The sequence below is a fragment of the Oncorhynchus mykiss genome, chromosome 11 (assembly GCF_013265735.2).
Source record: "Oncorhynchus mykiss isolate Arlee chromosome 11, USDA_OmykA_1.1, whole genome shotgun sequence".
Taxonomy (NCBI): Eukaryota; Metazoa; Chordata; class Actinopteri; order Salmoniformes; family Salmonidae; genus Oncorhynchus; species Oncorhynchus mykiss.
Window position 1 is genome coordinate 48687553 of NC_048575.1, and position 131036 is coordinate 48818588.

Consider the following 131036-nt stretch of genomic DNA (forward strand, 5'->3'; position numbering starts at 1 on the left):
AAGCAAAAACAGGTTTTTAGACACAGAGGGTAGTGCGTACGGCCCAGTACATCACTGGGACTAAGCTGCCTGCTATCCAGGACCTCTACACCAGGCGGTGTCAGTGGAAGGCCCTAAAAATTGTCAAAGACCCCAGCCACCCCAGTCATAGACTGTTCTCTCTACTACCGCATGGCAAGCGGTACCGGAGTGCCAAGTCTAGGACAAAAACGCTTCTCAACAGTTTTTATCCCCAAGCCATAAGACTCCTGAACAGGTAATCAAATTGTTACCCGGACTATTTACATTGTGTCCCCCCCCCCAACCCCTCTTTTATGCTGCTGCTACTCTCTGTTTATCAAATATGCATAGTCACTTTAACCATATCTACATGTACATACTACCTCAATCAGCCTGACTAACCGGTGTCTGTTTGTAGCCTCGCTACTTTTATAACCTCGCTACTGTATATAGCCTGTCTTTTTACTGTTTTATTTCTTTACCTACTTATTGTTCACCAAATACCTTTTTTTGCACTATTGGTTAGAGCCTGTAAGTAAGCATTTCACTATAAGGTGAAATACCTGTTGTATTCAGCGCATGTGACAAATAAACTTTGATTTGATTTGATTTCTGCAAAGGGCATTCAGAGACCACTCCTGCATTATCTTGGCTGTGTGCTTAGGTTCGTTGTTCTGTTGGAAGGTGAACCTTTGCCTCAGTCCTCAGCGCTCTGGAGCAGGTTTTCAACAAGGATCTCTCTAAACTTTGCTCTGTTCATCTTTCCCTCAATCCTGACTAGTCTCCCAACTGGAGCTGAAAAACATCCCCACAGCATGATGCTGCCAAGACCACGATTCACTGTGGGAACGTGACGCTTTACATTCAGGCCAAAGCATCTTGTTTCTCATGGTCTGAGAGTCCTTTTGGTGCCTTTTGGCAAACTCAAAGCGGGCTGTCATGTGCTTTTACTGAGGAGTGGCTTCCTTCTGGCCACTCTACCATAAATGCCTGATTGGTGGAGAGCTGCAGAGATGGTTGTCCATCTGGAAGTTTCTCTCATCTCCACAGAGGAACTCTGGAGCTCTGTCGGGTTCTTGGTTACCTCCCTGACCAAGGCCCTTCTCCCCCGATTGCTCAGTTTGGCCGGGCGGCCAGCTCTAGGAAGAGTCTTGATGGTTCTAAACTACTTTCATTTAAGAATGATGGAGGCCACTGTGTTCTTGGGGATCTTCATTGCTGACGATTTCTTTTTGCTACCCTTCTCCAGATCTGTGCCTTGAAACAATCCTGTCTTGGAGCGCTATTGTCATACCTTCGACCTCATGACTTGGTTTTTGCTCTGACATGCACTGTCAACTGTGGGACCTTATATAGACAGGTGTGTGCCTTTCCAAATCATGTCCAATCAATTTAATTTACCACAGGTGGACTCCAATCAAGTTGTAGAAACATCTCAAGGATGATCAATGGAAACAGGATGCACCTGAGCTAAATTTCGAGTCTCATAGCGAAGGGTCTGAATATTTATGTAAATAAGGTATCTGTTTATTTATTTTTAATACATTTGCTAAAAGTTCTAAAAACCTTTTTTTTGCAAGTGTTTAAATTGTGCAGTATTTATAAATAATAATAATAAGAGTCTAGTTGCAGCAGTTGTGATGTGTGTAGCAAGAATATGTGTATGTGTGTGTATGTGTGCATATCTATCTATCTGTCTGTCTGTTTAATTTAGTCACTTGATTTCATGACAATAATAATAATGTTGTTAATAATCATCATAATAATCATAATAATCACTATTATAATGTACCTTTTGACATGTTGATTGGTTGTGCAAATTCACACTCTATTGGCCCATGTGTCTCACCCCAGGATATTTCTATAGCATCATCTGTGTGCCTCAAACTGGGGCTGATGAGAAGGGAGAAGGGGAGGACAAGGCTGATTTCAGTGGAGCTCAGGTCCTCAGCGTCTGACTCCAGTACACCACCCTAATTCCACAGCTTCGGTATTTATCCATCTCCTCCCTTCCCCTTCCCTTTATCTTTTCTCTTATGCTTCTTTCTCTCTCGACAACAGCGGTGGTGAATACTAATGACTGGTTCTCACTCTCCCCACTTCTTTCTTTACTACTGCAGCTACAACATCTCCAGGATGCCTGTATTCTCTATGTCTCTGTTTCTGACTGTTTCTCTAATTCAGCACTGGTTTAAGTAGGTTTAAGTGTTTGTGTGCTCTATGCATTTACAGTATGTGACCGACCGGCTCTTGTAGAAAAATTTAAAATTGTGTTTTTTTTACACTGAATAAAAGTAGAGACTCAGAGTTACAAAATTGTATTTCATACAATACAGTTGAGGAACAATGGGAAAGTAATTTTGCTTTGAAAGTTGATAAACTTGTAAACTAATTTTTCTGAAAATGGCCTTTTAATGCTTTGGTACTACTATTGGAGAGCGCTTCCTTGTCTACACCCATTCAGCATCGCTCCCACCCTCTTAAGCTTTAGCCCCAACCATCAGAATGTACTAACAACAGCAGTCTAGCACCCAATCTAACTTGCTAGCTTCTTCCAGACATCTAAGTGAGAGAAAAGCTCACTGAACATTACTCGCCATAGCAGGGCTGGTTAGGCTGTTATGTTATCCAGAGCGTTGGTGACTGAAATTGTCCTATGGCCGATGAGTAGAGTTGATCCCAACGACAGTCCAGCACCCAAGCTAACTGGCTAACATTAGCGAGCTTGCAAGCTACTTCCAGACACATAATGAGAGAACACCCCACTCTGACCATTTTATTCGCCCTAGCAGTGCTGGCTGTTTTCATGTTATCCAGAGCGTTGGTGACTGTCACTGTGCTAATGGCAACAATTTAATTACGCTTGTTTTGCCGACGTTTACTGGCCGTATTCAACGGGTGTTGAACGTTTGTAAATTCATCAGTAATTCTGTGCTCTCTGGCACACTCAGATGAGAGTGCTCTGAAATCGGAGAACTCTCATCTTTCAGAGCCATGGATGCTCTGAAAGATGGCCAGACTGAATTTACGAACGCACCCAAAATGGTTACTTGCACAGTGGAGTCTTTTGTTAAAACATGTAGCTAGCTAGATAGGTAAACAATGAACCATAATCCCAACTCATGAGGTTACTACCCTGCATGAATCTGCAGGTAGCTAACCAACCATGTTCAGTGTTAGCTAGCTAACATTAGGCTATAGCTATCCAAGCAATTGGCTCTTTCTGTCAAAATTAGAAACTTGTAATATCTGAAAATGTAGCTAGCTAGACTATCTTACCCGTATACATCATTCATGGTTGGATGCGGCTCCTGTCGGATGCCATGCTTGCACTTAGTTTGAAGATGTGACACGGAGAGAGGTGTTTTCTCCATCTCCTTAGCTGTCATATTTTCCTCCAGAAAGTGGAGAGCAACACTTATGCAATTTCAATACACAATACATTGTTTAAAAAGTCGCATTAGACAGGATTACTGTACCTAGACATACTGACCAACACAAATAGACAGAAGCGTGCTATATGGCAGACCAATCCAAACTCATCTCTCGGCATGTCCAGCCTACTCATTATCTCATTCAATCGTGGCTAGCGGGAAGGTTGCTGACTTTTTGTCTGGCTAAACCAACTAGGCTCGTAATTTAACAATTGTATTCGTATTTACAGATGGCATACATGTTTGTTATTAAGGCACATGAAAGTTCAGATGTTAGAGAACGCATTTCTGCTGGAATCTCGGGACTGATAGGGTTATTAATCATAGGCAATTGGTTTTGTTTTGGAATGTCTGTTTCTGATATTGTATCTATTTCGTAATGGTGATACAATGGTTAATGTTTCCGTTTTCTGGTACACCAGTTTTATAACTCCCTGTGCAGAAACCTTCCACTGAGACACATCCTACCCCTGAAGGTAACTATCGACCAAAACCTTGTCTCTCAACCTTTCTGTCAAGCAACTGCAGAAAACAAATCAAATCAAATCAAATTTTATTTGTCACATACACATGGTTAGCAGATGTTAATGCGAGTGTAGCGAAATGCTTGTGCTTCTAGTTCCGACAATGCAGTAATAACAAGTAATCTAACTAACAATTCCAAAACTACTGTCTTGTACACAGTGTAAGGGGATAAAGAATATGTACATAAGGATATATGAATGAGTGATGGTACAGAGCAGCATAGGCAAGATACAGTAGATGGTATCGGGTACAGTATGTACAAATGAGATGAGTATGTAAACAAAGTGGCATAGTATAGTATAAAGTGGCTAGTGATACATGTATTACATAAGGATACCGTCGATGATATAGAGTACAGTATATACGTATGCATATGAGATGAATAATGTAGGGTAAGTAACATTTATATAAGGTAGCATTGTTTAAAGTGGCTAGTGATATATTTACATCATTTCCCATCAATTCCCATTATTAAAGTGGCTGGAGTTGAGTCAGTGTCAGTGTGTTGGCAGCAGCCACTCAGTGTTAGTGGTGGCTGTTTAACAGTCTGATGGCCTTGAGATAGAAGCTGTTTTTCAGTCTCTCGGTCCCAGCTTTGATGCACCTGTACTGACCTCGCCTTCTGGATGATAGCGGGGTGAACAGGCAGTGGCTCGGGTGGTTGATGTCCTTGATGATCTTTATGGCCTTCCTGTGACATCGGGTGGTGTAGGTGTCCTGGAGGGCAGGTAGTTTGCCCCCGGTGATGCGTTGTGCAGACCTCACTACCCTCTGGAGAGCCTTACGGTTGAGGGCGGTGCAGTTGCCATACCAGGCGGTGATACAGCCCGCCAGGATGCTCTCGATTGTGCATCTGTAGAAGTTTGTGAGTGCTTTTGGTGACAAGCCGAATTTCTTCAGCCTCCTGAGGTTGAAGAGGCGCTGCTGCGCCTTCTTCACGATGCTGTCTGTGTGAGTGGACCAATTCAGTTTGTCTGTGATGTGTATGCCGAGGAACTTAAAACTTGCTACCCTCTCCACTACTGTTCCATCGATGTGGATAGGGGGGTGTTCCCTCTGCTGTTTCCTGAAGTCCACAATCATCTCCTTAGTTTGGGTGTAGAGAGGTGTGTATGTGTATGTGTGTGTTTGTGTTTATGTTTTACTGACATTTTTATACCATTGTCTGTCTTTTTATACCAAACTAAGGATTGTTGCTCTAAGAGGGGAAGCAAAGCACTCAAGCACTCAAGCACTCAAAGCACTCAAGCACAATTGCAATTGAACCAGCAACCCCTTTAGTCATCATACCATAAATGGCTAACTCTGTCTGTTAACACTAAGGCATTGTGACGCATGTTCTGGCTGATGAAAAGAAAAGTTGATGTGTTTACTGCTGATGTAAAAAGGGCTTTAGAAATAAAATTAATTAATTGATTGATTTCACAGAACTCCTTAGGTACTGTCAAAATTAATCTGTAATGTTTTGTTGTACACTACTGGGCATTCGGAAAGTATTCAGACCCCTTGACTTTTTCCACATTTTGTTACGTTACAGCTTTATTCTAATATGGATTCAATTACATTTGTCCTCATCAATCTACAAACAATTCCCCCTAATGATAAAGTTAAAACTTTTTTTTATTTTTTATTTTTTTACCTTTGCACATGTATTAAAAATAGAAACAGAAATACCTTATTTACATACATATTCAAACCCTTTGCTATGAGACTCAATTGAGCTCAGATGCATTCTGTTTCCATTGATCATCCTTGAGAAGTCCACCTGTGGTAAATTAAATTGATTGGACATGAAGGCACACACCTGTCTATATAAAGTCCAACAGTTGACAGTGCATGTTAGAGCAAAAGCCAAGTCATGAGGTCGAAGGAATTGTCCGTAGAGCATCAAGACAGGATTGTGTCAAGACACAAATCTGGGAAAGGGTACCAAAATATGTCTGCAGCATTGAAGGTCCCCAAGAACACAGTGGCATTGAAGGTCCCCAAGAGTACAGTGACAATCGGGGGAGAAGGGCCTTGGTCAGGGAGGTGACTAAGAACCAGATGGTCACTCTGACAGAGCTCCAGAGTTCCTCTGTGTCAATGGGAGAAACTTCCAGAAGGACAACCATCTCTGCAGCAATCTACCAATCAGGCCTTTCTGGTAGAGGGGCCAGACAGAAGCCACTCCTCAGTAAAAGGCACATGACAGCCTGCTTGGAGTTTGCCAAAAGGCAGCTAAAGGACTCTCAGACCATGAGAAACAAGATTCTCTGATCTGCGGAAACCAACATTGAACTCTTTCACCTGAATGCCAAGCGTCACATATGGAGGAAACCTGGCACCATCCCTAAAGTGAAGCATGGTGTAGGCAGTATCATGCTGTGGGGATGTTTTTCAGTGGCAGGGACTGGGGGAGTAGTCAGGTTCAAGGGAAAGATGAACGGGGGAAAGTACAGAGAGATTCTTGATGAAAACCTGCTCCAGAGCGCTCAGGACCTCAGACTGGGGCAAACGTTCACCTTCCAACAGAACAACGACCCTAAGCACACAGCCAAGAGTGGCTTCAGGACAAGTCTCTGAATGTCCTTGAGTGGCCCAGCCAGGGGCCAGAGTTGAACCCGATCGATCGAACATCTCTGGAGAGACCTGAAAATAGCTCTGCAGCGATACTCCCCATCCAACCTGACAGAGCTTGAGAGGATCTGCAGAGAAGAATGGGAGACTCCCCATATACTGGTGTGCCAAGCTCGTAGCGTCATACCCAAGAAGACTCAAGGTTGTAATCGTTGCCAAAGGTGCTTCAACAAAGAATTGAGTAAAGGGTCTGAATACTTATGTAAATGTGATATTTCTAAAAACCTGTTTTTGCTTTGTCATTATGGGGTAAGATGTGTAGATTTATGAGGGATTAAAAAAAAAAAGCCATTTTAGACTAAGGCTTTAACGTAACAAAATGGAGAAAAAGTCAAGAGCTGTCTTCGAATACTCAGACTAACCGCACTAACCGTAATATTTGTGATGTGAATTGAGTTTATAGTATGCTTGGTTATAGATTATAGTATGCTTGGTTATAGTATGCTTGGTCATAGTATGGATACAGTTAGTATGCCTAAAGTTCCCGGCTGTCGTACTAAATTCGCCAAAATATGAAGTGTTCATGCAGTAGACACTATTTTCATGCTTTTACGGCCCATAATGCAATTCTTTCCAAAATGGGCGTGGCTTCACAACCTTTTCAGATTTGAGGAAAATGGTGGAAAATATGCAGCCGAAGTGCAACGAAAGAGGATACAAATTCATTGCTTTAACTAATTATGAAAGATTTTAAGAAAATGTTGAACAATGTAATAAAGTAAGGAATTTTCATATAAGTGACACATTATGTTGGCTGACAATTTGTTAGCTACGCTATCCTTACATCAGGACAAGGTAAGACCCAGATGCAGACTAAGTCGAAGTAACAATGTTAATTACTGCAAACCTGACCCTAATGGTCGACTATCTAGGGTGTGCACGGGGAAGGGTTGGTCCATCTGAACCAAGGGAATCCCTAACTTAAGCGTGAACTCACGGTCCATAAAACTCCATGCTGCACCTGAATCTACTAGCGCCTTATGCTGGGAATGAGGGGAAAACTCAGGAAAGGAAATCAACACATACATATGGCCAACAGGGAGCTCTGGGTGAGCCTAGTGACCTTTCGACACCCAGACGAGCTCCTCCAACACCAGTCAGCTGTGTGCCATCTCCGACCACAATTGGTGCAGGAGAAGGCTCCTCCTCCGGTCTCCCTAGCTGCAGCACCCCCTAACTCCATGGGTGTCGGAGCGGGAGTGCTGGGGGGTGGAATGAACAGAACCCGATCTGGACGCCCGCGAGCAGCCAGCAAGTTGTCCAGCCTGATGGACATGTTTATCAGTTGGTCCAGAGTGAGGGTGGTGTCTCGACAAGCTAGCTCCCTGCGGACGTCCTCTCGCAGGCTACACCTATAGTGGTCCATCAGGGCCCTGTCATTCCACCCCGTGCAGGTGGCCAGGGTCCGGAACTCCAGCGCGAAATCCTGTGCGCTCCTCGTCTCCTGCCTCAGATGAAACAGACATTCACCCGCCGCTCTGCCCTCCGGTGGGTGGTCGAACACAGCCCGGAAGTGGTGGATGAACTCTGGGTAATGGTCCCTCGCCGAGTCTGGACCCCCCCAGACCGCGTTGGCCCACTCTAGGGCATTGCCCGAAAGGCAGGAGAAGAGGACATTGACACTCTCTTCTCCCGAGGGAGTCGGGTGAACGGTCACCAGGTAAAGCTCCAGCTGGAGCAGGAACCCCTTGCACCGGGCAGCCGTCCCATCGTACTCCCTCGGGAGCGCGAGCCGAATCCCGCTGGGGCCGGACGCCGCCGGAGAAGGTGGTGGTGCAGGCTGGAGAGTTGCTGAAGACGGGGTAGGGCGGCCGCTCCTCTCCCATCTCTCCATTCTCGCCATCACTTGATCCATGGCCATCCCCAGACGGTGTAGAACGGCTGTATACTGGAGGACACGCTCCTCCATGGACGGGAAGGGCGCGTCCACTCCTGCTGGCTCCATGATTGTTGGTGCGGGATTCTGTCAGATTCTCCCTAGGAGAGGTGGGTGTGGAGTCAGGCGCAGGAGAGTAAGAGTTGCAAGAAGGGCGTTTTAAGTCCTTCAACAAAACAAGCACAGGACCAAAACAGCAGCCACTAAAACCCAGGAACGCAGTCCAGTCGAACACGGAGGACAACACTCCTCTGACTCAACTAACGTGAGGGAAAACAGTCCCGTGAAAACACCTGTTATTAAACTGAACAAACAAAAACGCAAACCAAACAGATACACAAATAATCCCGCACAAAACCTAGTGGGTAGGGCGAGATTAAATACCCCACTGATTAACCTAAACCAAACACAGATGAACACAAGACAGACAAAACCAAACGAAAAAGAAAAGGGATCGGTGGCAGCTAGTAGACCGGCGACGACGACCGTCGAGGTCCGCCCAAACAGGGAAAGGAGCCACCTTCGGTGGAATTTGTGACAGTATGTGTGTGTAGAGTGTGTGTGCTTGTGTGTGCGTATGCTAGTGTAAGCTTGTGAGTGTGTGTCTCCTCACAGTCCACATTGTTCAATAAGGTATAGTTGTATTCTGTTTTTTTTATCTGATTTTACTGCTTGCATGAGTTACTTGATGTGGAATAGAGTTCTATGTAGTCATGGCTCTGTGTAGCACTGTGCAATTCCCAGAGTCAATACCTCTCACAATGACAAGTAGTGATGCAGTCAATCTCTCCTCCACTTTGAGCCAGGAGAGATTGACATGCATGTCATTGATGTTGGCTCGCTGTGTACATTTAAGGGCCAGACGTGCTGCCCTGTTCTGAGCCAACTGTAATTTGCCTATGTCCATATTTGTGGCACTTGACAATATGACTAGACATTAGTCCAAGTGCAACAAAACTAGGGCCTGTAGGACGTGTTTCGTTGATAGCAAAGTCAAGACAGCAGACAAGCGCTTTATTACGGACAGACTCCCCATCTTAAATACTGTTGCATCAATATGTTTTGACCATGACAGCCTTCGCAACCCCTGGGCCAGACTACACTCAATCATAGGACCTACTGATGAGATGAGTCTTCAGTAAAGACTTAAAGGTTGAGACCGAGTCTGCATCTCTCACATGGATAGTCAGACCATTCCATAAAATATAGCTCTATAGGAGGAAGCCCTGCTTCTAGCTGTTTGCTTAGATATTCTAGGGACAATAAGGAGGCCTGCGCCTTGTGACCGTAGCGTACTTGTAGGTATATACGGCAGAACCAAATCGGAGAGATAGGGAGGAGCAAGTCCATGTAATGCTTTGTAGGTTAGCAGTAAGCGCTATTGTTAGCAAGCGCTATTGAATAGAGCTCGAACTCTCAATAGTAAGTTGAGACCCCGACTGAGGTTGGGGGCCACCTAGAGGACGTGGGGCTCTAAACGGTTGCTTATGTCGCTTAGTGGCTAAGTCTGGCCCTGTTCGACTGAGGTAATCTGTTTTCTCATAGACTGAAACAGATTAAGAATACATTGCAATTGAACCTTCGCTAAGCCCCACACTCCTTGGTTACTGTTCAACCTCGGACAACATTTTCCTGGGAACCACAATTCCTCATTCAACCACTGGCGAAATCCCGTCACAAAGATCTCAAACTGTGTTTTTGATACCTAATGACATTAAACACGACTACCCTTTGCTAATCAGGAAACTCTGGGGTATGCTGCGGTGGACTGTCACGGGAACCTGGTAAAATTATGTTTCTAGTGTAGCTGTCAGCATGCAGTCGAAACTACTAACCACTTTTAGAGCTAACTAGTGCTCTCAAATCTTATCCTGATGTCGACAGCAGGAGAGAGTTGTATTCATAACATGGGTAACTTAGCTAGCTAACATACATTTTGATAAAACAAGTCATATTAAGTGGCTAGATAGCAATAGCTACATTGGGTGAGACTGAGCAACATCAATGAGACTGATAGCTAGCTAACCAGCTGAGGTTGCAAACAACGTAACGAAATACTCCAACAGGCTCTGCATTTCCGGAGTCACAGTAGGTAGCATTTACCCTGTTCAATTATTTAGCCATTTAAACGATGCATTTTTTAAAGAAAACTTAGTTTTGCCATGCCCTCACTGGCTCTCATGCGTTTAATACGTGAGCTTGTCCGAGGTGACGGACACAAAGATAGTTGCTATTCATTGGAGCGCTGCGATTGGTTGCCCAAAGTTCTGGGGCAGGGCTAGGGGAAGGGTCAAATTGATTTATACTCTGAGTCATTATTCACGTCATAAACAAGCAGTCCCCTGGCCACCATGGGGAAAACAATTGCCGTTCGCCATCTGCGCCCATTTCACACAGCCTAGATTTACATAGTTATTGATTCTAAACAATAACCAATTTGGGGTTCTCATACCCTTACAATGTTGTTTTGATTATTGCTTGAACAGTCGTTAAGATTACATTTGGTTAAGATCTTTGCAAAATACCCTTTTTGGATGCGGTAGTTGTTAACTAGAATGCTAACGCTCATTGACATAGACTCTAGCAAAGTTCGCTAAAAGGCATTTTTATTGGTTGAAGTCTAAGTGTTTTTTTTAAGTATAATGCACTTGACTGGCGATGATGACACAAACATTATATTAAGCAGGACATTCATACAAGCCTTACAATCCAATTACAATCCAAAAGTAGTGTGAAAGGCACTCATAAACACGGTCTATGAGAAATCCCCTGTGTTGATAATACCGACTCGGACTATATATACAGTGCCTTGCGAAAGTATTCGGCCCCCTTGAACTTTGCGACCTTTTGCCACATTTCAGGCTTCAAACATAAATATATAAAACTGTATTTTTATGTGAAGAATCAACAACAAGTGGGACACAATCATGAAGTGGAACGACATTTATTGGATATTTCAAACTTTTTTAACAAATCAAAAAATGAAAAATTGGGCGTGCAAAATTATTCAGCCCCTTAAGTTAATACTTTGTAGCGCCACCTTTTGCTGCGATTACAGCTGTAAGTCGCTTGGGGTATGTCTCTATCAGTTTTGCACATCGAGAGACTGACATTTTTTCCCATTCCTCCTTGCAAAACAGCTTGAGCTCAGTGAGGTTGGATGGAGAGCATTTGTGAACAGCAGTTTTCAGTTCTTTCCACAGATTCTCAATTGGATTCAGGTCTGGACTTTGACTTGGCCATTTTAACACCTGGATATGTTTATTTTTGAACCATTGAATTGTAGATTTTGCTTTATGTTTTGGATCAGTGTCTTGTTGGAAGACAAATCTCCGTCCCAGTCTCAGGTCTTTTGCAGACTCCATCAGGTTTTCTTCCAGAATGGTCCTGTATTTGGCTCCATCCATCTTCCCATCAATTTTAACCATCTTCCCTGTCCCTGCTGAAGAAAAGCAGGCCCAAACCATGATGCTGCCACCACCATGTTTGACAGTGGGGATGGTGTGTTCAGAGTGATGAGCTGTGTTGCTTTTACGCCAAACATAACGTTTTGCATTGTTGCCAAAAAGTTCAATTTTGGTTTCATCTGACCAGAGCACCTTCTTCCACATGTTTGGTGTGTCTCCCAGGTGGCTTGTGGCAAACTTTAAACGACACTTTTTATGGATATCTTTAAGAAATGGCTTTCTTCTTGCCACTCTTCCATAAAGGCCAGATTTGTGCACTATACGACTGATTGTTGTCCTATGGACAGAGTCTCCCACCTCAGCTGTAGATCTCTGCAGTTCATCCAGAGTGATCATGGGCCTCTTGGCTGCATCTCTGATCAGTCTTCTCCTTGTATGAGCGGAAAGTTTAGAGGGACGGCCAGGTCTTGGTAGATTTGCAGTGGTCTGATACTCCTTCCATTTCAATATTATCGCTTGCACAGTGCTCCTTGGGCTGTTTAAAGCTTGGGAAATCTTTTTGTATCCAAATCCGGCTTTAAACTTCTTCACAACAGTATCTCGGACCTGCCTGGTGTGTTCCTTGTTCTTCATGATGCTCTGCGCTTTTAACGGACCTCTGAGACTATCACAGTGCAGGTGCATTTATACGGAGACTTGATTACACACAGGTGGATTGTATTTATCATCATTAGTCATTTAGGTCAACATTGGATCATTCCGAGATCCTCACTGAACTTCTGGAGAGAGTTTGCTGCACTGAATGTAAAGGGGCTGAATAATTTTGCACGCCCAGTTTTTCAGTTTTTGATTTGTTAAAAAAGTTTGAAATATCCAATAAATGTCGTTCCACTTCATGATTGTGTCCCACTTGTTGTTGATTCTTCACAAAAAAATACAGTTTTATATCTTTATGTTTGAAGCCTGAAATGTGGCAAAAGGTCGCAAAGTTCAAGGGGGCCGAATACTTTCGCAAGGCACTGTATATATATAACAGTATAGAATAACTATATTCTATTCTCAATACTTTGTCATTCTCATTGTCAATGTCATAATTTAGCTGGTCACTGGAGGGAATGTAGTCCACCAGGTTGCACATGTATTAGTGAGAGTTGGAAGCCTTAAAGAGCCGTCCAAGTATCAAATGGTGATCTATTCAATCATATTTTCCATTCAAGCCTGGCTTCCCTAGGTTGCTTATTAATTACCCTATAATACCTGATCTAATCAGTCATGCATAACTTCTCTGTGTACTCCAAAATTCGAATTAATTAGTAGTCTATCCAAAGGGCAGGAACATTGGTGTGAGGGGCCGTCAGGGACCTCCTAAATCGACCTTGAATAAATTTGGCATTAATTTGTGTATAGCAAAATGGTTGAATTTTGTAAACAACAATACATTTGATTGCCTTTTTCAGATCACATGTTTAAAGGAATGTTTAAGGGGCCAAGTTTCAAAGATGATACATCATCTCCATGTTCACTTTATATCACTCACACTTGGTGGTGGAGAAACGTTTGAGAAAAACAACTCATTCTCGTACTCAGATTCATTTATGGCAGGCGTGTCAAACTCAATTCCTGGAGGGCCAAGTGTCTGCTGGTTTTCGTTATTTCTGTTTAATGTTTGTACCATAAGACACTATTTTCCATCACATGAACAATTTCACCGCTTTCTTTAATACACTTCACTGCTTTCATTAATAAATCACATTGCAACATTCCCAGTGAATTGTTCTGCAAACTAGAAATTTACAAAACAGACTATTTTCATAACCAGCCTATTACAAGTATTTCTGAAGGATAACAACATATTTTCTTCATTTGGATCTATGCTTGGGTCTCATAGGCTTAATTAATAAATCAAGAAAAAAGGGAGGAGTGAAAACCAACAGACACTCTGCCCTCCAGGAATTGAGATTGACTCCCCTGATTTATGGTCTGTGTAGTGCCGATCCTAGTCTTATTGTGGGAAAGCTAGCCTATGAGTCTGGTGTATGAGGCAACATCCCAGTCCTGCTTTCTCTCAAATTTGACATGCCTAACACTGCAGATACTTTGCAATGCTACATTGGAGCCATTATATGCGGTACCCATGGAGAGAGCCTTGGTAGACCATGTCAACCTCAAACTCCCACTAAGGAGGCAGATAACCTGACAGAGCACTGCATGAAAAGGATGTATGTGTGCAGGATTATCATATAAATTGATTATTAATGGTGAAAAGGAGAACTCACAATTGTTGGCTAAATCACTGACTTGCAATTTAGGGCTAAATCCATACACTCTCAGTAAAAAGGGTTCCAAAAATGATCCTCAGCTGTCCCCATAGGATAGCTGTTTTGGTTCCAGGTAGAACCCTTTTTGGTTTCAGGTAAAACCCTTTTGGATTCCATGTAGAACCCTCTGGGGAATAGGTTAGGCAAAAAACAAAAACAAAACGGTTATGCAAAGAGTTCTCCTATGGGGACAACCACGGTTGCAAAGGGTCGGAAACTTTCCTGGAAATTTTCCATGGGAAGTTAAGCCTGTGAATTTTGGGAAATTTTCTTATAATTCATCAAAAAGGTTAGCTGATAACAGTTAACCTTTTTTTGTGGGATACACAAGGCAATTCTAGGTCTTGTGGCATATTTTGGTTAAACATTCCCCAATTCAATGGAATTGCAACCCTCTGCATGCACAGTGTATTCTTCCATCATGTGTGCAGTGCTCTCTTCCATCACATGTACAGCTGATTCTCAAGATCTTTCACACTAATGAGATGCTATTGAGCCCAACCAACCACATTGTCTGAGCAAAGGACTACATGCTTTCTGTTAAGTTTTGATTACAATACTGGGTGGGGTGAATATATTTAATATAACATACATCATTTTTTGTTAACTTGTAAATAGTAGCCTACAGCAAAGTGTGTTTAAATCATGTATACCTTGTTAACAATCTCTGCCAGTTAGTTTTTGCTGATATGTGGGGTTTAGCTTGCTTGAGGCTGCTAACTGAGGAGTGTTAATTCACCTGTTTCCATACATGTTTCATTTTTAAACATTTATCATACAAAGGAGTTGTTTAATCTAACTGCTTAACTATTTATTTGTACATGGAATTGTATTTGTTTGTTTTTTACTCATTTTTCTCTCATCTTTACAGGAAAATGTAACGGGCACTATCTGATCTGTGGAGACATTTCACTGCAGCTAATGTAGATGGAAAAGCTGTGTACATTTGCAAATACTGTGCCAAATTATATGTGAAGAAGGCCACAAGGATGCAGAATAGTCTGGCCAAGTTCATAAATTTCCCTCAGCGCTCACAACAAGCAACATCTGACAAAAGTTCATCTACTTCTATTCAAGGTGAAAATGATGACACCTTATCAATAGTAACAGCTCATGGTCCTCCTGTAATCAGAAGGTTTTTTGACTCAATGGAGGAACGTAGTCAGAGAAATGCTGATGAATGTCTTGCTCGAGCTGTGTATGCAACTGGTTCACCTCTGATGCTCACAGGCAATGTGTATTGGGAGAGATTTCGGAATGTTCTACGCCCAGCATACACCCCTCCAAATAGACATGTTTTATCTACTCATTTGCTGGATGCAGAGTTCAACAGAGTTCAAGAGAAGGTCAAGCAAATCATAGAGAAAGCAGACTGTGTTGCAATCATCTCTGATGGGCGGTCGGTCGACTGATCGTGGGCAAGGAATAATTCATTACATCATCTCCACCCCTCAACCAGTATTCTACAAGAGCACAGACACAAGGGACAACAGACATACCGGTCTCTACATTGCAGATGAGCTGAAGGCAGTCAATGACCTTGGATGACAGACAATGACAGACAATGACAGATAATGCTGCGAACATGAAGGCAACTTGGTCTAAAGTGGAGGAGTCTTACCCTCACATCACACCCATTGGCTGTACTGCTCATGCATTGAATCTGCTCCTCAGGGACATCATGGCACTGAAAACCACGGATACACTGTACAAGAGAGCCAAGAAAATGGTTAGGTATGTGAAAGGTCATCAAGTTATAGCAGCAATCTACCTCACCAAGCAAAGTGAGAAGAATAAGAGCACCACATTGAAGCTGCCCAGCAACACCCGTCGGGGTGGTGTTGTCATCATGTTTGACAGTCTCCTGGAGGGAAAGGAGTCTCTCCAAGAAATGGCCATATCACAGTCTGCTGATATAGACAGCCCCCTCAAGAGGATCCTCCAGGATGATGTATTTGGGAGAGAGTGGTAAGCAGCCTGAAACTCTTGAAACCTATAGCAGTAGCAATTGCACGGATTAAGGGAGACAATGCCATCCTGTCTCATGTTCAGACTCTACTTGCAGATGTAAGAGAAGAAATTCGTACTGCCCTGCCCACTTCGCTGTTGCTCCAAGCAGAGGGAACTGCAGTTCTGAAATATATCAAATAGCATGAAGACTTCTGCCTGAAGCCCATACACACACCACAGCGTACATGTTGGACCCCAAGTATGCTGGCAGTCTGGCGAGGTACACTTTCAAGCAAGGGCTTTGGGATGGAGATGCAATATGGCAGTCGTGCCAACATATCTCATCAGCCACCTGGTGGAAGGGACTTTGTGGATCTGAGGCTCTTTCCCCTGTTGCCTCCATCATCCTCCAAATTCCACCAACATCAGCTGCCTCAGAGCCCTTTTCGTCCTTCTTTGGGAACACACACATCAAAACACACAACAGGCTGACCAATACAAGGGTTGAAAATTGGTGTCCATCCAGGCAAATTTGAGGCTTTTTGAGCCTGACAACGAGCCATCCTTAAGAAGTTTGGAAAGTGACAGTGAAGATGAGGCCTCAGAGTCTGATGTTCAAGAGGTGTACATTGAGGAGGTCCAGGGAGAAGACATGGAAGCCTGAGAGGAAGACAACCAAAGCTTTACAGATGCAATGGATCATTGGGGATCATTCATTATTCCCTTTTTTTGTTCAGTGAAATCATCCCATGTGAAGAGTCAACTCATTTAATTAAAGTAAAATTCCTAACTAAATTATACTTTTTTTCTGTTGGAGGGATTTAATCATGTGCAATTACATCTACTTATGATATAGTAAATATATTCAATGTGAAAAACATCTACATTTAAATGGTTAATATTAATTTGCATATATTCCGTTAATTCCACGGAAAGTTTCCACCTCTGAATATTCCCCAAAATGTTCAACCCTAGGGACAACCGAAGAACCCAATTACGTTCTAGAATCCAGATAGCGTGTGTTTTTTTCTAAGATTGTGGATGTTATATATAAATTGATAAACCCATCAATGACATCACACCATTCAATTCTATGTGAATACTCAATGGCACACTTGAAGTCAAGGAAGTCGATTTTAACGACCAAAATGGCATCTCATGGGGGAGATTTTCAAGACATAAAATGCGCAGTTTGAGCTAGTCCAGGAAGTGACGTGGCAGGCTAGCTCAGTGCTGCCCCTGTAACACATGACCATCTGACAGTTTATCATCATTATTATGCACTGGCCATGCAGTTTTTCAATGTGCCTGTCTCTAAATAGACTTTGTTTTCAAGATTTGTAAAGATGTATGATGGCCAGAACCTATTTAAGCAATGAAGAACAGTCATTAGTGAAAGACATTTTGAAAAATGTAGTTTTTTTTGCCTCAACATTTACTTCCTGGTTTGAGACCATGAATATAACGTCCCATGAAGTGTAATGATGGGATATAGTGGAAATGAATTTGCCTGTTGTTGTTATCTCTGCCATCTGAGAGGTCTGCATTTGATAACTCTGTTAGACATGTAGGCCTATATGTTATGACCTGGCATTGACATGGTAAAAGTAGTGTTTATGTGATCCCATGAATATACCTGACAAATACATAACATATATAAAACATTTTGTGAAGTGCAGGAACAGGCAAATGTCCTGCCTTAACTTTTTAAAGAGGATGCTCGTTTCATGGTGCATGAGGGAATTGTGGAAGCATTAAAACAACAATTAATTTGATGACATACATGATACAGCCAATTCCCGAAATGTCACAATCTACTGAAGATAATTGCCGTAGGCCAGTAATCGAGCAGTCAACCAGAAGATGGACTCCTCTCATAATAATTTGACAGAAGCCATATTCTTGCATAAATAGCGTTGTTCATAGTTTTTCCAGTAAACGAGTGAGTCAGCATCGCCCTCTGCTGGTTTCCCGAAGCTCGTGAAATTAACTCCTGTGATGCCAGAACACTCAAAAAGAAGCGCAGATACTCAGAAAGTCAGAGGCGCGCGGCTTTTGGAGAGTCAAGACTTCACTCGGCGATATCCCTCCTGCGTAGGCTACAGTAGTTGTAGTTTCCGTATTCCTCCAGAGAAATGTCATTGTAAAAAGTTATCTGACATCATTATCGTTGCCAAATCTTTTTTTGTTTGCATATCGTTTCAAGTGTGGGAGCTGCGAATTGGATCATCAGAGCTCTTGATGCAGAGATGCCACAGTTCATTCGATATGTACAGTGTATATATAGGCTACGACCTATGAAATAGCTGCTCACAGACTGGGATTTAATTCCTTTACCAAGACGATTTTGAGATAGTCATTTTTGTGTATTTTCGAATCTGGAATCTGGATTAATGAGAGTGGAAATTGTGAAGGCGTGTTTCGTAGCCTAAATTGTATTTTTTTTTTGCGCGAATATTTAAATTCTCCCAGTTGTAGTTACGACGGAACCAACTATTTGGAAAGGGAATTACAACACGTTTACAAAAGGAAGAAATTAAATCGGATCCTCATTTTCACAGGTTCTTGACCTTGAATCTAATTAGGCTACCAATTCTTCATGATGTGGATTTATTTCTATCTCGTTCTTTTTCTATTAGGTGAGACATTTATATTCTGATGGTTCTTAAGTTTTAAATGCAGACAAAACAATTTATTCAATTGCACGACATGCATGGGGATAGTTTTGTAATTGTTGTGAATATTATGAATATTATACATTCAGTAGGACTCTTTCATTTGAGGTTGTTTCGCCTTTAACCTACTTATTGTGAAATGAATCTTAAATTTTACTGTCAGATCATTACATTTAAATAGTTTCCTTAATTACCCATAGAATGCACGTTTGAACTTATTAGGTGCAACATTTGACCTATACTCCCAACTTGTTGTTAGTGCTTGTTGTATTGTCTTTTCGCATCTCGTTTGCCTATTTGATTAAGGTTGAGATAGTGAAATAACTCATATAAAGTTAATGCATAGCCTAAACATGATGATGATGATGATGATGGTGGTGATCTGTCTTGTTGGTAGAAGCTGCTCAATTAATCAGTTACTGATAGTGATTATATGCATCATTTAGTTGTACTGCATACTCCCTGTACTTTAAACCAATTGCAAAGTCTATAGCAATATCTCCCTTAGCAGTATGCAGGTTTACCTGAAGGTATCTCTCATGTCAGTCTTTCAATCTAAATAGGAGTCAGTGTTTGTATCTTTCCTTGTCTATGCCAGTCAATAGATAAGGCTCTGTTTTGCTCTCCCTATGTTTGTTATTGATTTGACTGCCATACACAACAACAATATGGAACACTTTAATATTCTGAAGGTAAGTGCATTGGGATCAATGCACAGGCAGCCCAATTCTGATATTTTGCCAAATTATTGGTCTTGACCAATCAGATCTGATATCTTGCCAATAAATGGGCAAAATATCATGAAGCATAACAGATAATAGACTGAAATATATCATATAACTAATTGATGCATCAAATGCGTGTGTGCTAATCATAGCCTACATACAAATGAACATGTCAAACAACAAATGACTTGTCAAACAACTATCATATATTTCGATCTGTTCCTGGGTCTATTTGTCAAAGAAAATCTTGCACCTGTTTCATCCCAGTTGGCAAAACCGGTTGCAATGACGTCATGTTTGCGTTTTATACTGATTTCAACATTACGTTTTTAATACATCTCTTTAGTGACCAGACAAAACACATGTAACTGATTCTAATCTGGTGATCTGACCAGATAACAACCAAAATAGGAAGTCTGTCCTCAGACTACTTGATGCCGTTGTAATCTGGTAATCTGACGTTTCTACAGCCAGAAATGTAGTTTACAACCAGAATATGTGATTGTTACGTCCCATGCCAAATTCTGCCTGCTGAGATTGCAGCATTGTAAGGAGTTTGAGTTTCCAATTGCACAGTAGCCTGCATTTATAATAGGTCTATCAGATTCTGCTCTTGAGAGAAGAGTAATACTATTACATTCTCAAGACGGTTTAGGACCAATATATAGTTCCTAGTGGACAACATTTGGCATGGGATGTCATAATGATGTCATTTTCTGGTTGATATTTTGTTTGTTTTTGTAGCTAATACATTACGACCAAAGATGTATTTTTCATGACAACATTGAGACATGAAATATAATATGCCATATCTGGTCAGAAAACCATATACAAATATTTCAACCCAAACAAGGCATCAGAAGAACCATCAGAATGGCGTCATTGCAACCATTTTTGTCCGCTGGGTGATGACACGGTTATTTAATTGCATTTCCTTATACCGTATGTGTATGTATTCTTTGCATGTTTCATATTCGTAAACAACATATCCAGTGATCAGAAATCCCTTACACCAGTGTTTCCTAAACCTCAATTAGTACCCCACAGCTATTACACTTATTTCATGTGTTCCACTACTAGCACTCTTGAGTAAATTTTGTGAGATGTGCTAGTTCTGGAATATATCAAACACATGGAACGCCTGGAGGTACTCAAGAAGAGGTTTAGCAAACACTGCCTTACCTTATGAAATGCTCATACTGCACCAGTGACACAGTAAATCCATCAAATATTCCCATGCATGTGTAACTCCATATGTCAGACCAATGGAAACAGCCTCCTGTTCCCTCCCTCAGACGGGGTTGTGTCCTCCTGGGGTGGTTCCTCATCGGCCCTGGTTGGGACGGGTGCCCATGGCTGGTTGGATTGCGTGAGGGCCAGTGACATATGCAACCAGAACCCCCAGTGCAGCTCCCGCTACCGGGTGATGCGTCAGTGCCTGGTGGGCAAAGAGAGGGACACCATGCTGGCCAACAGGGAGTGCCAGGCTGCCCTGGAGGTGCTGCTGGTCAGCCCGCTGTATGACTGTCGATGTAAAAGGGGCATGAAGAAAGAGCTTCAGTGTCTGCAGAGCTATTGGAGCATCCACATGGGCCTGACCGAAGGTGAGACTGATATCAATGAATAAATTGTTTTAAAAAATTGTCTTGTACCATATACATAGATACTTGCATAATGAGATCTGCATGTATGTGCATAGGTAAGAATTAGAAACGGAATTTGATTTGGTGAAATGGTGTTGCAGCAGTAAACTGAATCAAAACACAGAATATATAGACGATAAACATATACAGACAGAATAACTCTGCTATTATGAATTGTATATGTCACGTAATCAGCAAATTAGATCTAATTAGATACAGTGGCTACATGATCATCTAGGTCTCTTTAAAAAATGCAGAGAATAAGGAAAGTCTCATGGATTGTATGCTGCACCTGCTACAGGATAGAGTGCATTCGGAAAGTATTCAGACCCTTTCACTTTTTCCATATTCTTGTTAGGTTACAGCCTTATTCTAAAATGGATTAAATGAATTGTTTCCCTCATCAATCTACGCACAATACCCCATTATGACAAAGCGAAAACAGGTTTTTAGCAGTGTTTGCATTTCAGCCCTTTGCTATGAGACTCAAAATTGAGCTCAGGTGCATTCTGTTTCCATTGATCATCCTTGAGCTGATTGGAGTCCACCTTGGGGAAATTCAATTGATTGGACATGATTTGGAAATGCCCACACCTGTCTATATAAGGTCCCACAATTGACAGTGCATGTCAGAGCAAAAACCAAGCCATGTGGTCGAAGGAATTGTCCGTAGAGCTCCGAGACAGGATTATGTCGAGTCACAGATCTGGGGAAGGGTACCAAAACATTTCTGCAGCATTGAAGGTCCCCAAGAACACAGTGTCCTCCATCATTCTTAAATGGAAGAAGTTTGGAACCACCAAGACTCTTCCTAGAGCTGGCCGACTGGTCAAACTGAGCAATCGGGGGAGAAGAGCCTTGGTCAGGGATGTGACCAAGATCCAGATGGTCACTCTGACAGAGCTCCAGAGTTCCTCTGTGGAGATGGGAGAACCTTCCAGAAGGACAACCATCTCTGCAGCACTCCACCAATCATGCCTTTATGGTAGAGTGGCCAGATGGAAGCCACTCCTCAGTAAAATGCACATGACAGCCCGCTTTGAGTTAGCCATAAAGGCAACTAAACAAGAATTTGGCACGGTGGTGGCAGCATCATGCTGTGGGGATGTTTTTCAGTGGCAGGGACTGGGAAACTAGTCAGGATTGAGGGAAAGATGAACAAAGCAAAGTACAGAGAGATCCACAATGAAAAAGTGCTCCAGAACGCTCAAGACCTCAGACTGGGGCGAAGGTTCACCTTCCAACATGACAATGACCCTAAGCACAACCCAAGACAAAGCTGTAGTGGCTTTGGAACAAGTCCCTGAAGGTCCTTGAGTTGCCCAGCCAGAGTCTGGACTTGAACCCTATCTAACATCTCTGGAGAAACCTGAAAATAGCTCTGCAGCGATGTTCCTCATCCAGCTTGACAGAGCTTGAGAGGATCTGCAGAGAAGAATGGCAGACACTCCCCAAATACAGGTGGGCCAATCTTGTAGCGTCATACCCAAGAAGACTCAAAGCTTTAATCACTGCCAAAGGTGCTACAACAAAGTACTGAGTGAAGGGTCTGAATACTTATGTAAATGTCATATTTCCATTTTTAGTATTTAATACATTTTAAAACATTTTTAAAAAACAGTTTTTGCTGTGTCATTATGGCGTATTGTGTGTAGATTGATGAGCGGAAAAAAATATTTAATCAATTTTAGAATAATGCTGTAACATAACAAAAGGTGTAAAAAGTCAAGGGGACTGAAAACTTTCCAAATGCACTGTATATTGATACCCCTGATGAAAAATATTTGCTTTATATTCTCTGTGAAATAATGGAGCAATAATGCAATTACAGCAGCAAGACCTGTTAGGGGTGCGCGATTAGTTTTCACCTAAAGTGTTCCATATTATCGTATTATTAGGTTACAAACCCACCGTTCAATGGCCTGGAGCCAGCCACTTGCACAATCCAGGAGGTAATATTTCACTTAGACCTTAGTCCTTCAAAAGCCTACTTCACATTGTCAGAAGCGTGGCATGATGCATGTTTCAAGACATCACTGCAGCTGATGTCAAATCAAATCACAAGCTCTAATGTAGTCAAAAGCTTTGAAACACCATATGCTACTACATATCAACTGTGGCGAAGTCACTTTTACCAGGAGCTAACTCTATGCCTGTGCTCTAGAATAGAGGGTTCAAGTGAAATGTTAGGCCTGCTTTCTTGTCCTATCTGAACGGAGTTACAATTGGACTTACAGTAGGCTACATACAGTAAGCTGTTTTGACAAATACAGACCTCCCCTGTGTCTTTCACTGAGGATACTTGACCGAACAATGCAAGTGTCCCATTTTGGCACTGTCCAGGGAGATAAAACAGGCTTTAATGGAGGACAGGGCTCTTACAGTGCAGCTTTAATCTAATCATGATCCATTGTGCAGTCAACCAGGCTTTTGTTAACTGGAAACAATCAGTATATAATATTGTTCTCCATCGAAACAAACACGAGGGCCAATTCCCCACAGACCCTCAAAAACGCTGCAAGCCACTTAAAAAATGGTTGTGGACAAAACCCAGAAAAAGTTAGGATATTGTAGGAAGAGCACCAGCTTGAAAGGTTTTCTCAGCAGATACGGAAATGTCTACAGGCCATGTAGATAATTCCTAAGAGCCAGCCTGTGTTGCTGTTGACTAAAATATAAAGTTATTTAGGTAATTTTGGGGCATATTTATTAAAGGTTTGTGTGTGCTAAATTGCAGCAAAAATGTTGCGTTCTCTGCATTTTTTCATAAAGAATTGTAGATAGTGTTAATGAATTGTAGGTAGCGTCTGCTAAATTACATTTTAGTCATTTATCAGAAGCTGTTATCCAGAGCGACTTACAGGAGCAATTAGGGGTTAAGTGCCTTGCTCAAGGGCCCATCGGCAGATTTTTCACCTAGTCGGCTCGGGGATTCAAACCAGCTACATTTCGGTTATTAGCTCAACAATCTTAACCGCCAGGCTACCTGCCTAGACATTAAGAGGGGCGAATGTTAAAACATTAACAAAGATAAAATGAGCAAAGGCACGCCATCTGCAAGTTTCCTATAAATTGATTGTCCTTTTATAATATTCGTCTTCTATTCTTTTGATTCGTGGATTTCCAATATTTATATTCATGAAATGCTCTGAGCATAATGCAGGGATAAGGACTTACACTCCTAGTGCAATGATAACCACAAACCTCACACGTTAGCGGCCTTTACATTTCTGTTTACTAAATTTGCCCTTATTTGTGTGATAAAGAAGGCTACTTTGCTGTATTCCAAGATTAGTGACTGCTTAGACTTTGTTACACTGTGCATGTAGGCAGCAAACCGGAGGGCGTTGCTGCTATGAAAAGGACCAGCATTCATTGGCCCTCGTTAATATTGTACACGTGAACTGTTAATTGAGGTTTTAAAAGAAATGCCAGCTGAATGCAATGTGTCAGTGACAGATAATGGTTGGCCTTTTGAATAGGTCCTTCTCACTGCCGGACAACAGGGGTTTGGAGTCTGAATCTATAAAAGGCGTAATTACTATGTGGGAAGCATACTCTTTAATAACATAAAGGTAGCTGCATTTCTCTTTCGATTAAGCCTCATGGAGAGAGCACAAGGGTTTGAGGCAGTTCCGGACAGTCAGTTAAGAAGTCCCATTCTTCACATATCACCGTTTTGTTCTTTCAAATGAAAGTGAATTGAGCAGATAGCTAAGAGAATTGAAGGCCTTTATGTGGGCGGTTTCCTTGCAGTTTAATTAGTAGAATATATTTCTACAGCAGGGAGCATACGTGAGTCTGTCTCAGGCCATTGTGAGATCTTACATGAAATAACAAAGTAAGCACTTAAAAATAATGATTTTCCCACTGGTATTCTAAAGGTCAGGAGAAGAATCTGTCAGTATTCCATGCTAATATCACTACACAGCTAATTTAGAGCGGGGAAATAGGAACCCTATGCCAGCTTGAGTACGTTATTCCTAGGACCCAGGCAGAGTCAAGGGAGAAACGCATAAGGTTACAGAGGTACACAGTATTCCTCAGTGAAACCATCATTACCATGAGCAATGGTAGCAGTCACCAGCCATTACCTTAGCCATCCTCTGTCATAAGGAGCACATTTCTCCAGTGAGGCAATGGGAGTTTGCTTCTGCATGCTGAATGTGTCCTCTGTTTTTACTCATCTTGCCACGCTCGCTAGGTGGGTGCTTCATCATCAGAGGAAGAGACCTGTCAATATTTTTCTGGAACAAATCAATAAGAGATTTTCAGGCCCCCCAAAACCTGTGAAAAGGATCAATGAAATATGATGACAGGGATGGCATTCTATGTTCTTGCAAATCCCTCTAATGATTCCTTTACTGTAACTGAAGCTCCATCGAGCAGATTTCAATTTGACTGAAATGACACCCAGAGTGGCTGCTATAGTTGGGAAATTCGCCCCTCTTACCCTGGCAGGAAGAGACAGACTATTTTGCCTTCTGAATACGGGCAAGTGGGGATTTGGATTTGTTCCGCCATAACGGTTTGTGGATGATTGAATGCGGATCATAGGAATCGTGCGAATGGATTAGCTATCAGAGCCGTTGCCATTTTCTTCTACACAGATGGTCTTCAACCATTGAGAAATATGTAATCAATATTCTTCATTTATGCAAATAGACCAGGTCAACTTTAAACAAATAAGGTGAATGACAGCTATTAAAATGTACTTTGCTTCAAGCTATAAGCTGTTTGCCAAGACCGGAAAAATCCATAGGACACTTCCATCACCTCAGGAATGTACTCCTATTGATAATGAATATGTGATGGATTTTAGATTCTCTACAGCTTAAACTCTTAGGCAGTCATCCACTGAATCAACTTAACCCAATGAGTCCCACCCTAACGGCAGCATGTTTCGGCCTTCTAACCCCTTTTAAAAAATGGGGTGTTTAAGCTACAGATTTCTGGGTTGTACCATCGGTGGTTATGATATCCTGATGGGGCCTGGAGTTGGGTATTTTTACAACAACGTCTGTGGAGTCCGAATGGTTTGCGCTGAAAACTATTAAAAGCTATCTATAAAAAGCTGAAACTCTCACGAACACGTACCCATTTTGCTCTATGACGCCCACAAGCTACACAAGAACTGTTAGAAGGTAAAAGGTTCTTCTACATAGAAGATCATCGGAAATCTCAGGACATAGTGTCTATAATACTGTAATAAGCTCACATGTTCCCTGTCACAAACTCCACGCAGTTGTCGCTGACTAGTTGGATATTCATTTCTCACCGAGCAAAGAATTTCTGAACGTACAGCATTCGTATAAATTCATTTTGATCAGATATTTGCTTTGGCAGAACTCATTATTGTCAATAAAACTCATGAATGCAACTGTTTATGTCAAATTGTTTTGTTTTCTACTTGTGGCCCTGGTTGTCCTGAAAATAAAATGGTCAAACACTTTGTTGTGAGGCTAAATATAAGGGCTGGACATGCAGATAAATGAAAGTCAGATAAATGAAAAACCGATCTTTGCTGGGATCTTGGGACTGATAGGGTTAAGAGCAATATCCACCTACAAGGGACTAATGATTGTCTGTTTCACTCTGGCCATGTGCAACACTGTCAGAGCAAATTAAGTCAACCTGAGTCTTAATTACCACGATAAGTTGTTGCCCTACGGCAAACCATCATACACTAAACAGCTGGGAATAATGTTTTGTATTACCTGAGGAATACATTATCGGTTGGGTGACTGTCAAATAGCACAGTTGTTCAAGAACAGAGTGCCATGGCCCCCTGCTGTGAATGTGAATCTGTCAAACCCCAAGCGAGAGAGCGATGCTGTACTTGTGCAGTTCTAATTTTGCATGGCACGTGATAACATTAGAAAACACTTTCAAAATCCATTCACTACCTTCATTCATGCTATCATTTTATGTTTGACAATGTTATTAATGAATTATTACTTCTTTGACTTACAATCAAATGAATTGTTATTATACACTGAGAATACCAAACATTAGGCATTAGGAACACAGTCCTAATATTGAGTCTCAGAAGAGACTCAATTTGTCAGGGCATGGACACAGGGATGCTGGCCCATGTTGACTCTTAATGCTTCACACAGTTCTGTCAAGTTGGCTGGATGTCCTTTAGGTGGTAGACCATTCTTTAAAAAATATATATTTTTAAAGATTTTAAAATTTAAAATGTATTTTTTAAACTCCTTTTACTCCCCAATTTCGTGGTATCCAATTGGTTGTAGTTACAGTGTTGTCTCATCGCTGCAACTCCCGTACAGACTTGGGAGAGGCGAAGGTCGAGAGAAATGCGTCCTCCGAAACACAATCCAACCAAGCACTGCTTCTTGACACAGGGCACATCCAACCCGGAAGCCAGCCGCACCAATGTGTCGGAGGAAACACTGTGCACCTGGCGACCTGGTCAGCGTGCACTGCGTCCGGCCCGCCACAGGAGTCGGTAGTGCGCGATGAGACAAGGATATCCCTGCCGGCCAAACCCTTCCTAATCCGGACAACGCTGGGCCAATTGTGCGCCGCCCCATGGGCCTCCGGGTCGCGGCCGGCTGTGACAGAGCCTGGGCTCAAACCCAGAATCTCTGGTGACCTTAGACCACTGCGCCACCCGGGAGTCTCTGGTAGACCCTTCTTGAGACAAACAGGAAACTGTTGAGCATGAAAACCCCAGCAGTGTTGCAGTCCTTGACACAAACCAGTGCACCTGGCACCTACTACCATACTTTGTTCAAAGGCACTTCAATCTTTTGTCTTGCCCATTCACCCTCTGTATAGCACACATACACAATCCATGTCCCAATTGTCTCAAGGTTTAAAATCCTTCTTTAGCCTGTCTCCTCCCCTTCATCTACACCAGGGGTCTCCAACAGGTAGATCGCGAGCTACCAGTAACTCGGAGCCCACTTATGAGTAGCTCGCCAAACAATTCTGAAAGTACATGCAATTTTCACGTGTTCCACCGCAAACTGTCATAAACCAATCTCACAAGTATCAGACATCATGACATTGACGTTATCTCACATTTGGTTAGCCATTATTGGCTTAATAAGCTAATAACCTAAAACAGTATCTGCCAACTATATTAATGTGCCAATCTGCCAACTATATTAATTTGGTGACAGGTCGAAACGCATGAAAGACTCATGGCCATTTAGCTAGCTTGCTGTTGCTAGCTAATTTGTCCTGGGATATAAACACTGGGTTGTTATCTTACCTGAAATGCACAAGGTTCTCCACTACGACAATTAATCCACAGCTAAAAGGGTAAACCTAGTTCGTTTCTAGTAATCTCTACTCCTTCATTCATCTTATTCTGACTTTATATGGCGGTTGGCAACCAACTTTAAGGTGCATTACCACCACAAAGTGGACTGGAGTGTGGACCTCAGTTATACTTTCAATCACCCATGTGGGTATACAGTGCATTCGGAAAGTATTCACACCACCTTCCCTTTTTCCACATTTTGTTACGCTACAGACTTATTCTAAAATCTATTATATAACAAATGTTGCTCATCAATCTACACACAATACCCCATAATGACAAAGCGAAACCGTTGTTTTTACATTTTTTGCTAAATTATTAGAAATACAAACAGAAATACCATATTTACAAAAGTATTCAGACCCTTTGCTATGAGATTTGAAATTGAGCTCAGGTGCATCCTGTTTCCATTGATCATCCTTGAGATGTTTCTATAACTTGATTGGAGTCCACCTGTGGTAAATTTAATAGATTTTTGACATGATTTGGAAAGGCACACACCTGTCTATATAAGGTCCTACAGTTGACGGTACATATAAGAGCAAAAACCAAGCCATGAGGTCGAAGGAACTGTCCGGATTGTGTCGAGGCACAGATCTGGGGAAGGGTCTTAAAACATTTTTGCAGCATTGAAGGTCCCCAAGAACACTGTGTCCTACATCATTCTTAAATGGAAGAAGGTTGGAACCACCAAGACTCTTCCTAGAGCTGGCCACCTGGCCTAACTGAGAAATCGGGGGAGGTGACCAAGAACCTGACAGAGCTCAAATCAAATCAAATGTTATTTGTCACATACACGTGGTTAGCAGATGTTAATGCGAGTGTAGCGAAATGCTTGTGCTTCTAGTTCCGACAATGCAGTAATAACCAACAAGTAATCTAACTAACAATTCCAAAACGACTGTCTTATACACACAAGTGTAAGGGGATAAAGAATATGTACATAAAGATATATGAATAAGTGGTGGTACAGAGCGGCATAGGCAAGATACAGTAGATGGTATCGAGTACAGTATATACATATGAGATGAGCATGTAAACAAAGTGGCATAGTTAAAGTGGCTAGTGATACATGTATTACATAAAGATGCAGTAGATGATACACAGAGTTCCTCTGTGTAGATGGGAGAATCTTCCAGAAGGACAACCATCTCTGCAGCACTCCACAAATCAGCCCTTTATGGTAGAGTGGCCAGACTGAAGCCACTCCTCAGTAAAAGGCACATGACCGCCCGCTTGGAGTATGAGAAACAAGATTCTCTTTGGCCTGAATGCCAAGCATCACGTCTGGAGGAAACCTGGCACCATCCATACGATAAAGCATGTTGGTGGCAGCATCATGCTGTGGGGATGTTTTTCAGCGGCAGGGACTGGGAGACTAGTCATGATCGAGGGAAATACGAACAAAGCAAAGTACAGAGAGATCCTTGATGAAAACCTGCTCCAGAGTGCTCAGGACCTCAGACTGGGTCGACGGTTCACCTTCCAACAGGACAACGACCCTAAGCACACAGCCAAGACAACACAGGAGTGGCTTCGGGACAAGTCTCTGAATGTCCTTGAGTGGCCCAGCCAGAATCAGACTTCAACCCGATCGAACATCTCTGGAGAGACCTGAAAATAGCTGTGCAGGACCTGCAGAGAAGAATGGAAGAAACTTTCCAAATACAGGTGTGGCAAGCTTGTAGGGTCATACCCAAGGAAACTCAAGGCTGTAATTTTTGCCAAAGTTTCTTGTATAAAGTACTGAGTAAGAGTCTGAATACTTATGTAAATGTGATTTTCAGTTGTTTTTTTTAAATAAATTTAAAAAAATGTAGATTAAGGCTGTAACATACCAAAATGTGGAAAAAGTCAAGGGATCTGAATTATTTCCAAATTCACTGTATGCTCCTAAAAACCATGTTATATTTTAAAGCCTTGCTACACAGACGCTCATTGATGCGCACAAGCAGTTTGGATGAAATGATTGAATAACATGTATGCGTACATTTATTTTGCAACGTAAGCGCACGTAACGCGAACGTTGGGGTCAGCATGTTAGATGGCACATTCCTCAATTTCTAGATGCACAATTAAAGGGGAATTACATTTTAAAAATCTTCCAGGCCTAAAAATGTTTTTCTTCTGATATGATTTAACCATTGACATGGACTCAGAACATCCAATTTCGTTGTTTCTCTATGAACAATTGTAATTTTGAAGGAAAGTAATTTTGGAAATATACAACAGATTTTATTAACCTTTATTTTACCAGATATGTTGACAGAAAGCATTTCTTTCTCTTACACTAAGGACCCGGGGAAGAGTTGCAGTGGGGAGGAGAAGAGCAGAATTTGCCTATTTGAAAGAAATAAAAAAATGAGAAGCTTGTGACATGTTTCCTTTTTTTTGAGTAGCTCTCATGCTAGAAAAGGTTGGAGACCACTGATCCTCACTGATTGATGTGGATTTAACAAGTGACATCAACAAGGGATCATAGCTTTCACCTGGATTCACCTGCTCAGTCTATGTCACGGAAAGAGTTCTTAATGTTTTGTATACTCAGTGTATGTGGATGAGGCTAAATTATAATATACTTGTATGATATGCAGGGAAGTTTCTTCTTGGCCACTTGGGTGAAACTGAAATAGTTTGTTTCCCTAAACTTCCCCTCAGTCCCTCCGGAGAAGAATAGAGCTTCATCATCCATGATCCTCTATAAGCTGGCCCCGAGGCTGGCCACAGCACTTTCAAAGCTAGAGCATTTGGCTTTGTTTGAAGATTTTGCTATTGTACAATGGCCATTTAGGATGGGTAAACAGACTTTATGGGAAGTCTCTGGGAAAAAGGACCTATCTCAGTGGTAACTGTGGGTTCCCTAAGAGTTCCAAGCACTCGTAAAAATTGGCAATTGTTGTACTTAGGCATGCTAAGGGAGAGAAGTAAGAATGTTTGTCTGGCTTCCTTTGCTTTCTCACTACAGAGATGTGTAGGATGATACGGAAAAATGTGGACAGGGGGAAATAGGGATAATAGTCCCTTATCTCACAACCCTCCCCCATGGTTTCTGCAATAGCTACTCTTAGAGAACTGCCTGTGGTGATGTTACACGTTGTGATGATCGTCAATGCTGACTGAAGTAGTGAAGGGAAGCTAGGGAAGTGGTAGAAATGGGATTTCTTTGTCCTTAGGGGGCACAACACAAAGGTTTCAGCATTGTTTCCACCACTCAATAAGCAACTGATCTAGACTACTTCATAATCAAACAAAAGCCTTTTGAGGATCAGGCGACGAGTGGCTTATCTGCCTTTGCCATCCGTACTGTTAGCTAACGTTCAATCGCTGGAAAATAAATGGGACGAACTGAAAGCACGTATATCCTACCAACGGGTTCATTAAAAACTGTAATATCTTATGTTTAACCGAGTCGTGGCTGAACGACAACATTAATAACATACAGCTGGTGGGTTATACACTCTATTGGCAGGATAGAACAGCAACCTCTGGTAAGACACGGGGCGGGGGACTATGCATATTTGTAAACAACAGCTGGTACACAATATCTAAGGAAGTCTCTAGGTTTTGCTCGCCTGAGGAAGAGCATCTCACGATAAGCTGTAGACCACACCATCTACCTAGAGAGTTTTCATCTGTATTTTACGTAGCTGTTTACATACCACCACAGTCAGAGCCTGGCACTAAGACAGCATTGAATGAGCTCTATTCCGCCATAAGCAAACAAGCTCCTCGTAGCCAGGGACTTTAATGTAGGGAAACTTAAATCCTTTTTACCAAATTTCTATCAGCATGTTAAATGTGCAACCAGAGGGTAAAAACTCTGGACCACCTTTACTCCACACACATACAAAGCTCTCCCTCGCCCTCCATTTGGCAAATCTGACCAGAATTCTATCCTCCTGATTCCTGCTTACAAGCAAAAATTAAAGCAGAAAGCACCAGTGACTAAATCAATAAAAAAGTGGTCAGATGAAGCAGATGCTAAGCTACAGGACTGTTTTGCTGGCACAGACTGGAATATGTTCCGGAATTCCTCTGATGGCATTGAGAAGTACACCACATCAGTCATTGGCTTCATCAATAAGTGCATCGATGACGTCATCCCCACAGTGACTGTACGTACATACCCCAACCAGAAGCCATGGATTACAGGCAACATTCGCACTGAGCTAAATGGTAGAGCTGCCTCTTTCAAGGAGTGGGACTCTAACCTGGAAGCTTATAAGAAATCCCGCTATGCCCTCCAACAAACCATCAAACAGGCAAAGCGGCAATACAGGACTAAGATCGAATCGTCCTACACCGGCTCTGATGCATGTCGGATGTGGCAGGGCTTGCAAACTATTACAGACTACAAACGGAAGCACAGCGAAGAACTTCCAAGTGACATGAGCCTACCAGACGGGCCAAATAACTACTATGCTCGCTTCGAGGCAAGTAACACTGAAACATGCATGAGAGCATCAGCTGTTCCGGCCGACTGTGTGTAAGACCTTTAAATAGGTCAACATTCACAATGCCACAGGGCCAGACGGAATACCAAGATGTGTATTCCAAGCATGCACTAAACAACTGGCAAGTGTCTTCACTGATATTTTCAACCTCTCCCTGTCTGAGTCTGTAATACCAACATGTTTCAAGCAGACCACCATAGTCTCTGTGCCCAAGATCACTAAGGTAACCTGCCTAAATGATTACCAACCCATAGCACTCACGTCTGTAGCCATGAAAGGCTTTGAAAGGCTGGTCATGGCTCACATCAACACCATTATCCCAGAAACCCTAGACCCACTCCAATTTGCATACCAAAGATCCACAGATGATGCAATCTGTATTGTACTCCACACTGCCCTTTCACACCTGGACAAAAGGAACACCTATGTGAGAATGCTACAGCTCTGCAGTCAACACCATAGTGCCCTCAAAGCTCATCACTAAACTAAGGACCCTGGGACTAAACACCTCCCTCTGCAAATGGATCCTGGACTTCCTGACGGGCCACCCCCAGGTGGTAGGGGTACATTACAACACATCCTCGCGCTGATCCTCAACACGGGGGCTCATCAGGGGTGAGTGCTCAGTCCCGTCCTGTACTCCCTGTTCACCCATGACTGCACAGCGAGGCACGACTCCAACACCATCATTAAGTTTGCCAATGAAACAACAGTGGTAGGCCTGATCACCGACAACGATGAGACAGCCTATAGGGAGGAGGTCAGGGACCTGACCATGTAGTGCAAGGACAACAACCTCTCCCTCAACGTGATGAAGACAAAGGAGAGGATTGTGGACTACAGGAAAAGGAGGATCGAGCATGCTCCCACTCTCATTGACGGAGCAGATTGAGAGCTTCAAGTTCCTTGGCGTCCACAACACCAACAAACCAACATGGTCCAAGCACACCAAGACAGTCGTGAAAAGGACACGACAAAACCTATTCCCCCTCAGGAGACTGAAAATATTTGGCATGGGTCTTCAGATCCTCAAAAGGCTTTACAGGTGCACCATCAAGAGCATGGTTGCATCACTGCCTGGTATGGCAACTGCTCGGCCTCCGACCGCAAGGCACTACAGAGCGTAGTGTGTACGGCCCAGTACATCACCACGGCCAAGCTTCCTGCCATCCAGGACCTCTATACCAGGCGGTGTCAGAGGAAGGCCCTAAAAATTGTCAAAGACTCCAGCCAGCCTAGTCATAGACTGTTCTCTCTGCTACTGCACGGCAAGTGGTACCGGAGCGCCAAGTCTAGGTCCAAGAGGCTTCTAAAAAGCTTCTACCCCCAAGCCATAAGACTCCTGAAAAGCTAATCAAACAGCTAATTTACGCTGCTGCTACTCTCTGTTATTATCTGTGCATAGTCACTAACATAACTATACCTACATGTACATATTACCTAAATTACCTCGACACCGGTGCCCCCGCACACTGACTCTGTACCGGTACCCCCTGTATATAGCCCTGTTATTGTTATTTACTGCTGCTCTTGAATTATTTGTTATTCTTATCTGTTACTTTTATTAGGTATTTTCTTAAAACTGCATTGTTGGTTAAGGGCTTGTAAGTCAGCATTTCATTGCACCCGTTGTATTCGGCACATGTGACAAGTACAATTTGATTTGTAGTTCAATCAATCGTTTTGATTATGAAGCAGCAGTATGAACAAGCACAATGATAAGGCCAAACACACCAACTTTTATTTGACCCTCATTTTACCACATCATCTTCTACCTGGAGAAGAGTTGCAGGGGTTGAATGAGTCAGTTGGAAGCTGGAGAAAATTACTGTAGGTGGCCAAGGGAGTATGAGAAGCCGGATTAGGATTTTAGCTTTGACAGTGGGGTTAACCTTTAACTCTTGCAACAAGTGCCATGGCTACTTTAATGACCACAGAGATTATGGACATCTGTTTAATGTCTCATTTGAATGATGGCACCTTATGCAGTTTAGTTGCCCCCTCCCCCCATCACTCCCTTACCAGATGGAATAGTGCTGTCTTATGGCCCTCCAACACCACATTCGGCATATTCTATTCTCCCATCCAAGAATTGACCAGGCCCTGCCCTGCTTAGTTTCAGAGGCAAGCAGTCAGTGGGATGTAGGGTGGTGTGGCTGCTGACAGTCTCTCTGCAATGTCTTACAACGGGTTGCTTACTTTCTTCTAGTAATGTATTATGTCTAGGAATCTATGGAGTGTGTCTGGAGTCCTGGTCAGGGTCCATGGTCAAAATCGTAATTATTAGAGATGTTTCCTCATTATCAGATGGGGAAACTGGTTGTGATTTTTTTCTCCCCCTCGCGGAAGGGAACAAGACATTATATCAGCCTTAGTGTGGCCCTCCTTGGACTTTTGCTCAGGAGTTGGCAAGGGAAGAGTTCAATGTCGTCCCTCTGCAGTTTATAATGCTGGTAGGCGCAACTTTCACTCCTGTTGAATGACATGTTTTTTAGCCATTTGGCGTTATAGTTGATCATCTTTAGTTTGGTGTATGTCAATAGTTGTTTTACTGAGGCTTTTTGTATCCCCCTGTTCACGATGGAACTAAGATAACATATCATAATATAATGTTTTGTTTTCAACAAGTGTACTGTGAACCCACGTCACACTGTGTTACTAAAGTGACATCTTCAAGGGTATTCTTTTTATTCCACCTGATCGGCAGCCTGGTAATGAAATATGCACTATACTGTACAACATGATCAACACATATGTGAATCACACACTACCTTCCGTTGAAGTCTCCATTCTCTGAACAGCTGGAAGAACACTTTATGAGGTAACTCTTTTCAAACGCACGGAGAATTGTGATAAACAAATGGTGATATTTATTGATTGGATGGTTATCCACTGAGCTTCACCTCTCCCCACAGGTTTTGGATTTTCTCATTTGCTGCGGTGGGCTCCCTGCCTGTCCCACACCAGCCTTGCTGTGTTTCTGTTAGCATCAAAATGCAATGCTACACACTGGAGGGTTTTGTCTAGATCACACCGAATGGCTGTGAATTTTAAACACAGGATTAGAGGCTTCTGAGAGAGAGGCACAGGGGAGCAGCACAGTCAGTTGAGTGCTAATTTGATTCATTTTTTTTACAAACAGCCACAGCAATTCAGCGTTTGGAGGCTGCTTCACCTAAATCACAGAGCACCAGGACCAAATATTCTTTCCAAAATCAAATTATCTGACCGTGGTGAACGATCTGCTTTGCATATCACAAAATTAGCCAAATGTTCACACCATTGAAATCTTCAGGGTGTAAAATGGGTTATTGGTCAGACAGACCGATTAAGAGCCAAAAACTCAAGTTGACAAATTTTGTAGAATTCCAACTTCACTGGTTTCTGTTATCAACAGAAACAATATAGATATTTGCTTATTGTTTTAGCACAAAAAAAATGTTTTATCCTGTGCAATGTTTCTAAAACCATGACTCCTTGCCTTTGACACATGAAGGTCAACAAATTTGTATACATTTTGAGATCATACTCCTTTATTAAATGTACCACAACACATACCCAATAATTAATGTACCATGAACTACAGTATGTGGGTGTGAACACACTATCATTTTCCTTTTTATCAAAACAATTTCATCATGTACTGTTTTCCCAGGTGGAGAGCTTTATGAAACATCCCCTTATGAACCTGTGATGCCTGTTCGCTACCCTGATGCATTCCGTCTCGCTTCCATTATCTCAGGTAAGAACAAATGTTTAGTGTTATAATTTTTTTGCTTCCACAATAACTATTCCATGTTAAAAGACTGTGAAGATACACTGTATACAGTGCCATCGAAAAGTATTCAGACCCCTTGACTTTATCCACATTTTGTTACATTACAGCCTTATTCTAAAATTGATTAAATAATAAAAATATCCTCAGCAATCTATACACAATATTCCATAATGACAAAGCAAAAACAGTTAAAAAAAACTTTAAAAAATCCACATTTATTACAAATAAAAAAACTAAAATACCTTCAGACCCTTTGCTATGAGATTCAAAATTGAGCTCAGGTGAATCCTGTTTCCATTGATCATCCTTGAGATGTTTCTAATACTTGACCTGTGGTACATACAATGGTACATACAATTGATTGGACATGATTTGGGAAGGCACATACCTGTATATGTAAGGTCCCACAGTTGACAGTGCATGTCAGAGCAAAAACCAAGCCATGAGGTTGAATAAATTGTCCGTAGAGCTCCGAGTCAGCATTGTGTCGAGCCACCGATCTGGGGAAGAGTACCAAAATACTTCTGCAGCATTGAAGGTCCCCAAGAACACTGTGTCCTCCATCATTCTTAAATGGAAGAAGGTTGGAACCACCAAGACTCTTCCTAGAGCTGGCCAAACTGAGAAATCGAGGGAGAAAGGCCTTGGTCAGTGATGTGACCAAGAACCCGATGGTCACTCTGACAGAGTGTCTAGAGTGTGCTCTAGAGTGTCTCTTTGGTAATGGGAGAACCTTCCAGAAGGAAAACCATCTCTGCAGCACTCAACCAATCAGCCCTTTATGGTATTGGCCAAACGGAAGCCACTTCTCAGTAAAAGGCACATGATAGCCCGCTTAGAGTTTGCCAAAAGGCACCTAAAGACTCTCGGGCCATGAGAAACAAGATTTTCTGGTCTGATGAATCCAAGATTGAACTCTTTGGCCTGAAAAGCCAAGCGTCTGGGACTGGGAGACTAGTCAGGATCGAAGGAAAGACGAACGGAGCAAAGTGCAGAGAGATCCTTGATGAAAACCTGCCCCAGAGCGCTCAGGACCTCAGTCTGGGGGCTAAGGTTCACCTTACAACAGGACAGCGACCCTAAGCACACAGCCAAGACAAAGCAGGAGTTGCTTCGGGACAAGTCTCTGACTGTCCTTGAGTTGCCCAGCCAGAGTCTGGACTTGAACCCTATCTAACATCTCTGGAGAAACCTGAAAATAGCTCTGCAGCGATGCTCCCCATCCAACCTGACAGATCTTGAGAGGATCTGCAAAGAAGAATAGGAGAAACTCCCCAAATACAGGTGTAACAAACTGGTAGTGTCATACCGAAGAAGACTCGAAGCTGTAATCGCTGCCAAAGGTGTTTCAACAAAGTACTGAGTGAAGAGTCTGAAAACTTATGTAAATGTGATATTTCATTTTTTTTTTTATACATTTGCAAAAATTTCTAAAAACCACTTTCCTTTGTTATTATGGGGTATTGTGTGTAGATTGATAAAAAAAACTATGAATCCATTTTAGAATAAGTCTGTAATCAGTGGCGGTCAGTGCTGTTTAAGGTGAGGGAGGACTATTTTCATTCATATTCCATTCACCCAGTTAAATGTAACAGCGATAGGTTTAGGCTAATATTTGATACTCAGATTTCCCTTCCCCCATTATAAGGTTACTACAACCTAGCCCAGTGGTTCTCAATCCTGGTCCTGGGGACCCAAAGGGGTGCACATTTTTGTTTTTGCCCTAGCACTACACACCTGATTGAAATCATCAAAGCCTTTTGATGAGTTGATCATTTGATAATTTAATCATACTGTGTAGTGCTAGGGCAAAATCAAAAATGCAAAACACTTTGGGTCCCCAGGATTGGGTACCACTGGGCTAGCCTATGACTGACGGTTTACAACGTAGGTGCACACAGGTTGAGAGACACATTTGAGGTGTGTCGAGAGACACATTTGACATTCAACACCGCCTTGCACACACTTGCCTGCATCTAGCTGATATAGGGTGTAATTATTCATCCAAAAATGTGACAAATTCAGGCATGTTATCCCCGATTTGTTCCATTTGCTTCCATTTAAGAAATGTTTTTCAACAGAATCAGCGGAATGAATACACTCTCGTCCTCTCACCTTGTCCCTTCGCTTGTGGACTTCAATGCCCAACACATCAGCTGTATGTGACCAGGCGAAAAAACCTTTCCAAGCCAAACCACTACACACAGCCTACATCGTTGTCACAATATTAGCTAAAGAAGTAACGTCATAGTCAGCATAGCTAATAGAACTAATGTGTTAGTAAACCCACTACAATCATGCAGTAACGTTAGTGTACAGTCAGTAAGCAGTTACACCGGTGGACCCCGGTGGCAATACATTTGTAAAACCAAAAGCTTACCTTGACTTGGAAGAGTTCCAATGTTTTGTTGGAAAGTCATAGCCAGATAGCTAAAATAACATCCGTTTGTTTGAGCAGGGTGTTTTAGTAGACTAAACTAGCTAGCTGCATTTTCTAGCTAAGTAAGTGAAACTGAAAGTTTAAAACAATTATCAAATCACTCTCTATATATATATTTCTCTCTTGCTTCTCCTTCATTTTGGAAGAAATTAATTTGTTAAACTGTTCGACTAATGTCTTTCTCTCTCTCTTTGAGTCAACTACTCACCACATTTTATGCACTGCAGTGCTAGCTAGCTGTAACTAATACTTTCAGTACTAGATTCATTCTCTGATCCTTTGATTGGGTGGACAACATGTCAGTTCATGCTGCAAGAGCTCTGATAGGTTTGAGGACATCCTCCGGAAGTTGTCATAATTACTGTGTAAGTCTATGTAAGGGGGTAAAGAACAATGAGCCTCCTAGGTTTTGTATTGAAGTCAATGCACCCAGAGGAGGACGGAAGGTAGCTGTCCTCCGGCTACACAATGGTGCTACCCTACTGAGTGCTGTTGAGGCTACTCTAGACCTTCTTTGCAAAATAGTGTGTTTTAATCAATTATTTGATGATTATATTTAGTAAAATTTCAACAAAAAAATTGAACATTTTAAATGTTTTATTTTTATGAAATTCACTGAGGAGAAATTCACTGAGGAGCCTCTACTGGCTGTAATGTAACAAAATGTGGGAAAAGTCAAAGGGACCGCCTACTGAGAAGTGCCTGTTAAGTACAGTGCCTTGCGAAAGTATTCGGCCCCCTTGAACTTTACGACCTTTTGCCACATTTCAGGCTTCAAACATAAAGATATAAAACTGTATTTTTTTGTGAAGAATCAACAACAAGTGGGACACAATCATGAAGTGGAACGACATTTATTGGATATTTCAAACTTTTTTAACAAATCAAAAACTGAAAAATTGGGCGTGCAAAATTATTCAGCCCCCTTAAGTTAATACTTTGTAGCGCCACCTTTTGCTGCGATTACAGCTGTAAGTCGCTTGGGGTATGTCTCTATCAGTTTTGCACATCGAGAGACTGACATTTTTTCCCGTTCCTCCTTGCAAAACAGCTCGAGCTCAGTGAGGTTGGATGGAGAGCATTTGTGAACAGCAGTTTTCAGTTCTTTCCACAGATTCTCGATTGGATTCAGGTCTGGACTTTGACTTGGCCATTCTAACACCTGGATATGTTTATTTTTGAACCATTCCATTGTAGATTTTGCTTTATGTTTTGGATCATTGTCTTGTTGGAAGACAAATCTCCGTCCCAGTCTCAGGTCTTTTGCAGACTCCATCAGGTTTTCTTCCAGAATGGTCCTGTATTTGGCTCCATCCATCTTCCCATCAATTTGAACCATCTTCCCTGTCCCTGCTGAAGAAAAGCAGGCCCAAACCATGATGCTGCCACCACCATGTTTGACAGTGGGGATGGTGTGTTCAGCTGTGTTGCTTTTACGCCAAACATAACGTTTTGCAATGTTGCCAAAAAGTTCAATTTTGGTTTCATCTGACCAGAGCACCTTCTTCCACATGTTTGGTGTGTCTCCCAGGTGGCTTGTGGCAAACTTTAAACAACACTTTTTATGGATATCTTTAAGAAATGGCTTTCTTCTTGCCACTCTTCCATAAAGGCCAGATTTGTGCAATATACGACTGATTGTTGTCCTATGGACAGAGTCTCCCACCTCAGCTGTAGATCTCTGCAGTTCATCCAGAGTGATCATGGGCCTCTTGGCTGCATCTCTGATCAGTCTTCTCCTTGTATGAGCTGAAAGTTTAGAGGGACGGCCAGGTCTTGGTAGATTTGCAGTGGTCTGATACTCCTTCCATTTCAATATTATCGCTTGCACAGTGCTCCTTGGGATGTTTAGCTTGGGAAATCTTTTTGTATCCAAATCCAGCTTTAAACTTCTTCACAACAGTATCTCGGACCTGCCTGGTGTGTTCCTTGTTCTTCATGATGCTCTCTGCGCTTTTAACGGACCTCTGAGACTATCACAGTGCAGGTGCATTTATACGGAGACTTGATTACACACAGGTGGATTGTATTTATCATCATTAGTCATTTAGGTCAACATTGGATCATTCAGAGATCCTCAATGAACTTCTGGAGAGAGTTTGCTGCACTGAAAGTAAAGGGGCTGAATAATTTTGCACGCCCAATTTTTCAGTTTTTGATTTGTTAAAAAAGTTTGAAATATCCAATAAATGTCGTTCCACTTCATGATTGTGTCCCACTTGTTGTTGATTCTTCACAAAAAAATACAGTTTTATATCTTTATGTTTGAAGCCTGAAATGTGGCAAAAGGTCGCAAAGTTCAAGGGGGACGAATACTTTCGCAAGGCACTGTAATTCAGGTGTTAAATTAGGTGGAAAGGAGATTGACACTTTCAGTAAATATGATGGATTCCTCTTTAGATTCCTTAGTTCACCAAGGGGTCTTGATTACATAAACCCATATATTTCCCATCTATTGATTTTCCATTCAGTTTGAGTTCTGTTTACTAATTAAACAGCAAGTATTCATCAAGGGAACTATTGCTCACATTTCGTTTACTGGTTATTACTGAAAGGGCAATACAAATCAATGCAGATCTTATTATAAGACACAGCTACAATGGCTATTACACTAAGGGCTCTATTTCAACAAACCTAATACAATGGCAAATCTTAGTGCTGCTGACAGATTTTTGTTGTTGTGCTATTTTACTTCCAGAATATGTGCAGAGTAGCTGGAGGTGGCACAAAAGTTCTGGGTTTTGATGAATTAACAAGTTGTGGGTATGTCGAGGCTTGACACCTCACTGGCCAATCAGAACTTGCTCCATGGCTGAATATGTGGTTGCTTCAAGTTGTCTTTACAGTGTTTATGTATTGCCTCGTCATCATCTCCAATTCGATTGTAGTCCGTTATAGCCTAGTTTGTTAAATGGCCTGCCCCATATTTGATAAATATGTTGAACATGTTTGCAGTCCACATTGTTCTTTAAAAAATGTTTTTTTTTAAACTTTTATTAACTAGGCATGTCAGTTAAGAACAAATTCTTATTTACAATGACGGCCTACACAAGGCAAACCCAGTTGATGCTGGGCCAAATGTGTGCCACCTTATGGGACTCCCAATCACAGCCGGTTGTGATCCAACCTGGATTCAACCCAGGGTGTCTGTAGTGATGCCTCAAGCACTGAGATGCAGTTCCTTAGACCACTGCGCCACTCGGGAGCTCCGAGTGCATTCCTTCAATATGGAAGTACATTGTTAAACATACACTACCGTTCAAAAGTTTGGGGCCACTTAGAAATGTCCTTGTTTTTGAAAGAAAAGCACATTTTTGGCCCATTAAAATAACATCACATTTATCAGAAATACATTGTAGACATTGTTAATGTTGTAAATTACTATTGTAGCTGGAAACGTCAGATTATTTATGGAATATCTACATGGGCGAACAGAGGCCCATTATCAGCAACCATCACTCCTGTGTTCCAATGGCATGTTGTGTTAGCTAATCCAAGTTTATAATTTTAAAAGGCTAATTGAGCATTAGAAAATCCTTTTGCAATTATGTTAGCATCGCTGAAAACTGTTTTCCCTGATTAAAGAAGCAATAAAACCGGCCTTCTTTAGACTAGTTGAGTATCTGGAGAATCAGCATTTGTGGGTTTGATTACTGGCTCAAAATGGCCAGAAACAAAGACCTTTCTTCTGAAACTCGTCAATCTATTCCTGTTCTGAGAAATGAAGGCTATTCCATGCAAGAAATTGACTAGAAACTGAAGATCTTGTACAATGCTGTGTAATACTCCCTTCATAGAACAGCGCAAAGTGGCGCTAACCAGAATAGAAAAAGGAGTGGGAGGCCCCGGTGCACAACAGTGAAGAGGCGTTCCCGGGATGCTGGCCTTCTAGGCAGAGTTCCTCTGTCCAGTGTCTGTGTTCTTTTACCCATATTTTATTTTTATTGGCCAGTCTCAGATTTGGCTATTTCTTTGCAACCCTAGAAAGCCAGCATCCCAGAGTCGCCTCTTCACTGTTGACGTTGAGACTGGTGTTTTGCGGGTACTATTTGATGAAGCTGCCAGATAATACTGCCTTTGCTGCAATGGCTAGGCTCTCCCGTTTCATAATCTGTATTGTAAGCGGAGATGCGAGGTTCACAGCCAGAGGAAATTAATCCTTTGTCTTGATAGGCCAGAAAATGTGACTTGTCTCTCCCTATGCAAATTAGATGTTAGCTTTCACATACTGCATCTCAGATGAGCAAGAGGACAAGTACATTAGAGTGTCTAGTTTGAGAAACAGACGCCTCACAAGTCCTCAACTGGCAGCTTAATTAAATAGTTCCTGCAAAACACCAGTCTCAACGTCTACAGTGAAGAGGTGACTCTGGGATGCTAGCCTTCTAGGAATCCTTCGGTAGGAGGCATGGATGTTTGTCCTATCCATTGAATATAGATTATTAAATAGTATACACTAATCTTACAATAGGCCTACTTATAACAAAAATTTAGCTAATCTGGCTTCAACATGGAAATACTAGTCTACACAAATTACACTCGCATGCTATACATTTTTGAGCCATGGACAATTGGACAAAAGTTAAGAAGATTAGCCTACCATATCTGTTGATATGGCCTGGTAATGACTTTGTCACAGGCAAATGGCTTAGGCTCCAAGGGGATTCAGCACCAAGGGCAGCGATCAGAATTCATGCGATTTGACGGTTAGATCCAACAGAAATGTAAAGAAAGTCTGTTGACTGTTTTGCTGCTTATGATATTTTAATAAAACATTGGTTATAGGTTACTGATTAGGCTACTGTGTGCCTCCTCTGACAAAAGAAAATGCCGTAACAAATCGTTTTACATCTATGACAAGCTTTTGGCCAGTCTTAACTAGCAGTACCCTAGCTTTTACAAGTTGAATCTAGCGCCGCCTTAACGCCAGTCGGAAATAGAGCCCTGAGAGAGACTATCGCAAAAAAATATATATATTAAAAAAAGATGAAATATGAGGACCGCAGGGCCATTGCCACAACTGTAGGAAATATAGGCTACAGTCATGTGAACGTTCAAACACTTCCGTTCTCCAGATCCTGCAGAAATTGCCGGAGGATGATCGAGCCTCATTTGCTAAAAGCAGTATACAGCAGAGATGCCACATTTGCTTTTCCTGGCTGATGCCTCATGCTTTGTTTTATATCTTGGAGGTACAAGAAAGACACGCTTTCTGCATAATCCCTTTAGCTTGAAGTCAGTAAACGACATAGGCTGTTTGAAAATATACTGTTTTGATCTATCAAAAAGGAGAACACCAGACAAAATACAAAATTGGAAGTGGCTTTGAATACCTTGGCGTTTTAACCTATGGTCCATATGAAGGAGGCTCAAATGGTTGTGTGTCCTACATCCTGGTCATTTTTCAGCACCTTTTGAAACAGCAGCTGGGGCTCATTAATGTGTTCATTTTTTGCTAGAACTGTTTCCAACAATGTTTCGTTCAAAGGTGAAATATCTGATTTGCTCTCCTAAATCCATTTAGCCTTAGTCATTTATTATTTCAGAGGACAGAATAATTGATTGTGGTGGTGAGAAAAGCCCACAGGCAAACAGATAAGTAATTACAGTTGTTCTCTGAAATACTTTTCCCCGCCGATTTCAACTGCACAAAAGTGTGCTTAATCACTTTTAAAATGGTAATCTGAACCAAAGCTCAGGGAATGTGATATCTTGCTGTGTTGATGTGGATGGGGAAATACACTCTCTAGGAGGAAGGCTGAAAATTGAAAAATTATCTCCACAACTTAAGAGTTTATAGTGAGAGAGATAAGGAGACCATTGATGGGGAAAAAACATACTCCACAGTATCTCTAAATTCACACAGCGGTAATAAAGCAAATGACTGAGAGGAATGTGAGAGTACGCATTGCCCAAGTCCACCATTTTCTTACTTCAATGTGTACAAGTCAATAGTCTTACTCTTGAGCATTGTGAGAGATATTGGTTAGCACTCATATCATTTTTCTACCTCCATAGGTTGCCCCCTCATCTAACACCAGATGATTCTGAATTTTATATAACAATTTTTCCCATAGCATACAAATATATACTTGACTGTAATTTCTATTTTATTTTACACAAATTGTTCCATCCTTGTGACCCAATGTTGAGCTAATTCACTTATTAAGAGCAGAGGCCAGGATTTAAAAAAAGCAGCACGTGTCCTCCAGGAATTGACTTTGACACCTCTTAGTTAGACCTTCTAACACTTCCTACTAAGCCTCTCACCTCTCTGCTCCACATGCCCACCATCCAATTAAATGGAGAAACCTATTTCTATACAGCAGGGGGGGGGGGGGGGGGGGGGGGGGGGGGGACCGGCGCAACAGTCGTGCTCAGCATGCAGCCCAACACTGGACATTCTCACCTTGCCCTCGTAACAATTACCATCCCGTTCTCAAAGACAATGTTGCCGTGCTTTATGCCAGTGTACTGCTGTTGAATAGCTGCTGTACTATGTGTACTTACAATAGGTTTACATTTACAACTAGGAGTTGCCTCTTCGTTTTCTCCATGGACTCATAATGAGTGTTGGGTGTAAGGGTAACGTACGAGTTGTTAGTGCAGTCGGCGCTATTCTAACAAGTTGGAATTAAACAGAATATTGAATAATCCTCCAAACATGGACATGGCAATGCTCATTAGTTCGTTTTGTTAGCAGAACTAGACGTTTGCACTGATGTTTAGGGGAATATGTGAAGCAACGCCAGCGTCTTGATAGAGATGTGAATCGACTCGCTTGCACATTTCTGCTCCAATGATATTTTGTCCCAGGTTTGATATGCATGATTGCCAAACATGATGGACTATTGAAGGAATTATACTGCACGACGGAGGAAACCATCAATTGCAATCTGAATACTGAACATAAAGCAATACTGCAACATAGCAGGAAGTGTTTTGAAGCCCAGTGTCAGCTGCTGTTCACAAGCAACTCAAGAATTTGGAAACATGTTTACGTACCGTAGAGCTGGCATGCTTTTAAAATCAGTGGCTGCCCTCACTTTCACTCTGTGTGTTAGATCATAGAACTGAAGTGCTAGTTTTATCGGTCTCGTATTTGGAAAACACTTCTGAACTGTTAAAGCAGCCGCTATCTTATTAGAGCACATATAAACAGCTTGTAAAATAGCGGTCCTACCGATATCATTACAGATCCCAAACATGCACAGTCAGTTTTACTGTTGGGAAATGTCGTAGCGTGGACCCGTGGCATTACCTAACCCCTGAAAACCCTGCTCTGACACAAGCCTGAGCTAATAACTGATGAACTCTTTGACAGAGAAATGCTTGACAAGGCTCCCAGGGGTATAGACTAAATACTTTATAACAAGCTCCTTCACACTCACTAAGGGCCATATTAAATCCACACTTTGGCACCCATCCTAATTACAGTGAGCATACCCGGAGCCAAGAGCCCCTCTCTAACCTCGACTGAACTCCTGGTCCCCAGAGTCTAGGATGATGTCTGAAATACAGGATTCAAATAAGGGAGAGAGCAATTACTGTGGAAGGAAGATCCCTTCTCTTGAAAATGGCTAAATCCTGATCTCTTGCCTGGCCTGTAATGACTACATTGTGCTTTTCAGTAGATGGCCATCACGTACTTTACACTAATGAACGCTGTGGACGAGCCCCCTATTAACATTTAACTCTTAAACGTTAAGTCCCCTATTTATGGGACTTTGAGCTGTTCTGGACCGGATCCGACCAACATTTTTGTGCACAGAGTACTCTGTGAATGGTGCAACATCAAGTGGTGTGCCCTCTGTGAAAGCTCTGGTTGTCCCGCTTCACATGTCACTCTCCGCTCTCATCTGAGATGCAGTATGTGAAACCTGACATCTCATTTGCATAGGGAGAGACATGTCACATTTTCTGGCCTATCAAGACAAAGGATTGATTTCCTCTGGTTGTGAACCTCACAATCTCCGCTTACAGTACAAATTATGAAACGGGAGAGCCTAGCCCTTGCAGCAAAAGCAGTATTATCTGGCAGAGTTGCAAAGAAAAAGCCATATCTCAGACTGGCCAATAAAAAGGAAAAAGATAGGCAAAAGTTCACAGACACTAGACAGAGGAACTCTGCCTAGAAGGCCAGCATCACGGGATCGCTTCTTCACTGTTGACATTGAGACCGGAGTTTTGCAGGTACTATTTAATGAAGCTGCCAGTTGAGAACTTGAGGTGTCTGTTTCTCAAACTACACACTCTAATGTACTTGTCCTCTTGCTCAGTTGTGCACCGGGGCCTCCCACTCCTCTTTCTATTCTGGTTAGAGCCAGTTTACGCTGTTCTGCGGAGGGAGTAGTACACAGCATTGTACGAGATCTTCAGTTTCTAGGCAATTTCTCGCATGGAATAGCCTTTATTTCTCAGAACAGGAATAGATTGACGAGTTTCAGAAGAAAGGTCTTTGTTTCTGGCCATTTTGAGCCTGTAATCGAACCCACAAATGCTGATTCTCCAGATACTCAACCAGTCTAAAGAAGGCCAGTTTTATTGCTTCTTTAATCAGGGACAACAGTTTTCAGCTGTGCTAACATAATTGCAAAAGGGTTTTCTAACGATCAATTAGCCTTTTAAAATGATCAACTTGGATTAGCTAACACAACGTGCCATTAGAACACAGGAGTGATGGTTGCTGATAATGAGCCTCTGTACGCCTATATAGATATTCCATTAAAGGTCATTTAAAAAAATCCAGCTACAAAGTTAATTTACAACATTAACAATGTCTACACTGTATTTCTGATCAATGTTATGTTATTTTAATGGACAAAGAATGTGCTTTTCTTTCAAAAATAAGGACATTTCTAAGTGACCCCAAACTTTTGAACGGTAGTGGATAACTTTTTCTACTGGCAGTTACTTTTTCTGGCAGTATAAACATTACTATGGATTATTTATGGCCATCTCATGATAAATAATTACTTTTGGGTATGTCTATTTAGGCGGAAATCTACATTTTATAACATTACATTTAACTGGTTAGGTTAAATGATGACTTTACTCTTTACTTTACGATAAAAAGCGCTGGTTTACAATTCCCCGGGAGATTTTTCTTTCCTATATGGAAGCGTGAAGTAACATTGGTAAACCTTTTTTTCTTGTGAAGGGAATTTGGTATTTTTGTGTGCGTGCCAAAAACCAATTAAAATCACACGCGTTGCTACCTAGCGTTCATTGCATGAGAAGCACGACTCTGATTATCATGCAAAGATGTGTCAACAGAGCCTCATGGCAACATAGTCACAGAGTCTAAAAAATATATATATGCAGCAACATGCACTTAATCAGTTGTTGTCCCACAGTGAACACCTTAGACACCAGTACACTGGAATAATCAGGACACAGCCCTCTATTTCCATGATTTCCTAATACAGCAGAAGGCTCGGAATCAGGGTATTGGGATGGTGAGGTGGGATGGTGAGGCTTCCCCAAGACTGGCTGTAGCTGGTGTATGCAGCAATGGAATGACACCTAGAGAGATTTGAGGAATGTTTGATCATTACAGCCCATGTGAAAGGCTGATTGTGATGATGATTGGCCAGGTTAATTGAAGACACTTGAGCACGTATACATAAGTGGTGGTCCAATCTCTTGGCAGTACACGACACATTGTTTCCTCTATCAGTGATGGCCTGCTGTAATCAGCAAGACTCTATTCTGCCTCTGATTTCAAAAGCTTTCCGTTTTTGCGAGTAGCATGTCACCCTTGCTGTATTACCGAAAGGTGTATAGGCAAAACCTTTCATAATGCACTTTGAAAAATCTATTATTTTCCTGTAACACTATATATTTTCCATTCATCTACTCCATTCCCGTTTGTATATGTATACCGAGCCTTTGAGGGCCTTTGTGTCTTTGTGAGCCTCAGGACATCTTTCTGCTTTCAGTACCGAATTCAATCTCTTCTCTCCAATTAGAAGTAGTAAAACCTCAAACCACTGCACTGCTTGGTCAGATAAATCTTTGTACCTCGTCCCTCTTCTATTTTGTTTTTATCCTGGACCCCCTGTGCACCGCATTAAAGGCTGCAGATGGCCAGAGGAGATTTAGGAGCTGCAATCCATCATTGTTATGTGTAGGGCCTTTGGATAGAACCCCAAACCACCCCTCCAGCTGGGCTGGCCTGGTTCTGTACCGATTTGGCCAGGTTTTGCCCAGTTTGGCCTCAATCCCTGCTGCTAATGTCAGCTGTCTTTGAAGTCCAATCACAGATCATCCCACAGCCCTCTGACCTAGCATGATCTCCTCCTCGGGATAGCCTTGTTGCTGGAGGGATAAAGACAAAGCTCACAAAGATCTGGAAAGGCAACAATCTTTTCCTGTCTTCACAAAATAGAATCCACCTTTTCACTTTTCTTCCCATCGACAGGAAGTTGCCTCTATATTGCCATGTGGTTGAATAAGGTAAATACTGTTTTATTTGGCTCTGGGTGTGTTGTGTCCATTCTGTGTATGACATTTCTAGGATTGATCTTTTGTGATGCACCACTTACAGACAATACAGCTGCTCATCCAGTCCATAGGAAAGGCTTTTCCTCGATACTGCGTGATAGACACAGAATGAGATTGGTTCTGTTGAATAAGAGATGAATCTCCTTGGATGTCACTGAGCCAGCGCTGCCTCTGAAATATCATTATCTACATGGGGAGGGAGGTTAACTTTTCTAATACACCCTGAATACAAGGGAGGTGGAATATGAGTGAATGTGATACCGTTTTTTTGGTTTTGTTTTATGACATCTCAATAGCAGGTGGGCGTGTACCACCAGTTCAGAGTGCTCTCAGAATATGCACACTTAATGACTCCGTCTGTTTGCCACAGTACAATTGCTAGGTGGCAGTGTGTGATGACAATAAGAAATTGTTCATCTGTGTTCAAAAGGCCACAATTCAACAGCACAGAGTGAGTCTTTACCATGTCCTTGAGCACCTGTGTTTAATGTCCATACTGACAAACCAATTACACATGTCAAAAAGCAACAGAAAATCTAATTCACGTGTTGTAAACGGCATCAAGGTCTGTGTCGCGGTGTTTACAGTAGCTGCTGTAGTACATCATGTGCTGGAAGCAATCAGATGAGCAGAATCAACTTGACACACTCATGAAGTCAAAACTGAATGTGAAAGAAGATGAATATACTTACTATCTCAATCCATACTTTATTCATTCACATTTCACTCAAGGCCTCTAAAAATAAATAATTCAGTAAGAATGGATATGGGCGAGCTATACAAGTCTCAGATGGCTTGGGGTTGGCTTGGAGAAAAATATGATATTGAATATCCCCCAGCATAGGGAGAGATCTAACACATGAAGCCCAGTTTCAGCACACACAAACATGACATCCAACATGGTCAAGTAGTCAGAGCACATCAACTTATGTGTCATCATCATCATTATTGTGTGAAAGTGTGTTGTCATGAGCCAGTTGACAAATGCTATAGGTCATATCTATGATAACAACACGGCCTTGCAATAGGCAGTTACGTGCATATTATTTTTCAGTGCTCCTCTTCTCCTTTCCTTGCAGGGATGCACACTGTCACCCCTAAAGCCAACACTTGCTCTGACCCAGGCAAGACTTGTAACCCATGTCTGGATGCAGCCAAGGCCTGCAACCTCAACAACACCTGTAAGAAACAGCGCTCCACCTACATTGCCACCTGCAACAAAGGGGAACCCTGTAACCGTAAGCGCTGCCACAAGGCCCTGAGGCAGTTCCTGGATCGGGTGCCCAGCGAGTACAGCCACCAGCTGCTCTTCTGCCCCTGCCAGGACCTGGGCTGTGCTGAACGGAGGAGGCAGACCATCGTGCCCTTCTGCTCCTTTGAGGACAAAGTCAAACCCTACTGCCTGGAGCTCAGAAAGAACTGCCGCCAAGACCCCCTCTGCAGGTAAGAGATTTAGGAGTTGGGGATTGTCTGTATGTGTGTGTGGGTGCGTGAATGCGTCCATACGTCCATATGTGCTTACGTGCATGAGTGCGTCACGGAGAGAGCTGTTGAACAAATGCAGGTATTAGTGAAAACTATTAACATGCTCTGATATTGACTTATATATGGTAAATGAGAAAAGATCAGCTAGAGACTGATCGACTGCAATCTCCTCCTCCTGTGACATCCTAGATTTCAGTGGTGTAACTTAGCCATGAAAGTAATTATGGCCACTCAGGGAAGCCTTGCTATTAGAGGCAGGATGAAGACATGAGGCTAAACTGAAGGGGCAGCATTCAATTTGGCTGAATGAAACATTAGTGACTTTGACTGTGTTTCTATTGGATTCAATGGGGCCTATTTAATTCACACCTGCCCAGCCGTGACTTGTTTCCCTGCCATAGAGCCCAGGAATAAGGAACACAGAGACCTCGAGACCATTTTACCCTCCAAAGCTATGTGAATCAATAGGTTGTCCAAAATAAATGGAAATATACATTCTGTACACCAATAACATCAATAACTATGGATTGAAACATTTGAATAGAATTTGCATCCAGACCAATAAGCTCAATGGAGTTCCATCAAAGGCTAGATGTATCTTAATGTTAACATCAGCATATGTTAACATACTGGTACAACTTTATTGTCCATCAAAACAGACATTTTTATTTTTGTTTGTCTGTTCTTTCAATCCCAACCCTCCAGACATGACAGACTCACATCACACACTACACACCACACCACACACACAGACACACACACTGGCTGAAAGAAGCACAGGGGCAGCCAAAGAGCAGCGCACCTGGAGCTGGTTAGGGGTTAGGTGACTTGCTCAAGGGTGCAGTCATCAGCCTTGGTATTTGAACCGGCAACCCTGTGATTACCCGCCCCGCAACAGTATAAAAATACTGCTAAAAATATAGTATACACACAGTATATCACTTTCTTAATGGATGGTTAAGCAGGTAATACAATCCTGTACAAATGAGGGGCAGGTAGGCTGTGTGTGTACAGTTTGTGGATTTAATTCCCTGAGTTGGCTGCAGTTATGTGCTGCACTAAACAACAATCTACTCTCTCTGCTCATACTGTAGCCTAGGATCACCCTCAGGATAACTGAGTAGGCAGAATGAATTCTATTAAACAACTTCAATCCACCTGGACACCACACTGTAGTGAAATTAGATTCACTATAGACTCTTCGTGGCAAATTGTTTTCTTCACATTTTGGCTTGACTCTTTTCCTCATATCTTAACACATTAAACCACACAGGCCGGTTGGACATACTGCCAAATTCTCTAAAACAACGTTGGATGTGGCTTATGGTAGAGAAATTAACATTCAATTCTCTGGCAACAGCTCTGGTGGACAATCCTCAGCATTCAAATTGCACATTCCCTCAAAACATGAGACATCTGTGGCGTCGTGTTGTGTGACAAAACTGCACATTTTAGAGTGGCTTTTTATTGATCCCAGCACAAGGTGCACCTTTGTAATGATCATGCTGTTTAATCAGCTTCTTGATATGCCACACCTGTCAGTTGGATGGATTATCTTGGCAAAGGGGAAATGCTCACTAAACTAATTTGTGCACCATATTTTAGAGAAATACGCTTTTTGCGCGTATGGAACATTTCTGTGATCTTTTATTTCAGCTCATGAAACATGGGACCAACTCTTTACATCTTGCGTTTGTATTTTTGTTCAGCGTAGATTGAGACTTAGATGCATAGATTGGCATACTTTTTTACTCTTTAGTGTTAGTTTGCATGATGCCTCTTTGTTTAGATTGAAACTACTGTTAGGAACAATTCCCGCAGTGTCCAATTTTAGAATAGCAGTTCACATTCACTTTTTTACTCTTTAGTGTTAGTTCGCATGATGCCTCCGTGTTTAGATCGAAACTACTGTTAGGAACAATTCCTGCAATGTCCAATTTTAGAATAGCAGTTCACATTCATTTTACTTGAATAGAGGTTCCCGGCCTCCCATGCTCAGTCGTAATAGAATAAAAACTCCCAATAACTTATCTTACAGTAAATCTCTGCGGTTTGTTATTAGTGTGTGAAAAGTCCATTGTCTCTTCTCCGATTTATGATTGTCTTCATAATTGCTTTGCGGTCTGCTTTGTGTAATCTACGGTCAGGTGAAGTTGCTTTGGGTGACCTTTTCGCCCCCCCCATGTGTCTGCTGTGCACTTCCTTATTGAGACGTATGAAATGGTTGGTTAGAGTGTATTATCTTCCCCTGTTGAACGCCCTGTGGAGGTCAAAAGTGCAATGTGTGGATCTAAACTGGGAGGGAGGTCAATGTGGCGATAATAAGCTACTGGAGGAGGGTGCAATGCACCTACTAAGAAAAACATGTGTGGTATGCAAGGGCATGTCACTAAAATGTTAATTCAATTGGTCAGTCCTACTGAATATTGTCCTTGTTTATTTCAGCCTGAGGTGTCCAGACTAGTTGACCACACAGTAAGGTGTTCTTGTAGTGGCAGACCTGTCACCTCCCATCTCAATTCCTCTACCGACATCTATACTATGCCAGCGTTTGGATCCATCAAATTTTCACATGATAATATGCATTGTTATCCGCAAGTGTGAGACCATTGTAAAGCAGCCTTCACACTCGTCCTACACTCTGAATGATTGAATATCTCAGACCCTCCCGAACATCCTCCTACCAAGGACGGGTGGATACAGAAAGGAAGGAGTGTAATCATTGAACTATCATTGCCGCCTGACTCCAAACAGGCCAATACGCCGGCAGCACCATTTCATCTGAGTGTTGACGGGTTGGGATGGAGAATTGATCCTGCTGTAGCTACTGCAGGAGAGGCCAGTGGTTTGGTCACAGTGGTATGAATCTCCAGGCATGGTTTCAGTGGCCAACGGATATCCAGTACCAGCAGAGTCGGATCAGAGAGGTAGTTAAGTAGAGCTGAGAACAAGCACTAGACATTGGCTGCTTCCTGTTCTTACACCTGGCTTAACTTCCATTGCAAATGTTTTTTCATCAGCCAGCACAAATAAAGCATTCCTCCCGTGTTGCATATGCCTTGCTGATGGATCCAGTGTTTACTTTGTAGAGATTGCTGAGCGACGACAGAGTTATATGTGGACGTGCACTGTGTACATGAGGTCCAGAACAGCAAGTCTCATATGTACACTATTGATTGGCCCGAAGAATCAATGCAACACTTCTATCTGTGATTTATTTCCTCTGTTCCTTTTGCGCTCTTTGGTTGAGTTCTTTGGCCACTAGGTTTACGAACAGTGTCACTGCACAGGTATGCTGACCCAAATACTTCATATCTCATTTTAATTACTTAGCAGACACTTATCCAGAGCAACTTTGGTGGTGAGTCATACATTTTCATACTGGTCCCCCTTGGGAATCAAACCCACAACCCTAGTGCCAGGCTCTACCAACTGAGCCACATGGGATTATTCTTACAATAAAGCAGCCCACCACCACCACCAACTACAAAAGCCAGCTCTGCTTTATAAGACAACATAAGTTTCCACTGAGGGAGAATCAAAAGACTCTGTTCAAGACACAGGCAGCATCTTTCATCACTCACGCCTCAAGCAGTCATCTCTCCATTAGCCTTAAAAGCCTGTTTCTTAGGGTATTACTTGGACGACTCTATCGCTGCCTTACCTTAAACGAGGAAAGCATTAAAGTATACCTACAGTACATTAAATACTGTAAATGCTGGCCTACACAAGCACACCGAGCAAATGACCTTAGACTGTACTCATATACAGCAGTACCCCGCTTTAATCAGATTTCTGCAAAGAGTAGGACGTGTTCTGCTTGTTGGCTGTACATAAGAGCAAAAGTAGGAGAGAGGGCATGAAAGAGCTGTGCAGATCATTTCAATACATGGATTACCGTATTCCCAGCTAGCGTACTGTAATCTCTGAGAGAACGGATAGAGGAAGATGCAATTAATACAGGCCAAGCCCATCCACCCCGTAGTCTCATCCTCATGGTAGAAATGTTTTGTAATAGTCATGCTTCCAAAACAGATAAGGCTTAGATAAGGCATGTGAAAAGTACACATGGTTTTTAAGGTGATTAAGCCGGACTTAAAATATGTCAGGAATCTCAAATGGAAGGCATAACATAGTACCTTCCATTATTCTATTATTAAGGAATGTCGTTTAGGTGACTGAGTTATTTCATTAGTCACATATATTATTCTGTGTAGCTCCCTTTTGCATTTCAGGGGCAGTTAAAGATATTCTCCGGTACTTTTTAATACTTTTTAGCCAGCAGCTATGAAAGTAGCATTCACAAGCCAAAAGTGGTCTCCCAAAAGTGTGTACTACGTCCCATATGTGAAGATATGTGCACCTTGTCATTGCTCTCTCTCTCTCTCTCTCTCTCTCTCTCTCTCTCTCTCTCTCTCTCTCTCTCTCTCTCTCTCTCTCTCTCTCTCTCTGTCGATCTGCTGTTTGTGCTTCTTGCTAGCTGTCACTCAATTGGCGAGGGGCTAAAGGTCATTGGCTGGAACTTGAATTGCTAGGGGGCTGGCACACGTGGGGGAAAATTTAAGGAAAATGGTGCTGCACAGCTTCCAGTAAACAGTTGCTTTCAACCTAGAGCAGTAATTCTGCCCATAGATTATGCATGTATGAACTACAAATTGACATATCCAGCCCAAAGCGGGAGATTTAAAAAATACTTACTAGTCGCCAAAGCACGTCTTTAATATATACATAGATTTGTTTACTCAAGTTTCACAAAATATATGTTCCCAAAAAAGCAAAAACTGTCCAGTTGTGCGGAAAATTCAGCAATGTTTATTTTATAGTGCAAAAAACAATGTCTTGATGTTACAAGAACATTCCCAGATGTAAGGGGTGTGTAACTGGTGGCAGGGAAGTCAGACGCAGGAGAGCAGAACAAGGTGATTGGCGGAGCAGTTTAATTCCAAAACAAACGGGATCAAGAAAATAACAACATGGGTACAAAACCCGGCGCGCACCAGTCAACATGTGCACAAGCACTTACAACAAACAATACCATACAAAGACATGGGGGGAACAGAGGGTTAAATACACAACGTAATGAATGAAAACCAGGTGTGTGGGATAACAAGACAAAACAAATGTAAAATGAAAAATGGATCGGCGATGGCTAGAAGACCGGTGACGTCAACCGCCGGAACACCGCCCAAACAAGGAGAGAAAATTGTGGGGACATCACAAAATATGTCTTCCCAAAATAATAAAACCATCCAGTTGGGCTGACATTCAGATAATGTTTGTATCAGGTTGCACAAAATATTTCTTTTATGTTGCAAGAATGTTGTCAGAACAGCCTTTTTAATATTTTAAAGGTTCCGGGAACATTTAGTTTGGTTGTGTGAAAAATGTGGGTACATTACAAAAGATAGTTTCCCAAAACAGAAAATATGCTCAGCTGTGATGACATTCATGCAATGTTTAAGTTAGGTTGCATAGGACATTCCTTATAATGTTGTAAGAATGTTGACAGAACACCTGGTCTAAGTCCTTTAACGGTTCCAATAACATTTAATTAAGTTATGGGAGTTGTCTGGGATGTTGCAAGAATATGCTTGTGATCTTCACATAGGTTGCACAGAACATTCCTACAATGTTGCACAATGTTTCAAAATGTTTCTGTTTTTATGACATTGGATAGCATATTTGTTTTCTGTTCAAAGTAATATTCCATTGATGTTCACGCCATATACATTTGACCTTGTCTTGGAGGATCTCGGAACATTTCAAGAACAGTTGGAAAATGTTATATTTCAGTTTTACCACAACATTCTCTGCTCTCTAAAGCAATCTCTCATCCCAATTATGTTTCTCTTCAGATTTAATGGCAATTCACATTTGAGGACTGTGTTGTAGGCGATATTAGAGACTAATTTAATTTAGAGATTTTAATTTATAGAACAGCATTTACTCATACAAACACAACCCAATATGTTTAAGATATGCACATCACATCACAAGACACTTGAACAGGATTGAGTCACACAAACACAACCATATTTTGTACACTATACATTGTCAATCTGCACATGTGGGATTTGAACCTGCAATGTTTGGTTTCCTAACCAAACAACGTCTTTATTCTCTGCACCAACAGGGAAGCTTGCTTACAGCTTATTTTTTTCAGTATATGGCCGTGGCAGTTAATGCCAAGCTTATTTTTCTTTACCTTCTTAGACAAAACTAACCCAGGGGTAAAACTGTTAACTGGGTTATTTAGCATCACTTTACCCATCCTCTTTATATGCTGTGGACTTCTGGGCCCATATTTAGAAGTTCTCCAAGTGCTGATCTAGGATCACTTTTGCGATCATGAAGAAAAAGACAGGGTGGAACATATCAAGCGTCTCAAAGTAGGAATTATATCAGGTGTGGCAACAACAAAAAGCAGGAAATTTGTAGATTTAAAATAATATTTACAGTCTAATTTCTGCATTTCTGACTGGATTTATAAATCTGTATGAAATAAAGACCTCTTCTCTGAATTTATAAATCTGGATGAAATAAAAACCTCTTCTCTGGATTTATAAATCTGTATGAAATAAAGACCTCTTCTCTGAATTTATAAATCTGGATGAAATAAAAACCTCTTCTCTGGATTTATAAATCTGGATGAAATAAAAACCTCTTCTCTGAATTTATAAATCTGGATGAAATAAAAACCTCTTCTCTGGATTTATAAATCTGGATGAAATAAAGACCTCTTCTCTGAATTTATAAATCTGGATGAAATAAAAACCTCTTCTCTGGATTTATAAATCTGGATGAAATAAAAACCTCTTCTCTGAATTTATAAATCTGGATGAAATAAAGACCTCTTCTGTAAATGTATAAATCTGGATGAAATAAAAACCTCTTCTCTGAATTTATAAATCTGGATGAAATAAAAACCTCTTCTCTGAATTTATAAATCTGGATGAAATAAAGACCTCTTCTCTGGATTTATAAATCTGGATGAAATAAAAACCTCTTCTCTGAATTTATAAATCTGGACAAACAAACCTCAGTTTCACAGTTGTTTTCAAAAGCAACATGGTTGAAGAATTAGTGGGATTGAACCTGCCATTTTCAGATTAACAACCAGATCATTAACACTCTGTGCCACCAGGGGATAACTGGGGCCACTTAATATTTAGTAAAAATGTATTTATTTTTATTTTTTTAATGATCTTATATAGTTAATCAAGACACAGAAAAAAATGTATGACTTATTCAAATGTTGGCATCCTATTCTTATGCTGTGTACTGTGTACTGTGTATTTTTGCTTTTGTGCATTTTAATTTAAACAATCTCAGTAAGGTCCTTTATTGTTACCCAGAAATGATTTGATATTGAGATAAACAGCTGCATTGGAACTTTAAATCAATAAAAAATTATTGCCTTGAGCCAGAATTTATTTTGGTATACAGTTGAAGTCGGAAGTTTACATACACCTTATCCAAATACATTTATACTCAGTTTTTCACAATTCCTGACATTTAATCCCAGTAAAAATTCCCTGTCTTAGGTCAGTTAGGATCACCACTTTATTTTAAGAATGTGAAATGTCAGAATAATAGTAGAGAGAATGATTTATTTCAGCTTTTATTTCCTTCATCACATTCCCAGTGGGTCAGAAGTTTACATACACTCAATTAGTATTTGGTAGCATTGCCTTTAAATTGTTTAACTTGGGTCAAACATTTCGGGTATCCTTCCACAAGCTTCCTACAATAAGTTGGGTGAATTTTGGCCCATTCCTCCTGACAAAGCTGGTGTAACTGAGTCAGGTTTGTAGGCCTCCTTGCTCGAACACGCTTTTTCAGTTCTGCCCACAAATGTTCTATAGGATTGAGGTCAGGGCTTTGTGATGGCCACTCCAATACCTTGACTTTGTTGTCCTTAAGCCATTTTGCCACAACTTTGGAAGTATGCTTGGGGTCATTGTCCATTTGGAAGACCCATTTGCGACCAAGATTTAACTTCCTGACTGATGTCTTCAGATGCTGCTTCAATATATCCAAATAATTTTCCGTCCTCATGATGCCTTCTATTTTGTGTAGTGCACCAGTCCCTCCTGCAGAAAAGCACCCACACAACATGATGCTGCCACCCTCGTGCATCACGGTTGGGATGGTGTTCTTCGGCTTGTAAGCCTCCCCCTTTTTCCTCCAAACATAACGATGGTCATTACAGCCAAACAGTTCTATTTTTGTTTCATCAGACCAGAGGACATTTCTCCAGAAAGTACGATCTTTGTCCCCATGTACAGTAGCAAACCGTAGTCTGGCTTTTTTTATGGCGGTTTTGGAGCAGTGGCTTCTTCCTTGCTGAGCGGCCTTTCATGTTATGCCGATATAGGACTTGTTTTACTGTGGATATAGATACTTTTGTACCTGTTTCCTCCAACCTCTTCACAAGGTCCTTTGCTGTTGTTGTGGGATTGATTTGCACCTTTCGCACCAAAGTCCATTCATCTCCAGGAGACAGAACGCGTCTCCTTCCTGAGCGGTATGACGGCTGTGTGGTCCCATGGTGTTTATACTTGCGTACTATTGTTTGTACAGATGAACTTGGTACCTTCAGGCATTTGTAAATTGCTCTCAAGGATGAAGCAGACTTGTTGAGGTCTACACTTTTTTTGTGAGGTCTTGGCTAATTTCTTTTGATTTTCCCAAATATGTCAAGCAAAGAGGCACTGGGTTTGAGGGTAGGCCTTGAAATACATCCTAAGGTACACCTCCAATTGACTCAAATAATGTTATTGAGCCTATCAGAAGCATCTAAAGCCATGACTTAATTTTCTGGAATTTTCCAAGCTGTTTAAAGGCACAGTCAACTTAGTGTTGGTAAACTTCTGACCCACTGGAATTGTGATTCAGTGAATTATAAGTGAAATAATCTGTATGTAAGCAATTGTTGGAAAAATTAATTGTGTCATGCACAAAGTTGATGTCCTAACCGACTTGCTAAAACTATCGTTTGTGAACAAGACATTTGTGGAGTGGTTGAAAAACTAGTTTTAATGACTCCAACCTAAGTGTATGTAAACTTCCCACTTCAACTGTAGAATGGGTATTGTGTGCGTTTGTATTGCTTTTTGATAGCAATTCAGAAAAGTACATTTGTCTTATTTAGTTTGAAAGAACATAAACAAATAGTGTTACAAGTACACAGCATATGATGAAGAAGGGAATATTTTAATAACTCATACATTGTGTTCTGTGTCCTGATTAACCATAAGTCGACTGAAAAACCCACACAGTACCACAGATACACCCTGGTGGTGCAGAGGGTTAATGATCTGACTGCAAAGCAGACGTTTGCAGGTTGAATCCCACGTACTTGTGAACCACGTTTCTTTTCAAAACAACTGTGAAACTGAGGATCGTTTCCCAGATGTATAAATTCAATCTGAAATGCAGAATTCAGACTAAAAAAATGGACTGTTCAACTTTTAAGAAACGCACCAAATATAATTCCTACTGTAAGACGCTTATTTTTCACGATCTGAAAAGCAAAAGTGATCCTAGATCAGCACTCCTTCTCTTGGATACCTTGTAAATATGGGCCCAGAAGTACCCATCATATAAAGAGGATGGGTGAAGTGATGCTGAATAACCCAGTTAACAGTATTTGCCTGGGTTAGTTACGTCTAAGAAGGCTGAAAAGAAAGCATGGAATTCCTGATTGGCCATACTGCCATGGCTATATTCTGAAAGAATAAGCTGTTTGAGAGCTTCCCTGGTGGCCCAGAAGATAAATCAAATCTGGGGAAAAAACATAATGGGGATGTATTCCAATCTTCTTTCTTATGCTTTAAGGAGCTGCACATGTGCATGCTGAGAATGTTGTGGTAATATTAGGTAAAACTTAAATATATCATTTTTGAAATGTTCTTGAAATCTTCTGAGCATCTCTAAGACAAGGTGAAATGTATATTGCGTGAACAGCAATGGAATATTATGTTAAACCTAAAAAAGAAATGTGTTTTGAACGTAATAAAAACAGACTTATTTGGAAATTGTATCAGAAGAATTTTATTGCAGCATTCCAGACAACTCCCATAATGTAATTAAATGTTCTGGGAACCTTTAATTTAAGAACTAAGACCAGGTGTTCTGTCAACGTTCTTACAACAGTAGTCCTTTCCCGCAGTCAAATGACCTAGTGCATCCATGGGTGGAATGTTATTAATATTTGTCATAATTTCATAAATAATACATTTTATTTCAATAACAAAAAACGGAATATCTGGTGTTTCTATGTCAAACGGTTTTGTTATATTTCAGTCTTCTGTGATGTATATAAAGTGTAATATTGGGAGGCAAACTCAAAATTGAATACATTTCAGCTCTATATCTGACATGGTACAGGTGTATTGTTTTTTTAAAGTCCATAACTATGTGGGTGAGTTGTATACTTTTGTTTCAAAGACGACCACAAAACACTCTGTGACCCTGATTTAGGTTAAGGAAATGTCCTGTGCGACCTAACTTACACATTGTATGAATGTCATCGCAACTGAGCATATTCTGTGTTTTGGGAACTTATCTCTTGTATTGTACCCACACTGTTCCAACAACCTAATTAAATGTTCCGGGAACCTTTAAAGAAATCAGAAGGGATGTTCTGTCAACATTCTTGCAACACAAAGACATATTTTGTGCACCCTGATACAAACATTATCTGAATGTCAGCACAACTGGAACGTTTTACTGGAACGTGTTTTGGGAACCTATCTCCTGTCACATCCCCACTATGTTCCCACAACCTAAAGAAATGTTTTAGGAACTTTTAAAGAACATTTAAAAAATGCGTTGTGGGAATGTTCTTGTAAAATCGGGTGAATGTTTTTTTTTTTGCACCCTAAAAGAATTGTAAAATCATCTGCACAACTGGACAATGTTCTGTGGTGGTTGCTTCAGATGTTGTGCACAACATTTTAGTGAATGTTAGGATTACATTCCAAGGATGTTTCATATTTAAGTTTTTTTTTTGCAAAAATAAATATTTTGTTATCAAAATCATTCTTTGAATGTTTTGGGGATGTTATCATCCTAATTGTTAGATAAAACTCAACGTAGAATTTCATGGGAATCTTAGCTAATGTTCTGGGAATGTTCCCGGTTTTCTAGGCAGGCAGCTTTAGTGAACTGCAGCACAGCAGTGTGTTTGACTGAAAGCCATATGCCCATATGCCCTCTTCGTCTTGAGTATGTGTCCCAATGAGTGTGTAATCAAATAGCCTTGTGTTTCCAAATGAATGGGCCTTCTTGATATTCCTTCGAAGGACAATTGCCTGAAGCTGCTGTGAGACTGTCTACTGACCCTGATTAAATAGAGAAGGTCAGAGACAACAGCAACCAGCTAAAAGGAAATGCTAGAATGACCTGTAACTCTGGGAGAAGTACACATATTTGTTGTCAAGATAGTGGAGAAGTTTATTTTACTGAGAAGAAAATGAACAATTATCATATGGTTTAAGTCCTTTATTTTTGCCTTTTCCATCATTGTGGATATGCAAAGTTCATCCTTTTGTAGGTTGAATAGTCCATATGCAGTATATCAATTGAAGAACAAACGGGATGGAGAACAACCCCTCTATTGTCCGCTCCTATTTTTCGAATCAGCGTTTAACACTGATGAATTGACAAAAGACCAATGACCGTTGCCATTGACAATGTCGAGGTCAAATTTCTTAACTGTGAGTTTGCACAGAGACACAGCGCAAGCTTATCCCCATGTATCTATGACTAAGCAGAGACCCATTTGCAATCATGTCCCCATTCAATGTATAATTGTTTGTTTTATTGTCACTAGAGATACATGAAGGCTAGTGTGAGAGTCATCTATGACCAATACACTTCAAATGAGAGTTACATTAATGGGTGTAAAATTATAATCGCAGCGCTTATCCAGGAAATCTAAAATGATGTCCAATATTACTGAAATGGTAAAAAAAAATGTCAGTAACTGCAGAGAGGATGTTTCACAAAGATATCATTTCCCCAAGACATTCGCTGTTGAGAGGCTATTACAGCCACCATATCTTAGCAGTTGATAACTGTGATACATTTTCGCTTCCATCATGAGGAAAGGTTTCTTCGACATTCATCTGATTTGACTCAATGTTTGTCATTGTTGGCGATAAGGGATATGATTCCATGTTAAAAGCCATTAGTTTTCTATTACGTTGGAGCAAGATGGATAGGCACTCAACACTGACCAAATTACTGTGTTTGAAGCATCAAATATTTGAAAGCAGTCTACCTCTACGGGGGCTCCCTTTGCCACTTCCCAGGGCTGAGTGTCTGAAATGGCGATACAACTCTGAGAGGCAGACAGCCTGTAATTTCAGCAGCGAGTACTCCGCCAAAGGTATAATGGAAAAGATGTGGAAGCCATGAAATGTGCTGCGTCTTGATGTTGGAACACTATTGTCCAGAAAACTCAGGACACCTTTCTAAACTTGAAATGACTGTGTTTAAACTGTCATTGTCTGAGAGGCCTTTCTCTAAAAATGTGCAGTCCCTTTCCATAGCTTCAACACCTAGTGCAGACACATATTGTTGACCAAAGTACTTGTGAAAAAATGAACAGGTTGTCCACGGAAACACCAACATGGAAAGTGTTAGTGATTCCTTTTAGTTTCTACAGATGTATAACAGAGAGGACGCGTTGTGACCTGGCTGGGATTTCTCTTTCTCTGCACACGTCTGTTTCTCTCTATCAAATCCTGTGATGGGATGTTTTAAGGAACAAGTCATTTGTTCCACTCAGAGAGGAAGAAGAATAGAGGGTTTCTGTAGAGGCGAGGTGGAAAGAGGTGCAAGAAGCCCTTCTCCCTGAAACAAGGCTTAGATGTGATGTTCCCAACATGTCACATTGAGAGCCTCTCAGGGTGATTTGATGGGGGGCGGAACGAGATGGAGCCAGAGTAATGAAGTAAGGGAGAGTGGGTTTACTCGCGGCCTATTCTGTGCATCCAGGCTACAGCGAGAGTTAGGTCATCATTTTCTCCAGGCAAATCCTCAGCATCTCAATTCTCAGTGATACGGAGGATAGAGGATAATTAGCATAGGACTGTTGTTATACTATATTCTTTCATAATACTTTAACAGGGATATGTGATGCATTCCAATACACCTCAACTACCATAACACAAAATTAATAGCCCAGGAGTTTATTTGCTGAAATCACCGAACACAACACAAACTTATTTGAGACAGGCTTCTATTTGAGCCAGGCTTCATCCAGCTTTTGCTCATTTGCATAGTTCATTGTTTAATTCCAGCATTCACTTCCAGCTTTTTTATCAATTCCTTCATATCTTGCACTAATGTGCTATCCTATACATAAGGTGACACATTTATTTTGTGTCAGTATGAACAAAGCAAAAAAGATTCTCCTCATTGACTATATTTCCCGGCAGTTCTGTGCAGTTTTCGCCACTAGAGGGCAATCATCCGATTTCTGGAGGTCTGTACTCCCGAACTTGTTGACTGTTTTTGTGCTTGCCAGTTGGCAATCAGTTCTCAACTGTTAGCAGCCAATGGCTAGCAGTTTCTTATTGGCGGAAGATTGCCATGATTATTCTGAATCATTACTGAATTATTTAATGTAACAAATGAAACATTAAACCTCATAAACAATTCATGGTAACCTCGTAAACAATTCATTTAGACCCAGCGTTTATTTGAAACAGGTGTTTATTTCCTGAAATATTCAAGTTGCCTGGCTATTGAAAGGGACAGGTGACTATTTGAGACTTGGCGTTTAAATGAATTTTTCGGTATCTCAATTCCTTAAAGCACCTCAACTTCTGCCTAAGATTTCACATCTACCAGTCGACAGTATGCTGAAACAGCTTTAGTAAGCTGCAAGACTGTATGCAGCAAGGCATGTTCACTTAGGGCTACATAACCAGAGGCATTACCTTTAATCTTCAGGCAGAAAAGCGTTGGGCAGAATTAATAAGTCATGGTTGAAAAGGGAGGGCACGAGTGCGAGTGAATCACTCCATCTTAGTGAGCATCAGTGATGTGGAAAGAGAGAACAACTGTGCACACACTACTCCAATAAACCTACTTAACTGGATTAGAGATACCACCCTCCAGGCATAAACACATTTAAACTTTTACCACAAACATAAAAACAAAACCATTATTTTGATCAACTTTTTTCAGTATAGAACCAGGTTGGGTTACACTTGAGATGGCCATGATAAGCACGTAGCTGGCAGAAAAGTATAGTTGAAAAATAGATGTACACATCCATGTTATTCAATCCTTTCATCCACACTGTTGCGCATGTCAATGAGCGCCTGCATTGCCGAACACTAAAATAGAGCTAGGTTCTAGTTGAGACGCTCGACACGCTGCAAGTCCCACCTCTTCCATCTCGTTATTGATTTTCACAAAGATACAAACCCATGTGGGTACTTGAAAGATGAATGAGGAGAGCATAATCAAAGATAACTGATTAAAAACTAACTAGGTTTCCCTTTTTATCAGTGGATTAAATGTTGGAGTAGCGAAACAAACAGTTTTGTATGACTCTGCAAATTCTGCAAAGACCAGGCTAAATGAGAACCATGTATGCATGTAAGGTAAAATAACAACCCACTGATCATCTCCCAGGACAAACTGCTGTCAACAGCTATCTAGCTAAATGTCCATGAATGTGTGTTTCGACCAGCCCCAAAATTAATATAATTGATTCACAGTTGTTTCGGTATTTTAACCTGTGTGTCATGACCATGCTTGGTGGGGATAGACAAAATGATCATGTGCATGATGGCGCACATGGATGCATATGTGGGGCCGGTGTAACATGGTTACACATGATTTGACACTGCGAATATCTTTCTCAAATGTTATTATGATGCATGACACCCCCCCCCCCCCCCCCCCCCCCAAAATCTCACCAATATTCTAACGTTATCACATTGGTTGCTATGCATGATACATGTTGGCGTAAACCAGAACTGAATTTGTCCTCCATTTTTATGAAAGCAGTCTACCTCTACGGGGGTAGAGCTGTTTTGAGAAAAGTGTTGCCAAAACCCGAGCCGTCCCTCAACTGATTAATAATTCATCTAAGCTTCCCATAGAATCGGTCAACTGTCAATTATTGACAGTTGACCAATTCTTCAATGTTCAATGCTATCTGATTCTGAACTAAGGCCGAGATTCAATCCGATCTAGCGTTGTCGACAATACAGGTTTTAAAGGCAATATTCCCATGTTCGTTGAAAGCGCATTCACGGTAAACACAGGACATGTGAGCTGAATTTGAAATTACCTTTAAAAGCTGCATTGTCGACAATGCACAATCAGATTGAATCACGGCCTTGTTGTATTATGTGCAGACCTGGGTTCAAATACTGTATTTGATTATTTGTTATATACAGTGCCTTCAGAAAGTAGTCACACACCTTGACTTTTTCCACATTTTGTTGTGTTACTGACAGAATTTAAAATAGATTAAATTGATGTTTCTTGGGGTCACTGGCTTATACAAAGTACCCAATAATATCAAAGTAGAATAATGTATTTCGAATGTTTACAAGTGAATAAAACATGAACATCAGAAATGTCTTGAGTCAATAAGTATTCAACCCCTTTGTTAGGGCAAGCCTAAATAAGAATTTGCTTAACAAGTCACATAATAACTTTCATGTATTCACTCTGTGTGCAATAATAGTTTTTCTGTAAGATCCTTCAGTCGAACAGTGAATTTCAAACACAGATTCAACCACAAAGACCAGGGAAGTTCCCAATGCCTCACAAAGAAGGGCAACTATTGGTAGATCGGTAAAAAAAATTAAAAGCAGACATTTAATATCCCTTTGAGCATGGTGAAGTTATTAATTACACTTTGGATGGTGTATCAACTCAACCAGTCACTACAAAGATACAAAGTCCTCCCCTAACTCAGTTGCCTGAGAGGAAGCAAACCGCTCAGGGATTTCACCATGAGGCCAATGGTGGCTTTAAAACAGTTACAGAGTTGAATGGCTGTGATTCTAATCAAATTGACAGAGTGAAATGAAGGAAGCCTTTACAGAAACAAAAATTATAAAACATGCATCCTGTTTGCATCAAGGAACTAAATAAATATTGAAAAAAATGTGGCAAAACAATTCCCTTTTTTGTCCTGAATATAAAGTGCTACTGAGTACCACTCTCGTTATTTTTCACGCATAGTGGTGTCTGCATCATGTTATGGCTATGCTTTTAATCGTTAAGGACTGGGGAGTTTTTCAGGATAAAAAAATGAGTGGAATGGCGCTAAGCACAGGCAAAATCCTAGAGGAGAGCCTGGTTCAGTCTGCTTTCCACCAGACACTGGGAAATGAATTCACCTTTCAGCAGGACATAACCTAAAACACAAGGCCAAATCTACACATGACTTGCTTATCAAGAAGACAGTGTATGTTCCTGAGTGGCCCAGTTACAGTTTTGACTTAAATCTGTTTGAAAATCTGTGACAAGACTTGAAAATGGTTGCCTAGCAATGATCAACAACCAATTTGACAGAGCTTGAAGAATTTTGAAAGAGTAATGAACAAATATTGTACAATTCAGGTGTGCAAAGCTCTTAGAAACTTACCCACAAATACTCACAGCTGTAATCACTGGCTTAAGGTCATTCTAACATGTATTGACTCAGGGGTGTGAATACTTATCTAAGTGAGATATTTCTGTATTGAATTTTCAATACATTTGCTAACATTTCTAAAATCATGTTTTCACTTCATCATTATGGGGTATTGTGTGTAGATGGGTGGAAGTATTTTCAAATAATTTCCTGTAAAAAGCCTACGACTTATTTACCCAAAAGAAAATTAAAATACCAAACAGACATCAGTTCAAATGCATAGGGGTTTGTATTTGTATTTCAAAATACATGCCAACACTTTCCAAATGTGTTTCCAAATACATTCCAATATCCAACTACATGTGTTTTCAACTAGCGAATATCAAAATACTGACTTCCAAAAGTCTTTGAAAGTAATTGAAATACCTTAAATAGTATTTGAACCCAGGTCTGATTATGTGTGCCAACAATGTAGATGATCCATCCTCATGCAGCGGTGAGTGAAAACAAGACAACATTTATTAGACATTTTTATTTAGATAATTAGGTATTCATTTAGCTAACATGCTCAAATGTACACGTAGTGAGCTTCTGTTTAACTATGAGCAATCCGATCACAGCAAAAAAGTGCACTTCCAGGGTGTGTGTTGATGATGTAGTTCACTGTGTTTGTTTGTGTGCAGGTCTAGACTGGCTGATTTCCACATGAACTGCATGGTGACTCAGCACACGGTCAGCAGCTGCCCAAATGAGGACAACTACCAGGCCTGTCTGGCCTCCTACGCTGGCCTCATTGGTGAGTGCAGGGGATGTTGGGCTACCTACCCTGGTAAAACTTGACTTAAAGCCTGCAAGTATAATGCTTTATTAGTTGTTATACTGTATTTATGAGCTTTTATAATAGCTTATTTTAAGGCTTATATAATGTCATATCTCCCTATGGCAGAACATTTTTTATTACTGGCTCAATATGTCTGTTATTTTGTCATGATCATTGGAGATGATAATTAGACATTTTAGGGTGTTAGTAAATGCCTATGACAAGTGTTATAATTCATTATAATGCACAATACCTGCAGACTTTAGATTAAGTGATATCCGTACCCCTCCTCTGTTTCTTCCCCTAAACACATTTGACATCCGTGGCTGTGGAGGTGATGATGGGAGAGTGAGAGTATTACTTAGATTAAAACATTTTAGTGCCATCTGTTTTCTTGTATAGGAAATGTTCTTCAAATCGAAAAATGAATATGTGCGCCGCAAAGACATCCTTCCATATCAGTAGACATTTTAAAGCACCTTAGTAATGTGTTAGCACTAGTCAGTACAATGAAGGCGGTAAATGATGGGAGTTATTTTTTTTACCACTTTAAGTGACCTTAAAATACTCTTTAGGGGTGGCATAGTAATAGCTTTCCCACTGCCACCTATCTGTAATTTAATTGTTCATAGTTACTATAAATGTGTCAGACATCTCTAGTGTAAACTTACTCTTGTTAGTTGTTCTGGATGACACAATACGGTGTGTTTTCCACAAATAAAGCATTCCTCTCCTGAAAGCAGGATCCAACAGAACATCTGTTTTTGGTAATATCTGTGTAAACTAATATGACCAGCTAGCTCTTTCCGTATTGACACTCCACATCTGATACAAGCATCAATCAGCATACTACTGTTAATTCACCCCCCCCCCCACCCCCCCCCCACCCCCCCCCCCCACCCCCCCCACCCCCCTCTAGCTCCATGGTAGAATGTAGGCACCATCGCCATTAGTAACATACTGTAAGCCTGTGTAGGTAGGTATGCTGTTTATAGTAAATGTAGTCCATTATTATCCATTAGTGACCTGTGAATTATCTGTAACTGCAGCTTTATTTTCACCTCCATAGGGACAGATATGACTCCAAATTATGTGGATGGCAGCTACAACAACTGGACTGTCTCCCCATGGTGCACCTGTAAAGGAAGTGGGAACCAGGAAGAGGAGTGTGAGAGCTTTCTGAGGGACTTCACAGAGAACACCTGCTTGAGTGAGTCCAGCTTGCCTTCAAAATGCATTTTGTAACACATACAAGACAACTTCTGATATGATTTTAAAGGCACCGGCATTCAAATCTGTAGTGTTTTTCCCTCTAAACTGAAAGGGAACTGGCACATCTAACATATTTGAGCTGTTTTTAGGTAGATTTGGGGTCTGTTTATAAACAATGCATTTGGAAAGTAATCAGACCCCTTCCCTTTTTCCACTTTTTGTTACATTACAGCCTTGTTCTAAAATGGATTAAATAAAAAGTGTTCCTCATTAATTTACACACAATACCCCATAATGACAAAGTGAAAACTAAAACATAAATACCTTAGTCTCGAAATTGAGCTCAGGTGCATCCTGTTTCCATTGATCATCATTGAGATGCTTCTACAACTTGACTGGATGCCATACTTGGAGTCCTTCTGTGGTAAATTTCATTGATTGGACATCATTCTTAAATGGAAGAAGTTTGGAACCCCCAAGACTCTTCCAAGAGCAGGCTGCATGGCTAAAATGAACAATCGGGGGAGAAGGGCCTTAGTCAGGAAGGTGACAAAGAACACGATGGTCACTCTGAAAGAGCTCCAGAGTTCCTCTGTGGAGATGGGAGAACCTTCCAGAAGGACAACCATCTTTACAGCACTCCACCAATCAGGCTTTAATGCCAAGCGTCACGTCTGGAGGAAACCTGGCACTATCCCTACGGTGAATCATTGAGGTGGCAGCATCATGCTGTGGGTGTCACGCCCTGACCTTAGAGAGCCTTTTTATTTCTCTATTTGGTTAGGTCGGGGTGTGATTTGGGTGGGCATTCTAGTTTTCCTATTTCTTTGTTTGGCCTGGTATGGTTCCCAATCAGAGGCAGCTGTCTATCGTTGTCTCTGATTGGGGATCATACTTAGGCAGCCTTTTTTCCACTTTTAGTTTGTGGGATCTTGATTTTGTATAGGTGCTGTGTAGCCTGCAGAAATTTACGTTTGTTTTTGTATTTTGTTGTTTTTCGGTGTTCATTTTAAATAAAGTAATATGTTCGCCTACCACACTGCACCTTGGTCCAATCCATCTCTAAACGAACGTGACAGTGAGGATGTTTTTCAGCGGCAAGGACTGGGAGACTAATCAGGATCGAGTGAAAGATGAACAGAGCAAAGTACAGAGAGATCCTTGATGAAAACCTGCTCCAGGGCACTCAGGACTTCAGACTGGGGTGAAGGTTAATCTTCCAACAGGACAACGACCCTAAGCACACAGCCAAGACAACGCAGGAGTGGCTTTGGAACAAGTCTCTAAATGTTCTTGATTGGCCCAACCACAGCCTGGACTTGAACCCTATCTAACATCTCTGGAGAGACGTGAAAATAGCTGTGCAAAGACGCTCCCCATCCAACCTGACAGAGCTTGAGAGAAACTGTTTTTGCTTTGTCATTATGGGGTATTGTGTAGATTGATGAGGGGATAAAACCTATTTAATCAATTTTAAAATAAGGTTGTAACGTAACAAAATTCCCGGAATTTGACATACCTAGACAAGATGCATTGTGAGCCATTTCTTGTCAAGTAATTACATCTCAATATTCCATCATTGTTCAGATTATGGGATAGAGCAATTATTTGCATGTAATTTCCAGATTAATTATTTTATTTTATTTTATTTCACCTTTATTTAACCAGGTAGGCTAGTTGAGAACAAGTTCTCATTTACAACTGCGACCTGGCCAAGATAAAGCAAAGCAGTGCGACACAGACAACAACACAGAGTTGCACATGGAATAAACAAACATACAGTCAATAACACAATAGAGATTTTTTTTTTTAAAGAAAGTCTATATACAGTGTGTGCAAATTGAACCTTAATTATTAGTGTATGAGAAAAGAGATCATCCAATGGAAATAACTTGACATGGGAATGTGAAAGGATAGAGAAAGCATCCTAATGGCATCATTTAGCAGTCAAATATCAAGGCTACCACCACACCATTGTGCTCTACCATGCAATATCATCAGAAGTACACAATACCAGTGCTTTTAACATGTTCCATTGTGTGGATAATGCTTTCAGACCATTTCAATAGATTGCCGTGGTGCACTTTTAGCTGAGTCTGCAAGATGAGGGATGAGGCTTGTAGCTGAGGAGGCTTCTTGGAAAATAATACAAAAATGCAGCATCTCCTCTTTGCAGTCAAGGGGAACTGGATAAGATAAACTGAAATAGATGGAGCTTTGCTCTTATACACTAAGTTGGGGGACATAAATCCACAGAGATGGTACATGTTATGTAAAATTAGATAACAGGCTAATCGTATTCAGCCTCGTCCCTGCAGGTAACAGCAATAGGGTTAAAAAAAAACTTATCTGAAGTCATAAAAAAATTGAATTGCTGTCGGCAATGAGCTTAATCACTCGGTAGAACATTTGGATGCATAAAAGCATCCGCTGAAGGAGCCCTCTAGCCAACTTTGGTGATTTATTAGTTTATTCCCCTAGCACTTCTCTGGATGATCTTTCCACCCCAGCAAAGATATGCATAAAAACAAGACTCTTGTCTCAACAGAAACAAGACTTGTGTCATAATAAAAACAAGACTTGTCTTAACTTGACCAGCATATTAAGATAATTTACAATACTTTTTGAAATCACAAGGATTATGTTCTTCATAGTTTTGTCATACGTCCTAGATTTGTTACCTAGCCAAGGCTGAGATATCCAAGCACCACATGGAATGTCTTTACATAAGAAATCTGAAGTCCATTATGTCTTTACTATGCTATGTGTGTGTACAGTACGCGTGCATGTGTGTGTGGGGGTGGGTGTGCTCGCGGTGCATGCAAGCTCTCTTTGCATGTGTCACTGCTCTCTGTTCTCTCCGAAAGGGGGAAATGTTTCCTTTGTTTGAGAATGTTCTGAATCTGATCAGTCACATAAATCTACTCAAAGTCATCTCTGCATGGTGACCTTATAATGGAGGTGGTTGCCAAGCAATTACACGGTTTGCCTTCCTTCTGCCTGAACAGAAAGAAACATGTGTTCTGTTAAAATGGACAAGCAGAGTGAAAAGGTACTTTGTCCTGGTTTACCCCCACCCATCAGCAAAGCTGACTGGAGATGTATTTGTCCCCCTCCCCCTGCAGAGTATTTTGTGTTCACTTTACAGGCTCATTTATTTGCTTTTAAAAGATTCCATCTCACAGTGAGATGTTGCTGGATACTTACTGGCAAACAAATAGGGCTCATCAACTCGAGTGCAGACATTACAGGGCTATTTGGCCGTGTTGTTGTCGTAAATTGACCAAAAACCTTTTTGCAACATAAAAGGTTTGAGTGAGTGTTCTTATGAGTCAAAGGCTTTGGCCATGGTGTCTGTGGATGAAAATCCTGTATGTGGCTGATGTTTTCTCTACTCTCTAAGATAAAGAGGAATATTATAGCACATTTTTGTTGTCCAAAATGATAAGGTGATAATCATATGATGTACAGTATATCATTGTAGTGTGTAGTAGGTAAAGTACAATAAAACATGCAGGCAGCTGACTGAGTTTAGCAGTCTCAAACTGAACAGTGCAAATGGTAGTGAAGCAAAGGGAAGATCAACACCCACACCCTAAAATTGGGCAGAGGACCAAAAAGTTGACTTAGGACTGACTGTCAGCTGCCCCAACACTGGGAAGACAGTCTAGACAAATGACTTTATCATTTGCCCCCACAGGAAATTCCATTCAAGCATTCGGTTATGGAACAGACAGTCTCTTCCACAAAGCTGAGTCTGTCCCACCAACCCCTTCCATGAAGCCTGGATTAGAGGCCTCAGTCAGCACCTCAGAGCCATACAACCCCAATGACGTCCAGCCTGAAGATGAAGCCCACGGGAAGGTATGCAGGCATATCACCAGCTAGCACCGGGTGCCAAGTTCAAATAACCAGGGTCGTGTTCATTAGGGCACAGAACGGAAAACGTTTTAAAGCACTTTGTAACTGTAAACAAATTCATGTTTTTTTATTGGACAAGACCAGAAGGTCCCTGTTTCAGTACATGTTAGTCCTTTAGGTGCCAAATGAACATGACCCATTAATAGCTATATTTATTTAAAATTGGTTAACATTTTTGAAACATTTTGAATGTTGCAGATGATGCATAGCTGACAAGAATCACTATTCTACATGAAACAGAATTATGTCAGTTCTACACCATTTCTGTGTGAATGTTCTGTAATAAGGTTTGGGTAGGTTACTTTCTAAATGTAATCCGTTACAGTTACTAGTTACCTGTCCAAAATTGTAATCAGTAACATAACTTTTGGATTACTCAAACTCAGTAACGTAATATGATTACGTCCAGTTACTTTTAGTTTAGTTTCCCCTTAAGAGGCCTTTGAAGAAGACAAAAATGATTGAACGACATCTATTGCATGATAAATCAATGTTAAAGTTTACATGGCTGGCCATATATGGATTTACTTTATGAGTTGGTTATGTAGGCTTCTTCTAACCAATCACTTTCTACTACATATAATAATACGATTAAATTCTATCTTTACATTAATATATATGATTTATAAAAAAAAAAAATGAATGTAGCAACTACAGATTTCCCCATCAAAAGTGTGCGAGTTTGAGCATTGGGCGTAAGGATACTTTTTTTATCAGCATGAATTTGATTTTTATTTTATTCCTCATGCTGGGATCCGCACTATGCAACTGTTGCAAGAGCGCATTTTTCACTGGCTGTCCACTGGTTTCAAAAACAATGATTGATAGGCAGCTTAAACTTCTTAAATTCAACCATTATTGGGTTCAAATACACATTTAGTTTTGTGAACAGCCGTCCACAACAACCACAATCCATAAGGCGCAAATAGCTAATTGAGAGAGCAGCAGTGTGATTCACATCAATGCGCTATATAGATACCAATAATAAATGATATCCGTATAGTCAGTGAGAAAACAGAAGTCTCAAAGATTTTTTTCACAAACATCCTTTCTGAATTTAAAAGTTATCCTCTAAGTAATCATCTAGTTTTCAAAAGTACCTGTAATCTTATTACAATATTTCTGCTGGTAATGTAACGGATTACAGTGTTTTTTTGTAATCCCTTACATGTGTCGAATTACATGTAATCCGTTACTCCCCAACCCTGTCTGCAATGCTAATAACCCCAGGTTTATTTTCTGGGATAGGTAGAAAAAAACTGTTGCTGTGCAGTGGGAAAACATGTTTGTTTATCTGTTTTGTTTTCACACCGTAAAAATAATTTATGTTGAGTATATAAATACAAATATGCATCTTTTCAACACAAAAAGTATGAAGAGGCTTTTGACCTAAGGTACCAGTCAAAAGTTTGGATACACCTACTCATTCAAGCATTTTCCTTTATTTTTACTATTTCCTACATTGTTCATTGTACATCAAAACTATGAAATAACAAATAGGGAATCATGTAGTATCCAAAAGAGTGTTCAACAAATCTAAATATATTTTTGATTTTAGATTATTCAAAGTAGCCACCCTTTGACTTGGCGTTCTCTCAACCAGCTTAATAAGGTAGTCATCTGGAATGCATTTCAATTAATAGGTCTGTATGGTTAAAAGTTCATTTGTGGAATTTATTTCCTTGCATTTGAGTCAATGAGTTGTGTTGTGACAAGGTAGGGATGGTATACAGAAGATAGCCTATTTGGTAAAATACCAAGGCCATATTATGGCAAGAACAGCTCAAATAAGCAAAGAGAAACGACAGCCCGTCATTACTTTAAGACATGAAGGTCAGTCAATCAGGAAAATGTCAAGAATTAAAAAAAATTATTCAAGTGCAGTCGCAAAAAACATCAAGCACTAAGAATGGAACTGGCTCTCATGAGGACCGCCACAGGAAAGGAAGACACAGAGTTACCTCTGCTGCAGAGGATGTGCATTAGAGTTAACCGGCCTCAGAAATTGCAGCCCAAATAAATTCTTCAGAGTGCAAGTAACAGACCCATCTCAACATCAGCTGTTCAGAGGAGACTGCATAAATCAGGCCTTCATGGTCGAATTGCGGCAAAGAAACCATGACTAAAGGACACCAATAAGAAGAAGAGACTTGCTTGAGCCAAGAAACACTACTAATGGACATTAGGCTGATGGACATTTTGAGATGTTTGGTTCCAACCAGCGCGTCTTTGTCAAATCTAATCTAATTTTATTTGTCACATGCGCCGAACACAACAGGTGTAGACCTCACAGTGAAATATTTACTAACAAGCCCTTAACCAACAATGTAGTTTTAAGAAAATGCCCCCCAAAAACAAGAGATCAAAATAACAAATAATGGAATTTCTTTGTGAGACACGGAGTTGGCTGAACGGATGATCTCCGCATGTGTGGTTCCCACCATGAAGCATGGAGGAGGTGTGATGGTGTTGGGATGCTTTGCTTGTGACACTGTCGGTGTGAGCTAGCTAGCTAACAGTACGCTTTAACTTGCAATGTAAACGACTTTCTGACCAAATTTGAAACATACAGTGCCTTCAGAAAGTATTCAGACCTTCAGACCCTTGACTTTTTCCACATTTTGTTACATTACAGCCTTGTTCTAAAATGTATTGAATTGTGTTTCTTCCTCAGCAATCTACACACAATACCCCATAATGACAAAGCAAAACAAATTTATGAAAAGAAACTGAAATAACACATTTCCATAAGTATTCAGACCATTTGTTAATTTCTTTGTTGAAGCACCTTTGGCAGCGATTGCAGCCTTGACTCTTCTTGAGGATGGCACTACAAGCTTGGCACACCTGCCATTCTTCTCTGCAGATCCTCTCAAGCTCTGTCAGGTTGGATGGAGAGCGTAGCTGCACAGCTATTTCCAGGTCTCTCCAGAGATGTTCGATCGGGTTCAAGTCAGGGCTCAGGTTTTAATCAAGGATCTCTCTGTACTTTGCTCCGTTCGTCTTTTCATCGATACTAACTAGTCTCCCAGTCCCTGCCGCTGAATCCCCACAGCATGATGCTGGCACCACCGTGCTTCGCCGTAGGGATGGTACAAGGTTTCCTTCAGACGTGACACTTGGCATTCAGGCCAAGGAGTTCAATCTTGGTTTGATCAGTCCAGAGAACTCCAAGCCGGCTATCATGTGCCTTTTACTGAGGAGTGGCTTCAGTCTGGCCACAATACCATAAAGGTCTGATTGGTTGAGTGGTGCAGAGATGTTTGTCCTTCTGGAAGGTTCTCCCATCTCCACAGAGTCACTCTGGAGCTCTATCAGAGTGATCATCGTGATTCTTCGTCACCTCCCTGACCAATGCCCTTCTCCCTTTATTGTTCAGTTTGACCAGGCGGCCAGCTCTAGGAAAAGTCTTGGTGGTTCCAAACTTCTGCCATTTAAGAATGATGGAGACAAATGTGTTCTTGGTGACCTTCAATGCTGCAGAAATGTTTTGGTGCCTTTCTCCAGATCTGTGCCTTGACCAAATCATGTCTCGGAGCTCTACGGACAATTTCTTCAACCTCATGGCTTGGTTTTTGCTTTGACATGCACTGTCAACTGTGGGACCTTATATAGACAGGTGTGTGCCTTTCCAAATCATGTCCCATCAATTGAATTTACCACAGGTGGACTCAAATCAAGTTGAAGAAAAATATCAAGGATGATCAATGGAAACAGGACGCATCTGAGCTCAATTTCGAGTCTCATAACAAAGGGTCTGAACACTTCTGTTATTATCAGAACTCAAGATGCAGACAGTTCAGATCACAGAAATGTATTTACAAAACAGGGGGCAGGCAAATGACAGGTCAAGGAAGGGTGTGACACAAGACAGGTGAAACAGATCAGGGTGTGACATTTGTAAATAAAGTATTGATGGTTTTTATTTCATCAATTTTAGAATAAGGCTGTAATGTAACAACATTTGGAAAAAGGTAAGGGGTCTGAATACTTTCCGAAAGCGCTGTACCCATCGATTCTTAAAGAACTTAACTTCTCAATGCCTTAGTTCCACTGTCTTGTAATACTCAAATGTTTGTAAACAAAGTAAATGTAAGCAAACATTGTTTCGCCTCAAAACATGGTTAAAACTACATTTTCAGTATCATGGATGGTCAGTCCTTGGTCAGTCCTTGAATCTGTAGTTCTGTTTAAGCATTTGAGAGTGGTCACATTTCTCTTGGCCCATCCTTCAGCTTTTTACTAAAACAGAGGTCTGTGCGAACACTTTGTTGTTGTTTCAATTAAGGATTGCAGCTTTAAACAAGAGAAGTCATTGTTTTAATTTCATGACTATTATAGGGATATTTATAATTCCATGTTTCATGCATGGCTGAAAACAATACTGTTCTGGCATCATTATTATGTGTGAAAAGACTCCTATAATGATGTTGAATGCTGAGCAATTTCAGGCTTTCACATCCATTAAATAGTCATCTCTCACACTGCTCCAATAGTGTGCTTTACACGACCCTCATTGTGATGAAGACAGCAAATTAATACCTTAAAAATTGTGTGAGGGTGAGAATGAATGAATAAGCCACACAATAACAGTGGGAGGTAGAGGAGGGGAGCTGTTGAATTGCTTTCTCGAAAGGTTCTGTGTGTATGTCAGTATTGATGCACCGCTCTGTGCCACTCTCGCTGCAGTGCAATGCTTAATTTATAGTAAAAATGGTAATTAGGAAACAATAAGACATGTGATTACTCAAGCAGGACGTTTATAATTAGAGAGGGAGCCGGTGGGGACTTTTTGGGCGGCCCCTCATTCTACAGCATATATGCTTGGCAATTAAAATGTGTCAAACTTCCATCGTAGATTAATTGGTAGAATGCTTATATGACTCCTCTTGGCAAAAGACAAGCTTTCAAGCCTCGTAAATCTCATGACTGCTCAGGACCACATGCATGCTGTTGTCCAGTTAGTGGAAATGTTATGCTAAATGAAGTGGCATAGTCCGCTGTGTGTTTGATGGCTGGACAGGCTCCCCCTGACACGCGATAAGTAATCTGAAGTGTTGTTTGATAAATGAGCCCTGTGGAGCATTAGGCCAGGATTGGCTGTGCTGCTCAAACTTAATTCCCTCTCAAGTCAATTTCCCTGTATTCAGTATCACCATTAACAGGACAATTGAGCTATGTGATTTAGTTTACATGTAAATATGTATTATGCAGAAATCCCTCCACCATTTCCTGTTTGCTAAAATTCTAATAGTTCCCCTAATTTCAGATTATGTGACAAAACAAGCGAGGTGAGTGTAGAGAATCATTGCACCATCTAAACCCCTGTGAAATATATTTTCCATAAGCAAAGATTATTGTATTTTCAGCTGTTTGAAGCTGGTAAAAAAAACTAAACTTAATAACTTAGAACAGATATATCGCTTATTAGACTTGCTTTCAATGAGAATGACAGCTCTATAACTAACATTTCTATGTGAATTTGGTCAGGTCACCCAAAACGTTACATGTTGCAGCTTTAATATATGTCAGCTATGTCCTCATGTCCAGGGTATTATGCCTTATTCATTCAGTAACTGTGCTCAAGTTGTGTTCTGAAGAGACTGAAAGAGAAGAGATATCTAGGTGACATTTTATTTTATCTCATTGCTGTTTGCAACTTCTGTATTTTCAACCCTATGGAAAGTTTCAGGAAGTGAAACTGTGGAAGACTGTTGAATGGATAAAGATATGAAAAATGCAATTTTCCTTACCAATCAGGATTTCAATTAATTTAGTGGAAAGCCTTTCAGAATGCTGCCAACATTTAATAATGGAGAGCTTTCGTATTTTGAATTGTACATGTATATTATATAAATTGTTATATTATTATAATGATTCTACTAACGTTAGGCCTATCTACTTCTCTATTTTTGCCACAACAGTTTTGTTAGTGTTTCGGTGCGTTCCGATTCACATAAGAATCTATTGTGCCACAACTATTGGGTCAAATGTGCGGGACAATGCTTGTAGAAGCTACATTGGCGCAGTCTTTGCATAGATACAGTATGTGCAAACACTTTAACCAGTGGAGGCTGGTGGGAAGAGCTAAAGGAAGATGGGCTCATTGTAATGGAATGGAATTAATGGAACAGAGCCATATGTTTGATGTTTGAATTCCATTCCAGCTATTAGAATGAGCCCATCCTCCTATAGCTCCTCCCACCAGCCTCCACGGATTTAATGTGACCCAAAAATACCAACTCTGCCATTGCCCAAGTCATGGCTCACTGCCTTTCTGTGCTGTGTCTGTAGAACAGAGAACCTAATCTTACAACCATTTCTGCTGTTTGGAAATGGAGATTAAAAAGGGTTTTACCATTTTTTTCAATCACTTCGGCAAATTTTTCAGATGTATGTGGTATATTTTCAAAACTCTAGGTACAAAACTCTAAACTGATAAAACTTGTAATGCCCCCCTATCTTATGTTCAGAACCTTTGATTGTGCAATCATTTGAGGTTTCACGCATCTTTTATGCCTGAGTGATTCAAAATCAACATTTTCTGTGAAATACCATGAGAACATTTTGTTTAGTCACCAAAACATCAGGTTAGGCTCACCATTTAGTCATGTTAATTAACATTTTAACTGACTTCTAATCCAATACAAAAAAATGGTAAGTGCTGTTTAGAAAGAATAGTACCTGGTCAATATAATTTTCCATGCACTATTTGACAAAATCTTTGTATAAGTTGTACACAATGGCAGGTTGTGAGTATGCTGAGAAATATGTCATGCTGACAGTTGTATTGTCCTTATACAGTACATACGTAGGACAAATCATCAGAAATAAGTCATTGGAAAGCAGTTGGCTACTGTAAAAACGTAGCACGTTGTTGGATGCCATTTCTGCCCCATGCAGCAAGTTACAAGATCACCTTTTCTATGAGACATGTCAACTGAAACAGTATCGTTCTCTGCTCGGAAAAAAAGTGCCCTTTGAATGTAGTATGCTACAGGACTGTAAATGTCAGTACATTACAATGTTTTCACATAGCACAATGCACTACTCATTAAAATTGACTGAACATCACATTTCCATCATTTCTATCCCATGTGTGATCAAAGGTGTGATCATTGAAGAGATCTTTCAAAATGCAATCAAAAGAAATGAAAGAAACAATGTTTAGCCGGCACTAATTTGCATCAAGCCTGTCTTGAGCATTTAGCCATAGGTTCTTATCAGCATCACAGTAAATATCCCCCTTGTTCATGCACCTGGGTGAAAACGTTTTTTGCATGGCGAATCCAAGCCTGATTGAAATCTGGATTGAAATCATTGCATGCCTCATGGCATGCCTCATCCGAATAGGCTGTCATTGTAAATAAGAATTTGTTTTTAACTGACTTGCCTAGTTAAATAAAGGTTAAATAAAAAATGTATTTAAAAAATATCCCTGGCCTGAAGGAGGGAGGTATGCTCAAGTTAATGACAATCAAACATCTTCCACCTGTATTGTAATTGTGTATTGTATTGTACTTATGTACTGTAGTGATCCTGTACATGGCTCAGTTCATAAGAGCATGGCACGAGCAACATCAGAGTTGTAGGTTCAATTTGAATCAAATCAAGTCAAATTGTATTGGTCATGTACACATATTTAGCAGATGTTATTACGGGTGTAGCAAAATGCTTGTGTTACTAGTTCCAACAGTGCAGTAATATCTAACAATTCACATTTTTTTCTTCTTTTTTTTCTTTTTTTTCTTTTTTTTTCTTTTTTTTCTTCCCCAAAATGGCATAGCAGTCATCTTTTCTTCGCATATCTTTTTATATATATATATTTTTTCTAAAAATCTCAACTTCAAAACACTCTCCTGCAACCCACCTCACCAATTTAAAAAAAATATTATTATTCACCTCAAATCTGAAATCCACAATAGAACTACTGACTGGACTACTGACTTTATTTGCCCGAGGGAATTATCCAACTGGCCCCTCCGTCGCGACGTTACCTGAACGCCCATCTGTGGCCCACTTATCGTTAGCTGTCTTATCGGCTGCTATCTGAATAGGTTTATCGGACAATACTCTTGGGTCACTATAACTATCTATTTTGCCAATTGGATTGGTCCCCTCTACCACACGGAACCCCACTAATCTACCAACGAAAACACACAAGATGGCTCAAAACAGACCTCCATCCTCTGCCAGCTTGCTACCAAAGGCCCGGCTAGCTGTCTGAATCGCCGTGACTCCAACCAACCTCACTACTCTCTGGACCCTTATGATCACTCGGCTAAGCATGCCTCTCCTTAATGTCAATATGTCTTGTCCACTGCTGTTCTGGTTAGTGTTTATTGTCTTATTTCACTGTAGAGCCTCTAGCCATGCTCATTATACCTTATCCAACCCTTCATTACCACCACCCACACATGCGATGACATCACCTGGTTTCATGTTTCTAGAGACAATATCTCGTTCATCATCACTCAATGCCTAGGTTTACCTCCACTGTATTCACATCCTACCATACTGTTGTCTGTACATTATACCTTGAAGCTATTTTATCGCCCCCAGAAACCTCCTTTTGCTCTCTGTTCCGGACGTCCTAGACGACCAATTCTCATAGCTTTTAGCCGTACCCTTATCCTACTCCTCATCTGTTCCTCTGGTGATGTAGAGGTGAATCCAGGCCCTGCAGTGCCTAGCTCCCCTCCTATTCCCCAGGCGCTCTCTTTTGATGACTTCTGTAACCGTAATAGCCTTGGTTTCATGCATTAGAAGCCTCCCTAAGTTTGTTTTATTCACTGCTTTAGCACACTTTGCCAACCCGGATGTCCAAGCTGTCTCAGCCGTTATCTCAACTCATTTGCTCACATCGTATATAGACTTATTTTTCTACTGTATTATTGACTGTATGTTTGTTTTACTCCATGTGTAACTCTGTGTTGTTGTATGTGTCGAACTGCTTTGCTTCCTCTTGGCCAGGTCGCAATTATTTAGCCTACCTGGTTAAATAAAGGTGAAATAAAAAATAAAATAAAAACAACAATACATACCATGTATTCCATGATGTATATAGGGCAGCAGCCTCTAAGGTGCAGGGTTGAGTAACCGGGTGGTAGCCGGCTAGTGATGGCTATTTAACAGTCTGATGGCCTTGAGATATAAGCTGTTTTTCAGTCTCTCTTTCCCAGCTTTGATGCACCTGTATTGACCTCGCCTTCTGGATGATAGCGGGGTGAACAGGCCATGGCTCGAGTGGTTGATGTCCTTGATTATCTTTTTGGCCTTCCTGTGACATTTAGTGCTGTAGGTGTCCTGTGGGGCAGGCAGTGTGACCCTGGTGATGTGTTGGGCATTTTTATCTATTTTTTTATTTCACCTTTATTTAACCAGGTAAGCTAGTAACTACAATATGTAAGGTAAGGAAGTAATTACAATATGGCAATTAAACACTGGAATGGTAGATGTGCAAAAGATGGATGTGCAAGTAGAGATACTGTGGTGCAAAAGGGGCAAAATAAATAAATACAGTATGGGAATGAGGTAGATATATGGGCTGTATACAGATGGGCTATGAACAGGTGCAGTGATCTGTGAGCTGCTCTGACAGCTGGTTATTAAAGCTAGTGAGGGAGATGGGAATCTCCAGCTTCAGTAACTTTTGCAGTTCATTCCAGTCAGTGGCAGCAGAGAACTGGAAGGAAAGGCAACCAAAGGAGGAATTGGCTTTGGGGGTGATCAGTGAGATATACCTGCTGGAGCGTGTGCTACGAGTGGGTGCTGCTATTGTGACCAGCGAGCTGAGATAGGGCGGGGCTTTACCTAGCAGAGACTTGTACCGCTCCACCCACTGTAGAGCCCTGGGGTTGCTGTCTGTGTGGGTGGGCCATTCCAGATTGTCAGTGTTGTGTACGCCGAGGAACTTGAAGCTTTCCACCTTCTCCACTGCGGTCCCATCGATGTGGATAGGGGCGTGCTACCTCTGCTGTTTCCTGAATCCTCTATCAGCTTCTTCGTTTTTTTCCCAGCCACCACTCCCCCAGGGCCCTCACTTCCTCCCTGTAGGCTGTCATGTAATTTTTGATAATCAGACCTACTACTCTTGATGATTGAGTTGGAGGCATGCATGGCCATGCAGTCATGGGTGAACAGGGAGTACAGGAGGGGGCTGAGCACGCACCCTTGTGGGGCCCCAGTGTTGAGGATCAGCTAAGTGGAGGTGTTGTTTCCTACCTTCACCACCTGGGGGTGGCCCGACAGGAAGTCCAGGACCCAATTGCACAGGGTGGGGTTCAGATCCAGGGCCCCGAGCTTAATGATGAGCTTGGAGGGTACTATGGTGTTGAAGGCTGAGCTATAATCAATGAATAGCATTATGATGTAGCTATTCCTCTTGTCCAGATGGGATAGGGCAGTGTGCTGTGCGATGACGATTGTATCGTCTGTGGACCTATTGGGGCGGTAAGCAAATTGAGGTGGGTATGGTAGAGGTTATATGATCCTTAACTAGCCGCTCAAACCACTTTGTGATGACAGAAGTGAGTGCTACGGGGTGATAGTAATTTAGTTCAGTTACCTTTGCTTTCTTGGATACAGGAACAATGGTGGACATCTTGAAACAAGCAGGCTAGGATAGGGAGAGATTGAATATGTCCATAATCTCCAGCCAGCTGGTCTGCACATGCTCTGAGGACGCGGCTAGGGATGCTGTCTGGGCCGGCAGCCTTGCGAGGGTTAACACGCTTAAATGTCTTAGTCACGCCGGCCATGGAGAATGAGCGCTTACAGTCCTTGGGAGCGGGCTGCGTCGGTGGCACTGTGTTATCCTCAAAGCGGGCAAAGAAGCTGTTTAACTTATCTGGTAGCAATACGTCAGGGTCCGCAACGTGGTCGGTATTCCCTTTGTAATCCGTGATTGTCTGTAGACTCTGCCACATAGGTCTCATATCTGAGCCATTGAATTGCAACTCCACTTTGTTTCTGTAATGGCGTTTTGCCTGTTTGATTGCCTTAAGGAGGGAATAACTACACTGTTTGTATTTGACAATATTCCCAGTCACCTTGGCATGGTTAAATGGGGTGATTTGTGCTTTCAGTTTTGCTCAAATGCTGCCATCTATCCACGGTTTCTGGTTTGAGTAAATTTTAGTAGTCACCGTGATAACAGCATCCCGTATACACTTCCTGATGAACTCAGTCACTGCGTCCGTGTATACTTAAATGTTATTCTCAGAGGCTACCCGGAACATATCCCAGTCAGTGTGATCAAAACAATCTTGAAGTATTTATTCCGAATGGTCAGACCAGCATTGAATAGACCTTAGCAAGGGTACTTCCTGTTTGAGTTTCTGCCTATAGGAAGGGAGGAAAACAATGGAGTCGTGATCTGATTTTCTGAAGGGAGGGCGGGGGAGGGCCTTGTAGGCATAGTCCAGTGTAGTTCCTTGAGGGCCGTCGTGGTATTGGCTTGAGGGGAATATACACGGCTTTGACTACAACCAAAGATAATTATCTTAGGAGGTAATATAATTGGCATTTAATTGTGAGGTATTCTAGGTCGGGTGAACTAAAGGACTTGAGTTTCTGTATGTTATCACAATCATACCATGAAACATACACCACCGCCTTTCTTCTTCCCGAGAGTTCTTTATTCCTGTCTGCGCGATGAACTGAGAACCCGGCTGGCTGTATGTACGGGGACAGTATATCCCGAGAGAGCCATGATTCCATGAAACAGAGTATGTTACAGTCCCTGATGTCTCTCTGGAAGGAGATCCTCGCTCTGAGCTCGTCTACTTTATTGTCCAGAGACTGCGAGTAATATACTCGGAAGTGGTGGATGGTGTGCACGCCTCCTGAGTCGGACTAGATGTCCACTCCGAATCCATCTTCTCTGCCGGCGGCGTCTTGGAGCAGCCTCTGAGATAAGTTCAATTGCCCTGGGGGTACGAACAAAGGATCCAATTCGGGAATGTCCTGGTCGTAATACTGGTGAGTTACAGCCGCTCTGATATCCAAAAGTTCTTTCCGGCTGTATGTAATAACACAAAAAATGTTCTAGGCTAATAATGTAAGAAATAACACAAAAACACTGCAAAGTTGCTTAGGAGCTAGAAGTAGAGCTGCCATGTCAGTCGGTGCCATCTTAACTTAATTCCCACTGAGGTCACGTACCAAAATGTGTGGACTGTTGTCACTTTGGATAAAAGTGTCTGTTACGTAAATGGCATATATTACGGTATCACAGTACTGTACTGGCCAGTGCAGTTTTAGTAAAGCAGTGTGATGTTTTACATACAGTACATCTCTGATCTTGTCAATATCAGATTGTTTTATGTAAAATCATAATACAACAAAAAATAATAGTTTTGTCACCTGTTGTCACCTTCTCACCAAGCTGCTTGGCGATGGTCTTGTAGCCCATTCCAGCCTTGTGTAGGTCTACAATCTTGTCCCTGACATCCTTGGAGAGCTCTTTGGTCTTGGCCATGGTGGATTGGAGTGTGGAATCTGATTGATTGACTGCTTCTGTGGACAGGTGTCTTTTATACAGGTAACAAACTGAGATTAGGCGCACTCCCTGTAAGAGTGTGCTCCTAATCTCAGCTCGTTTCCTGTATAAAAGACACCTGGGAGCCAGAAATCTTTCTGATTGAGAGGGGGTCAAATACTTATTTCCCTCTTTAAAATGCAAATCAATTTATAACATTTTTGACATGCGTTTCTCTGGATTTATTTGTTGTTATTCTGTCTCTCACTGTTCAAATAACCCTACCATTAAAATTATAGACTGATCATTTCTTTGTCAGTGGGCAAATGTACAAAATCAGCAGTGGATCAAATACTTTTTTCCTCACTGTACATTGAAAAAATAAATGCCTACTGGTATGGTATCTACAAGTGACTAAGAAAATTACAAACTCACTATGATGTCTTTATAGCAGTCCCAGTATGGGAGTTCAACATATTGTTTTCAGTATTTATGTTCCTGGATATTTTTTGGGATAAGACAATATTCTTCATTGTGTTTTTTGAAGGTAGCTTGACATGTACATTTGATAGATGGTGAGTACTTTTCAGAATTGATCAGAGCTTCGTCAAACAGTAAAGTTCAGCTGCTTACCACATGTATGTCTCTGCGTGCAGTTTGAAGGAAGTTGCTAACTAACGCTAGTTAGCATTGGCTCGCGGAACTACCTGTAAATTCCTTCGCACTGGACACATAGACATAAAAATGGTATCCACAAGTTCATCTGACTCTGGGTAAGTAGATAAAGGGCCTCATTGCCAAAATCCCAAAATGGCCCATCTTAACAAGCTTTTAATCAGGGAAATAATTCCTTCATTTCATAGTCTTTTTGGAGAGTCATGCATTATTTAATGGCACCATTGTATAAGAGAGAATGAACCACCTCTTCAGAAGTCAATGTTTGCTTGAGGGCCCCTGACTTTACAGTACACTGTGTTGATTCTCAGCTCAATTAAATGTAATTGATTGTGGACAAACCCTGGGTTACTCAATAACCAGCCCTGGGAAAAGCATCTGAACATTACTGTTCAACGAAGCTCTGATCACTTCTAAAAAGTACTCACCATCTATCTACATGTTAAGCTACCTTCACAAAACTAAACTAATGATATCCTGTAATCCCAAACAATATTTTGTGTGTGGGCGCGTTTCTGAATGTGTGTGTGCATGTCTCTCTGTGTGTTTCTTTGTTGTTGTCATTTAGCAGACGCACTTATCCAAAGCGACCTCCACGAGCAATTAGGGTTAAGTGCCGTGCTCAAGGGCACATCGACAGATTTGTCACCTTTCGGTTATTGGCCCAACACTCTTAACCACTAGGCTACCTGTTCATATGTGTGTGTGTGCGTGTGTGTGTACCGGTATACATATTGGCTGCAGACAGAGATCTGGACCAATGTCAACAGGCTGCTGTCACACATCACTGCACCTGCTAATTAATTGGCTTTTAGTTGCGGATGTGTTTGCTGCATTGTCAAGCAACCGATTGCTTTTTTTGGCAACTGTCATTTAACCATTTCTCTGTACAATCACACATTGGAAACCAAGCTCTTCCATAATCAATGCAGCCTTTCCTTTCACCTAAAACCCAAACAAAAACAAATCCCAGTGCTTATATAACTACCATTTACTATTTTTTTCAATGTGTATTTTTCTACAAAAAAAAATTGGCCATATGTTGTGCTGGAGACACTGCTATTAGAAGATCATATCTGACTCTATGTTTTCTCTCAGTACAGGGAAATGGACCAAAGTGCAATCTCTCAAAAGGCTACATTTGTGGAGATGAGGAAAGGAGTGGAGGAGGGAATGCTTCATGTTTCTGTTGATATGCTGTATTGCTTTGCGGGGGAAATGGTGCCTCCACAAATTGAGAAAGCTGCAGTTACTTGGAGGCAAATTGTTTGCTAGGTGTTACAGGAATCAGAGCAAATTGAAAATGTTCAAAATGCTTACAATGTTATGGAAAAGCACATAATAAGACCATACTAGAGTGGGCATAACAGAGCAACTCTGGGATGTACCATATCTAGAACAATAGAGATGTAGATGTAGTGTCTGAATTTGATCACCATGTTGTAGCAGGAAATGTACATTTGTATTATATTATATGTGTAAAAAGGCTTCTAAAGTTCATAATTTCCATGTTTCAAAAGCTACAAATGTTTTATATAATCCACACACTAATTCCCATTTCCTATTGCTGCAAGATTATTTTCCTGCTGTGGGATCCTTCATCTGTATGTCCCTTCTACTCTTTCTCCTAATGTACTGTACAACATAGTTGCCTTTCAAATTGACTGATTTTGTCTATGGTAAAATGTTCTATATGTTCTATATCTATATGTGTACAAGTACAATGTTTTGACTGATATTGTACAGAAATAAAAATGTATCCAAATGTCTAGGAAGCCGATTAGTGCTGTAAAACTTCAATTAATAGCCTGGGTGTTTATTTGCTTAAATCACTAAACACCAGGCACTTATTAAAGACAGGATTCTATTTGAGCCAGGGGTCTATTTCCTTGATGCACACTGCTTTTGCTCCGTTCTGCTCTATGACCCCCACAAGTGTCACGGGACTCGTCTGATGGTAACCCATACAAACGAATGGAAATATTGAGGTAGTTTTGTGCCAACAAAAATATTTGTCCAAGAAAAAGCTATTTGAGACTCAGCGTTTAATTGTAGTTTTATGATAACCCTATATGTGCTCTGCATGTTCTATAATTTGTGCTTTCCTTGGAAGTAATGCTTAAAATGTTTAAGAGGACACTACCGAAAGGGTATTGGGAGAAATGTCTTAGCTAGCTCTGAACTGTGCCAAAACGTTTCAAAGCAGAGAGTACACCCAAAAGACTGCACTAGCAGTCGCTTTCAACATACTTCATATGTGCCTCAAATATATTCATGTTTTTATTCCAGTGGAATGGCTGTGGATCCGTGTTTAACCATTTCTCTGTAAAACGCAACACTCAGACTCACTGAGTCATTCCTAACCTTTTCCATTGTTGTCCTCCTCTCAGCCTATACTGGAGCCCAGCAGTGGTTACGATGGCCTGACTAGACCCAAGAGCCCTCCTGGTGATGGGGCACCCTGTGTCTGTACCAGTGTCTGGGTTCTGCTGCTCAGCCTGACCTCCGCCATGGCCAACCACACCCTATAAAACTCCCTGTGGGCTGTCGCCGACCATCAAGCTGATCCTAAACGCAGAGGTGTTGTCAAGGGGCTTGTTTGAGGATGTTTTATTTTTCAAGCCCAGGCATCATGCAATTTCAAAAAGGAGAGGCGGAGAGCACACAATCGGAGATAATCTAAATATTATTTATTTGATGTAACATTTTGGCTTTTGAGGACCACTATGATCAAGAAAATGGCTTTACATGGACCCCTCATGTGGTGAAGCCTCAGTGGCCATTGGCTGTGACTGTCTTTCCATCAGTAACACTGACAAAGAACCCAAAGTATCATGTCAAAGACTTCTGCACTCCTGCCATGACAAAGAGAAGAGAAAGATAGAGAGAGAGAGAGAAAGAGAGAGAGAGAACGTGTGTGAGAGAGAAATGGAGAAAGAGAGGAGAGAGAACTGCTGAACACGTCACACGTTTTCGTCTAGAAACAGTGCTCGACTTGATTTTCTGGACAGACCTCAAGCTTTGTGTTTCCATTACTTGCAGACAGAAGACTTATCACTTTTGTGTCTTCTCAAAAGTGTAAATCTTAACTCAGTGTATCCGTGTTGGTATAGTAACAGTGAACAGTATGTTCAGTACAGCTCTTTTATTTCAGTGCTATATTTTTTCAGCAGACAAAAAAAAATACTCAAATATAATGTTAACTTGTTCTCATTTGAGATGTTGTTGTCATTGATAGTGGGTGAGAATAAATATCCACCCACACATGTGCATACTTTGTCAGTGTATATAACAAACTGTTTTCTTTCAATGAGCCAATATAAACCAACTGTTTTCTTTCAATTTACCAATATAACCTACCTTAAATGGTCAAGGTGATCTGATGGCACTGTATTGTTAAGTGTGAAGAACAAATTTAGAAGGCAAAGTTGGCAATGTCTATGACGAAAAAGTCAAATAAGAATGTATATAGGGATGAAATTGAATTAGCTACATTTGCTTGGAAAGTAATTACCTGTGTGTATTATAGTCGTTCTTTGTACAGTACAAATACACGTGGCCTTACCTATTGCTCGTACCACATTATCCTGCTCATGGGACATCGCAACTCGTAGTAACGCTTTACAAAATGAATCATTCACATGGGTTCATGTCAAAACACCACAAGCCATCAGATCAACATTTGACTACATAAATGCCTGGGATTGAACCCTTCTGTTTCCATTGGACTGTTCCAACAGAGGTGTCTAGAGCAAAGAAATACTCACAGTTTATAGCTGCTGCACATTCTGTTGTGTTGAGTTTCCCCCCCGATTAATATTATTTTTGATTGGTCAGGTTGTAGCTGAGTCTTGCAGATGACATCATGACGTACTGCCGATGAATGATTACAATACTGGCTCTGGCCTCCTATAAGCCAATCAAATGCATGAGGTAAATTAAGAGTTTTGACATGTAGTAATGTAAATAAATAAACTGATAAATATTCCCCCTCACAAAGAATTGGTCCAGGTATATGAGGAAAATGGGGTTTCAGCATTTCTTACACAGTTAAGTTAATTCATGTTGATTGTTTCATACAAAAGTGAGCCATTAGGAAAAATATTACTGCAGACATGACTCAATGGAAGTTAAGACAGCACTGAAAACAAAGATTGCACACAAATAAATCCTGACAATAAATAAATGACATGTCGCAGCTTATATAAGGTGAGGGGCAGAGAGTACTCAAAGATGGGATTTCATAAGTGTATAAGTGATTGAAAAAGTGAGAAGAGTGTGTGTGTGTGTGTGTGTGTGTGTGTGTGTGTGTGTGTGTGTGTGTGTGTGTGTGTGTGTGTGTGTATGTGTGTGTGTGTGTGCACACATGTGTTCGTGTGCCTGTGTTCTGGAGGTGCAGTTTTAAAGATGCTGCTGGAGTCCAGTTTGTTTCCTTTCCATATAAAAATTGGGGGTGGGGGTTAGTTTTGTGGTGGGGTCTAGGGGCACCGTAATATGAAAGCGTCGGGTTACTGTGCGCTCGCTTGATTAATGAGCCAGTGGGATGATGTTTCTTATCAACGCTCTGCACATGTTGGAGAGAGGGCTAAGGTTTACAAGACTGGGATCCTCCAATCAGAGACAGCGCCCACTTCCTTCCCATCATTCCACTTTTTCAGTCACACCTGCCTGTGTGGCTCTTTTCTCTTTGGCTTGGTTGGTGTAATATGTTATACACCATGAGGGGGTCATTTTGTGAAACACTGAACATCATACTTCAGGGTTCAGTTGGCAAATTAAAGTGTAGCCTAGCATAGAGCAGGGGTTTTCAGTTCATGATACACTTGATAAGCTAGAGTAACTGGAGCGTTTATGTTTACACATTTGTTCACGAGCTGGAATCTCAGTCTGTGCTACAGTGTAGAATAACAGCTTTTATAATAGGCACATTCGATTGCTGCGCTCACAATTTGGATACATATGAGGAGTCCACAGTCTCCTTGCAAGAATAGGAGAACCTAGCTGTAGTGGAAATGCAAGGCAAGTTATTGGAAAGGAGGAAATGAAGTACGTTTTCCCAAAGGCACTGTTGACACTGTACTGCATATTGCACACATTGAGATCCTCGGCTGCATGCACATTCATTAAAAGTTTTCATTTCATTTTCATAATTTTCCCCTTGATCTTTCTTTAATTTCATTTTTAACTGCCTGCCTCATAAGTCAAGAACTGTCTGGCTTTTTTTTTCAACGGGTTGGATGTAAAATGAGCATGGTTGGGTAAGAAAAAAAAGGTAATAGAAAATCAAAAACCCTCTGAGCCTTTTCTTAAGCAAGCAACTGTGTTGTCAAGGGAGTGGACAGAGCTATTGAACCACGCCACTCGAGATGTAATTCCCTGCTCCGTTGAAGAAAGTCTGGACACTTCTATTGGAAAGAGGAGAACCTCTAAAACAATCACATAGTTTCTGCTATGCCAATGTGAGTTTGACTGCGTCATCCCCACTCCCCGTCTTTCACATGTGGGATGATTATTGATTGAGCCATCATTTCCAAAGCTGAACATCTGTAATGAAATGTTACTCTTTTTATTGGGTTTGGTGATGGGATCTTGGTCTCTAACAGCTGTTGTGGCTTTATTACACAGTCTCTGTCACCAGTGGGAGGCTTCCACTATAGTGCTGACTGCTAGGGATCCTCATGACATCTAATCTGTAAACACAGTGCTTCCTAATATTTAGGGGTTCACGGTGAAGCCTATTGTTATTGTTAGAAATAAAAATATCTTGACATGGTCAAATAACTCAAAAATAGATTGCAAACTTATTTTTTTCTTCTAATTTGGCACAAAGAAACTAAAGCATATGAGTAACTTGCTCAAAAAGATTGAAACCGCTTGGCCTTTCGGTGGCTCTGTTATAAGCAGTCTCACTTAAACTCTCATATCTGCTACCCCGTTTGACCTAGAGACTTGAAATGTTAAATGTACAGTACCAGTCAAAAGTTTGGACACACCTACTAATTCAAGGGCTTTTCTTTCTTTTTACTATTTTCTACAATGTAGAATAATAGTGAAGACATGGAATCATGTAGTAATCAAAAAAATTATCAACAAATGTAAATATATTATTGATTTTAGATTCCTCAAAGTAGCCACCCTTTGCCTTGATGGCAGCTTTGCACACTCTTGGTATTCTCTCAACCAGCTTCACCTGGAATGCTTTTCAAAACAGTCTTGATGGAGTTTCCACATATGCTGAGCACTTGTTGGCTGCTTTTCCTTCACTCTGCGGTCCAACTCATCCCAAACCATCTCAATTGGTTTGAGGTCGGGTGATTGTGGAGGCCAGGTCATCTGATGCAGCACTCCATCACTCTCCTTCTTGGTCAAATAGCTCTTACAATGCCTGGAGTTGTGTTGAGTCATTGTCCTGTTGAAAACAATGATAGTCCCACTAAGCACAAACCAGATGGGATTGTGTATCGCTGCAGAATGCTGTGGTAGCCATGCTGGTTAAGTCTGCCTTGAATTCTAAATAAATCACTGACAGTGTCACCAACAAAGCACTCGCAAACCATCACATATCCTCCTCCATGCTTCATGGTCGGAACCACACATGCAGAGACCATCCGTTCACCTACTACGTTCACCATCTCACAAAGACACAGCAGTTGGAAACAGAAATCTCAAATTTAGACTCATCAGACAAAAGGACAGATTTCCACCAGTCTAATGTCCATTGCTCATATGTCTTGGCCCAAGCAAGTCTCTTCTTCTTATTGGTGTCCTTTAGTATTTGTTTCTTTGCAGCAATTTGACCATGAAGGCTTAATTCACTCAGTCTCCTCTGAACAGTTGATGTTGAGATGTGGCTGTTACTTGAACTCTATGACGCATATATTTGTGCTGCAATTTCTGAGGCTGGTAACTCTAATTAACTTATCCTCTGCAGCAGAGGTATCTCTGGGTGTTCCTTTCCTGTGGCGGTCCTCATGAGAGCCAATTTCATTATAGTGCTTGATGGTTTTTGCGACTGCACTTGAAGAAACATTCAAAGTTCTTGAAATGTTCTGTATTGACTGACCTTCATCTCTTAAAGTATTGTTGGCCTGTTGTTTCTCTTTGCTTATTTGAGCTGTTCTTGACATAATATGGCCTTGGTTTTTTTTTATCAAAAAGGGCTATATTCTGTCTCAAACGCAGTAAGAAGGAAATAAATTCCACAAATGAACTTTTAACAAGGCACACCTGTTAATTGAAATTCATTCCAGGTGAATTCCTTATGAAGCTGGTTGAGAGAATGCCAAGAGTGTGCAAAGCTGTCATCAAGGCAAAGGGTGGTTACTTTGAAGAATCTCAAATATAAAATATATTTTGATTTGCTTAACAATTTTCTGGTTACTACATGATTCCATATGTATTATTTCATAATTTGTATGTCCTCACTATTATTCTACAATGTAGAAAATAGTAAAAATAAAGAAAAACCATTGAATGAGTAGGTGTGTCCAAACTTTTGACTCGTATTGTATGTGTTTCTTCATGCTGAACAAATTTCACTCATTGAAGGTTTTCCTCTTGGACATTTTGGAATAACATATTCTCATGAACCACAAGTCCAAATAGCATCAAGTTTTATGGTTTGTAGGCACATGGTACATCTCTAAACTTAGTTTGAGAAAAGCAAAGGGATTGGTTAAAAGATGGATAAGTTATTCATCACTATGGTCTATCAACTTTTAGGGTCATCAATGAATTTACCATGATAAATCATGTTAAGTTTGTTATTGATATAATAATATATGTCTACGTAAGGCTTAAAATAATCATAAAAAATCTTTAGTCAGGTTCACTCCAAATTTGGTCTTTGGACCCTAAAAAGTGAGAAAAGAATGTTGATGCATTCAAAAATGGCCATATTAGAATATTAGCGCTTATGCTTAAATTATGAAATTAGTTAAAAAATCCTAAAAAAATCTTCTCATGAACCATAAGAACAAATGACACCAAATGTGTAACGTTTGCCCATGGTACACGTCATTACATAGTTTGGTCCAAAGTGATCGGTCAATCAGATTTGACATGTCCATTTAATCCACGGTAAATCCACTCCACAGTGGTTTATCAACTTGAAACTTGCCATCGCTACACACTGAATTTGGTATAACATATGTGATGTTCACGATCAAAATCACCTGCTATCGTTTTCCCCAGATTCACTCCAGATTTTTTATTTAGACTCATTACATTACATTATTGTTACATTACATAATTGTTTTGAGAATAAATTGTTGCTACATTCAAATATGGCTGCACTGTACCTATAGATGCAGGTTAGTACATATGCTAATGCTAGAAATACTTTAAAAAATCTTCTCATCAAATCAAATTTTATTCTGCACATACACGTGTTTAGCAAAGGTTATGGCGGGTGTAGTGGACAGCTTGTACTTCTAGTTCTGACAGTGCAGCAATATATAACAAGTAATATCTAACAAGTTCACTACAAATACCTAATACACAAAATTCAATGTAAAGGAATGGAATTAGGAATATATAAATATATGGACGAGCAATGTCAGTGGCATAGATTAAGATACAGCAGGTAGTATAGAATACAGTATATACATATGAGATGAGTAATGCAAGATGTATAAACATTATTAAAGTGACATTATAAAAAGTGAATAGTGTTCCATTTATTCAAGTGGCCAATGATTTCAAGTATGTGTATGTTGGCAGCAGCCTCTCTATGCTAGTGATGGCTATTTAACAGTCTGATGGCCTTGAGAGAGAAGCTGTTTTTCAGTCGCTTAGTCCCAGCTTTAATGCACCTGTCCTGACCACGCCTTCTGGATGATAACGGGGTGAACAGGCAGTGGCTCGGGTGGTTGTCCTTGATGATCTTTTTGGCCCTCCTGTGACGTTGGGTGCTGTAGCTGTCCTGGAGGGCAGATAGTTTGCCCTTTGTGATGCGTTGTGCAGACTGCACCACCCTCTGGAGAGTCCTGCGGTTGTGGGCAGTGCAGTTGCCGTACCAGGCGGTGATACAGCCCGATAGGATGCTCTCAATTGTGCATCTGTAAAGGTTTGTGAGGGTTTTAGGTAACAAGCCAAATTTCTTCACCCTCCTGAGTTTGAAGAGTCTCTGTGGCGCCTTCTTCACCACACTGTCTGTGTGGGTGGACCATTTCAGTTTGTCAGGGATATGGAACCGTTTTAGGAATATAGGAGTATGTCGCAAGTCACGACTTCACAGGTGAGCTGTTTGAACGTAATTTTTTTTTTTTTTTTTAAATCAAAATGTGTTTTTTGGCAGAAATTCCTTCTCGAGCATGTGAACTTTCATGTGCCTTAATATCAAACTCGTATAACATCTGTAAATACGAATAAAATGTTAAATTACAAGCCTAGTTGGTTTAGCCACAGAAAAAGGGAGCAACCTTCCACTTATCCATGTTTGGCTGAGATAATGAGTGGGCTGACGTGCGCTATACTTTTCTACCAAATAGCACGCGTCTGTCTATTGGAGCTGGTCAGTATGTTTAGGTAATCGTGTCGAACGCGGCTTTTTTCTTTAAATGTAGTGCGTAGTAAAATTGCATAAACCTAATGTCAAGTTAAAGTGTACTCTTAGGTAGCTAACATTAGCTGGCTGGCTGGCTCGCTAGCTAGCTAATGTTATGTGGATGCTCTTCACTTTCTGAAGGACCGAGTTTTGAAATCAGTGGAATTCAGTATGATAGCTAAGGAGATGTAGAAAACACCAGTCTGGAAAACATTGTCAAACTAAGGCAACCATGTATGGCATCAGACAGGAAACGTGTCCAACCATGAAGTATACTGGTAAGATTTTCAGATATTACACGTTTCTAATTTGGACAGAAAATGGTTTCATTTCAAGTGTACGGTTAGCTAGCTAACGTTAGCTGGCTGTGTTACTAGCTAACGTTATGTGTATGATCGTATTCTTCGTATCTCAGACACATTTGCTTGACTAGTTTTAGCCGTAGAACCTGGTGGTTAGCTACCTGCAGATTCATGCAGGGTAGTAACATCATGAGTTGTGATGATGGTCCATTGATTAACTAGCTATCTAGCTAGCTACATGTCTTAACAAAAGACTCCACTCTAATTTTGACAAAGTATTTTAATTTCAAGTTAAAGTGTACTGTTAGCTAGCTAGCTAACGTTAGCTGGCTGGATTGCTAAACTAACGTTACGTCATGCGTTGCGATTCATTGTTTACCTAGCTAGCTATCTAGCTACATTTCTTAACAAAAGACTCTCGTCTTAGTGAACCAGAGCGCATAATAACTGATGCATTTTTTAACCCTCAATACCCGTTGAATATGTCCGTTGTCAGTAAACTTTGGCAACAAAGCGTAATTAATTTGTTGCCAGTAGCACAGGTACAGTCACCAACGCTCTGGATAACGTGAAATAAGCTTAACCAGCTCTGCTAGGGCAAGTAAAATGGTTAGAGTAGGATGTTCTCTCATTATGTGTCTGGAAGTAGCTGGCCAATATTTGCCAGTTAGCTTGGGTGCTTGACTGTAGTTGTAAGGTCAGAGCTTATGGAACAACATTACTTACTGGTCAGAGCATCCAGTGTGCGCTCTGAACACAAAACCACAGCTATAGGGCAAGTAATGTTCAGTGAGCTGTTCTCTCTCTATTAGATGTCTGGAAGTAGCTGGCAAGTTAGTACAGAACGCACGGATCAACCCTTAAAGAGATGGATGGGGCTAAGACTTAAGAGGGTGTGAACAATGTTGAATGGGTGTAGACAAAGAGGGGCTCTCCAATAGTAACACCAAAATATTGAAAGACGATTTCCTCAAAAGTGAGTTTACAAGTTGATCAAATTTCAAAGCAGAATTACTTTGCCATTGCTTCCTCAAATGCACTTTATGATATACCATTTTGTAGCTCTGGGTCTCTTCTTTTATCCAATTTTAAAAAACAGAAGTTCAAATGTTGCTACATAAAACCGTATCCAGGTGGTGAGTCACATACGCACATGAGGAATTTAAAACTTTCCACCTTTTCCACTGCTGTCCCGTCGATGTGGATAGGGGGGTGCTCCCTCTGCTGTTTCTTGAAGTCCACGATCATCTCCATTGTTTTGTTGATGTTGAGTAAGAGGTTATTTTCCTGACACCACCCTCCTAGAACGCTCACCTCCTCCCTGTAGGGTGTCTCATCGTTGTTGGCAAAAAAGCTTGCTACTGTTGTGTCATCTGCAAACTTGATGATTGAGTTGGAAGCGTGCATGGCCACGCAGTCATGGGTGAACAGGGACTACAGGACGGGGCTGAGCACGCACCCATGTGGGCTCCCAGTGTTGAGAATCAGTGAAGTAGAGGGGTTGTTTCCTACCTTCACCACCTGGGGGCGGCCCGACAGGAAGTCCAGGACCCAATTGTACAGGGCAGGATTCAGACCCAGGGCCTCAAGCTTAATATTGAGCTTTAGGGGACTATGGTGTTGAATGCTGAGCTTTAGTCAATGAACAGCATTCTTACATTGGTAATCCTCTTGTCCAGATGGGATAGGGCAGTGTGCAGTGTGGTGGCGATTGCATCGTCTGTGGACCTATTGGGGCGGTAAGCAAATTGAAGTGGGTCTAGGGTGACAGGTAAGGTGGAGGTGATATGATCCTTGACTAGTCTCTCAAAGCTCTTCATGATGACAGAAGTGAGTGCTATGGGGCGATAGTCATTTATTTCAGTTACATTTGTATTCTTGGGTACAGGAACAATGGTGGCCATCTTGGAACATGTGGGGACGGTAGACTGAGATAGGGAGATATTGAATATGTCCGTAAACACACCAGCCAGCTGGTCTGCCCATGCTCTGAGGACGTGAATAGGGATGCCGTCTGGGCCGGCAGCCTTGTGAGGGTTAACACGTTTAAATATCTTAACTCATGTCGGCCACTGGTAGCTGGCCACGTCGGTGACACTGTGTTTTCCTCAAAGTGGGAAAATAACATGTTTAACTTGTCCAGAAGCAAGACGTTAGTGTCCGTGACGTGGCTGGTTTTCCTTTTGTAGTCCGTGATTGTCTGTATTCGTTGCCACATATGTCTCGTGTATGCCGTTGAATTGCGACTAGTTCTTCCTGGCTGTATGTAATAAGACATAACCTTTTATTGGCTAACAATGTAAGAAATAATACATAAAAATACAAAATACTGCAAAGTTTCCTAAGGACTAGAAGCGAGGCAGCCCTCTCTGTTGGCGCGATTGTGTGATCCATAAGTCAGATTGAATCCAGAGTTGGCATGTAAGGTGCATCTAGAAAGTATTCAGACCCCTTTCCTTGAGGGAAAAAAACTATTGAATCCATTTTAGAATAAGGCTGTAATGTAACAAAATGTAGACAAAGTAAAGGGGTCTGAATACCTAATTCACTGTAGAATCCATGAATTAGCCTCTAATTAATTTGAGAATGATTACCTGCTGAATTCAAAGATAACCAACCTACAGCACTAGACTAAACTCAACTTAAGTCATCATTGTGGTATTGAGAGATAAATATGGTAATGCTTTCACTGATTGCACATAAAGAAAGATAGTTCCTACATGATGAGTGCTTGATTTGTTATCCAACTGATCTTGTGTACTTTCTGTCATCCTGTGAACCCCAATTATTGCTGCTTGCAGCCTTATTAGATTATTCTTTTCCAGAGAACATTCCCAATTAATCACATCAAACCAAATGGTGCTCTTTACAAAATAAATTTGAAGTTGATACACAATCTGTGTATCAACTTCCCAAAAGCCAAACCAGGACGACAGAGGCACGGACCGGGCACAGGGCAGAGTAGATGTTAGTTAGGGCAGGACGCTTCGAGAAGGCAGGCAGCGTATGACCTTTACTCAATAGCATTGAGATAGAATACATTGAGAGCACAGATTTGATTTAGTATTTAGTAATGACTAAAGGGAAGAGAATTTAAGACAGTTGCTCTTAACCCTTTAGACTCCAATAGAATTCTAGAATGCTGCTGTAGATGACTGAGAGTTTTCAAGATAAAGCAAATTTTCTCACATTTTAAACAAACATATAGTTTAAAACAAATAAGAAACAATTCAAATGACAATTACAAGTTAACTTCCTTTTAAAGAGCACAACCTCTTCTTTAATATGACACCACATGTCAATAGTAATAACTGCCATGTGTGTTCCATCTCCGGCCTTTAGGTCACCAGTGCTCCCTCTCGACCAAGGCAACTGGGGAGGTCTCAGCTGGCTCATCAGGCTCTCATGCCTCAGCCGGTTCGTTAGGTTTAAGCACATCAGCTGAGGCAACCGGTCCGCTCCTGATCCCCGGGATCGTCCCTGTGGTTGGTGTCCTGCGGCTGGAGCCGAACACGCCGGGGAGGGGGTACTGTCACCTATGCTCTCTCTCCGCCGCTCTAGGTCACCATGCTCCCGCACCTCAGCTGGATTGACAGGTTCCCGCGCCTTAGCAGAGTGGACCGGTCCGCTCCTGAACCCCGGGATCGTCATCTTGGTCGGTGTCCTGCTGCTGGAGCCGTGCGTCGGGGAGGGTGTACTGTCATGTGTGTTCCCTCTCCGGCTTCTAGGTCACCAGGCTGCTCATTATGGCGCACACCTGTCAACATCGTTATGCGCATCAGCGCATTATGACACTCACCTGGACTCTATCACCTCCTTGATTACCTGCTCTATGTATGTCACTCCCTTTGGTTCCTTCCCCAGGCGTCATTGTTTCTGTTTCATGTCTGTGCGTTGTTCGTGTTTCTTGTTTTGTATTATATTCCGTTTATTTATTAAAACACTCACTCCCTGTACTTGCTTCCCGACTCTCAGCGCACTTGTTACAATAACACACATTTTGTCTTCCATTGTGTAAAAACACTCACTATCGAAACATAATTAATACTCAACAGAACAAAAAAAACTAGAATATTTAAATTGTAGTAAATTTGATGAAAATTACTGATTCAAAAAGTATAATATATGACACATATATTTACACAGAACTACAATTATCCAAAATGTGACCAGAGGACAAAATATTCAGAAAACATTTCAAAACCCACTCAAAGTAAGCTGTTTGACTGACAACGCGTTTTACGTCTGTAGCAATGTAAAAATGCAAACAACTATTCAGAGACTATTCCAAAATGTAGGTAACCTCACTCAATAAGATTTAGCACAGATCAGGCATGACACAACATGTGACTCACCACCTGGATTCGGGCTTATGTAGCAACATTTGAATTTCTGTTTTTAATGCTTGCTTACTTACTTACTTACAAGCCATTAAAATCTATTTTTAAAAAGCAGTGTTAGAAAGGACACATACTGAGCAGCTCATGTTATAGACAGAAGCATGTTATGTTCAACCCATCCGTTATCTCAGCCAATCATGGCTAAACGGGAAAGTTCCTGTCTTATTCCTGTGGCTAAACCAACAAGGCTTGTAATTGAACAATTGTATTCGTATTTACAGACGGCATACCAGTTTGTTATTAACGCACATGAGAGTTCACATGTTCCAGAAGGCATTTATGGCAACACATTTTTTTTTTACTCTCAATTGCCTTTCCTGTGAAGTAGTGACAAATGACATATGAGTTCCAATGTGCGGGAATCTACTACCCTAACATAACAGCTAAGCTGTCAAATAATAGGAAAATGAGGCAATGTATAGCCTATGAATTTCTGCACCTATCAAACATGACAAACCATAAACTAAACCCAAAAGATGACAACAGTAAATTACTCTAAATTACTCTCATTTTGGTGGCTAGTTAGCTGGTTGTCTGTGTGAATAGGCTGTGAAAGTGACAACTCGGGTTGTCGCTTCGTGAGCGCAGCCCTAATTTACCACTGCACACAACTGTTCTTGCCTGACAGACTAACTAGTTAGCTAGCTAGCTACAGCAAGCAGCTTGAGCCGCTTCCATACTAATTACGTTCGTAGAAACAAGATAAAACAACCAACTAGTTAACTGACTATACAGCCAAACACTGCAACGGTTTCCATGAGAAAAAAAGCAATCAATCAAGCTCCACCGCTGATGTTCTCGCTTGTACTAACCAAGTTATCATAACATGATTTGCTAATCTGAGAGCTATTCCCCAAGTTTCAGAGCATCAAGCATCGACTACACCAAACATCTGATGTTTTACTTATTTCACTCACAACATCATCGCTTTTCAAAGTACAAGGACGTCTCCGAATCCGTATCACCAACCAACATATTGTAGATACAGCCTCTTTCAAGGTGAAAAGTCGTGTCCGATTCGACACCGTCATTTTGAGTAATGAAGTACAGTATATACAGTACCAGTCAAAAGTTTGGACACACCTACTCATTCCAGGGTTTTTCTTTATTTTTTAAAAATGATTTTGAAAACTATGAAATAGAACTATGAAATAACACATACGGAATCATGTAGTAACCAAGAAATGGTTAAATCAAAATATATTTTATATTTGAGATTCTTCAAAGTAGCCACCCTTTGCCTTGATGACAGCTTTGCACATGCTTGGCAAATGCTCTCAACCAGCTTCATGAGGAAGTCACCTGGAATGCATTTCAATTAACAGGTATGCCTGGTTAAAGGTTAATTTTGGAATTTATTTCCTTTTTAATACGTTTGAGCCAATCAGTTGTGTTGTGACAAGGTAGGGGTGGTATGCAGAATATAGCCCTATTTGGTAAAAGACCAAGTCCATATTATGGCAAGAACAACTCAAATAAGCAAAGAGAAATGACAGTCCATCATTACTTTAAGAGATGAAGGTCAGTCAATGCAGAACATTTCAAGAACTTTGAAAGTTTCTTCGAGTGCAGTTGCAAACCATCAAGCACTAAGAATGAAACTGGACTGCCATAGGAAAGGAAGACCCAGAGGATAAGTTCATTAGAGTTACTAGCCTCAGAAATAGCAGCCCAAATAAATGCTTCACAGAGTTCAAGTAACAGCCACATCTCAACATCAACTGTTCAGAGGAGACTGCGTGAGTCAGGCCTTCATGGTCGAATTGCTGCAGAGAACCCACTACTAAAGGACAATAAGAAGAAGAGACTTGCTTGGGCCAAGAAACACGAGCAATGGACATCAGACCGGTGGAAATCTGTCCTTTGGTCTGATGAGTCCAAATTTGAGATTTTTGTTTCCAGCCGCCGTGTCTTTGCGAGACGCAGAGTAGGTGAACGGATGATCTCTGTTGGACAAGCATTCCAGATCCAGCTGGTTGAGAGAAGAAGCGTGCAAAGCTGTCATCAAGGCAAGGGGTGGCTACTTTGAAGAATCTAAAATATATTTAGATTTGTTTAACAATTTTTTGGGTTACTACATGATTCCATGTCTTCACTATTATTCTACATTGTAGAAAATAGTATAAAATAAATAAAAAACCTTGAATTAGTAGGTGTGTCCAAACGTTTGACAGGTACTGTATCTTTTGACAGCATACCCTGTTTCTGTTTGATGACAACAGCCACACGAATACGACAACACCTTGTTAGCAGGTCAATTTTGCGATATTGACACCGATATTATTGTTAGAAAAACAAGACCGTTTGAAGCCGCTACAGTAATTTAAAGAAAGGCCGTCGGAGGCCGTTATGGGTCCTAAACTGTTTTTTTATAACGTGCGTAAAATAGTAAATACTCTAGGTGAAAAATTCAGTTCAAGAAATTGGAAGTCAATATGTATGAACAATACCGATTGGAATTCAATGTGCCATAGCCATGAAAATAGCTTTCATCTCGGTTATTGGAGAGAGAAAGAGAGAGCAGGAAGGTGAACACAAGGAGACAGTGGAGATAATCTAAACGACAGGCCTAGTTATCTTGAATGCAAATGCTTGCCATGTGTTTTCAAAAATGACACATTTGCTCTTTATTGATAATTTAAGGATCACATGCTATAATGCTCCCAACATACTTTGAGAGACCAGACAAAGATCCACTCTTATCGTTTAGATGATGACAGAATGTGTGGACACTCATTTCGAAGCTCTTTCCCAGATCTAGTGCTGCTCATGATGCAACCATAGTTAAACATTCATTATGTCAATTGTCAGTGTGGTATCGACAGTGGGATTTGGGTTATAAGGATACGTGAAAAATATCATGTATAAACCTAGGCCTTCTACATATAATGAAACAGATCAACAAAAAACAAATTCTAAACAATCGCTAGATTAATTATAGTTTCTTTATCAATGATAATGTTATCATCATAATTGCCATCACCTATTTGCCTGTGATAATATCTTGCCAATCTTTCTTATCACAAATGTGCAGTATGCTGCAGTATGGTTATGCTTTGGAATAAGAAATAAATAAAAGTATACTTAGATGTTTCTTAAATCTATACCCTTCAGCAATGCTGCAAGCATTTGTTTTGGATGAATAGGCCTATGGGTTTAACTGGGGGGGGGGGGGGGGGGGGGGGGTGTACAGTTAAAGAGTAATCCTATATTCTCTCTGTGGATGTGTACATAATGTACATAACCTCCTGCATCAGAGACGCTTCAGAAATATCAAATCATATTTGCATGCCTGTACATATCCCAGGAGGACTCCAGCATTGGAGTAATGACTGATAAGACTTTGAAGGCCAACCTCAATAAACTGCATCACTCATTCATGCAAGCAAGGAGTCTGGCAAATATATTTTTTAAAGCGATCAAAAACCTTTTCATAATAAATTCAAAGATAAAGTAACCTTTGAATGAAAGAGATTTAAACAGTATATTAAATATTTGTTCTGTTTTTAAATTAAATTAAGACAAATGCAGTGACAAGTACGTTTTTCCTTCTGAACATGCTGCGGGGCCATAACTTGAATACCTCTCGACCAATTAGAAAATGACCCAGGATATGAAATACTGTTCACTGGTGTGCTTCATCAATTACTGTAAAATGAAGTATTTTGCTGCTCCAGCAAACCTGCGCTGGCAGGAGTTGTTATTTATGTCCCGCTGTAAACAGTCAGATCATAACCATGGCTGCAAATAATACTTATTAATTATGTGAAAATATCAAATTGAAGTGGTCAGCAAAACCCAAAACCGGGCAAAAAATGTAAATGCCATCCAGAACTGACGTGACCACTGACTGACTCATATGAGCAGGTGAGGGAGGCTGTTATGAGACATGATATCGATAACACTTTATTATCATTATGAAAATTATTTTTATTGATACAGCAGGTGATATACTGTGCTAACCACTCAAAGTGACAAGCCATATATACAACTGCCTTGATTTTTAAACAATTGCTTTATGCCAATATTGGAGTACACGCCATTTTTAAAAATCTAAAGTGCAGAAGAAGCCCAGTCTCATGAGATGAGTGTTGGACAGTACTAGGAAGCGGCATCTCAGAGAATCTCTGTGTGATGTTGCCGTGAGCGAGTAGCTTGTATTTTTAGGTCTTACCCTGGGCACTCGCTGTCCCCTTAGCCCATATATGCACTCAGGCATACAGAGGGAGAGCGGAGCGGCAGACTGGGGGCAGGCCCTTTTAAAGGTGAACTTCAGGTTTGTATTCAAAGGCAGAGTATTGTCAGGAGAGCACAGCTCCACTAACAACTACTCCAACCCCAGAGGAGGTCTCCAGCACAGATGTGGACGTGCCCGACAAACAAAATGTCAGGTCAAACCAACTCCCCCCTTTTCTAACTCAGCCAAGGGTTTGTTAGAATGAGTTGGAAATAGACCCTGAAGATGTTTTTTACCAACTGCGTTTTCTCCTCTTTCTGTTCAGTGGCATCAGATTGAATACTGATACCCATACCTATAGCCTACATTATGACTGTGTATGGACACTATTAGCAAAATAGGATCCTGGGGATATGTCTCAATAATTCATTTTCTCCTGCCTCTCTTTTGCTGTAGATCATTGCTGATTGGATTGAGATCAAGTTTAACCAATGTCCCATTTTATGAAAAGCGCTGTTCACGTACAGTACTCAGTACTCAAATTGCAAATGTCATGACATTATTTAACTGTATGACTTCACATTGGTAACCCAAGATGAGGCTGCAGGGAAGCTATTCATAACAAGATGGATTGATTCACCGTGTACCACACCCATTTGCATGAGTTATCATAATGAATACTAATGTCAGTCAAAAGCTTTTTCCCACATACTTATGATAGCGCCGTACTTTTGAGATGATGCTAGAAACAATGAGGAGAGAGATGTAGGTGGATAATGTACTACTGTACCAGGAGAGAGAAGGAGAGAAAATGGATTGACACAGTCAAGTGTGCATCACTGAGAGAAATTATGCCTTTAGTAAATGTCAGAGGCAATAATGGTCAAACAAAAAGCTTGTAGAAGGCATTTGTATTTATTGAATTGCCTCCTCCAACTGTTTCCTGGCAGTTTTTCCTGTTTGAAAATATACTGACTATACAAAACATTAGGAACACCTTCCTAATATTGAGTTGCACCCCCCTTTGCCCTCAGTTCATCAGGGCATGGACTCTACTAGGTTTCTAAAGCATTTTCGGGCCGCTAAACAACTATTGATTTAGAACCACAGAGAGTTACCGTAAGTCGCACAGAAAACAGGTGCTGCCTCCACTATTCCAACACCATTTCAACTTAAACATCATCAAATCACCTCTGCTTGGTCTAATACAGTGACAAAAAAATATACCAAAAACAATTTAGTCAACACATTAGCTAAATAGTATGTTGCTGTCCATGGTTCTTATTTATGTGTGTGTGTGTGTGTGTGCGTGCAAGTAGAAAAACATGTTGACTGACCCTACTTGTAGAGAAACGGCCAATGACATCCTCCTCTCTTTCATGTTGTTGAAATAGTCTATGGCTCTTTCATACAGTACACGTTTTTATTTGTTGTTGTCCCAGGCTACCTGGCTTAAATACTTGCTTGCTAGCCTAACTTCGATGACATGGAACTCTATTCCACATCAAGTAACTAGATTTTAAAAAACAGATACAAATACACCTTATGGAACAAATCTACCTTCATACAATGGAATGTATTGTAATTTTTGTAAAGGTATAACTGCCTTAATTTTGCTGCACCCCAGGTAGAGTAGCTGCTGTCTTGGGGATCCATAATGAATACAAATACTTCCATTCAACGTTAAGCTAGTTAACATTAGCCTCCTACATCTAGCTACATATTGAACTTCCATCCTCTCAGGCCAGGGTCACAACAATGTGTTCATCAATGGTTGGATCAGAATCGTTGTTACAATCACTGGCCAGTACGGAGAATGAAGTAAAGCCACACGTCCAAATCCCTATCTCCATCCATCGCTAATTTAGGAAAAGGACAATTTGGGCTAGCTAGCTAGCCAATGGAGGACAACAACACAACGATGTGCAACAATTCAAGTTTGTCCGTCAATGATGTAATGATGTATACTCTAAAACTCTCGAATTGATAGGAGTGACGCCAAGACTCAAGCTGGCTTCCCTTTACAGTTTTTTTTTAGGTGCGCAGGACAATTCACTGTTGAGCTCACTCAGTTTTGGTTATTGGTATATTTTTTCAAATGTTCGCTTGCTTCTCTTGCCTTCAATGCTACGGGCGGCAGCAATGTCATACTCGTTTGGACAAGACAGCATCAAATAAATAGCCTACACGTAGAGACACAGAGGGGTGCTGTTTCGCTCGCTCTAATGCTTGTGCCTGTGAGATACATTCAGCCTCTAGCGAATTGAAGAAAAATGATGAAACACAGAGACTAAAGATCAATTATTATTATTTATTTATTTTTTATTTTTATTTTTGGGGGAAGCTTGGCTTCTCTTGGCATTCATGAATACACGCCACTGGTTGACTCCAATGCTTCCCACAGTTGTGTGGATGGATGACTGGATGTCCTTTGTGCGGTGGACCATTCTTGACACAAACGAGAAATTGTTGAGCATGAAAAACCCAGCAGCTTTGCAGTTCTTGACACACTCAAACCGATGCACCTGGATACCTACTACCATACCTTGTTCAAAGGCACTTAAATATTTTGTCTTGCCCATTCACCCTTCGAATGGCACACATTCACAATCCATGTCTCAATTGTCTCAAGGCTTAAAATCTTTCTGTAACCCGTCTCCTTCCCTTCATCTACACTGACTGAAGTGGATTTAACCCGTGGCATCAATAAGGGATCATAGCTTTCACCTGGATTCACCTGGTCAGTCTATGACATGGAAAGAGCTTGTTTTGTTTTGTAATGCCTGTACTGTTTTGTACACTCAGTGTATATTTTCTACTCTGATAGACAGATGAATGTCTAAGTACCATTTACATTCTGAACCACAACTCCATTTTTTTACTAATCTAAATGACAAAATTATATTGAAGAGGTTGATATGGTGAATTAGTTACTACATAAATGCACAGCTAGAGGGGGTTTAGCATAATCAGCAGTTCCTGAGGAGCAGCTTTGAGAGACTGATGTGTGGTACTGCTGCACCTTCTCCACTCAGGTCTAATGAGTTCATGCAAAGGGGAGGCCAATTGCTGACGTGAGTTCATAAGCATTAGCGTGGACCAGGCACCAGGCAGATCTACTTATCTTTAAATCATCTGTATTTCCAGACAGTATAGCCAATTATATGGCTACAGCAACGCCGCATTGCCACCAGTTCATCCTCCAATGGTCTAGCTCTCTACAGCACCATGCCGTCAGGTCGCTGCCTTAGACCTGGGTCATACTGGAGTAGAGGGATGGTTTTGAGTGAAGGGCAGATGGGATATGAGCCTTCTGAACATCACAGAGAGACGTTGACATACAGTATTTCAGTCACAGTTTCTCTGTGCTTCTATGAGTCAATGATTGGCAGTGGATGACGATCTTAATCACCATGGGGTTCAGTAACCTAATATTCCTCATCACTAGAATGTCACATTTCCTGCACTGATAAATTCCCTTACTGTCTTCCTTTGATGTTGCAGATGACTATCTTCACACTATAATGAGACAATACAGGCTACTTTGCCATATGCTGCTTTGAAACCAAAGTAGTAATTACTGACAATAATTCATTGTGAGTACCAGCCATCTCACTCTGACTGCAGTCAGACATTCTCATTGCATCATAAAGGATTTTCTATTTTATTCGCAGCAATGTTTTAAACCAGGATGGCAAACCCCAAAAAACGATCAAGATGATTTTGAACTGTTTGTGAGTTAAAACAAAATCACCACTTCTGTTTTGGAAAGATGACAGAACATGTAATAGCAACGACCAACTGCTGTTTTGTGTTTTTGTGCATTTTGCCCCTGCCAACAGGGGTATTTTCTCCTCTATTTGAAATCCTTCCCTGGATAATTATCCATTGTCGATGCACATTCTCAGATAATGAATGCCTTACCACCAAGCTATGAAATTAGCATAGACCCTTATGTGCTAAAACACACACAACGACAACAGAGAAACTACCACCCATACCATGGTGCTAAATTCAACCAAGGAAGACAAAGAATTGCTTTAGCAAATGTTCTCCCTACATAAATAACATATTGTCATTTGGTGTCCATTATTATCTGGGGAAGAGAATAATGAAAATGTAGCAAAAGATGTCAGCTTGAGGAGCAAAGGACAACAGTGCCCCCGTGTGGACTAAAGCGTCTCCTCAACCAGTTAACAGAGTGATTCATCTTTTCAGTGAGCTGGCTCTTTTGGCTCCGTTCAGCTCAAAAAGCCGTTCACTTGGCTCCCAAACTGCTCTTCATTCAGTAGCGCTTAAAAATGTACCTAAAACCATAAAAATTGCAAATCTGGGGGTGGTTGGCCAGGGTGGAAGGGTGGCGTATAACACGAACATCTAGCAACCCAAAGGTTGCAAGTTTGAATGTCATCACGGACAACTTTAGCATTTGAGCTAATTAGCAACTTTTCAACTACTTGCTACTTCACAAGTACTTAGCATGTTAGCTAACCCTTCCCCTAACCCTAACCTTAACCCTTTAACCTAACACCTAAACTGAACCCAAACCTTAACCCTAACCCCTAGTCTAGCTAGTATTAACCAGCTAGCTAATGTTAGCCACCTAGCTAGAAGTCATAACATACCATACATTTAGCAAAGATGTAACATATAGAACTTTTGCAAAATTGTAACGTACTGTACATTTTGCAAAACATATAATACAAATTGTAATTCGGAACACAAATTAATGCATACTGTACCATACGAAACATCACATATCATCCATATCATGAATGGAGTGTCACAGATTTACAAACAGAAAAATATGAAATGCTCTGAGAACAGGTTGGACCAAATTATTAGATGGCCTGCAAATGTTTTTTACCCACAGCAAAAATGTGTGAGGACCAGAAAAGGCTCTCTCCTAACTCTCTATTGTTCCTGTTGTGAGGAATTACAATCTTCAGAGAATATTTATCTGCAGATAATCATTTTCTGGAACTAAAAAGCAGTAGTAACAGTCAGCAAATCAGGAGGCCAAATGAACGTCTTTTTCAAAGATTTGATTCCGTTCACGACGTTCACCCAAAAGAGACATTCAAAAAAAGCTGTTCATTCGCAAACGACCCATTGTTAGCTAGTTTACAGCTAAATACTGAAGCCAGTCGTAATGAATGCCATGGTTGTATTTCTTTCACGCTAAATTAACATGCAGACCATGCATTCATAGCTCCATTTCACTCTATATTTATATCCATAGCCATTAACAGCTGCTTAAGTCTCCTCCATGTAATTAACTGTCATTAACTATTTAAGTATTAACAACGAGAAATGAAAGATGGCTTTAGTTGTGATAGTCAGAGGAGCCAAAGTGGCTCTTTCAAGAGCTGTATTTCTCAGAGCACCCATGTCGGTATGGCACAGCAGGGTTCAAAACAAATATACAGAACCAGTCATCACCAGCGGGGGGCGGTGTCATACAAATACCCAGAGCCATGCCGTGCATTATCTGAGGAGGGCTATACTACAATCCAGCACAAGCATGAGCCTTTGCAGTTATAGAGACTTTATGGGTCGGTTTCCCGGACACAGGATAACCCTAGTCCTGGATATTTCCTTTGAGCATGCTTTTTAGTCCAGGACTAGGCTTATTCTGTGTCCAGGAAACCACCCCATAGTCTCTGTAACTACATAAATGCTGATGTTTGCATTTATGTGTCGTAGAGGCCGCCTCTGACATGGACACAGAGAGAACAGAGAGAACAGAGGTGTTCCTCCAGTAGAGGTGTGCCAAACTAATAAAGATATCTTATTGGGGTTGATTGGGGTAGGTCAACTAGGATTCTATGGTTCTATTCACTCTAGGAGTGAATCATCATCAGAATAAAGCATAATGGTCGATGGGATGTGCAACAGTTATTATATCCTATCAAATATCAACCTGTCTCAGACATTTTTTGGGATACGGGGGTAAGACTTACATTGGCATGAGTGATTTATAGTGCATAGAGCTTTTTCCTGACCACCATGCAACCTGACCAGGAAAAACTCCTGGCCCTCTGCATGAGATCAGGCATTGAGATTAACAGAGTACATGGTGCTACCTCCCATGGTGCAGTTTATTGGGTTGACTGTGACTGTCTCCCCATCACTCCATCTCAGTTGTATAGAAGAAGGGAAACGATTAAATTGTCCTCAGCCAACCCAGGCAGTTTCTCTCTGCCTGGGATTGCTGATGCTAGCCTTATTTCTCTGCTGCCAGAGGAAGGAGAGCAAAATCCCTTCGCATAGAGAGGGGCGTCAGTCACACTGCTTTGATGTGTCAGTATACTGCATGCACTCAGTCTTGGCATCTAGCACAACTTGACTCAATCCAGGTGACACACTCTATATTTTTTTTTATGTCGTCCTTGTCTGGAAGTAAGTGTTAGGGGATTTGTCAATTTGTCACCACTGAGAGCTGTTCACATGTAGGTCAACAGCCAAGACAAATGAAAAACCAGAGTGTAGCTGTCTTTCTTTGCCGTGTTTCAGAGCTAATTTTAGAACTTGAAAACAAATCATGGCATGTCCCTGTTCTCTTCTCTTGGGTCATGGTGTAGTAGTGGGGTGAATCACAAGGTCCCTGTAGTCTCTAAACCTGACTATTGTCCCTTCCTGTAGCGGTTGAAAAGGGAGTGGCCATACATCATCCTACAGCTGTGTACTCCGGGCTTAGAGAGACAAAGTCGTGTGAATCAATAAAGCCCGGGCCCAAGTCCTACTTCTACACACATTACTAACCTCTGAGATTTTCTTGTCCCCACTTTTTCTTCTATTGCTCTCTTCCTCAGGCTGTGTCTTTGTCTAAAGACAACTTCTGTCAATATTATCTCCTCTAACCCTTCCTGCTGCCCCAGGTGTACAAGCTGTTACACAGAGGAGGATTCAGCCTTGGTTGCAGAGAAGAGAATAGTTAATTAATACCCAGGTCGGCTGGCTATTGAAGGCCCATTTGCTGTCACACATCATCAAATCAAATCAAAGTTATTTATATAGCACTTCGTACATCAGCTGATATCTCAAAGTGCTATACAGAAACCCAGCATAAAACCCCAAACAGCAAGCAATGCAGGTGTAGAAGCACGGTGGCTAGGAAAAGCTCCCTAGAAAGGCCAAAACCTAGGAAGAAACATAGAGAGGAACCAGGCTATGTGGGGTGGCCAGTCCTCTTCTGGCTGTGCCGGGTGGAGATTATAACAGAACATGGCCAAGATGTTCAAATGTTCATAAATGACCAGCATGGTCAAATAATAATAATCACAGGCAGTTGAAACTGGAGCAGCAGCACGGCCAGCTGGACTGGGGACAGCAAGGAGTCATCATGCCAGGTAATCCTGAGGCATGGTCCTAGGGCTCAGGTCCTCCGAGAGAGAGAAAGAAAGAGAAGAAGAGAGAATTAGAGAGAGCATACTTAAATTCACACAGGACACCAGATAAGACAGGAGAAGTACTCCAGATATAACAAACTGACCCTAGACCCCCAACACATAAAACTACTGCAGCATAAATACTGGAGGCTGAGACAGGAGGGGTCAGGAGACACAGCATCTACATCAGATGTCTGGATATTCTAGCCTAGCACTAGGAGAGGCTGTTTTCCAAAGAGACTGTTTACATGATATAGAGCCTTTGGGCACTACACACAAACCCCTTTAGTCTCCATGTAAATGACTATGGTAAAGATAAGAGGGAACACCAGGGAGCAGTTCACTTTAAACTGGGGTTTCAATGTCATCATACCTGTTTACCTTCCAACAGAGCAATTTCCTGTGGAGCACAGAGTACTGCATTCATTTCAATAATGTAATTGCACATTTGAAGTCAAGATTATATCAATGTGAAGTTATCCCATAACGTGTTAATATTATGTAAACACTTATTCAATCACTACTTGATTAAGGGAATTATTATGAGCAAACACTTCATACTATACTGATGGAGGGAATTTCTTTGTCTTGGATTTGCAGATAGAAGCATCTAAAGCTGCTTTCCTGCAGTCTGCCAAAGGGCATATGTGCAGACAGACAGATAGCAGTCCTATATATGAAATTGGATTGCGGGACTCTACAGGCGTCCAGATGTAAGATCTGAGCTCCGGCCTCTCTGGTTGACTGGTCAGCTGTGACTGGCCAGGCCTGGACCACAACCCTCACAAAAACCCCACCATAAGGCTCCTCCCTGGGGTCAGGGTGTCTGCCAGCAGGGTTAAGCGCAATATGCCGGGGCTTTCTCTGCATATCACAAAGAGTATTGATCTCTCTCTCTCTGTGTGTGTGTGTGTGTTGGGGTGTGTGTGTGTGTGTGTGTGTGTGTGTGTGTGTGTGTGTGTGTGTGTGTATATGTGCGGGTGTGTGTTTAATGTGGTCATAAACATCAGGGAAAGTAATATTGAACAATGGGGCAACAAAAGACACCAGGCTACAACTGCTTTGCTAATATGTCAGTGACTTTTACACATTCAATGCTAGTATATCACCTTTAGATAACCCCCCCCCCCCCCCCCCCTCCAACAACATAAATCCTACTACAGGAGCAAACTGGAACATGTCAGGAATAACAAAGTCTTCAATTTCTTTAACACTCAGGGACCCTTAAAGGACGTCTTTGAGCTAAAGTTCACAAACTGACACTTCTAAACACACTTTTATAACCACAGAGAGCAGAATAATAAAATTGGTGGGGGAATATCAAAGCCTGACTTTGTCTGAGAGAACAATCGCGCACAGACACACACACCCGTGTCACCTTACACTGAGCATATGTTCTGATTTAATGCTTCCTGAGACCTCAGAGCCAGGTGGCACGGTGTGATCACAGACAACACAGTCCACATGACACTACTAACTACAGTGACATTGAGGAAACAAAAAGCTATTCCCCCATCCCTATCACAATCCCTCCACAGCGTATCATATAATGAGATCACCACTTCATGTTGGTCTCACCAGAGAGAATTGAGAGCTGCCCTACATCTGGCACAGACAGGAAACAATATTTACTTTTACACCACTGAGCACATGCTGTTATTGGCTGTTATTGGCTTTTTTCCTGGATTTTGATTACAGATAATCATCTAGAAGAAAACACAGAATATAATTTGAAGACAAATTAGCACACTAGGTGTGTTGGACTCTGGAACAGTAATTTCCGAACTTGCTCAGACAGTCAAAATGCTCTTTATTTTTTTTGCTAAAAATATTCTACAGTTGATGTCTGCACCCCGCGGAATTCTAGGTAGGATAATACAACAATTCTCCATCAAAACCATCTGTTTAAACGGTAGATATCAGGGGGTTTTTTTGCATTCACTGCGTCTCAATCCACCGCCTCCACCAATGGCGGCCTTCCGCATCTGCAGTGGAAGGTGGCTGAGATAGAGGTGTTTGTCAGACCATAAGACATCCCGAAAGTCGGTCTTATCCCGAAAACGTCTGTAGCGTCACGAAAGGCGTACTAGCTAATTTGACTGCTCTGTGGAAAGATGAGACTCCCACGAACAAGATGGTATTCTCAGTTTCTCTCTGGGACCCCCGTGTCACGGAACACTTCTGAAGTCGGTACCGCCGATCTGCCACTTAATGTCTGTAGCGTCCGAACAGTTTTGGCTACATGCTAATATACATGTTTTGCTCGGGGACACACATAAGCCTCATCTGAAGGTACCCCGGGTCCAGTTTAAATCAATTATGGAAGTATATGGATGTAGTTTAGTGCCAATTTTCTTGTTTTATTTGTGTAAAAATTTATATAAATGATTTTCCTGATCTTTCTTATCGCTCAGATATAGGACAGACACTTTAAAACAAACTTTGTTTTGATAAATGTTTTGACGATCTGTTAATAACGCGTTTCTATGGACAAATAGTAATATTTCATCACCCCGCCCACCCCCAAAAATATTGTTTTTATGTACAATACCGGTCAAAAGTTTTAGAGCACCTACTCATTCAAGGGTTTTTCTTTATTTGTACAATTTTCTACATTGTAGAATAATAGTGAAGACATCAAAACTATGAAATAACACATGGAATCATGTAGTAACCAAAAAAATGTTTTATATTTGAGATTCTTCAAAGTAGCCACCCTTTGCCTTGATGACAACTTTGCACACTCTTGGCATTCTCTCAACCAGCTTCATGAGGTAGTCACCTGGAATGCATTTCAATGAACAGGTGTGCCTTGTTAAAAGTTTAATGGCGGAATATCTTTCCTTCTTAATATGTTTGAGCCAATCAATTGTGCTTCGACAAGGTAGGGGTGGCATACAGAAGAAAACCCTATTTGGTAAAAGACCAAGTCCATATTATGGGAAAAAACTGCTCAAATAAGCAAAGAGAAAAGACAGTCCATCATTACTTTAAGACATGAAAGTCAGTCAATCTGGAACATTTCAAGAACTTTGAAAGTTTCTTCAAGTGGGGTTGCAAAAACCATCAAGCTCTATGTTGAAACTGGCTCTCATGAGGACCGTCACAGGAAAGGAAGACCCAGAGTTACTTCTGTTGCAGAGGACAAGTTCATTAGAGTTACCAGCCTCAGAAATAGCAACCAAAATAAGTTCAAGTAATAGACACATCTAGACACATAGACACATAGACAAATCTCAACATCAACTGTTCAGAGGAGGCTGGGTGAATCAAGCCTTTGTGGTCGAATTGCTGCACAGAAACCACTACTAAAGGACACCCATAATAAGAAGAGACTTGCTTGGGTCAAGAAACACGAGCAATGAACATTAAACTAGTGGAAATCTGTCTTTTGGTCTGATGAATCTAAATGTGCAATATTTGGTTCCAACCGCAGCGTCTTTGTGAGACGCAGAGTACTGTAGGTGAACGGATGGTCTCTGCATGTGTAGTTCCCACCCTGAAGCATGGAGGAGGAGGTGTGATGGTGTGGGGGTGCTTTGCTGGTGACACTGTCTGTGATTCATTTAGAATTCAAGGCACACTTTTAACCAGCATGGCTACCACAGCATTCTGCAGCGATACGCCATCCCATCTGGTTTGCGCTTAGTGGGGCTATCATTTGTTTTCAACAGGACAAAGACGCAACACACCTCCAGGCTGTGTAAGGGCTATTTGACCAAGAAGGAGAGTGATGGAGTGCTGCATCAGATTACCTGGCCTCCACAATCACCGAACCTCAACCCAATTAAGATGGTTAGGGATGAGTCGGACCGCAGGGTGAATGAAAAGCAGCCAACTAGCGCTCCGCATATGTGGGAAATTCTTCAAGAGTGTTGGAAAAGCATTCCAGGTGAAGCTGGTTGAGAGAATGCCAAGAGTGTGCAAAGCTGTCATCAAGGCAAAGGGTGGCTACTTTAGAGAATCTCAAATATTTTGATTTGTTTAACACTTTTTTGGTTATGACATGATTCCATATGTGTTATTTAAGAGATGTGATGTCTTCACTACTATTCTACTATGTACTATGTACTTCCGGCGCCGACAGAGATGGCCGCCTCGCTTCGCGTTCCTAGGAAACTATGCAGTATTTTGTTTTTTTATGTATTATTTCTTAAAATGTTACCCCAGGAAATCTTAGGTTTTATTACATACAGTCGGGAGGAACTATTGGATAAAAGAGCAACGTCAACTCACCAACATAACGACCAGGAATATGACTTTCCCGAAGCGGATCCTCTGTTTGTCCCACCACCCAGGACAATGGATCGGATCCCGTAGAAGGGGCAGATGGAGCGGTCTTCTGGTCAGGCTCCGTAGACGGGCACATCGCGCACCGCTCCCGAGCATACTACTCGCCAACGTCCAGTCTCTTGACAACAAGGTAGACGAAATCCGAGCAAGGGTTGCCTTCCAGAGAGACATCAAAGACTGTAACGTTCTTTGTTTCACGGAAACATGGCTCACTCGAGACACGCTATCGGAGTCGGTACAGCCGCCTGGTTTCTTCACGCATCGCGCAGACAGAGACAAGCATCTCTTTGGTAAGATTAAAGGCGGGGGTGTATGCCTTACGATTAACGAGTCGTGGTGCGATCATAACAACATACAGGAACTCAAGTCCTTTTGTTCACCTGACTTAGAATTCCTCACAATCAAATGCCGACCACATTATCTACCAAGAGAATTCTCTTCGATCCTAATCACAGTCGTGTATATTCCCCCCAAGCAGACATATCGACGGCCCTGAACATTTTTAATTTGACTCTATGTAAACTGGAATCCACATATCCTGAGGCTGCATTTATTGTAGCTGGGGATTTTAACAAGGCTAATCTGAAAACAAGGCTCCCTAAATTCCATCAGAATGTCAATTGCGCAACCCGGGCTGGCAAAACCCTGGATCATTGTTATTCTAACTTCCGTGACGCATACAAGGCCCTCCCCCGCCCTCCTTTCGGAAAAGCTGACCACGACTCCATTTTGTTGCTCCCAGCCTATAGACAGAGACTAAAACAGGAAGCACCCGCGCTCAGGTCTGTCCAACGCTGGTCCGACCAAGCGTATTCCACGCTTCAAAATTGCTTCGATCACGTGGACTGGGATATGTTCCGCATAACGGCAAACGACAACATTGATGAATACGCTGATTCGGTGAGCGAGTTTATTAGCAAGTGCATCGGTGAAGTTGTACCCACAACGTCTATTAAAACATTCCCCAACCAGAAACCGTTGATTGATGGCAGCATTCGCACAAAACTGAAAGTGCGAACCACTGCTTTCAATCAGGGCAAGGTGACAAAAACATGACCGAATACAAACAGTGTAGCTATTCCCTCCGCAATGCAATCAAACAAGCTAAACGTCAGTATAGAGACAAAGTGGAGTCATAATTTAATGACACAGACACGAGAGGTATGTGGCAGGGTCTATAGTCAGTCACGGACTACCAAAGAAAAATCAGCCCCGTCACGGACCACGATGTCTTGCTCCCAGACAGACTAAACAACATGTTTGCTCGCTTTGAGGTCAATACAGTTCCACTGACATGGCCCGCTACCAAAACCTGTGGGCTCTCCTTCACTGCAGCCAACGTGAGTAAAACATTTAAAAGTGTTAACCCTCGCTAGGCTGCAGGCCCAGACGGCATCCCCGTCCGCATCCTCAGAGCATGGGCAGACCAGCTGGCTGGTGTGTTTACGGACATATTCAATCAATACTTATCCCAGTCTGCTGTTCCCACATGCTTCAAGAGGGTCACCATTGTTCCTGTTCCCAAGAAAGCTAAGGTAACTGAGCTAAATGACTACCGCCCTGTAGCTCTCACTTCCGTTATCATGAAGTGCTTTGAGAGACAAGTCAAGGACCATATCACCTCCACCCTACCTGACACCCTAGACCCACTCCAATTTGCTTACCGCCCCAATAGGTCCACAGACGAAGCAATTAAAATCACACTGCACACTGCCCTAACCCATCTGGACAAGAGGAATACCTATGTAAGAATGCTGTTCATCGATTACAGCTCAGCATTTAACAGCATAGTACCCTCCAAACTCTTCATTAAGCTCGAGACCCTGGGTCTCGATCCCGCCCTGTGCAACTGGGTCCTGGACTTCCTGACGGGCTGCCCCCAGGTGGTGAGGGTAGGTAACATCTCCACCCCGCTGATAGTTAACACTGGGGCCCCACAAGGGTGCTTTCTCAGCCTTCTCCTGTACTCCCTGTTCACCCACGACTGCGTGCCCATGCACGCCTCCAAATCAATAATCAAGTTTGCAGACGACACAGCAGTGGTAGGCTTGACTACCAACAATGACGAGACGGCCTACAGGGAGGAGGTGAGGGCCCTCGGAGTGTGGTGTCAGGAAAATAACCTCACACTCAATGTCAACAAAACAAAGGAGATGATCGTGGACTTCAGGAAACAGCAGAGGGAGCAGCCCCCTATCCACATTGACGGGACAGTAGTGGAGAGGGTGGAAAGTTTTAAGTTCCTCGGCGAACACATCACGGACAAACTGAAATGGTCCACCCACACAGACGGCGTGGTGAAGAAGGCGCAGCAGCGCCACTTCAACCTCAGGAGGCTGAAGAAATTCGGCTTGTCACCAAAAACACACACAAACTTTTACAGATGCACAATCGAGAGCATCCTGTCGGGCTGTATCACCGCCTGGTACGGCAACTGCTCCGCCCATAACCGTAAGGCTCTCCAGAGGGTAGTGAGGTCTGCACAACGCATCACCGGGGGCAAACTACCAGCCCTCCAGGACACCTACACCACCCGATGTCACAGGAAGGCCAAAAAGATAATCAGGGACAACAACCACCCGAGCCACTGCCTGTTCACCCGCTATCATCCAGAAGGCGAGGTCAGTACTGGTGCATCAAAGCTGGGACCGAGAGACTGACAAACAGCTTCTATCTCAAGGCCATCAGACTGTTAAACAGCCATCACTAACATTGAGTGGCTGCTGCCAACACACTGACTCAACTCTAGCCACTTTAATAATGGAAAGATTTATAAATGTATCACTAGCCACTTTAAACAATGCCACTTTATATAATGTTTTCATACCCTACATTACTCATCTCATACAGTACTCCATACCATCTGCTGCATCTTGCCAATGCCGTTCGGCCATCACTCATTCATATATTTTTATGTACATATTCTTATTCATTCCTTTACACTTGTGTGTATAAGGTAATTGTTGTGAAATTGTTAGGTTAGATTACTTGTTAGATATTACTGCATGGTCAGAACTAGAAGCCCAAGCATTTTGCTACACTCGCATTAACATCTGCTAACCATTTGTATGTGACAAATACAATTTGATTTGATGTAGAAAATAGTAAAAATAAAGAAAATCCTTTATGTATTAACAGGTGTGTCCAAACGTTTGACTGGTACTGTACATTGTAATGTTGTTGTATGGTGGTATTATACATTTTGTATTGTAGATATGTTGTGGTGTTGTAATAATGTTATATGATGTAGTGTTTTGTCTTTTCTTTTATGTGTCATGTGTTAAATACAAATATTATTTATCCTTATCAGAAAGTTTTTTACATGGATGATACATTGAAGTTAATATAAGACAAATACTGGAAACAATAGAACACTGTCACACCTTGATCTGTTTCACCTGTCCTTGTGATTGCCTCACCTCTGAATTGTTGACCTCTGCCTACCCTGACCCTAAACCTGCCTGCCATCCGGTACTGTCGCCCCACCGCCGGTTTACCGACCCCGGTCTGTCTTGACCTGTCTATTGCCTGCACCTGTTGGAATATTAAACCATTCTCAATTCGATGTGTCTGCATTTGGATCTTACCTTGATTGCTGGTAGAACACTATACAAATCTGTGAAACCAGGCCTGGCATTCATAGCTACCTTTGAAAAGTATTCTGATAAAGTATGACCGGAATTTATACATAAATGCCTGGACTATTTTAATTTTGGAGAATCGCTTATCCAATGGGTTAAAGTTATGTCTAGTAACCCCAGGTGTAAAATAGTAAATAATGTTCTCATAAAGTATTACATTGTTAAGAGGAGTAAAACAAGGCTGTCCATTATTGGCATGTCTATATATTATAGCCATCGAAAATGTTAGCTAATAAAATCAGATCCAACAACAATGTCAAGGGGCTACAAATCCAGGGCTTAAAAACATGTCGTTATACACTGACAATTCATGTTCTCTTTAGAAAACAATGCACCATATTACATATTACATATTGGACCTCTAAAAAATGTTACTTTTACATTACTGTGTAGTTTACCAATAAAATTGTCAGACGGCGAAGTGGACATTCTCAGTATTCACATACCTGAATAAATAAATGATCCCAATACAATACATTTGAATAGAAAGTTAGCCAAATTAGATAAGATTTTGCTACCATTGAAGGGATGAATATATAACGAATATGAATTTGGAGGGCAGACATGATTAAATATTAAAGCATTAGACCACGCACTAAAGGCTTCAGTCATACACAAGTTATACTTAAATCCGAACTGGTTCTCTAGCAGATTAGTACGAATGTCTCATCCAATGTTCCGGAATGGCCTTTTCCAATTAATTCCGATGACAACCTCTCACTTTCGATTATTTGAAAATGAAATCACCTCCAAAATAATGCTTTTTTTTAAAAACAAGCAATAGAAAGCTGGTTGCAATTTCAGTTTATTCCACCAGAAAAGACAGAACACATTTTAGAACAAATATTATGGCTAAACACAAATGCACTAAATTGATTAAAGAAAAATATTATTTATTTTGTTGAAAAAAAAGTAAAACGGTAAAATCTTTGTAAGTTATATCATAAATATGTCACACATGCAGTTAACAAAATATATGGACCTTTTCTATCTGTTGGCCCTGCATTAAAGACCAAAACTGGCTAAAGATAATTGTGATAATAAAAACGTATATCAGTCTCATTTAAGGACCAAAAAAATCACAGCCCTGCACCATACAGGTTACAAAATAGTTGGGAGGATATTTTCGATGTACCGATTCCATGAACTGACACACTAAACGACACCAGATTCAAAACTTAAAGTTTTTCAATTGATGTTATTATACAAAATTCTTGCAACCAATAGAATATTATATATATTTGGGGGATACAACCATCCCAGTGCTGCAAATTTTGCTGCCAAGAGACAATCATTAGATCACTTGTTTTGGTACCGCACATATGTGTAGCTTGTTTGTGGTCACAGATTCAGTGAATGGCTGAAAAAATGCAACATTCACTTAGAGCTAACTCTGCAAATAACACTAATGGGGGATTTGATAATCATAGTCAATCAATCAATAATATATTAATACTCTTATAAATGGTGTTTATCTTTAATTTACAATCTGCAGAAACTACGAGAATAGAAAGGTTCAGAACTTTTGTGAAACATCACAGCACAGTGGAAAAATATATACGGCAGCTAGAAATCAAAACTGGATGGTCTTCAGACAAAATATAACTTGTGTAAAATATACTGTCCGTGAAATGTATGTAGAATGTACAGTATAAGCTTGAAGTGTAATCCTAAGAATTATTGTCCATTAGTTTACTCCAATTAGGGGAAGGGTGGTAGGGTTAGGGGAAAATAGTAAAGGAGGGACATCCATTTTAACAGAAAGGTCACTTTTAATGCATATAAGTAGAGCTACTATGAGAGGTTTGGAATGCGTCTTCCTCCAACACCACAGCCGGAGTTCTAACCTGCATCCAGCTGATCATGAATGCATCTGTTACATAACTGTTATGAACCAAAATATATCCCTGTCTGAATTATTGAGCAGGGCTGGACGAACCAGTGAAGCAGGTTTAATCCTCAGGAGCTAAACACTGAGCGCTCAGACCAGGGAGAAACAGAGGATGAGTCATATCATCAGCCCCAGAGCACTGTCAGAGTTTAACTTTCATCTAAAACCAATCTGTTTTCAGCACACAATTCTTTAGAGTATTCACAAACTGTCAAATAAATACAGTAGAGACATTGTGTCAGCTGTTACGTACTAAGTTGTTACTGTTTTATAATTGATTTGCCTGCTCCTCTGTATTATTAACGTGGAGTAAATCAACATAGATTTGAAATGTTTATGGCACAGTGGGTTGAATTACAAAACCAGCATTGTGCACACTGAAAGAGACACACATGCATCACCGTGCCTCGGAAAAGCTTTAGAAGAGTGTGGAGCCATCCAATAAGAACAGTGGGCTGATGGTATGTGGGTACACACAGGCAGTGGAGTTATGATGGATAACAGAATATTGTGGCTGAGTGCCAAGGAGGGGGAGAGAGAGTGAGCGAGAGAGAGAGAAAGAGAGAGAGAGAGAGCTGAAAGAGGAAGAGGGAGGGGAGCAGAAAGCAGAGTGGAGAAATACCGCTCAATAGATAGGATGACGGGAGAGTGAGAGGAGGAGATAGGAGCGAGCAAGAAAAAGGGTGAGTGAGTGGTAGAGAAAGGGACAGTGGGAGGGAGTTAAAGAGGGAAGGAACAAGGAGAAAGGAGAGGTAGAAAGAGGAAGATAGCAAAAGAGGAGCTATGTATTTCTGTGGGAGGGTGACAGCGCTCCATTCCTGGGAGATGGGATGAAGTGAACACACAGTATGGAGAGACAAAAACGGGCTTAGAGGACAAAGAAAAATATAAACACAAACATAAAAAGAGACATTGCCCCTTTGTGTCCCACTCAGCAGCGCAAGCCATCCTCCACATGGAAGAGGCAGACCCGGGAAAGTAGCTCAGCACTCAGTAATGGAGGTAGGTCACCTAAGGCTCAAATGTTATGGCTGCTAAACTGGATGTGACTTGGTACAAGTGGTTCATATCAATGACTAGCCCAGGGTAAACATGCTAGGAAGTAACGGAAAGGCAGCAGAAAGAAGTTGAGCATGTGAATGTGCTCTGACTCGGCAAGGTTTTACTGTAGTTAGAGCAAATGTTTTGTCGTCTATGATTGAAGAAGAACCTTTATTTTAACAAATAAAGGGTAGAAAAGTTTGTCATTCTGTGGAGGTGTTTAGCTTGTTTCTAAAGAAGAACTCTCTGGAGTGCATGCGCGTCGGTCCTAACTGAGGTGTTAGCATTCCACTGCTGTCTCTAAACACTATCAAGTGCAATATAATATGTAGTAATATACTGTTTCAGACTACAGCTTTTCAACAGCTTGTAATTAGTCTCTAATAGACAACAGACCTCCCCAGTGTACAACAAACAAGGAAATTGGTGTGCACTGCTATAACCACAAAAACATTGTGACCACTGTGTACATTATGTGTTGAAACCTGCAGACGGATCTATCTGGTGACAAGATGAGAGATTGGATAAACTGTGTACCTGCATAGACATGCATTGTAGTGCTGCTTCAAAAGGAATACAGAAACGTGTGGGTGTATAGAAACTGGAGAAGACAGGCTTTGGAGAGCAGAACGGAACTGCATTTATTTTATATCCAATCTGCAATCTCTTCAGACTAACCATTAACATTGTCATGGCCTGCTAAAGAGACTCTCAAAATAACTGGCCCAGATACCTAAATACAGCATCTGTATATGAGGCTTGGTTCAGCGATGCTGATGTAGGGATGCTATTGCAGCGAATGAGTACACATATTTGCTTCCCCAATCCCAAATCTAATGTACGGTACATTCGGGAAAGTATTCAGAGCACTTGACTTTTTCCACATTTTGTCATGTCACAGCCTAATTCTAAAATGGATCAAATAAAATCAATCTACAAAGCAAAAACAGGTTTTTATAAATGTTACGTAAGTATTCAGACCCTTTGCTATGAGACTCAAAACTGAGCTCAGATGCATCCTGTTTCCATTGATCATCTTTGAGATGTGTCTACAACTTAATTGAAGTCCACCTGTGGTCAATTCAATTGATTGGACATGATTTGGAAAGGCACACAACTCTCTATATAAGGTCCCACAGTTGACAGTGCATGTCAAAGCAAAAACCAAGCCATGAGGTCGAATGAATTGTCCGTAGAGCTCCGAGACAGAATTGTGTCGAGGCACAGATCTGGGGAAAGGTTACCAGATTGAAGGTCCCCAAGAACACAGTGACCTCCATCATTCTTAAATTGAAGAAGTTTGGTACCACCAAGACTCTTCCTTAAGCTGGCGGCCCGGCCAAACTGAGTAATCGGGGGAGAAGGGCCTTGGTCAGGGAGGTGACCAAGAACCCAATGGTCCCTCTGACAGTGCTCCAGAGTTCCTCTGTGGAGATGGGAGAACTAGAAGGACAATCATTTCAGCAGCACTCCACCAAACAGGACTTTACGGTAGAGTGGTCAGACGGAAGCCACTCCTCAGTAAAAGGAAAATGACAGCCTGCTTAAAAGGCATCCAAAGAGAGATCCTTGATGAAAACCTGCTCCAGAGTAATCAGGACCTGAGACTGGGGAGTAGGTTCACCTTCCAACAGGACAACGGACCCTATGCACACAGCCAAGACAACGCAGGAGTGGCTTCAGGACAAGCCTCTGAATGTCCTTGTGTGGCTTAGCCAGAACCCGGACTTGAACCTGATCTAACATCTCTGTAGAGAACTGAAAATTGCTGTGCAGGGATGCTCCCCATCCAACCTGACAGAGCTTGAGGATCTGCTGAGAAGAATGGGAGAAACTACCTAAATCAAATAAAATGTTATTTTACTGCAATTCAGTTTTAAGAAAAATTTGTGTTAAGTAAAAAATAGATAAGCCAAAAAAAATAAAAATAATAATAATTAAAGAGCATCAGTAAAATAACAATAGTGAGGCGTTGTACGGGGTTAGTCGGGGTAATTGAGGTAATACAGTTGAAGTCAGAAGTTTACATACACTTAGGTTGGAGTCATTGAAACTTGTTTTTCAACTACTCCACAAATGTCTTGTTAACAAATTATAGTTTTGGTAAGTCAGTTAGGACATCTACTTTGTGCATGACACAAGTAATTTTTCAAACAATTGTTTACAAACAGATTATTTCAAAAATATATATATATAATTCACTGTATCACAATTCCAGTGGGTCAGAAGTTTACATACACTAAGTTGACTGTGCCTTTTAAACAGCTTGGAAAATTCCAGAAAATGATGTCATGGCTTTAGAAACTTCTGATACACTAATTGACATAATTTGAGTCAATTGGAGGTTTATCTGTGTATGTATTTCAAGGCCTACCTTCAAACTCAGTGCCTCTTGGCTTGACATCATGGGACAAACAAGAGAAATCAGTCAAGACAGAATTGTAGACTTCCACAAGTCTGGTTCATCCTTAGGAGCAATTTCCAAATGCCTGAAGGTACCACATTCATCTGTACAAACAATAGTACGTTCATCTCTGTCTCCTAGACATGAACGTACTTTGGTGCGAAGAGTGCAAATCAATCCCAGAACAACAGCAAAGGACCTTGTGAAGATGCTGGAGGAAACATGTACAAAAGTATCTATATCCACAGTAAAATGAGTCCTATATCGACATAACCTGAAAGGCCGCTCAGCAAGGAAGAAGCCACTACTCCAAAACCGCCATAAAAAAAGCCAGACTACGGATTGCAACTGCACATGGGGACAAAGATTGTACTTTTTGGAGAAATGACCTCTGGTCTGATGAAACAAAAATAGAACTATTTGGCCGTAATGACATTGTTATGTTTGGAGGAAAAAGGGGGAGGCTTGCAAGCCGAAGAGCACCATCCCAACAGTGATGCACAGGGGTGTCAGCATCATGTTGTGGGGTTGCTTTGCTGCAGAAGGAGCTGGTGCACTTCACAAAATAGATGGTATCATGTGGGAAGGAAAATGATTTGGATGTGTTGAATCAAAATCTCAATCTACATCAGTCAGGAAGATAATAGCTTGGTCGCAAATGGACAAAATGGACAAAGTTGTTGCAAAATGTGGCAAAATGGCTTAAGGACAACACAGTCAAGGTATTGGATTGGCCATCACAAAGCCCTGACCTCAAACCTATAGAAATGTGTGGACAGAACTGAAAAAGCATGTGGAGGAAGGAGGCCTACAAACCTGACTCAGTTACACCAGCTCTGTCAGGAGGAATGGACCAAAATTCACCCAACTTATTGTGGGAAGCTTGTGGAAGGCTACCCAAAACATTTGACCCAAGTTAATCAATTTAAAGGCAACGCTACCAAGTACTAATTGAGTATATGTAAACTTCTGACCCACTGGGAATGTGATGAAAGAACTAAAAGCTGAAATAAATCATTATCTCTACTATTATTCTGACATTTCACATTCTTAAAAAATAAAGTGGTGATCCTAACTGACCTAAGACAGGACATTTTTACTCTGATCAAATGTCAGGAATTGGGAAAAACTGAGTTTAAATGTATTTGGCTAAGGTGTATGTAAACATCCGACTTCAACTGTACATGAATTCCTCAAATGTCAGCTGCACAATCAATGGCTAATGTCAACCTTGCACACTAGTTCTAAGCTCCGGAATGAGTCTTAAAGCCACAATCTGGAATTTGTATTTTAGCCCAACAGCAGCCTCACCACATAAACGTATGGGGTAGGATTGAAGAAATGTAACCACTCTCAAATTCATACCTCATACCTTATGTCTAGTGTCAGGTGTTTGTTTTTCTGACCACAACATATGACCAAGAAAAACTCCAGGCCCTACTTGTGGTTACTGTCTTTTATCACTTACAGATTTCATTTCTCCAATACTTAAACTTTTGTTCAAACTGTTAATTAGACAATTGTGATTTGCATGTTCAACCTGGTCTCATGGAAATTCATAGGATTTGGTATGTAAATCTGTTCCCTCCATTTTGTATGATATATTACGTTACGTTACATTATGAATTAAATAGCGGTCGTACAATATCATACGACATAGAGGATGTATAATATCATACAAATTGGATGATGTAACTTATCATACGTCTTGGTAGACTTTTTTTGCATGTTGCATCATAACAACAAAGAAGAATTACAGGGAGAATTAACGTTAGTGGTTAGGAGAACAAAACAACAAATGTTAGGAGAGTTTTTGTAGCAGGTTATGTGAATTGGGTTAAGGTTAGAATAAGGGTTATGGGAAGGATGAACAAAAATGCTACAGTTGTCCCCGACGCGACTCAAACACGCAACCTTTGGATTGCTAGACGGTCGCCGTATACACCCACCCATCCACCCCAACCAACCTCCATACTTTCGTTTCTGTTTCAAGTAACTAGACTTTGAGACAGAAATGCATATAGTAAGTATGTTTCATATACTGTATCTTTGAGGCCAGGCTGGAAAGTCTGGAGCTAAATTCACTTCCCCTCTAATGTAGCTCAGAAGACACTCTTGTCACTTTTTGGGGGCTTCTAATTTTTTGGGGAGGTTCACAAGCTTTCTATCTGTGGTCCAGCATTATTGAAGAAGGTTAGGCCCAGAGATACTTTTACCTACTGAACTTACTTTGAAAGTTACTACTTATCTGTAAGTGGATGCAAGTAGTATGGGTCTCTACAGTTTCACTTTTCGATAAAGGTAGACAAATACTGCTATTTGCTGCCTTGCTTTTCACTGTGGCCTTTCATTTTTAGTCTGACTCAGAGATAAAAGCCTAAGAAGTAAATATTTTATGACTACGGAGAGGCTACTGATCTGTAGCATCTAATGTACGATGCACACAACTCTCTAAAACAGTTTTTGGATAGATTCCAGCCACTTCAGTACGTTAAGTGTACAGACATCAGAGAGCAATAATCAATGTAGAATGTGGATAGTGTGGCTCAGTAAGGATATGCAATAATACATTAGGCATAAAGCCTTGTCACTTACAAACATACTTTCTTTGGCCTGGTCATTAATTAAGGGTACCATTTGGATGCAATTTAAAACAAGTTTCTCCTTGTACGGAGTCCAGCTGCTAGGCTTATGCAAATGCCTTTCAGAATGTTATCACCGGGCACCCCAGAAATGCAAATTCATAGAATGAGCATCACCTTTGTAGAGTAACGGTTGATTGTTTGTCGGCCTAATGTCTCATTTGAAAGGGTTGAATCACTTCAGGCAAGCATTCTAATTTCAGAGATAGGCCTCCATTAAAACGGACCTGGCTGTTCTTACCTTAATGAAAAGCAATGATGTTTCATTAATGACTAGCACATGCTCACTTCACCACAACCAGTCATTTAACTTTTCCCCCCATCCACACAAGGCCCTTTCCTCCACCACTCAAAAGGATTGATTGAAGGGCACTCAGGGTAGCCTACAAAATACCCATACTCACTTCAAACATAATGTTGACATTGTCATTGATATCACTCACTCGCACACAGACACAGAAAAACTCTCTCTCTCTTCCCTCAATGGCAGTAGGAATGAGCGTGTGCGATTCCCTATTCAGAGCTGAGGGGTCATTCACTCACAGCCTCCTCACCAATGTACTAAGTGGATTATCCAATTAGCTGCCATTGTATGCTCTGAGGAGAAATCACACTAGAGCATGTACAAGCTGGATGGATGGATAGCAGGAGAATAAGAGGGAAAGTGACAGATCGATGCTTGTCTCTGTCTCCCACATCATTCCCAGCAGAGTGTCATTTAGTTTAACGAAGATAACTCATACTTTCAACTTGGCCACACAATGCACAAGGAACAATGTCAAGCTACGTGAGGAGAATCCTTGACAGCATACACATATAGAGACAGGGCCTTCCTTTTCAATTATTCACCTCATCAAACCCTGGAAAGGTTTTTGTTGTCCTTTATGGTGTCTCACATTCACACACACATACACACACTCACAATCCACAGTTGAAGTCAGAAGTTTACATACACCTTAGCCAAATACATTTAAACTCAGTTTTTCACAATTCCTGACATTTAATCCTAGTAAAAAATCCCTGTCTTAGGTCAGTTAGGATCACCACTTTATTTTAAGAATGTGAAAAGTCAGAATAATAGTAGAGAGGATGATTTATTTCAGCTTTAATTTCTTTCATCACATTTCCAGTGGGTCAGAAGTTTACATACACTCAATTAGTACTTGGTAGCATTGCCTTTAAATTGTTTAACTTGGGTCAAACGCTTCGGGTAGCTTTCCACAAGCTTCCTACAATAAGTTGGGTGAATTTTGGTCCATTCCTCCTGACAAGGCTGGTGTAACTGAGTCAGGTTTGGAGGCCTCCTTGCTCGCACATGCTTTTTCAGTTCTGCCCACACATTTTCTATAGGCTTGAGGTCAGGGCTTTGTAATTGCTACTCCAATACCTTGACTGTGTTGTCCTTAAGCCTTTTTGCCACAACTTTGGAAGTATGCTTGGGGTCATTGTCCATTTGGAAGACCCATTTGCGACCAAGATTTAACTTCCTGACTAATGTATTGAGATGTTGCTTCAATATATCCACATATTTTTCCTACCCCCATGATGCCATCTATTTTGTAAAGTGCACCAGTCCCTCCTGCAGCAAAGCCCCCCCTCAACATGATGATGCCACCACCGTGTTTCACAGTTGGGATGGAGTTCTTCGGCTTGCAAACCACCCCCTTTTTCCTCCAAACATATTGATGGTCATTATAGCCAAACAGTTCTATTTTTGTTTCATCAGACCAGAGGACATTTCTCCAAAAAGTACGATCTTTGTCCCCATGTGCAGTTGCAAACCATAGTCTGGCTTTTTTATGGCGGTTTTGGAGCAGTTGCTTCTTCCTTGCTGAGCGGCCTTTCAGGTTATGTTGATATAGGACTCATTTTTACTGTGGATATAGATACTTTGTACCTGTTTCCTCCAGCATCTTCACTGGGTCCTTTGCTGTAGTTCTGGGATTGATTTTCACTTTTCGCACCAAAGTACGTTCATCTCTAGGAGACAGAACGCGTCTCCTTCCTGAGCAGGATGATGGCTGCGTGGTCCCTTGGTGTTTATACTTGCGTACTATTGTTTGTACAGATGAACGTGGTACCTTCAGGCGTTTTGAAATTGCTCCCAAGGATCAACCAGACTTGTGGAGGTCTACAATTTTGTTTCTGAGGTCTTGGCTGATTTCTTTTGATTTTCCCATGATGTCAAGCAAAGAGGCACTGAGTTTAAAGGTTGGTCTTGAAATACAGTACACCCACAGGTACACCTCCAATTGACTCAAATAATGTCAATTAGCCTATCTGTAACGGTCGTCGGTGGAAGAAGGTGAGGACCAATGCGCAGCGTGGTAAGTTTCCATATTTTTAATAAAGAAATTGAACACTGAACAAAAACAACAAAGTGAATGAACATAACAGTTTTGTCTGGTGCAGAATACGAACACTCAACAGAACATAATCACCTACACC

General features: G+C 41.1%; 2 protein-coding genes across 4 annotated transcripts in view; both read left to right on the forward strand.

The window, feature by feature from the left end:
• Positions 1 to 18176: 18176 nt before the first annotated feature.
• LOC110535809 (GDNF family receptor alpha-2) lies at positions 18177 to 100592 on the forward strand. Of its 2 annotated transcripts, none has more exons than XM_036935635.1 (8): positions 18177 to 18768; positions 20825 to 21133; positions 36576 to 36662; positions 50724 to 51087; positions 68434 to 68546; positions 69640 to 69780; positions 73483 to 73646; positions 100051 to 100592. In XM_036935635.1, the coding sequence occupies exons 1-8, from the start codon at positions 18729 to 18731 to the stop codon at positions 100132 to 100134; spliced, it is 1302 nt and encodes a 433-aa protein (XP_036791530.1). In that variant the 5' UTR covers positions 18177 to 18728; the 3' UTR covers positions 100135 to 100592. The 2 variants fall into 2 exon arrangements, with proteins under 2 accessions (XP_036791530.1, XP_021476784.2); XM_021621109.2 differs by lacking the exon at positions 100051 to 100592 and adding an exon at positions 89250 to 90847.
• Positions 100593 to 123181: 22589 nt separating this feature from the next.
• Positions 123182 to 131036, forward strand: part of LOC110535810 (leucine zipper putative tumor suppressor 1) — a 16229-nt gene continuing 8374 nt past the window's right edge. For both annotated transcript variants that reach the window (XM_021621110.2, XM_021621112.2), the window contains exon 1: positions 123182 to 123503. Coding sequence is in view for 1 of the 2 variants with exons in the window: in XM_021621112.2 (XP_021476787.2) it covers positions 123498 to 123503 (6 nt within the window). In the remaining variant the exon portion in view is untranslated. The remainder of the gene's footprint in view (positions 123504 to 131036) is intronic.

Coding starts and splice junctions, on each gene's coding strand:
- LOC110535809 (XM_021621109.2), top strand. CDS start 18,729: ATGATGTGGATTTATTTCTATCTCGTTCTTTTTCTATTAG. Junction 51,088..68,433: donor CGCCAAGACCCCCTCTGCAG/GTAAGAGATTTA, acceptor GTTTGTGTGCAG/GTCTAGACTGGCTGATTTCC. Junction 69,781..73,482: donor CACAGAGAACACCTGCTTGA/GTGAGTCCAGCT, acceptor TTGCCCCCACAG/GAAATTCCATTCAAGCATTC.